Source organism: Strongylocentrotus purpuratus, unplaced genomic scaffold (genome assembly GCF_000002235.5).
Source record: "Strongylocentrotus purpuratus isolate Spur 01 unplaced genomic scaffold, Spur_5.0 spur5_scaffold_18, whole genome shotgun sequence".
NCBI lineage: Eukaryota > Metazoa > Echinodermata > Echinoidea > Camarodonta > Strongylocentrotidae > Strongylocentrotus > Strongylocentrotus purpuratus.
The window spans coordinates 33,447,374-33,561,558 of record NW_022145603.1 but is presented as its reverse complement, the minus strand read 5'-3'; the positions used below and the strand labels follow the sequence as shown (position 1 = coordinate 33,561,558).

The 114,185-nt window shown below is 37.0% G+C and overlaps 2 protein-coding genes and 1 long non-coding RNA gene across 4 annotated transcripts; 1 reads left to right on the top strand and 2 right to left on the bottom strand.

Annotated features, from left to right (window-relative positions):
• Nucleotides 1-17,270: 17,270 nt before the first annotated feature.
• Nucleotides 17,271-54,091, bottom strand: LOC576840. The gene is made up of 31 exons (XM_030989737.1): nt 53,897-54,091; nt 52,987-53,089; nt 42,483-42,548; nt 41,192-41,512; nt 40,295-40,342; nt 39,410-39,748; nt 38,092-38,142; nt 37,779-37,829; nt 36,948-37,274; nt 36,361-36,699; nt 35,308-35,337; nt 34,863-34,892; nt 34,426-34,458; nt 33,725-33,967; nt 32,805-33,044; nt 32,384-32,617; nt 31,710-31,835; nt 29,834-30,085; nt 29,042-29,154; nt 28,375-28,603; nt 27,894-28,010; nt 27,433-27,560; nt 26,805-26,957; nt 26,248-26,424; nt 25,529-25,918; nt 24,596-24,784; nt 23,929-24,044; nt 22,702-22,985; nt 21,850-21,916; nt 20,488-20,746; nt 17,271-19,954 (listed from the first exon to the last, which is right to left on the bottom strand). The coding sequence occupies exons 2-31, from the start codon at nt 53,066-53,068 to the stop codon at nt 19,685-19,687; spliced, it is 5,304 nt and encodes a 1,767-aa protein (XP_030845597.1). The 5' UTR covers nt 53,069-53,089; nt 53,897-54,091; the 3' UTR covers nt 17,271-19,684.
• LOC115925583 lies at nt 43,966-45,819 on the bottom strand. The gene is made up of 2 exons (XR_004064831.1): nt 44,636-45,819; nt 43,966-44,054 (listed from the first exon to the last, which is right to left on the bottom strand). It is a non-coding gene; the product is annotated as an uncharacterized LOC115925583 (long non-coding RNA).
• An 8,612-nt stretch (nt 54,092-62,703) lies between the features above and the next one.
• On the top strand, nt 62,704-80,771 carry LOC577831 (troponin T, cardiac muscle isoforms). 2 transcript variants are annotated; one of them, XM_030989735.1, is made up of 9 exons: nt 62,704-62,843; nt 69,542-69,606; nt 70,264-70,303; nt 73,728-73,829; nt 75,582-75,764; nt 77,341-77,553; nt 77,798-77,841; nt 78,328-78,400; nt 79,141-80,771. In XM_030989735.1, exons 2-8 carry the CDS (start codon nt 69,578-69,580, stop codon nt 78,398-78,400), a joined length of 684 nt encoding a protein of 227 aa, XP_030845595.1. In that variant the 5' UTR covers nt 62,704-62,843; nt 69,542-69,577; the 3' UTR covers nt 79,141-80,771. The 2 variants fall into 2 exon arrangements, with proteins under 2 accessions (XP_030845595.1, XP_030845594.1); XM_030989734.1 differs by lacking the exons at nt 62,704-62,843; nt 69,542-69,606; nt 70,264-70,303 and adding an exon at nt 71,962-72,127.
• The last annotated feature ends 33,414 nt before the right edge of the window (nt 80,772-114,185 follow it).

Below are 114,185 nucleotides of genomic sequence, written 5' to 3'. Positions count from 1 at the left end.
AGAGAGAGAGAGAGGGGGGGAGAAAAAAAGAGGGGGAAACCGAGGAGAGATAGAAAAAAAGAAAAAAGAATACTATTAAAGCAAGAACAACATTTGTGATGGAATTCGTGACGAAATATGCAACAAGTCGCATATTCTGTCGCGAATAATTCATGATGAAATTCGCGACGAAATATGCGACGTAAAACATGGTCTAAACGTGTAACACGGTGAAAATGAGTCGCTATATGTGGACGCAAAGTCTATACAGTGCGTTAGCATTACATCTATATCTAGATGTTTGCCGCTCGCTTGAGCTAACTATATAGTAATAGAGGAAGCAGCATACATGTAACTAATCAATATATTCGGGGGAGGCACCAACAAAAAAGGGCACTTTATGGAAAACGGGGCACCTACAAAGAGAAACTCAAAGCAAAAATATACGTTTTGTATAAACCCCTACTTTGTGATTACATTATCAGAGTTGATTTCAATATATTTGTCTCTCTTTACATGCATGGTCTAAGATGTAGTGCTTATAATCATCATAATATTTTGCAGTTCAGTAAGAGGGTCTAAATATTGCAATCTGAATAAAAATACATCTTATAATGAAGAAAAAAACAATCCTGATGGGGTCTTAAGCACAATCTAATTATGCAGAACTGAAATTATCTTTAATAAGTGACATAATCATATTAACTATAAATACGAGCGAGCGTAGTCATGGGGAGATAATCAATTCTCAATCTACATTTGCTGTACCGAAGTTAAAAAAACAATTGTGTATACTGGTCCGTCTTTTTGGAACAATCTTCATCCTGATTTACTTCACTCTTCTTCTATTCATCAATTTAAATATAAACTCAAGTTACATTTGTTGAATGCATACAATAATAATGATGACTAGACATTTTATGTATAATGTTCTTTTTTCTTATAACGTGTACCGTTTTACAATTCATTTTACAATTCATTTGCGATTTTAGGCGTTCTTTTGCCTGTGTGACATAAGTTAAATTTTTTTCAGGAAAGGAATGAATAATTCATGATTTCTATTGTTCGGTTATTGTAAAGGTTCAGGTGGTGCAAACATGTGTGGTAGAGATAGGTGCATACTCTGCTATTTATTGGCTCGTTACTCCTCTTCGTTTTAATGTATTTCTTTTTCTTTCTTTTTTCTGTATTGTATTGTATTGAACTCGCAAACAATTATTTGTCAAATTACTGCCGTCTTAATTTTAATTGTGTACCTCTCGCTACAGTAAACATTTTCTGTCCCTGTTATTTTTCAAGTCTCCCAGGAACCTATTCTTTACAAGCTCTGCTTTTCTATAGGTTCCTGCACATTTCACAGCCGTACTTTTGTCTGGGTTTCCTTTAAATGATATAAGTTGTCAAACAAATGTGATGATTACCTTGTCAATTAATATAATCATTTTTTTTAAATTATGAAACAATATGTATTTTATGTACATTTTGTTATCTGTATTATTTCTGCATGTGAAATGTGAAATCAATAAACTCAAACAATTTATATTTAATTGTTTAAATGACTGAAATTATCTTCCATGGCCAATGTCACAGTTGTCTCCTGTTCCTCTACCCCTTCAACTTTCCCACCTCCTCTCTTTATCTCACTCTTCTTAATCCTCTTTTCCCTCTTTCTCCTCCTGCTTTTGTTTCTTCTAATTGTTCTCCTTTTTTATAGTCTGGTTGAAACATTTTAACCTTTTCTTTAGAGTAGCTATTACCTAGAGTAAATTTTAATTCGTACAATTTTTAAAATAAGTATTTATTTTCTACATAACTTCGCCTCTATCATTAGTAGTTTGTTAATGTGTAATGCTTGAATTTTTATCTTTATGATAATTGTTACTATTCGCACAACCCTCTGTATATCATCTTTCTATCCACACTTGAATCTTCGTCTTCCTCCTTCTTCCCTTCTACTGTTTCTCTTCTTCTCCCTCTTCATCCTCTTCTTAATCTTACCATCCTCCTTCTATGCTTTCTTTACTCTACACCACCATCATGTTCTTCTTCACTTTTCTTTATGTCCTTTTTATATAAAAACGAGTTAGGGAGATCAAATAATAATAAGAAATAAGAATTTTAAAGTTAAATATTATTTTTAACAATTTACTCATTCAAGTTCAGTTCATTAAATTTGATGTCTTTTAATACGAATGTCTGTATATTGTATTTTACATTTGTAAAACATTGCCCAATTCGGCCTTGTAGGCCGCGATGCATTGTTGTTCTTTTATTCTCAATAAAACCATTATCAATTCAATTCAATTCAATAGAAAAAGGTTGCTCTTAGTCGCTCTGAAATACAGGGAAGTGACGTTATGGGGAAAAGGAAAAGGAAAAGGGAGCACTTATCAGAATGGAAAAGGAGCATGTGTCGGTTGTGAAAATGGGGCACTCGTCGGCTCTTTCCTGAAAAAGGACACTCACCACAGATGAAAAGGGGTACTAATGAGAATGGAAAAAGGCATTTGTTGAAGGAAAAGGGGCATCTGTCAAATTGTTTTAGGGGCATTTATCGGAGATTTTAAAAAAGTTCATTAATGAAAAGGGGGTCTCTTTTAAAAACTTAAAGGGCATTTTTCTTACGTAAAAATGGGAACTTTTGGGATACTCGAGAACAATGCTCCCCCAGGGAACCCCACCTCTGAATATATTAATGAGCACATGCACGAATGAATGAAAAATAAAAGATGAAACAAGAGTCTATGATTGATGATCGATTGATTTGTCACAAAATTTATTTTAGGTTCACTTTTTCGTCACAAAAGTTTTTCATTCCCTCATGCAATAGTTTGTTTTTTTCTCTTTTTCCTATCATCATGTATGCATGAGATCAGTGGGTGCTGGGGTTCCTGCAGTACCCCAGTTAACGATTTTTTTTTATTCAACAGGTGCAATAACTCATAGAAATTGTTGTAAACCTTCAAATAATGAATTATCATCGACCCCCTCTCTTCATTTTTTGTCAGCTTGTGTCAGAACCGATAAGTAGACCTACGTTTTGTTAAGAGTTGTCAAGAGACGAGAACCATTTTCTCTTCTTTTTTCATTCTTTACCGGCGGGCACGTATACGTCTCAGGAATGTGTTTTTCTACGTTTTTCCTCCTTTGCTTGTTTAATAGCATCCTCACACCCTCTCTAAAATCATTCCTCGAGCTCTGTTTATCATTCCTATATAGCAAACGATTAGTTATCAGTATATCACCCTGCATACCCAGTGATATAATGATAACTATATAAAGAACACAATTAATAGGGAATTGAAGGGGATGGGCCATTTGCATTTCGTTTCATTTGTCTCTCTTTTTCATATTTTACAAGTGATTTATGACTCTTTTATGAGCTGTATCCAAAACCAAACAACATCTAATCAACATGAAATCTTTTTTTTTTAAATTACACATGTACGAGTAAGGTTAACGAAGAGAAATGTTAAGATTATAGAAAAAGCAAGATAAAGAGAAGGAAATAGAATTAGAAGAAGAAAAGAGGAACCAAATAAACAAAGAAATTGGTATAGAAAAGATGTGATAAAGGAAAAGAATTTTAGACATGGAATCACTGTTATCTTGCTCCTTTCACTTTTTCCCTAGTCTTTCTCTAATTTGTTTTTTCTTTCTTTCATCTTGGTTTCTTTTCTCCCATATTCCATATTTCTTCCATTCAGTTATTTATTTATTTATATTTTTTCCAATTTATTTTCTTGCTTACTTTTCGGCATATTTTCATCACCAAATAGAAAGTAACATGTGCTAGATGTAAACAGAAACGTTTATATCTTCCAATTCCACTGGCAGAACAGAACCCGCCTGATTTCCGTGGAAGGTGACGGTTTTGTGCCGGTGAAGCGAACAGCGATTAACATGGTGAAGTCCCGATGCGTCGCGTTAATCTGCGTTTTTGTTCACTTGAATCTCTCTTTTTACACAAATATCGCTCTTAATTGACGATGATTTGTGTATGGGATAAAAGATGGATCCTAAAACTACTTATATGCTCTTTCGCAGGGGCGGCGTTTTCTTTTCATGACAGAGGGAGGGACGAAATGCGAGGGACGAGGGAGCAGTGGCGTAATGAGCAAAAATGTTTTTGGGGCAGAACAAAATCAAAATCACCACTACTCTTACATGTTACGCAGGCCCTTGAAACGTTTTTAAATGGGGGGGGGGGGTAAAGTATTTACGATCAGGTAGAGAACATTTTTGTTATTTTATTTGTCTAAACGCTGCACTATTGGGCCCTCCAGAGCCTAAAAGTGTGTTGCAGTCTTTAGTCAGTATTTGCTATGCATTTTTTTTTTTGCACTTTTTCAAATTTTGAGGGGGGACGACCCCCCCCCCCCCCCCCTATAAAAATTGGTCTCAATTAAGCTGATTTCATTATACTCTACTCTGGCGTAAATTCGGCGAAACATACAAACTATAGCTAGCTCGAGCGAGCAGCATTGTGTAATTACAACGCTCTGTGCATGCGCCCACAGTGACTAATTTTTCAGGAGCTTAGGCACTGTGTATGCTTAGAATATTTCGTCGCGAATTTCGTCGAGGATTATTGTCGATGTCCCTTCTGGGTCACCATACTATGTGCATCTGGCTCGATTTTTAGTTATTTGGTACTGGAAGACTTCCATGGTTAAAAGTGATCTTTTTTTTAGAAAAAAGCTTTTTAAGCAACGATTGCTGAGTAATATCGACACTCATACGCCATTGCTGCTCTTTAATACTACTATGACAAGCAGTACCAAATTAATATATTTCCGGACTCATGACAAATTCGTTCATTCGTTCATTGCACTCTGTTGAGTCCACTGTTCGCAGGAATTAAACAGAGAGAGAGATAGAAGTGAAATTCTCACCATTAACGACGATGTATCATTATTAATCTGAATTATTCATCGTCTCTACAACGCTATTTGAAAAACAAAATGTCAGTCTAAATGTCATGCTTCCTGGGAGAAGATTTTTAATTGTTTTTAAGATATTTCTTGCTTGGACCCAGTAGATCCCGCTGTTTCTTCCGACCAAAAAATAGCAAGATATAGATCTAAAGGGGAAAGACTCAAAAAGAGAAGAAAAAACAATGTGCAGAGTATGACAGAAGAAGATACAGGATGCTGGATAAATACTATGGAGAAGGCAAGCCGTGTCCCTCGTTCCAGTCAGCAGAAATCAGAGACCGGAACAGAAAATAGGACTGTTCAGAACGAGTCCAAACCACAGAGTCTGCAGTCCACTCTAGCAATGACATCACGACTGATGCTCCCAAACATACATCGCATCCTACCTCTTGCATCCCAGTAAACAGTGTGGGGTTGAAACTTGTCAACACTATACTGCAGCAGATGCAAGAGGACCGTCTGAATGGACTCCTCTTGCTATTCGTCCAAAATTGTTCGACTTAAAACAAATAATTATTAGGGTGGACTTCCCCTTTAATTAAAAAGGGGCTATTTTGGGGGCGGGGGTAATGGTTCTAGGTTTTTTTTTTCAAAGTAAGGGGTAATTGTCCTCGGGGGGAGGGGTAATTGTCCACGAGGGGTATTTATCCTAGGGATAGTTTTCCGGTGGGCAATTGTCCTCGGGGTTAATTTTCTGAGGGGTAATTTTCCAAGGGTGATTGTCCAGGGGGTAATTGTCCTGATACGTAGTAGTACATGTAGTCAATTATTCTTCTTCTTCTATGTGCCGTATCCTGAGACGTTGGCGACCATGGACTGCCACAACTCTCTATCCCATATTCTATGAAGTAATTCATTCTCCCCGAGATCAATTCCACATTCAGAAATCCCACTCCTTAGTCTACTCATCCACAGAACCCTCCTTCTACCTCTACTCCTCCTCCCCTCGGTTCCTTCAGTCAGTGCAAGATTTTCCAAGCCATTCTTCCGTATAACTTGGCCCAAGAAGCTCAGCTTGACCTCTAATTCAAAAGCTTTCGTCTTGTTCCTGCCATGGCAAATACCTCATCATTGGAAACTCTTTCTGTCCATGAAATTCTTAGCATCCTTCTCAGGAACCAAACTTCACAAATTTCCAGTCGCTTTCTTAGGTCTGATGTCAGGGTCCAAGCTTCACACCCATACATTAGAACTGGATACACGTAGCAATTGAGTACGCGGAGTCTCGTTTTCATTTGTAAATAATATCTTCAAATCCTTCTCCCAGCACTACACGTGCAGCTCGTTTCTTAACCTTTTGTAATTTAATCGTTTGTCTTTGAAATCGCTCAGACCACACCGAGAACAATAATCAAAATGAGGAAGTACGATGGCATTATACAGAAGTTTTAGAGATCTTGTTGGAACATAACTTTTGGCTCGCTTAATTACACTGATATTTCTTTGAGCAGTTTTAATAACTTTTTCCACATGCTCCGTCCAACGTAATTCCTCGTCAATAATGACACCCAGGCATTTTGCCATTTTTACTCTTTTCAAACAGCTGCCGTTTAGTGTGACAGAAAAATCATTTACTCCGTTAAGAACTGATCGTGATCCAATAAGCATCACATTTGTCTTATCCGCATTAAGAACTAGACGGTTTCGTCAGCATACATATCAACAATGCCATCGTGAATACATTTGGGTAAACTATTTATGTAGATAGAAAAAAGGAGTTGCCCTAGAATCGAACCTTGTGGGACTCCCATCATAAATTTTGAGGAACTCGAAGTAGCCCCTTTAAAACAAACCATCTGTTCTCGGTAGGTCAGATATGATACAAACCACTGAATACTAGTATGAGAACATCCAATGGCTGTCAATTTATGTAACAGAATATCGTGATCGACAGTGTCAAATGCTTTCCTGAAATCAATGAAAGCAACACCTGTTAAATTTAATGTAATCTAAATTCAAAGCCCACTAATTTAGAGCTGTTGCAGTAGAGTGAAGAGGACGAAAGCCTGACTGATTAGGATACATTATTACCCGTATCAGACATCTGAGCTGGTCATTTACAAAACCGTATTGCCCTAGTTTTCACTAGCAGTGGGAACGGAGGGGTATATTCTTTGTATTTTCCTTGGTCTCCCTGCGCGTATTGACTTTGCGTGGAGAGACGAGTGAAAATATACCTTGGTATTTTCCACGGTCTCGCATTTTCATTGCGCATCTATTAATATTATGCGTACGAGAACCTGCGCACTTTGCGCGCACTCTATTGTGACGTAATAATCACACCAAATACACACTGTTTGTAGTGTATCGAAAATTTTGTCAAGCACTGGATGCACAGTGTTGGTTTGACAAAGTTTGTTCAGTTCTTGAGAATGTCATGGTGGATGTCTGTATTTGCTCTAGATGTCTGATTTGGATAACAATAAAAAATATTGACTGGCTTTACTTTCGGGGGATATCAGAAATATTGACCGCGCTAAGACCATATTGCCCTCGTCTTTCGACTCGGGGCAATATGATCTGAGCTTGGTCAATATTTCTGATATACCCCTCAAGGCCAGTCAATATTATATAAATATTTCATTTTTGTTTAGAAAACCACATAGTTGAAAATGCACAGCTTTCTCTAGAATCTTGCTCACAACGGATAATACCGAAATTGGTCTGTAATTACCGGGAGTGGACATATCACCAGTCTTATAAATTGGAATCACCCTTGCTTTTGTCAAGCCTTTTGGTACATGTCCTGTTGTAATTGAATTATTGATAAGACATGTAAAGGAGTCCACAATGAAATGCTTTGACATTTTTAAAAGACGGCAACTTATTCCATCATCTCCGGTTGCTTTATCATCAGTCATATTTTCAATTTCTTTGAAAACAAATGCGCTCGTGACGTGCTGTAACTCAAATTTGCCTTCTGTATTAATAATCTCAGTGTCATCTAAAACTATTTCAGAATGTTTTGGGATAACACTTGTTATATTTTGAGCACATGTAACAAAATATTCATTAAAAAATTGAGCAATACCTTTATCATCTGTAGTTTTAGCCCCATTCACTTCAATGCTGCAGGGTAAGACCTGATTAGATTTAGGAATAATATGCTTGACACTCTGCCACATTTTTTTTTTGCTTTTTCCTTTACTGTCATCTATCTGAGCACTGTGATAATTTCTTTTTTCTTTTCTCAGAAGATGATTTATCTTGTTCTTTAGTTATTTATTTATATCTTCCTCTTAGCCTCCCCTTCTCTTCCTCTTCCTTTTCTTCTCCTTCTTGTCCTCTTCCTTTTTTTTTGAAAATGATAGGGGCGGCCGCCCCCTGCCCCCCTATGGCACCGCCCCTGATATCAAGTATCCCCAATCATGTGGGTAGAATTTTAGGTCACTAAGTCAGGGTCAAAGGTCTTTTCCGGTCAAAAAACTTAGACTATCAGGTTAAGATTTTGAATTTTTAGCATAATTTCAAAAGTGTTTGTTCAGATTCCATGAAACTTGTACCCAAGAGTTTTCAAGTATCACAAATCATATGACACAAAACCCAGGTCACGTAGTCAAGGTCAAAGGTCATTTTTGGGTCAGTAGACTTGGATTATGTTTTTCACAACTTAAAGGGATAGTTGAGTTCTGTTGCAGAGGGCGCTACACAAAATGATTTTTTTTTTGTCAGATAATGAAAAACTGAGTGTCAAATATGAAGGAACATAATATTTAAATGACAAAATCATCTTTGTTTGATCAAAATCGGTTCAGAGACGGCTGAAATATAACGATTTCAAATACTTGTGTACCACCACAAATATTAGATATTTTGAAAAATTTGAAAAAACCTTTGAAAAAACGAAATAACGCCTTTTACATCGTATTTCAGCCAATGCCGATGTTGGCTTTTTGTTGGCATTTTCGTGTTGCTTGAATTACCTACAATTAGCCGGCTCATGTATTGTTATTTTAAATTAAATTATTAATTAACGGTCACCGTGTTTTTATTAAAGTGGAGCTCAGTGGATTGGTATGATCGTATTGGCTAAATTTCACACATTTTGGGGTCTAAAATTACCTTCATAGCAATTTTAGGTTCTAAAAGGGCACTATAAATGTCATAGATAAGAATAAGCGCAATAACCATGCACTTCGAAGGCAGTTGCGGTCTGAAAACAGAACTCAACTATCCCTTTGATATATGAGTATTAATAAATCAATTATTGTGATTTGTTCATATTTCATGAAAGTTATCAATCTTGGTAATAATAGTAAATAATTCTTCTGATGATTCTTAGTCAATATTCACTTCAAAATGCTGAATATATTTAGAGGATTTCATTTGGGGGGGGCTGCTAACAGAGGCGGTCACCTTCAAAGGGAAATCCTCAAAGCAAAAAGATACAATTTTTGTAGATATTAGTATATACCCCTATATTGTGATTACATTATCAGTGATGATTTCGATATTTGTTTCTCTTCTTACATCATATAAGATATTGCTTAAGCATCATACTTTGCAGTTGGGTATGATGGTCCGCAAATTGATTTGCGAGCGAGGTAAGCGAGCGAGGAAAATCTTTACGATTTTTGAGGTCGCAGTGCGAAAAATAACATCTTATAAATAGGAAAAAGCCAATCCTGATTGGGTTATATTAAGCACATTCTCAAAACGGAAGACTTTTGATAAGTTACACAATTATAACATCTAGGCTATAACTACGATTCAAGCGTAGCGAGCGACCTTTGGGGGAGAGGAAGTTGCTCTTAGTCGCTTGAAATTAGGGGCACGTTTTATGATGAGAGGAAAAGGGGACACTTTCGAAAGGGTAAAGACACTTATTAGAAATGAAAAGGAGCATGTGTCAAAGTACAAATGCTAATTATCAGAGGTGAAAACGGGGCACTCCTTACACTCAAAGAAGAGGCACGCACCAGGGATGAAAAGGGATTTTATAAGAATGGGAAATGGGCATTTGTCGTCGGAAAAGAGGCTCCCATCATATTTATATCTATATATTTGATAGGGGCATTTAAAAGAAATAAAAGGGGCATTTATGAAAAAGGGATAGGTTCCTTATTAGAAAGGCAAAAGGGGCACATATCATGTTTAAATGGGTAATTATCAGAGGGTTCAAAGGGGCGTGTGGTTGTACACAAGTATTAGAAATCGTTTTTGATCTTGATCAAACAAAGATGATTTTGTCATTTAAATATTATGTTCTTTCAAGTTTGACACTCAGTTTTTCAAATATTTTGTGTAGCGCCCTCTGCAACAGAACTCAACTATCCCTTTAATTATGAAGGGGCAATGTACAAAATACGGAAGTGGACAAGAAAGCCAATGTAGATTTCGAAGTACAAGAGTAATTGATTCGTATTTTCGAGTTCGGGTCACTCATCCCGCCGCTGAATTTTAAAAAGTGAATTGTATCTTGTTAGTGGTAGTTTATTTAGCAATACCAAAGTGTTTAATGATATATAAATTGAAGGAAAGTTAAAGGTAAGAGCACATATATTTTTTTTTATTTTTTATTTTTTTTTTTTTTTTTTTTTTTTTTTTTTTGGGGGGGGGGGGGGTCCAGTTTTTGTGGAAAGTTTTAGCAACGGCTCTGCCGCTGAAAAATCGGGGGGGGGGGGGGATAGCAATTTTTTTCAATTTTTTTTTGCCCCAGCAATTGGAAAATTACGTCGTCAGCTATTTCGTTCAGTGGCTTGCGGGGAGGGGGGATCTTTTTGTTTGTTTGCCTCCTTCAGCTCAATTTTTTGTTTTGTTGTTGTTGCAACAATTAACCCCCCCCCCCCCTCCCCCCTGCATTCGCGCCTGACATCTTCATTTAAGATCAACTGCCGCACAGTCAGCCAACAATGGTCACCTGAACTTAGTTGGTAGTTGGTTAACTCAGTATACTTGGGAAGAGATGTTCAGTGTAAAAGACCCATCTATGAAATGTAAAATGTTTTTGGATACAATTCAGTCTCAGTTGGATATACATGTTCCTACTAAGGAGATTCGTTTGCATTGTAGAGATAAGCCTTGGATAAATGCTGAAGTTAAAGATGTTATCCGCCAAAGACAGCAAGCTTTTAATAACAAATCAAAAAGTTTGTGGCATCATCTTAGAAACAAAGTTAAACAGTTGATAAAACGACAGAAGATTTCATATTACAACACCAGAGTTCGCAACTTAAAAAGTGACAGCCCAGCAGCTTGGTATAAGCAGATTCGGATTTTAACAAATACTGAAAAGAAACATACTCCAATTGTAGTACCAAATATTGACCCGAATGACCCCGACAAATTCAAATATATTGCTAATTATATAAGCGGTGGCATCCGATCTTCCAGGTCTTAGTAGGAATGATTTACCTGCTTACTTACCAGCTCAGGAAACATGTCCGATTGTACGACCTTATGAAGTTTTTAAACAATTGAGTTTGTTAAACCAACAAAAGTCTGTTATAAGTGGAGACTTACCAGTGCGAATTCTTAGAGAGTTTGCACTGGAATTTTGTACACCTCTTACTGATATCTTAAACACTTCTTTCCAGTTGTCAGTGGTACCATATCAGTGGAAACGATGTGAGATCACACCAATTCCTAAATGTAAGCCTTTAATACCTCAGAATTTAAGACCTATAGCACTAACTAGTTATTTTGCGAAAATAGCTGAGTCTTATATATGTAAATGGTTACTCGAAGACATTTCAATTCAAATTGATATTAATCAATACGGAAACCGTCAAGGTCTGTCAACTAATCATTACTTAATTCGTTTGCTTCACCAGATTTATAAAAATGCAGAAAATTCTCGGTCCATATCTACACTTATATTTACAGACTTTTCAAAAGCTTTTGATCGTATAGACCATAATATACTTGCCAATAAGTTAATCCACCTTCATGTTCGGCCTTGTATTATTTCATGGATCTTAGATTTTATTGAACACCGTCAACAACGTGTGAAATATCTTGGTCATTTTTCAGACTGGTCAACGTCTCATGCCGGTGTAGCACAGGGTACAAAATTAGGACCAATTATTTTCCTAATAATGATAAATGATGCTTGTTTTAACTCAGAAGTACCATACTTCAAGTATGTAGACGATCTGACATTAGTTGAAAGTCGTACATTATCACAACCATCTAAATTACCAAATACTTTATCTGATTTTTATCAATGGTCTCTTCGTAATAACATGACTCTTAATCCATCGAAATGTCATTGTATGTTTATCTCTTTTTCTAAGAATATAGCTGATCAGAGACCTTTGTTTATTGGGGATGAGTGCTTAAACAGTGTACAAAAAGCAAAAATTTTAGGAATAACTGTGCAGTCCGATTTTAAATGGGACAGTCATATCTCAGACCTTTTATGCCGTGCTAATAAAAAACTTTTCATGCTTCGTATTCTCAAAACATACAGATTGCCTTTCTGTGATCTAGTAACAATTTACAAGGGATATATTCGCCCAATATTGGATTATGGAGTACCTGTTTTTAACGGAAACCTCACCCAAAGTCATATCTTAAGTTTAGAACGAATCTAGAAAAGAGCATGTAGGACCATACTAGGTGATCAATATATTAATTATGACAAAGCTCTTGAAGTGTGTTCTTTGCAGACCCTGTCAGATAGACGCAAACAATTATGCACTAATTTTGCTTCATCTCTTGTCAACAACCCACTTTGTAAACATTGGTTACCTGTTAACAATAATGTAGATTATTCACTGCGAAGAAGGACCAAGTATCGTCAATTTCATTGTAAAACGAACCGCTATAGAAATAGCTCAATTCCATACCTTATAGACCTGTTGAATGCATGAATAAATCTTAATTGTCTACCTGTTGAATGGTCCGGTGTCTCATTGTCTGAATACATTTTTACATTTTTACATTTTTACATTTTTACATTTTACATTCCGCATTTTAAATTTTAAATTCTATGCTTCCATAATTACTTGTAATATCTTTTTAAAATGTACATTGAATAGTGATAAGGTTTTGTAGCAATCATGACATGGCAATTCAGATCAAATGGTGTTCAAGTTTTTAATTCATTTGCTTATTTCCCCCCAATTTACGAAAGTCGGGAAGGAGCATACTTGTTTTGTTGTTTATTTTTTTTAAATACCCGACACTCCTTGACAAAAGAGAGGTCCAGGGATGAGCGAGCGGACCGTTAGCTAGTGTATGGGAGTGTGGATGGGAGTGTGTGTGGGAGTGTAAATGTGAGTGTTTATGAAAGTGTCCGGGGTGCGGGAGTGAGAGTAGGAGCGTGTATAGGAATGAGAGCGTGTATTGAAGAGCAAAGGGCCTGCTTGCTCATCCTTTGACCTACTCTTGTGTCACCTCACAAAATATATTTTAAACGTGAATTAATTTGCCTGTTATTGCCTTAGTCATATTAGTTATGAACTTTGTTATGAATTTTGTTATATACTGTATATTATACTTTGTGACAATGTCAACCACATTTGTATGTATTATAATTCATTGCCAATGTAAATTGTTCATAATTCAGCCATCTGGCTGCGAAGTGCAATCAATAAAAACCTTTTCAATCTCAATCTCAATCTCAGATCATCAATGCTGTAAGTAAACCAAGAATTATCAAGTATATCTGAAGGTTGAAACTTTATTTGGCTGCAATTCTCCCTCAGAAGGAATCTAATATGAAAGACACATCTGATTATGAGCAAACACGATTTCAAAGACAATATAATACATTCAAATGGCTGAATAATTTCATCAGGATGGTATGGACTGTTGGAAATACGTTCTGACCAAAGCGGCATCCCTAATGGCAATTGGAAAAAAACCTGTCAGCTAGCTTCAGTTGTAAATGTTCACTTTTTGTCTTCTTCCGTCGTCCGTATTAAAACATTTGATATTTCAACTTTTTCTCAACAATGCATTGCTGGATTTTAACCAAACTTGAAAGGAATCCTCCTTCGGCAAGGGAGATCTTAATTCGTTCAGATAGGGTACGTACCCCCCAAAGAGGAACCTGGGGCAGCACCCCCAAAGTTCCTCAGTGGCAGTACTTGCATATTATCTTCTTCCCATGGCTAGATTCTAACCAAAATTTATAGGAATCATATGTAGCAAAGGGATATCTTAAGTTTTTGTAAATAGGGTATATGCTCCCCAGGGACCTTGGGGGCAGTATGCCCTATTTAAGTTTCCTAGTAATCCAGAAATACCATCTCTCAAAACGGTTGAAGGAAGGATGTGAGACCCCTCATATCATCAGTTCAGAGTGTAAGGTCCGTCGACCTCTTGTGCTTCCAATTCCTTGTCATCTCTTTACCCTTTAATCACCTTCTTCTCTGTATCCTCTTATTCTATACTCTTCACATAATTATTATTATTCGACTTTTGTTATGTTTCTATGTAGGGAGACCGTACAAATTTGATTTCTCAGTTTACCAAGACAATGATATATTTGCTTTATATAGCTTCACATCTTATAGCACAGTTTGCTCAGTATAAATAGTGAGTATCAGTCAGACAATCCAGCTCTTCTTTCTCAATTTTGTTTTCCTATTTGCTTCTTTTTAGCTTCTTAATGAGATGTGAAAACAAGATGGCTGAGTGGTTTGACAATTCATTTTAAAATAGAAACTCATGAATTTTAATATCTTACTATAATGACTGCAAATAAAAATGAAATGGCCCCATCCTTTGTTCCTAAAGTGGGCCGTAAAACAATTGCTGAAAATGAGGCGTCCCTTGGATTAAATATGAACAAATTAGGTTAAACATGCTATGATCTGTTAGCGAAAAATGAAGTACATACTGTAGGCCTTTTTGTATATAAGGCACATGGACAATTTAAAATGTGGGATACACCTGTTCTACTCTACAATAACTTCTCTTTAACTACAAACCTCTTTTGTTTCTCTCAGTCGAGTTGAGATGCTCTGGGTTTGTCCTGGTCAATCTTTAAAAGTTGAGCTTTTATTTTAATGAATGTTGTTTTATCATATGCTGTGAATCACATGTATCTATGTATGTATCTATCTTTAGTCAATATTTACATGATGTGCTACATGCATTATCTATCTTTTTAATCTGACTCACTTTTTACTGATGTACAAGTTTGTTGTCACTTTTAGCTACTGTTTTAGTACACGATCAAGGAATTAACTTAATGTCAATTTATAACCCTTAATTTTATATTAATGACATATGTTTTGAAATACCCGTACATTTTTTCTCCAATATTTCATTCCTTCAAAAGAAGTAACTTGTTCATATTTTTATCTTGCCCAATTTCTCTCTCTCTCTCTCTCTCTCTCACTATTTCACATTCTATCTTTCTTTCTTTTGGCCTCTCTGTATCTGTCTCTCTCTCTCTCTCTCTCTCTCTCTTTATGTCTCCCTCTCATCACTCTGTCTCTCTGTAGATGCTTGAGTCTATGAGTACCAGTCTGTGTGGATGTGAGGAGACCAAAGCAGAGACTGTATCCAAGCTGAAATGCATGGTGTATGATCACTTTGATAACCCTACCATTATCAAAGATTCGATCTAAGATGTAACTAAATATGTGTCATGTATTAATTATAATTGTGATTTTATGATCAAATATCGATAATTCTCGGTTTCGTTTTTTCTGGGACGCACTGTATAATGTAAGACGTATAATGCTCAACCGGATCTATGATGTCGAGCTCAACGAGTTCCCTGATTGTTGTTTCAACCTTCTCACGTGATTTGCTATCTATCGTTAAAAAAAAAGTTTTCACTTAAATCCAATTAATCTCAATATTATATTAAAAATCTCAAATGAGGGAGTGTAAAACAAGAAACGTTTTGAAGTCATATTTGAAGTCTCATTTACTTGAAACTCCAAATGAACTATTATAGTACCAAAGATGATGATACAAATCAAGCCCCGGTATTATATTTGCCGTTTAATTACATTCTTAGTAAAATCATAACTTTGATTATTTCAAAGTGATTTTGAAATGTCGATATCTATAGGTTAAGACAAAGTGGCGCATAATCGTAAAACGGGCCTTATACTTTATTACAAACATCAATTACCCTTAAACTCTATCTCTGCTTTTTGTACCAAATGTTTAAGAAAGTAAAACCACTGACGATAAAATGACTTCATTTTAATTTGAAAAATGTCAATCTGCAAACAGAAACAGCACATTACTAATTACAATATTAAAGAAGTAGCTATGTAGGATGGGCTTTCTTTGATATATACTCATATTTAATATTCACACAAGCAGGTCTGCGAGGTCTTTGAGCAAAAGTGAGCTTTGTTGAAAATAGCTTGAGGTTTAATATCACTATTTATTTTTTAAAGTAGATCAATTAACTGCAGGCAATTATCGCCAAACATTATACCAGAAATGCCATCGTAACTCTCAATGAATAAAATCTATAATTCTCTTTAAAATATCTTAAAACATCATCGAGTTGTTCATTGACTTCTTGAGGACATTCGATACCGTTAATTATAAAATACTTTATACAAACTTCCTTACCTTGGCATCAGACAAAATGCATGAGATTGGTTTAAGAGTTGTCTTACTGTTAGAGTACATTTACAACCGTAAACAAATTAAAATCTTTCACTTAACCTGTTACCTGTGGAGTTCAACAAGGCTAAATCCTTAGTCCTCTATTATAAATAGTTTATAAAAAATGATACCTTAGAATTCCAGATGTTCTTACACTAATTCTCTTTGCTTTTAAGCTTGTGAATGCATTAAATACTTTAAAAAGTACGAATTTGATTAAGCCAATAAAAATAATTTTAATTTGAAAAGAAGAATTACATGATTTTCAGGTACTCATTGCGGAACTCTGCCAAGAGAAATTGCAGTCATTAACGAACTTAAACAAATTATAATCTTACCAAGTTTGAATTTTATAGTTCTTGGATGGCGAAATGTAGTACAAAAGAGACTTGATGAAATTATGCTGCTCCAGAAATAATCTTTGGGAATTATTTGTAATATTTCCTTTAAAGCACATGCTGATACATTATATATACAGTATCTCATTAATCGCATTCTTGAGATAACTGACCTTTATCAATTAATTTAAAACTTGAAATAATATACCTTTTGTCTTGAAGAAGTGAAGAATATTGCTTTACTTACATACAATACTGGACAAATTTAATGATTATCACTTGCGAAAAAGCAGAATGGTTGTGGATTTTAAGATTAAAGTAATTCACAGAAACTGAGATGGAATTCTTTAGCTATAAACAAGCTTTAACTTTAGAGAGTTAAAATCACTTGTTGGAAACTTTGTACTTAGCTCTTACTGATTTAATCTACTCTTTACTTTGTCTATTCTTCACATCTTTGACTGTACATTGTTTATATCTTATCTCGTGGGTAACTGTATCTGTATATTTCATCTGTATATATTGTACATACATATAATAAATTATAAAAAAATTATATTATTTCATTTCATTTCATTTCATTTCATTTCATTTCTTTATTGTGTCCATAAAGGATAATTGTTTATATGCACATGAACAATCTTGCTTCAACATATGAAGATAGGAACAACATATAATTTGCCCTAGCCTTTCCCATTAAATTAATCAATTTACTGTCATGGACACATTAAAAAAAATACAAGATTAGATATAAAGAACAAAAGCAAGATCAGCCTTATCTTTAAAATAAGGTCTCGGTTCTCTCCCATAGGATAACTATCTTTAAAATAACTGCACACAAAAAAAATATTACGACCCTGAATATAGCCTGCAATACAATCAGCTAATATTAATCTTCTAAGGGGGGTCATTACAGGGGTTGTTGTCTGTGAAACATAGGAGGAGGGGGATTCGAGGTGATATTAATCTTCTAAGGGGGATCATTACAGGGGTTGTTGTCTGTGAATCATAGGAGGAAGGGGATTCGAGGTGATATTAATCTTCTAAGGGGGGTCATTGCAGGGGTTGTGGTCTGTGAATCATAGGAGGAGGGGGATTCGAGCTAATATCAATCTTCTAAGGGGGGGGGGTCATTGCAGGGGTTGTTGTCTGTGAATCATAGGAGGAGGGGGATTCGAGGTGATATTAATCTTCTAAGGGGGGTCATTACAGGGGTTGTTGTCTGGGAATCATAGGAAGGAGGGGGATTCGAGTCGATATTAATCTTTTAAGGGGGGTCATTACAGGGGTTGTTGTCTGGGAATCATAGGAGGGGGATTCGAGCTAATATTAATCTTCTAAGGGGGGTCATTACAGGGGTTGTTGTCTGGGAATCATAGGAGGAGGGGGATTCGAGGTTATATTAATCTTCTAAGGGGGGGGGGGGGTCATTACAGGGGTTGTTGTCTGGGAATCATAGGAGGAAGGGGAATTCGAGGTGATATTAATCTTCTAAGGGGGGTCATTACAGGGGTTGTTGTCTGTGAATCATAGAAGGAAGGGGGTTCGAGGTGATATTAATCTTCTAAGGGGTGTCATTACAGGGGTTGTTGTCTGTGAATCATAGCAGGGGGGATTCGAGCTAATATTAATCTTCTAAGGGGGGTCATTACAGGGGTTGTTGTCTGTGAATCATAGGAGGAAGGGGATTAGAGGTGATTAGCAAAGGATTAGTTACCCGTGGGAAATAGTGGAGAGGGTAATTGTTGTAATATAAAACGCTAAACTGAATATATACTATGCATCTTACGATAGTTTCCAAGTTAATTCAACATTAAAATCAAAGTATTTTTGATGCATCTGTATTCCATATATCACATTTTCAATATCTCATGATTATACTGTGCACATTAATTCATATTTTGAAATATTGGACAAGAAAACATTCATTAAAAAAAACCTAACAATTAGCGATATAATTTACCATTAATAAGTTCAGTGAAGACAAAAGGTGAAATATTAAATCTAGTCATTTTCCCCCACGTAATGGTACAGGTTAATAAGATGGGCCTAGTGCATGTACATTTCTTTGGGGATAATTTCTGGGCTCAAACATACTATTTATACCACACCAAAAACACTTCGCACTGTCAAAGATATTTTTGTCGCTTAAAAGCATAACAAGTTTTAAAACAATGAGTCCATAATTATAGTTTATCCCATCTTTTCAATACTTACAGATAATACAGATTACAGAAATTAATAATATGTTGGGGATTGATAAGTTACGTAATATATTTATAGGACGGATGTTAGTTTATAGAACTCAAACATTCCGTCTATGGTATTACTAAATACTACATATATTCTATAGGGTCTATAGGGATAGAGTTATAGTAACAACAACAAAATAGAGACCTCAGTCCTAATGCACAATGCGCGTCAAACAACGATTTCCTCCTTGTTAAATATCTTCTTTTTTTTAATCCGTATTTAAGGGGAAATGCTCTCTAAATCACTCTGGAACACTTTTGAATAAATCATATGTTCACTGTTGAATCGCTCAATCATGAAATATATACATGTTGGTCATCTTTTTTATTTAAACTTCAGATTTACAAATTTTGTTGTATACATGGAAGTTTTTTTTTCCGAATGGAAATTATAAAAGGGAATTTTACAATTGGATTGATAGCCCAGTCTAATTGAGTCAAAATGGTAACTAAAGCAAGTCACCCATGTTATTATCCCTTTGAACATGGTGAAAATATTTGAAGAGTTTATTTTTATGTATCTTCGTTCCAATTGCGATGTATTTCATTTCCCATAACAAAAATTACTTAACAACTATAATCGCACAAACCTAATTGAAATTAGAAGACGTAGAAAATCATCTTCATAAAAGGTAAGTATTTCCACTCAAAGCTTTACATGAATTGAAACCTCGATGTTCTTCTCTTCCGGTATCTTGCTCATGCTGACAAGGACAACATCAGTCGCTGCTGATGAGGACGTATTCTTAGAGCTATGCGTGCCGCTACTCGATGTGGTAACATCTTGTCTCCTGACTCTTGCTGCAAGACAGGTCAGTCCCCACTGCTTACGAACCATTGGTTTACGAACACAGTAGAGCAGGAAGATGAACAGTCCTTGAAATGAGTTCAGTACAATGAAGATGGGCTCAATCACCTGGGATAACATGGAATAAAGATAATCATTACGAAAATGTGGCGGTTGAAACATAAGTATTATTACGTCTTTATACTCGGTTTTACGTCTTTCTAACGGTTCCCTGTTCGAACACTCAACCTCGAGCACATTATATGATATGAATGTATTTTAGTTTTTATATTTCTAAACTTTCCTGTATAAGGCCAAATAAAAAAAATTAAAAAAAATGTTTAGCGTCCTGTTTTTTCGAAAAATAAGTAGGAGGAGGCCCTTTTTTTTTCGTTTTTTTTTTCTTTCAAAATGGCCGCTTGGTACATTTTCCCTGACAGTCGGGCTATGTTTTCAGATGGCCGCCGACATTTTTTTTTTTTTTTAATTTAATTCCAAAAACAAAGAAAAAAGTAGGAGGCGGCCCCCCAAAAGGAAGCGGGCGGGGACGCTAAACATGTATATTTTTTTACATGGCCTAAACTATAAACTTTTACAAGTTTTACAGTAGAAAATGCAATCAATTTATGCTTCTCTTATGGATATTGTTTTTTCTACTGCACCTGACTGAATTCTCGAATCATGAGGAAGTATCCAGTGATCCATGTAAGACCAAGCAGAAGGAGGATACAGATTGCATTTTGAACCCGTTCGATGCTCTCTCTACGTTCCACCTTGGCCTCTCTCTTGACCCGACCAGCGACATTAGAAGACTTCATCAGTTGACGGACGACGAGGGCAAAGATGACGACGTTGAACAGGATGATGATTGTCATGGGAATAAGGAGACCACCGATTTGAGCCCACAGTTGGAGAAAACATCTTGAGGTCAAGTAAAATTAAAATTGAACCAATTAGAGAGAACAAATTATATAATTATGTAGAAAGAAAAATGAAAATCATATAACACTAATTCTACGAAAGATAAACGTTCCCCCAGCGTCAAATTGTAATAATACACTAATCTTTGGTACACCCCAATCTTGTAACTATTTGGTATTTAGCATCACCTGTGCCTGGCAGGTGAAAAGCAAACTGAATCACTGTAACCCTCGTCTCATCTAATCGAGAGTATGAAGGGGACCACTACACCGGGGTTTCCCCCATTTAGATACGAATAGTGCGGTTGGTTCTAAACTTGCAAAGTTTGTGACTCGCCTCTACAAGGGGTCACCATTTAACATCCAACCCGATGGACGGAGTGTTCTCCAATTAAACAAAGTGTGCATCTATGAAATAGGGGTAGGGCTCGTTAGCACATCACGCAAGCTTCAATCATCCCCCCCCCCCCCTGGTTTGGACTCGAATTTTGGTACTTTAGGCAGAGGCTTTACCGACTGAGCCATTTCTACACAGGTATTTGAAATAATAATAATAATAATAATAATAATAATAATAATAATAATAATAATAATAATAATAATAATAATAATAATAATAATAATAATAATAATAATAATAATAATAATAATAATAATAATAATAATAATAATAATATGTCTTGTTTACCCAGGGTAGCCTCATCAGTATTCATACTGTTCTCCCTGAGGGCCCTGCAGTCATATTTAATATTTCATATTTCAAATCCTGTGGCATGTATTTTTGTTTCAAAAGTAACATAAATGTCATGTCAGTTTTTAATTAAGCGAACCATTCAAGACCGAGATTGCTCTTTGAAGCCAAATTTATAAAAGGAGATGGAACGCTGTATGAAAATCAAATGTGCTGCAATACTTTTTTAAAAATAAATATAAGAAACAATTGTCGTAGCACTATGCTCCGTCCTATTGTCTTGATATGGCTCTATTTTGTAACCACTATCTTGTCACGAGAGGCCCAACTGGTCGTGTTATAATACCACAAAACATTGTAAAATATATTTCCGTTTGGAGATTATGACATTAACGGGTTCGTAAACTACTCACAGATCTTCGTGCGCGTATTTGTCCTGGGCAATGGCTCCAGTTATAATGACAATCATTGCAGGAATACCTTAAATAATAATTAAAAAAAGGGGGGAAGACAATTATGATTAATTATATTTTTACGTGTCATTGGACAGTTTTAAGTTCTTTCCCTAAAAGGAGATTAAGATAAAATGCCTGTTTGCAATCGTCATCGTGTGATTTAAGCAAAGTGAAATAAAAGGATGCAGATGGTCATTGTTATTACAATCGCTAAGATAACATAGCAATGGGGTCATGTGGCATGCAGGCATTCAGATAAGATGTATAAAGACCTCGTTTGTGTTTTTCTCCTTCTAGAGTACAACGATCAATTTGTGGATCACTCGACAGATGTACAGATCTTATTTAAATGGAAAACCGTTTTGAACGATTATGTAGACATCACAAATGGCCTGCCCCAGATGCGACCATGCAACCTAAACTTGTACGCTGTAAAGCCATGATACTGTGAAATTAAGCATCAATAGCGTCGGCAAAATTCACCCTCCCGTTTCAGATAATCATAAAAAATGTCACATATTTTGTAAAAGATGGTGATGAAAGCCTTTCACGAAGAAGAAATCATGCATGCATATAGCAATCTTTGAATACAACTCTTTTAAATGCAGGTAATTTAATATTATTGTTGTTGATGTAAATTTCATATGTATTTTATTCTATAAATCATTCTTAATTATATAAATATAAATATATATATATATATATATATATAAATATATATAAATTGTATTCTGTATCCATTAAAAACACATATAATTTTGTAATGATCAGTTACAAAACTACTCAGAATGATTTTTAAAATGGTTATACCCCAAGCAACGGCACCAGCTTTGACCATGAACTGTGGAATGTAGGTATCAAAGATCTTGACGATGATGAGATAAGTGTTGTATCCCTCCACACCCATCCACGTGATCGAAGATAGAACGAAGAAGTGAACGAGCGCCGTAATGAACCCGCATGGACCTGCCTTTACATGACATTGACGTTTGGCGCTGTCCAGGGACATCATGACAATGAACGATACGTAGAGACAGAGTAACGTCAGGCACAGGCAAATGAAGATCTGGTTGGTCTGTTTCCCCCTCAGAACTCTTTCAGTTAACAAAAATATGAAGTTAATTTGTATTTGATTAATACATTTATGAATGTAGTGCATATATTATTATTTAGGAATAAAATGTTGGTGCTAGAGATTAATGATTTTAAAGGCAATAGCAAAATATGCAGCATGCACAGTTTGTCCGTCAGTTCGTCTGTACCACTTTCTCGTTTATTACTGCAATTTCTCGAGAACCATCTGGGATATGAACTTTATGTTAATATGTATCACCATAGGAAGACAATCCGATTAGATTTTGGAGTAACTAGGTCAAAGGTCACAGAGGTCAACTTTTGCAATTTCAGGTATTGGCCTCGTTATCTTGATATCTCAAGAACCACTAGAGATTTGGGGTTAATAGGTCAAAAAGGCGAAGTTTACGGAGGTCAATTTCCGAAATTCTGGATACACTACTACCAGCCTTGCAATCACGATATAATTTATCAAGAACCACTCGAGATAAAGGGTTCAAGCTTTGTAATAGTATGTAGCATCATTGGAAGACACTATGATAAGATTTTTGGTAAGTAGGTCAAAGGTCAATGGTCATAGAGGTAAATTTCTGAAATTATTATTTTTAGCTTTGCTATTGCAATATCTAAACATGATGACACTATTACTACAATGTATTAATAGGAAGATAATCCAATTACAGTTTGGGGCTATAGTAGATCTATATAGTTGACAATTGTTTATATGTTATTTTTATTACATCGTAATATGTCATGAATAATTACATCCTTTTCCTATAGTGAATTAATGGCGGATGCACATAGGAGCATTTGTCTTGTTTTATTTCTTGACGCAACACGATTCCGCATCTGTGTTTAAACAATAAATCTGAAGTAAAATCATGATCCAGGCGCTTTACTATAATTGTATAGATATTTATGAGATGAATAACCTTAAAAAAAAAATTTCGACTAGACTCTTACCTATTTGATATATATGTTGCAAGGGTGACAAGTAGGCTTACTATTGAAATGCAACATCCTATGTACGTTAGAACTTCGTATGCTTGTTCAGAAGGCCCATCCTCTCTGGAAGTATCCTACAAAAAGAATAAATTTATCACCAATGTTATTATCCAGCTCATTATATGCACTCAACCAAAACATAGAGCTATATGAAAACCCAACATATATGTGTGAGTTCTAGGTTAGTTTAGATTGATGTCATAAATTTGTCGCCTTGGATGGACACACCCCATGTGAGAAGCCCAATCCCACACCAACAAAAAATCCACTCCTGAAATTAAAAAAACAAGAAAAGGAAGAGAACAAGGAAGATCATAAGCGAGAGTGGAATCACTTCAATCAGACGCTACGTTCTCTAAAATTAAAGAAGAACTATAGAAATTTAAATAGACCGCGATTACATTGTGTGTTTACAAGGGCTTTAGTATAGAGGGACAATAGCGGGCCTTTCCCACAAAATCCGGGGATCTTTTGTTAAATGTGGAAGTCTCTTCCTGGAAAGAAATATTCTTCGCAGCTTCCAACAATAAAGATGAAAGTATTTCCAATGGGGGAGAGATAACATGCAATCCCCCGGGATTCTCAGGCAACGTGCTCTGACAAATAAAGATGAGAAAGATCTTACCATAAGGACGGCAAAGTTGGTGAGATGGTTACATCCACAAACGATCTCCTGTTTCTCATCAGAAGGAGGATCGCAGTTATCATCATCAGGTGATCTAATTCCAGATGATGAAATAAGATGACACCCTTCTTGAGACCACTCACCAAAGCCAACATCCCAGTATGAACACGACGGATTGGTTAGATTAGTCTTGTAAGGGAAGTAAAATATAAAATATAGTGCATATGACTATAGTTGTTTTTATAGGAGTTCAACTATTGTTAAAAAACACATAACGCATGCCCTTGTCTGATATAGCTACAAGAGAATCGCATACGATACAAATAATACATGTTTAACTCTTATCGTGCCACAGGGCTAAACCCCATTGTGCCAGGTTGTTTTGGAGATAATCTGATTAACGCGAAGGTTCTATGAATGGTGAGTGCAAAACACACAGCACAGCCCAATGAGCATGAACAATAACTGCTCTTACGAAAGCGCCCTTGCACGCACATGGCACTCAATAGGTAGCGTGCATGCAGCCTCATGGCAGGCTATGGGTTAAGAGCAGGCGCGGATCCACGAGGGAGGGGGTCGACGGGCCTGCCCACTCCCCCCCCCCCCCCCCAAAAAAAAAAAGTTTCTCACAAATTAGGCTGGCTGAGCCGCCGCAAAATATTTCCTGAACAATTGGATCATAGGGTCTATTACCCCCCCCCCCCCCTTCCGTTTACTCACCGCAACTAAATACTTTCTCACGGACTTACTTAAGTAATTAATGTACGCAAACGTGATCAATTTCGACACTTCTCATTGGCTACATTCTTACCCATTTTAAAACTTTAGAATGATACGGAAATAATAATAAAACACTGGAAATAATTCTTGAAGATGAGAGAAAGCACCACTTTTTGAGCAGAAACTTCGAAAAAGACATTCCTTAGGACCTACCTTTATCGGGGTAAAAGTAAAATTGATGGGTTCTGTCAGATTTGCTATCGTCTCGTTCCCGATGCTCAGTGATATTACAGGTGTGTTAGCAGATCGGTCGGTTCCTTCACTCGTGTTCTTCAATGATTTAGAAATGAAAAGGGCTGGTGTGGAAAAGACAGTGAAGATCACGCGAACAAAGATGCTAGTATTGGCACTTCCTCCAGATATCGACGATAAAGCAGAGGAAATGGCAGATGGTATGTTGACAACAGCAATATTATTCGGTTGTGTAGCTTCATCATTTGAAGTGTGGATGCTGGTGTCGGAGTCCGTCAGATCAGAATTGCTGTCTCCTGTTAACGAGAGGACTAGACCGTATGAGATGGCATCGGTAGATACACTTTGGACCTGAAAAGTTCAGAAAAAAATACAATTTGAAAACAGTCAAATATGAACGTTGCTTTTGCCATGAATAAGAATATATGCAGGATTTACAAGGCGCCAAACCCTCTTTGAAATTAAATACCCAAGAAATATTAAAATCGGGAAATTAAGTTCATCTTTGCACGTGTTATTGACAGATATCTTATTCAGGAGTGTTGGTAGATGTCAGCTATATTTACAGTTACTTACATACTTTTTGATGACAATTATTGGTCTTTAATGCCCTGCTAAGGGAGAGAAGACTGATATAATCGGCGTTTTATTCGACATAGAATATCAAAATTGCTACGTACCTGCACAGCAATATTTGGTTGTTGAATGGTAAGATTTCCGCCTTCCACTACATTAATCCTGTCGATCTGCTTCTCAAATGCTTTAACGACATCTCTGACAGAGGCTGATGCTGATTCAAGTGTTTCTGTGTCAACCTCAGCGATGTTACTCACTATGGCAACAATGGATTCAGTAACCTGTTATTCAAAATCAAGTAAGCACATTCACTTACTGTTCATGTTTTGAAAGCAGTAGCATAATATATTAGCATGAAATAAAATTTGAACACAGGAGTGATTGGAGATAAAAAATGTGGATAGTCTGATTTGACAATATCTCAAACAAAAGGCAATTTCAAATATTCACAATGAATGGCCTACAAATGGTCTTTATTTTAGTAATAGCCGGAATAGCCAGTAAAAACATTTTAAACAAACTGAGTCGTAATAACTTTATATGTACGCATTAACTGGACACGTTTCACAACAATTTAATAAAAACCAAAGAGACAAGTTAGAGGAAATATTTTGTGAAAGTGTTGCATTCACGAGACTTAATTATAAATTAAGAAACATACCTTTTTACTGTAGCTCCCTTGTGCAACATCACTGATATTTGAAATTATATTTGCAATCGAAGAAATGTCATCAGAGGCGATATCATCGGTGTTATTTGTCGCCAAACTGACATTTTCACTGAGCTTATGAACATTCTTATCTGAAACGATAACCTAGGAACAAATGAAATCCAAATATCAGTCTGCTTGTGATTGTTGTTCTATAGAGTCATTCCAACACAATAAATAGTATACAGTACATTTTTTTTGTTTTTACATCAGTCTCCTGTCTACAGGACCGGGGGTTTCTACTTTTATGGCAGGATTCCTCTTTATTCTATAAATATGTATTGATCACAATACAACCTACGTACACTCTGCCTCCAATCAGAGAAGGTATTAAACCCAGCTGTTCTCATTTCTGAGCGTAACAACTTATCGCTGGATGCTCTGCTTCACATCTGTTTAGTTCATGGGGCTGTTATTAATGTTATGTCGGTTCTAGGATGTGTCTAATAATTAATAAACTTAGATTGCTTTCGATCCCGAATAACTCATAATGAGTGGTCTCGTGACTCAGTGGTGACAATTTAATAAACAGAAAATAATCTTGAAATGGTTGAAATAGATATCTCAATATTGAAATTACCTTTGAAAGCTGGCTAAGTAAATCACTGACATTTCTTAATGTTCCACAGTTATCCATGGGATCGGGACGCCACGTACTCTGTGAAATCAGATCACCTACGCATATGGCACGACCAATTGGTTGGTCAGCTGTCAAACAAATTCACAAACATTTACTATCCCCATATTATTATTGAAATTCATGAAATAAAAATTGGATAACTTATTTTGATGGGAAATGTCTTGAGATAATAATATGAACAATGATGAAAAAACATATTAGAAAATACAAATATGAAGCTGTAAAGACTTTAATCCTCTAATGTTCATAATCATGCAAATCTCTTCTGTGAACATTAGATGAATACATCTTTTAGAGTGATCCGTTCGTTCAATTAGACTCAGATTAACTAATTAAATTTGAATTTCCTGGAGGGAGAGGTAGAGGCAGGTGGAGTATTAATGAAAAGTATTCTAATTTACCGTTTGCTCTGTTGAATGGACATACTTCAGTTGAGCTCAACCATGTTCCGTTCTCACCCTCTAGGAAACTGATTAGTCCAAAACGCAATGACGTCCATGTCATATTCTTACAGATCGCTGGGTTCCATGAATATAAGAAAAAAATATATATAAGGAGCGAGCACTAAAGGTATTAATACTGTGTTCATTTTGGATGAAATGAGACAGTTTTGAGTTCTCCTAATGGTCTGTTTATACAAACAATATCGTTAAGACTCTAAACTTCCTGCAAAAATATATTCACTAACAACTTTTTTTAAAGGCATGCCATCGTTCTTTTCCGAGCCACTATGGCAATTGTAAATGCAGACAACAATTATGTGTAATCTTTAACAGTCGTTGTAAAATAATTCTGTGGCAATCTATGTTTTCGTAATTATTATGTAAGTAGAAGTCAATATTGAATTCCAATAAACGAAGATGACCCTTGGCTAATTCTTACCCGTGTTCTCGATGTCTACACTGCTGACATCGAGAAAACCATTCGAGTTGTTAGCCAAACCATCAAAAGCTTGACTAACAAGATCTAGTTCATCAAATGCAGTCAGATTGGAATTCTTGATGTAGACATTCAGGTCAGCAATCACAACTGCCTGCCGAGTGAGATTGTTGCATACCACCGATGGTGACATATCCTTGAAAGCGGTATCATTCGTCAGACCTTTAAGAACCTATAAAAAAAGAAATATATCATGGTGTATTACCATTTTGTTTTAATTTTTTTTCTTCTTCTATTTCTCTTTTGACTGTAAACATAAAAGGTACATAATGGATTGGATACAGGCGTTATAATTTTGGGAGATATAGTGGTATTACTGCGAAAAGTTTAAAGCATTTTCAAATTATGTTCCAACCGTTGTAGGCTAATAAAGCTTAATAATCACAAACTTTGATCAAAATATCAAAGCCCTTTTATCTTTCAAACATTTAAATTTGTAATCACAGGGTATACAATGTTCATTGTAGAGATTGAGACCAAAATTGCCTCATTGTTTTACGGCACATTTCAATATAAGTCTTTCTAAGCATGGATCCAATGTTTGGTGGTCATGTCTGTGTGCATGTAATTGTCTTCAATCTTTCCTATAAATATATTTCTTAGTACTTACATAATTAATGATGTTGCGTGATATCTCGAGATAGCGGGCGGAAGTTTGTTCAGAGAGGTCATCATTCGAAGTGAGATTAAATTTCAAATCAGAAAGTTGGATGTTGGTCACACCTGCATCAAGAGAAACGTCAGATATTATGTTCGTATAATAATAATAATAATAACAGTATTTATGAAGCACAACATATCCATCTCTAGAGATGCTTAAGGCGTATACAAATATTTACATTTATATCAGGAATTCAACATACTTAAGATTAAAGGAATATTAAATGTTCAATTACATGTAAGTTCATCATGGCATCTTAATATAATTGTATAGATCACTGTAGTTTCCGGAACATCTGTGTTACCTGTTGCTTATACTCTTTTCTTATTCCTTTTAAACGACTTTTTCAAGTTGAACTGCCTTGGGAAAATATACCATCTTTCAGTGCACATCGCATGAAAGATACACCAAGTAGGTCTTCGGAAAAGAATGTATACACACTATATTGTGATTTTTTTATTTTGTTTTCAATAACCATCGTTGTATAACAAATTAAAATCGAGGCTATCTGACTGATATTAACTGGATGGGGATGTAATATATGTTTTCAGACCGCGAGGGATCTAAAGTTTTCCTCGTGAACATAACCACTTTGGAAAATATAACCCCAAAGCGGTCCAAATATTGTTATACCCTGCCGGTCAATATATGTATAAATAGAAACGGGTTTCCGGACCTGCAATATAGGGCATGCGGATTGGTGGAAAGATAAGACAAAAACATGACATTCTTCAACCTCACCTTCAATGTAGATAGATGCCTTATTCGTATCTATAGATCTTTCTTTTCCAAAGCCTCGGCAGAAGTAGTATCCAATATCACTTGTTGAAACGGATTGTATAGGTAGAGTGACTTGATTTGTCTTGTTGGGTAGACGATGGCCGTCTTTGAACCACGCGTAAGATTCAGCATTGTTGAAGCTGCATGTGAGCTCTACGGTGGTGCTCATATTCACCGTTTGGCTCGTAGGATGACCGGCTACTTCAACAGGAACTGTATTTAAAAAAGTTAGAATCACAGGAGTTAGAGGTGTCGTAGTAGAGTGGATTAAGCACTTGACTTGAAATTCAAAAGTCGTGAGTTCGATCCACAATATGGAATTACTGTCTTTTGGCAAGGCATTAATATATAAATAATACACAGCAGTGAGGATATTAGTAAGAACAACCCACACAAGGTACCTATGGAACAGTCAAACAAATCCCAGGCTATAGCCGAGGTTGTTTGGACTGTTTTGAAGGTACCGAGTGTAGAAGAAAACATGATGACATTGATGTGTATTATTTTTTTTATAAGATGATGTACTATTTGTTTCATGAAATGATGGTTTATAACATGATTATAGTAATGACCGGTCATTAGCATTTATTAAGGACGGATCATTAGTAAAATTACGTGTTCAGCAAAATAAATGCCTAGTCACGTTTACGCTCTCAACCAATCATTTGATAAGGATCCGCTCCATCATCTCATGATGTACATTTGCCACTTCATACCCAGGAGAGAAATGGTTAACTGGTAGGATGACGAAAGCCTTTGTGTTAGTAATTGTCATAAATTATACCCTCAAGGTGACTATTATGGTATATATATATATATATATTCACCAGAGAGTGGAGATGGTGCACAATGTGCGTGAACGAATTCGATGACCGGGGTAATAATACCTGTAAAGCGCTAAGAGAAGGTATTTCGTATTGAGCGGTTTATCAATCAAACTTATTATTACTATTATTATTATTACTATTATTGTTAATATTATTATTGACTGGCCGTGACTATTCCACAAAACAAAAAGGAGGTGGACAATTACGTCTTCCAAAATTTAAAACGACACAAGGCCAATTTTCATTATCTTTTGTGGGCAGTGAGTTTTGGAAAAGATTACCTATTAATGTCAGATTAACAAGGTCTAGAAATAGGTTTGTTGAACAAATCACGAATGAAATATCAAAAATGATGATATGCATATGTACTCAAATTATATTTTACATCATCATTTGGTTAATTGTAAGACATTAAGGTATTTGTATTTGTTAAAGTATCGATTGTAGTGTAAAATTCATTACTTTTGTTTTGTTGTGTTTTCTAAACTGATTTGTACCAACATACTATGTTTAGCTGTTTAAAGGGTTAGGCTCGACAAGCACATGTACTATTATCTGGCCCCTTTACCAACCAAATGTTTTTCTTCTTGTATATGTAAACACACTGAATGAAATGTATTACTGTATTGCTGTTGGTGAATAAATCATGGCTCTAAGGAGTAAGATCGTGAGGTTAAGTTTGCCATCGCCCTTGAAACAGATTGAATGCATTCCCATATCAATTCACTAATACGGGGTGGCTATAATCTGTAAGGCAAGTACCGCAACTATTTAACAATGTAAAATAATGAACATCCATACCGGAAAAAAAATCCTCGATCAAACCTAGAACGAAACAACCAATATGACTTATAAGTTATTGTTATTTACTGGCACTCACTATTTAACCTGCCACATCCGATAGGTAATCAGCCACTTACATGTACTAAAATTCAACGGTATTTAACAAATTCATCCAATTATATCTTTACTTGATAGACACGATATTTTAAGGGGAAAAAAATACTCACGAGTGGGTTCAGGGATGACATCACAATGATCGCCCTCGTATTCACCATGGCAGGCACATTTGGATGGTCCTGATCCTTCATAGCTACAATCACCATTGATACACGGATTACGAACTATACAAGGGGCTGTAGATATAAAATCCAAAGAAAGGGAGAGAGAAGAAAAAAAACATTAACGTTGGCATATGAAGCAGAAATGGGGGATGAGGGAGTGGGGAGCTACACCCCCCCCCCCCCCCTCCCCAAGAATCAAGAAACAACCAAAATTCGGTCAAACATCAGCTCCCCATCGGGTAGCGGTAAGCAATAGGGGAATCACATAGGCTGTAAAGGGTTTTAAAAAATCCATGACGAGCCACTAAATGACCTTTTAAGAAAGAAGATACTGGTATTCATAGTTGATGATGTCTCCATCTTTCGTCATGGAGATATTGGTTAGGTAAGAACAAACATTTCACAAATATCAAATTGGTTTATTATCATGATGATAGTGCCTATTATCATGATTATTTGTTGGTTAATTTGCGCTGATTTACGAAATGTATGTACGCATGAGGTAATAGTAAAAATAAAAATATCAGTATCAATAATATCAATAGAAATATTAATGATAGCATAAGTAGATATCCATGTACAGATAAATGTACAAAGCCTGGTCGCAATGGTATACTTACTTTGTACAGTAAACAGAAAAGTACAGGGGGCAATATTTCCAGAAGAATCTTTAGCTTCACATGTGATGCTAGTGTCTCCGAGATGAGAGAGATCTATGGATGTGTGAGAGCAGTTAACGGACGGATCGGGATCTAAGTTGTCTGACACAGATGGGATGAAAGCATTGATAGCAATTTGACGTTGATCCGCGATGGCTGTTTGGACATGGCATTCCCACATAGGAGGCTCCCTGTCTGCGAAAAAACAAGAAGACAAACTACAACGATGGGAGTTATAGTGTACGTAGCAAAAATCCTAAATTAATATGAAGTTCAACTGCCTTGTTTTGCTTACTTATTTAGTACATGAACGAACCCACAAGATTAAAAGTTGTATCATACTATTAAAGGAGGATATTAGCTGGTATCTATTTGATCATACCTTGCACTGTAACCACGAACGTACACGTCCCAATGTTTCCTGATTCATCCGTAGCATTACAGATAACATTGGTATCTCCAAACTGGAAGATATCACTGGATGTGTGAGAGCAGTTCACAGACGGACTACGATCAGTGTTGTCTTTTGCCTGAGGGTCGATGGTGATGTGGGAAGATGTACGAAGACCTTGGTCCGTGGCGGAAGTTACGTCAGGGCAGGCCAAACAGGGAGGGTCGCCATCTTGGAATATTGATTTTGGGATAAGAAAACATAAAGTGAGTGGTGGCCTAATACATGGTTTACAAAATAACCACAAGAAAATGGTCATGTTTAATGTATTTTAGTTTGAAAGTAAAACGACCCCTGCCACATATCCTCTTACATTATGGCCGTGTGATCTTGCATCACTTAATTACCGGTGTAGTACCCTCCCCGTACCATAATACCAGTGGCTCCTCTCAATGGCTGAACCATCCAACACCACTGAAATGGAGAACTTGGGGCTTGCTGGCAATGTAGTGTTACTAATACTGGATCTTACACTTTCTTGACCAATTACAGACCCCAACATTGCAAACCCTCCCCCCCCCCCCCCCCAAAAAAAAAAAAAAAACACAATAGAATTGATAAACCGATTATGGGTTATAAAGTTAGATACATTCAACAAAATATTTTGAAAATAAAAATATAAATTAACTAAACTGTAAAGTTGCAGCACTGGCAACTACGATTCAGGAATTGTCATGCACATGAAACGGAGCTCGGGCATTGGGAAAGTATACTATATTTTCTTGTTATACCAAAGTTTAACTATAATATTCTTCAATTCCTGAAATACTCTATTAAAACACGAGTGTCAACTGAATTGCTGAAATAATTTTATGATAATATTGTGGTTATTCTTCCGTTTTGATACGTACCTTTGACGTTGACCGTGAAATCGCATGTCTCGTAGTTTCCCAGATCATCTCGTGCAGCACAGGCAACCCAAGTGACTCCGTAGTCAAATACATGGTCCGAAGTATACGTACAGCCCACAGAGAAGTTCTGATTGTCAACGGAACCATTCACGCGTGGGGTGATGAAGACAGAAGATGATGTAGTGAGACCTTCATCCGTGGTCGAAGTTAGGTTTCCACATTGTAGCTTGAATGTTCCATCATCTTCATATTCAATTTAAGATTAAAACATTTAAATTACAGTATACTGATTAGTTTAACCTTCTGATAACAGATGTTATGAGCTATATTCATACTAAACACACACTAGGGTTATGAAAGAAAAAAAATTGTTATTCCTTAAGAGAGCAGTATGTGTGTCTCCTGTATTAATTGGCAAATGTGACCTCTTTCCGCCCCCCCCCCTCCCCTCACCCCCAACGTCATGTTCTTGCTGTAATTGTTGATATATATATATATATATATATATATGTGTGTGTGTGTGTGTGTGTGTGTGTATGCATCACACGTGTATGGGTCAACGGGACAGGTACCCCTGTATATTTCCGCTTCTAACTGTTGATTTGTCGTCAATTTGTCAATTTGTTAAAAGGTAAGGCATTGAGCGGGTATCTAGCTAACAGCAACGTGATTTTTTTTTTTGATTTTTTTTTAATACTTACCATCCTCGAAATATGTCCCGCTTCCAGAAAAGTCTGTTCAAATAAAAATGTAAGAGAAGTGTTAAAATATAGGTAACACAAATCCTAATAGGTGAAGCAAACGAAAACAAATATTAGACTATGATTCGAAAATACATTATGTATATTATTATTCTCGAAAGCAGTATGCGTGGCTGATTTATCTGATGGCAAAGTGACTTCTCTCCCCCCCCCCCCCCCCCACCGTTCCGTATTTTCTGGAATCTTTGATATGTGTATATGATACTTTACGGCTCAACGGAACAATTTTCCGTGCAGATTTCTGCTTGACACTGTTGATTGTAATGAAATCAAAGCTCTGTTATTATCAAGTTGCAATTGTTAATTGATAAGATGTTGAGCAGGCATCTAGCTATCTGCTATTCGATTCTCTTATTTTCTATTTTATATTTACTTACCCCCGGACGATGCCCCGCTCCCTGAATAATCTGTTTAAATTACAATGAAAGAAAAGTGTTAAAATATTTTTTACCAAAACCTAAATAGGTGTACAAAGCCAAAACCAACATCAGACATTTATTCGAAAATAGATATATTGTTATTCTTTAAGAAAGCAGTTTGTATGCCTGTTGTATCAGCTGCCAAGGAGACTTCGTACCGCCCCCAACCCCCCCCCCCCCCCCCCCCCTTTACCGTTTTTTCTGGAATCCTTTATATTCATATATCATAGTCTTATGGCTCAATACGGCAAGTCTTTCCTAGAACACAGATGTCTGCTTATCATTGTTGATTGTCATGAAATCAAAGATCTTTTATCATCAATTTGTTAAAAGGTAAGATGTTAAGCCTGCATCTAGCTATCTGCTATTCGATTCTCTTATTTTCTATTTTCTATTTACTTACCCCCGGACGATGATCCATTTCCTGAATAACCTGTTCAAATTACAATGAAAGAAAAGTGTTAAAATATATCTAACCAAAACCTAAATACGTGAACCAAGCCAGAACCAACATCAGACTATGATTCGAAGATAGATATTTTGTTATTCTTTAAAGGGATCCTGTAACTTTGTCTCAGATTCTGAAACAAAATCCTGGATTTAGCTCATGCTGCAATGATAATTATAAACCTTTAGGTCAGTCAGGAACTCCATGACTTTTACAAGCCGATCGCCTGTCTGATTATCAAGATATTTATGATTGGAATTACAATTTTTGAAAATCGTTTGCCAAACGGCTTTCATAACACTACAGTCTATTTGGGAAAACGAGTATGGTCAAACCGGTCACTCAAATATTTTTACTTTTGAGGCACTTCTTGATCATTTTAAAGCGCGATTTTTGTAGGGCTTCAATATGACACCATATCACAGACACTGATAACACGTAGGGCCGTGTATCTCAGATTTAACATTGTTAAACGATCCCTTTAAGAAAGGAGTTTGCGTGCCTGTTGTACCAGCTGCCAATGAAAATTCGTATCGCCCCCCCCCCCCCCAATTCACCGTTTTTCTGGAATCTTTTATGTTCATAAATCATAGTCTTACAGCTCAACCAGGCAAGTCTTTCCTAGAACACAGATGTCTGCTTATCATTGTCGATTGTCATGAAATCAAAGATCTTTTATCATCAATTTGTTAAAAGGTAAGATGTTAAGCCTGTATCTAGCTATCAGCTATTCGATTCTCTTATTCTCTTGTTACTTCCCATCCCAAGACGGTGCCGAGCTTACAGAATTATCTTTTCAAAATGTCCATGAAAGAGAAATTATGAAATATATATACAAAAACCTAAATAGGTGAACTAAACAAATATATCTGACATTGTTTTAAAATCATTTTCAGGTATCTATATAATGTATTATAGTCACATGATAATTTTTTTTCAAACAAAAAGAGCAGGGCACAGTTGCATATTGATGGATTTAAGGACTATTCTATTCCTTTCACATTATACCTTGGATAAGAACCAAGCAGGCAGCACCGGCATCTTCGTCATGAGCACAGTCAAAAGGTTCAGGTCTATCGTGGAAACATGTTCCCAGATTGCTTTCTGTCCCAATACAATCCACATTACGGAGTGAGATGTCTCCTACCCCTTCACCGTATGTAGCTTGCACAGGTGCATATGCTGCACCGAAGAACCCCAGCATTTTGCATACAACATTAGCGTCTCTACCATCCCAGCCATCGTCACAGATAGTTTCCCAAGAATAAGATCCTTTTTCTCGCACTTCAACTCTTCCCGAGTTATTATTTGGACCATCGGTGAGGTGGACTTCAAGAGAGATAGGTTCTGAAATTCAATGATATATCATGAATTCATGTTTGAGTAAGGGAATACAAGGATATCAGACAAAGAAGCTGATATTAATATAAGACGAGAAACGATAAGATATAGTAAGCGAGAGAGAGAGAGAGAGAGAGAAAGAGAGAAAGAAAGGAAAGATTGAAGAGAGGGATATAGAGGAGACATAGTAGAAGAAAAAAACAAGACTTGCGTATTAAGAATGTTCGAATTTCACAAACAGGGTTACATCATACCTGTACAGATGACGCCAGCATCTTCGCTGTGTTCACAATTATGTTCTCCAAATGTACTCTTGATGCAGTATTCGAGGCTGCTTTCTGATCCAGTACAATCAACCTCATCAAGAAGAATGTATCCAGAACCCGCACCGAATGCAGCACTGACTGGTGCACTAGACGCTTTGAAGAACCCGAGCATTCTGCATACGACATGGGCGTCATTCAAATCCCATCCATCATCACATACTGTTCCCCAAGCACTGCTGGTGTTGTACCGTACCTCGACTCGACCTGAAGCATTATTGCTCGATCTATTAACCAAATGAACTTCAAGCTGGTTCCCTACATCAGAAGTAAGGGAGGAGATTTTAATACAGGTTCTTCTTTTGTGTGTGCCTAATTCAAGTCCTTGACTACGGTTGACAAGCTCTGTCTTGTCTTGTAGTTTTATTTTCCGAAATGTGGATTTAAAAAGAAAATCATTATCATATCGGCAGTTTCTGCTACCAAGCTAGCATTACCATCCAGACATATACCACAGTCCTATCTCTGATTGTCTTTGTGCCCCGGTCCTTTAACTAGTATTAACATTACTGATTCATTGCTAGGCTGATGTTAACAGGATAACATTGTCTGTAAATATATCACTGCAGCTTGTCAAATGTGTGCAGGGGAGTGGAGGCCAAAAACATGAGAACGAATGGGTAATGTAGATAAATATAAATATATACGGGGATTTATAATAATTTAAAAGAGAAAGTCTTTGAAATACCTATTGACATTGATAAGAAATGGGCAGAGTTATAGTTAACTATAGATTTGTAATCAAAGAGGAAAAGTTCTCACCAGTGTTCGGTGTACTCGGGCTCCAAACTTCAGGTCGGCTAGTTGACCGACCTATAGGCGAAAACATTGAAGTGCTAAACAACAGTCGTAAAGTCTGGCCAAGTGTATCGATATATGATGTGGCATAAATTATTAATCAAAAATGAGAATAAACCTGGTAAGATTGTATGAATAGAAAGATTCGACAGGGGGCGTTATTTCATTGTAAACCCTTTTGGTCATACCACACTGTCGCTTGGTATGTGAAAAAGTAGAGAAGATGTGCTAATAATATAATACCATTAACAGTTATAAACATTCAACGTATGCTTACCTATGTCAATTTCACTCCAGCTCGATGTGACATAGTCCTCTGGTTCTGAATCTATATTTGATACACCATTGATATGAGGGAGAAGAATGATGGACAATAGTAATCGAAACGATACAACTTCCCAATTAGCCATTGTTGGATCACGAGGAGAGACAGAGAATATGCTGTATGCAGTGATCCAGCTTGGAGCAATGTGTCATGTTCAGGGTCGAAGGGTTATTCCACCTGATCATGTGACACACAAGGAAACATGACACCGCACTTCCTACATCATAATAACGAGTAACTCGTTGATTTGTAGTAGGAGGGTCATCGAGTGAGGAAAAGGATTAAAATAATAATGTTGATACTTCTCATTATGAACATGGTTGTGTGATTAAAACTTTCACAAATTCAATCCCCCTTTTATCTATATTTTTTTTTCAATATGATTTCTATCAAATGATCGCTAGCAAGGAGCATCAAATAGAAAGTTTAGGTTCTTGTTAGCAGTTGCTATCTGAGACCAGCACAATATTACATCCCTATTCGAACTTTAGGAAAGGCTTGTGTTCTTGAACGCGATAGTTTTCCGGATTGGTAAATGCCTATTTGAAAGGGTTTTTTTTCTTATCATCATCAAGCTTTTGCTTGGTATTTCCCCACCATTTTAGAAAGAGAGCAGGGAAATCCCCCCTTTTTTTTTGGGGGGGGGGGGGTTGCGCACAAACAACTTTTGTGATATTTTCCTCAACATCTGCTCAAGGCAATTTGAGACTGATGCTGTTACAAAAGTCAATAATTCTATTGTATACTTTCAGAAAATATCATCTGCCAGCTTGCATGCCTTATATAGCAAGAGTCCCAGCAGTAGCATTTCAACCTTTTACATAGAGTGAAAGTGATGCTCGTTTTTCGTATTCTATCAATATTTATCAAGTAGAATTTTTGGAAGCTCAGTGCTAGCAATAGGTATTATTACAAAAGAATTTTCTAGATCTCTATTTGTATCTTTGGATGCTTAACTATCGTTGACCTGAATCGACATTTCGGCTGACAAAAGCCCTATACGAGAGCACCAAATTACCATTATATCAAATATGATTGAATTCAGGGTCTTACCCTATTTAGTATATCCTCTGATACCAACAAACAGACAAATACACAACATGAACCACAAATTATGGCTTTCGATTTTTGCATAACATGGCCTGCTATTACATGTCTAGTAATCAATGATCGACGAGCTTTATGTCAACGTTTTAGAGAATTAGACGATGCAATAGGTGGTTAGTAATAGTGGGTAGAATTAACAGAATGAAACGACCTGTCACTGTACCTTCACAGATCACCCCAGCGTCCTCGGAATGAGTGCAGTCATGATGTCCGAATTTACTCGTGATGCAGTCTCCAAGGCTGCTTTCTGATCCAGTACATTCAACCTCATCAAGAAGAATGTATCCAGAACCCCGACCATACGCAGCACGGACTGGTGCACTAGACGCTTTGAGCCCTAGCATTCTGCATACGACATGGGCGTCGTTCAAATCCCATCCATCATCACATACTGTCCCCCAAGTATCGTTGTACCATACCTCAGTACTGGCGTTGTACCGTACCTCGACTCGACCTGTAGCATTGCTCGATCCATTAACCAAACGAACTTCAAGCTCGTCCCCTACAACAGGAGTAAGGGAGGACAATTTAATACAGGTTATTCTTTTGTGTGTGCTTAAGTCAAGTGTTTGACTACGGTTGACAAGCTCTGTCATGTCTTGTTAGGTTATTTCCCGAAATGTGGATTTAAAAAGAAATCATTATTATTGCCTCAACAAATCTGCTATCGGCCGTCTCTGTTTATCCTATTAATTTGTGTAGCTGTTTCATATTTTCTTATTTCTTATTCCAAGCTGGCATTACCATCCGGACATACACCCCAGTCCTATCTCTTATCATGTTTGTGCCTCGTTCCGTCAACTAGTATTAACATTACAGATCTAATTTCCCAGGCTGATATGTAGACAGGATAACATTGGCTATTATCACGACAGCATGTAAACGATTACCGCAGGGGAGTGACGGCTAACAATGTGACCATGAATATATATACAGCGATTCATAATGATTTAAACGAGAAAGACTGTGAAATACATATTGTCATTTATACAAAATAGGTAGATTATAGTTTACTTTTTAAAAAAAGGTAATCAGGAGAATTTCTCACCAATTCTTGTTTTCGGGATCCGAATGTGAGGTTGGAAAGCTGGCGAATCTATAGTACAAAAAATATTTAAAAAAGCGGAATGTTAAACAACAGTCGTAGATTATTTTAACAGATTTGTGTCTTACACCCAGTAAATTATACAAAACAGTCGTAGAGTCTTACTAAGTGTATCGATTCGTTTTTTGGCATAAGTTTTAAAAAAAACTAAAATAAACCCGGTTTGATTATATGAACAGAAAAGATTCGACAGCGGGGTAGTTATTTCATCATAAACCCCTTGGGGCGTAAGGCACTGTCTCTTGGCATGTGTAGAAGTAGAGGAGGTATGCTAACAATAGAAGTACCATTAAAACTAACAACGTCTGCTCAAGGCATTTTGAGACTGATACTGTTACAGTAGTAAACAATCCTATTGTAAACTGTCAAACAATATCAGTTGCCAGCTCGCATGGGCAAGAGTTCTAGCAGTAGCATTTTTACCTTTTACATTATTACTTATTCAACCCATCCCCATCTAGTGGACTGTTTGGAAGCTGTGAGCAAAACGTAATAACAAATGCGTTTGCTAGGTATATATTTGTTTATAAAGATATTTTATCGTTGATTGGCCTTAATCGAATATCATATTAATATCATATCAAATATTATTGAACTAAGGGTTATACCTGAGTATTCAGCATAGCTTTTCGCATCAATAAAAAAAACAACGACCTAAAACACAACATAATCATATTATAAACAACTTTGGATTTTTGAATTACATGTCCTGCTTTAACATATCTAGTAATCAATGGTCAATGAGCTATATGTCGATGTTTTAGAGAATTAGACAATGCAGTAGTTGGTTAATACAAACGATGGGTAGAATCAAAAGAATGAAACGAACGGTCATATTACCTTCACAGGTCACCCCAGCATCTTCGCTGTGATCACAATTATTGTCTCCGAAATCATTCTTGATGCAGTATTCGAGGCTGAGTTCTGATCCAGTACATTCAACTTCATCAAGATGAATCTTTCCAGAACCCGCACCATATGCAGCCATGACTGGTGCACTTGACGCGTTGTTTAACCCAAGCATTCTGCAAACGACATGGGCGTCGTTCAAATCCCATCCATCATCACATACTGTTCCCCATGTACGGTTGTACCCTATCTCAACTCGACCTGAAGCGTTGTTCGATCCATTAACCAAGCGAACGTCAAAATCAGCTGGTCCTAAATGTGAGTAAAATACAGCATTATTATGCTAGATCATACTACTATACTCTGTGAAAACAAGGAGAGGTAAATATCAACGATATTATGAATAGCAATGTTTTAATTGATGACACTTTAAAAAGAAGAACAATTTCATGACCGTCGATTCAATCGAAAAAAATCTTCATGAAAAGGTATATTTACAGAAAAGCGACCTTTATATCAATAAAACAAATTAAATACAGAATAACTATAATAAGGGGTCGAAAAATATAATCACATAAACGTATCGTACGTTGACCCATAATGTTGCATAAAATAATCATACAAACTAAATAAATAAACATGAGACAAAAGGTGTATAACACTAATCGTAATTTTTGAGAAATCAATGTACAAAATATACGTCGTTTCATTTTTTTACCTCTAGTGCGCATTGAGCAATTGATTTCAAGTAGCGCCTTACATTAAAAAAAACCCCACTATTACTAATATCATTATCATTGTTAACAACTTTAAAAACACTGCTTTATTATTAATAGATGATTATATATAAATACCTAACCAACTTAGATGAAGACGTACTGTAGTTGTAAGAAGTAAATACGAACTACGCTTTTGTAATGACCCCCTCATTTTCACAAGTCAAATAGACTTAACTTAAAAGATGTTCGAACTGTGGAGTTTTTCAAATATCAATAATGTGTCTAAATGTATCTAAAAATGTATCTAAATGTAACTAAATTATTGCATTTTCGTTTCCAGATATAATATCATTCATTGCGCTATATTGTTCGTTTTTTGTTTACATTTGAGCATGTGAAATATAAAAATTGAATTTATGTCAATTAAATTACATGATTATATCAACATCACAATCATCATCATTAGTAGTAACTTAACAACCATGAGAGACACCCTTACATAGCATATTTAAACGGAAGTGTCTGACACGCTTACGAGACATGTAAAATATAACGGCACTCACCATCGGTGCTATACTGCATTGTCTGCATATCTGTACTCCAAATTGTGGAAGCCTCCGTCGTGTCGTCTGCTCATTGAAAAAAGAAAAAAAAAGAATAGATAATTAAAGAATTTCAATGAGAATTCAATTGCAGAGAGTAATTTGACAGATTTGTAATGATGGAATGTCTTTGACTGGATCAACGATCATTGTTCCGCTACCGGACAATTGTTACCATAAGGCCTAGAAAAACAAGATGTTGTATCGCCCTTTGCGACCGACCAACAAATGTTGAAATATACGGTCGGCTTTTAGAAGAAAAAAAATTACTGTTTTTTGAGAGAGAAAAAATATTAAAGCATTCAAAACTGAAAAAAATATCAGCCAAAAGAGGAAGAAGAAGAAGGAGAAAATAAAGGTTTCCGACCGACCGACCGACCGACCGAACGACCGACCCATGTTTTGGCACGTAAAGGGCAATACAACATCTTTTTTTGTATAGGCGTAACTCATATCCATATCAAAGCTTATAGAGTCAACTGAAATTACTTATAAATTAAAAAAGAATGAAAGATTGATGAGTGAATCGTTTTAAGCCTCTTTATTTATTTATTTATTTATTTATTTAAAATTTATTCGGCAATTCACAAAAAATATAACAATGAAAATATAGGTAAACTAACATTAATAATAATAATAACATTATTTACAAATGCACAATTTTCTTGGAGGTCCTCTGAGTGCATCAGTTGGCTGCCGGGGAAGAGGAAAGCAAACTAAATCACTGTGACCGTAATGGTCCCTCTTCCCGACCAACTGGTGCACCCAGAAGACCTGCAAAATATAGCATGAAGGTAATTAAAATGTATTTGTAAAACATTTCATAAACAAACCAGCTAACAAAAACAAAGCACAAGGAGGAATTCAAATTAATTTGTATGATGACACTAGGTCATGACACGATACCGAGCATTAACATGAGGAATAAGTCTGGCTTAAAAACGATTGCATAAAATATGTAGTAGGTAAACTGGGGAGGTGAGTTGGCTCAGTCGGTATTGCCTGCCTGCCTGTTGAATCAAAGATCGTGGGTACCCGGTAGGATGGTCAAACAGTTTTTGAGCGTCAAGTAACGTCTGACTGGAATGGTCCCCAGGGAGTGGAGATTGTGCACACAGTGTGTGCGGGCAAGCACTGAATCCAATGACCGGGGTAATAGTATATTGGTAAAGCACTTAGAGACATTTGTATTATAAAGCGCTATATAAAACCTAAATATTATTAATATCATCCAACCCAGGGCCCCAGGCAGATGGACGTTAAATGGAGGCGCTGTGTAGAGGAGAGTCACCAGCTTTACATGTTAAAGGTAAAGACCAGTATTGGAAACGCCCCAATTTCAAAAAATGAAATGGAAGCTCTTATTACCAATCATGTGAAAGAATATGTTTTGACTAATACATGATGATAAAAAAATTGCCAGGAAACCGCCTACTAATTGATATGAAGAAACAGTCAATGAAAAGTCGTAGTAGGGTTGACTTGCTAATTTATTCTATGTCAACTAATTCCATCACACTTGCTCCGTGAAAACTGTATGAACAAAACATGATAAAGAAAAAGAACAGATTATAAGTAATTGTTCATACAGGCATTTTCGAATACATGTGTATAAATAATATCATCAGTTCGCCTATTAAATGCAGTGATTAATAACAAATGAATTTCTTCTCTTTGTCTCTTATCATTTGTGTATATGCAATTATCTATAAACAATACCTTCACTCAAGTCACGTGACCAATATTCGTGGTAGATAGTTTGAATCACAAAGACTTATTAGCATAACGCATATCAATGACTGCGTCCTTCTTATAGCGGACACGTCATTCGTATCGTTAATATCGTATACCTATTTACGTGCATACAATTAACATTGCCTTACGTAGCACCCTAGCTTACACTCTATATCGTATATATCGTATACCTGTTTTACGTGCATCTAATTTGCATATATATAACGTCCACTATACGGTATCATACGTGTCCGTGCATACACTAATACTACACACACCATTCATTATCACTTAAGCATATTAGATTACATTCATATCATCATTTCTCATTATTTATACTATTTATACTCGTTATACATTAATATATCGAATTAACGAACCTTCTTGCCTCCTTATTGTTGCAAACGGGTTGGCTTCGTATCAATAACAGGTGTAATTTAGGACAAGATTTCGGTGCGAACATCCAATTCGTTGCTACTGCTATGTCGGAATTAGGAAAGCGTAGATGGCGCTATTTCAGCCCATGACGTAAGTCAGAATACTCCTTTTTGTCAGATAAACTAACTCTCATAAACGATCACATTAACATGGCTCCTTTAAATTAATAATTAATTTACCCCTTTTTAGCTTCATAGAAATGACTTGGATTATTTGTTCCTTATCAACATTAATAGTTCAAAATATATCAATATATGTATACATATAGATCTACATCTCAAAATTTCAATTTCTACTTATCTTGAAACGTACATGATCAATTGCGCATGCAGGAAAACAAATCTTTATTCAAGATTTACAGTTCAAATTGTATCGTGAGATTACTTCATCTCTAGTACAGAGCTTGTACCAAGTATCTTATTACAGCATCTGAGTTAAATTAAATTTAACCGCGAGTCTCAAACACTCAGACCTTGCAACTCACCATTTATGACTAGCAATTAGCTGTATTTGCAAGTACTGGATTTAGAAATCGAGAAAATAACCTGGATCAACTCTCAGTTCAAATACTCTGCATGAATTTACGTTGCAAAAGGGGGGTTTCAATTCAGGTTCACATCTAATGCTCATTCATGTATACAATACATACAAGCATAATGATGAAATTGAACTGAAATACCCTTTAAATACATTCTTATAAGTGCAATCACATTGTAATTTTTTGCAAGGTAATTAATGCGATAAAATGAGGTATATCAACTTAATTTCCGTTTTCTACAAATATAGTTGTCATATGCTCGATCTTCCAATTTGATAAGATTACATTTTTTCAAACAGGGAACAAAAAACAAACAGCAATAAAGGTCATTACAGCTCATTCGGAAATGTCGTCAATCCACAAAAAGAGTTCTTGTTGTTGTTCAATCAGATCAATTAGTTCAAGAGTTTACTCAGTTCAATTAGACTTCATTTCAGCTGATGTGCGTCTGTAGTTACAGTTCCAGCATAGTCTTTGTTACAGACCAATTACAGATATTCTTGGTTCTAAAACTTCAATTAGATTATTTGACTAGTCTTATTCTAGACTTTCAGATTTTGCGGGTAATTCGAATTTTGGATAGTCTTATGTTCAGATTTCTATATTTACTTAAATCTATCAAAACCTATTTGTGAGGGATATTAATTACCTTACAGTATTCAAGGCTCCTTGGTCGGGAATCCGTCCTGGTCTTCACGCGGAAGCAGCAAAACCAGTTTGTGTATCGGACGCTCTAGTTCTTTCACAGGTCCTTTACGCTTACCGCTGTCGTCAAGTTCGGAGTCACCCTTTACGAGCTTCACTTTACGAATGAGTCCATCGGTAGAAGGAAAGACCTCGCTTATCCTTGCTAGGGACCATTGATTTCGTGGCAAGTTCTCGTCTTTCATGATGACGATATCCCCAATCTTAGCATCCCGTCGGGGCCGAGTCCATTTCTGGCGTGTCTGTAAGTTCTGGAGAAACTCCTTTCTCCAACGATCCCAGAACTCGTTGATCAGATGTTGTACCCTCCTCCAACGCTTTCTGGAGTACAAATCAGCGTCCTGAAAATTGCCTGGTGGAGGAAGTAAGACTTTCGACTTCATGGTTATGAGATGATTTGGCGTAAGAGGAGCCAAATATGTTGGGTCGTTCAGGTCAGTCACAGTCAGCGGCCTGCTATTGACAATTGCAGCCGCTTCATACATCAGTGTTCTCAGTGATTCATCATTGAGTTGTCTACTCGATTGATACAGCAAAGTTTCAAGCACTCTCCTGGCAGATCTTATTTGGCGCTCCCATACTCCACCCATATGGCTTGCCGCGGGGACGTTGAAAGTGAACTGTACGTAGTCACATCCTTCTTTCATTAGAGTGCCTTTGACATGTTCGTGATTCATTTCTGACCACGCTTTCCTTAACTCTGCTTCTGCGCCAACGAAGTTCGTTCCCCTGTCGCATCTCAGTTGACGTATTGGACCCCTCAGAGCAGCAAAGCGACGATATCCCTGAATGAATGAGTCTGTAGTCAGACTATTGAGTGTCTCAATATGCACGGCTCTCGAAGGCATGCATGTGAAGAGGAGTCCATATCGCTTCATCTCCTTTCTACCTTCCTTTATCACCCATGGGCCAAAGCAGTCGATGCCACAGTAAGTGAAAGGTGCTGCAGGTAACACACGGTCAGACGGTAGATCAGACATCTTCTGTAATTGTGCGGGACTACGTAGCCTATTGCATATGACACATTTTCGTATGAAATTGGCCACTCGATTACTGCTTCCAAGAACCCAAAATCCATTCTCTCTTATCTGGTTCAATGTCATGCCTCTTCCTTGATGAGCAGTCAACTCATGACAGTGACGTATCACAAGGTCCGTTACGTGGCTTCTTTGTGGGAGAATCAGGGGATGCTTTCTGTCATATGAGTCGTCTCCCCTTCGAATTCTTCCTCCAACTCTTAGAATTCCCTTTTTATCCAGGAAAGTGTCAAGTCCATGGAGACGACTTTCTTTCTTTATTTGACGTCTTCTCTGCCTGTCATTCAGATCCTGTTTCCTCTGGATTGACTTCAGGATTTCTATTTCTTCCCCAAAGGCTTCACTCTGGACGTGTCTCAGTATCTCAGTTTCTGCCTGTTGTAGATTCTGCACCGAGACTTTGCCTTGGGAAGTTGAGTCATCATTTGCCTGTCTTGTACGTTTTCTTTGACAACGTTGTTTCAGTCTTGTGATGAACAGCAGACAATAAGCCATCGCCCTCTTTGCTCTATACCATGTCGGGAATCGGTCTAGGCGACTCAGATCAAACTTGGAGTCACCCATTACAGTCGCGTTCACCATAGACTTCTTCACCTCGGGGTCACCTGGTGAAACCTCGAATTCCTCCTGATCATCAGCGCGAGGAACCGTCTCTTCCCATAGAAAATCTGGGCCAGTGAACCAGTTCGAAGTGATGAGTTGGTCAACGGTAAACCCTCTGGAAGCTCCATCTGCTGGATTGTCCTGTGTTCGAACGTGCTTCCACTGCGATGATTCTGAGTGTTGTCTGATCTCACAGATCCTATTTGCTACGAACACATGGAACCGCTTCGATTCATTGTTTATGTATCCAAGTACCACATTGCTGTCTGTCCAGTAGATATGCTCAATGTCCTCCAAGGCTAACTCTCGCTGAAGAAATGTGCTCACCCTAATGGAAACAACGGCAGCTGATAGTTCCAAACGGGGTATTGTTACTGCCTTGAGCGGGGCAATCCTGGACTTTGCCATCATCAGGATACAGTGGACTCTTCCCTCTCCATTCTTAATTCTCATGTATGAGCATTGGCCGTATCCCTCGGAACTAGCATCGGAGAAGTGGTGCATCTGCATGGTCGTAACCTCACCGAAGTCTGCAGGTTTGTAGCATCTCTGTATTGATAGGGAGTCAAGATTATGCAGATCAGTTGTCCATTTCTCCCATCTTTCTCTGAGATGATCTGGCAGAGGGTCGTCCCAATCAGCAGACATCTTACACAGCTCTTGCAGAATCTGCTTACCAGGTAAGACAATCGGGGCTAGTAATCCCATAGGGTCATAGATCGACATCACGGTTGACAGTATTCCGCGCCTGGTTAGAGGTCTGTCATCGAGTGTGACTCTGAATTGGAACGTGTCAGATTCCACACACCATTGCACCCCAAGTGCCTTCTGCAAAGGAAGCTTATCCTGTAGGAGATTAGTCTTGGTAGTGCCCTTTGCTCTATCCTCTTCCGGAACTGTTTCCAGCACTTCTTGGGTGTTTGAGATGAATTTGTGCAAGTGGAGGCCTCCTTTCTTGCACATCTCTCTGGTTCTCGAGATCAGATTATTGGCCTCTTCTTTGGTAGGAACAGATATTAGCCCATCGTCCACGTAGAAGTTATGATGTACAAAGTTCTTTACATCCTCTCCAAATTCAATAGCATGGTCGCTGGCAATCTGTTTCAAACAAAAGTTTGAGCATCCTGGAGACGACGTCGCCCCAAACAAATGGACAGTCATTCTTAGCTCATGGGGCTGTTGCAGAAAGTCTCCATCCTTCCACCACAAATACCGTAGGTATTTCCTATGATCTTCCTTCACCTTGAATTGGTAGAACATCTCACGTATATCGCAACAAAATGCGATTGGTTCCAGTCTGAACCTGCAAAGTACTCCCACTAGTGTGTTAGTCAGATCTGGTCCAGAAAGAAGCTGCTTGTTGAGAGATTCCTTTCCAAATTCTGCACTGCAATCAAACACAACTCGTAACTTGTTGGGTTGTACTACCCCATGATGGGGAATGTACCATGCTTGGCCGTTCTGCTTGTCATATTCTGGTACACTTTCAGCATATCCTTTCTCCAAGAGAGCATCCATCTTTTCCGAGTATTTCTGATGATACTCAGAGTCTCTTTGAAACTTTCTCTTTAGATGACTCAATCTCCTTTCCGCCATGAATCTGTTGTTGGGAAGGTTGACGACATCTTCTTTAAAGGGAAGAGGAGTCTCGTAATGACCATCATCTGTGATATGGACATTCTCCGACATGATTCTCATAAATCTTGTATCATGTTGCGAAAATGGTACCTCACTTCTGCTCTCTGAGAAATCTCTTTCCATCAGCTTCAGCACAGACGAAGGGCTGATCTCTTCTTTGATTGTAACGTTGTGAGTGAACGTTACTCTCTTCTTGATGGACATGTCTCTTTCAGCTAGTTCAGCGGGTATTTCACGTGCTGTCAAGCGATGACTGTGGCCAACGTGATCATCGGGGTTGTAGTGCTGTTCATCTTGACTTGTAACACCCACTATGCTCCATCCCAAGTCAGTTTTCATTCCAAATGGACCGTCATCGTCTTGGGAGGGAATCACATCTCGAGGAGTCAGAGCTCTTCCACAATCATAGCCGATCAACAATCCTATTTCACAGTGCTTCAGAGGCAGAAGTTGGTCAGCAATTGGAACCAAATGTGGGAAAGAGCGAGCTACTTCAGGAGTGGGGATGTGTTCTCTGTTGGCTGGCATTATGTCTCTAGTGTATGCAGCTGGAAGGTGTATCACCTTTTCACTGTTAAAGGCTCGAGCTGTGAGTCCTTTAATCTTCTCACTTGGAATCCTTTCGTTCTTGGTCGACATTGTAGACAGAAGAAGGTTGACCCTCAGTCCATGAAGTCCTAAGGCATCCTTTGTAGAATTCAATATGAAGGTGGTATCCGATTGAGTATCTAATAGTGCGTATACGAGCCTCTCTTCCTTCATATTCTCATGAGACAGCCAGACTGGCACGATTGCCGCGCTTTTCACATAACTTGTGGCGTTAGAATTAACAAGTGTATGTGAATTTGAAGATTGTATTTCTTCCTGGTTCGATGTCCTTTCCCTTTCTTCTGAAGGTCTTCTGTCAAAGTGTAGTGGCGTAGGATGACGCTTGTTGCACTCTCTGCATGTGCTTCTCACTCGACATTTTTTGGTCAGATGACCTCTCTTGAGACACCCGTAACACAAGCCCTTTTCTCTTATGAACTTCTTCCTCTCGGACATAGGCTGATTGACAAAGGCTTGACAATCCTCAAGGTGATGATGATTTCTACAGAATATACAGAATGATTTCCGTTCTGGCCTCTTTGTCTCATCTTGGATGGAGCTGGTTCTCATAGTTAACGCTCTCATGGATTTTCCTCTGTCCTGTTTCGGTTTGTCCTCCTTCAGGCTACCAATGGACGTGATTGGGTCACATGCAATGTTACTCTCTTCCTCAATGAATGATGAGAAGGTACCGAATGAAGGAAATGTACCATGTGACCTCCTATGCTCATAGACTCGTCGGCTCCATTTAGTAACAAGCCAATCGGGAAGTTTGGATAGGAGTTTCCTATTCTCACGTTCGTCATCTAACTGTCGGAGGTTGCCGATCTTTTCTATTGCTGTTTGGCATTGTCGTAGGTAATCAGAGAATCTACGCAGTCCTCTGGAATCCTTTGTAGGTATCTTTGGCCAGTTATCCAGTCGGTCACGAAATGCATTCGAAATGATGAATGGATCACCATATCTCTGTTCTAGTTCACTCGTAGCTCGATTGTATGCCATATCATTGTGTATCAGAGAAAATCCTTGCACGAGTTCGAGAGGTGGGCCACGTAGATACTTCTTTAAGTAGAAGAATCGATCCCTTGCAGGAATACCTTGATGTTCCATTAAGATGTCGTAGGCCTGTTTCCAACTAGGGTATTGCAGTGGATCCCCAGAAAAGATATCTGGTTCTGGCAGTGGCAAGCGACTAATCTGTAGCTGAGTCAGCAAATTTAACAAGGGTTCTTTAGTCGGCAATTCTGTAGTCGGAACATCTTCAGTTGGCACATCTTTGGTCGGCACATCTTTAGTCGGCACATCATCCTGGCTTTCAAACGAGCATTCATTCACCCATTTTTGACAGGATGATAGTCTTTTCGATGAAACTTTAGATTTTCTTGACGATTCTTGTTCGAGGAGGTGTTCTTGTACTCCTTTCATCAGCTCTGAGTGTTCTTGTTCGATGTTGTCGAGCCTTTCATGGCTGTCATCGTCGATTCCTGCCAACTCCAATAGAATCTGAAGGTCTTCTTGAGCGGATATGGCGTTGTCCATCACCTGCTGCAGAGCGTCCCTACCTTGTCGAATAACTTTGACATCACTGATGTCGCTCAAGGTAGCTCTTAACTTATTCGACGCTCTACGCCAAGCACTAATGGATCTCTTAAATTCCTTCCCTTTTGTTTCAGCTTGATACTGCAGACCTTTCTCAGTGAGTTTGACTTCTCGCTTTGACCTTGTGTCCACAGCTTCAGCAACAGGGTTTTCCTTCTCCTTGTCCCCCATCATGTCCACTTCCGACATCTTGTACCAAATCACGTAATCTGAATCACGACGTCATCGCAGGTTGCAAGTCGTAGTGAAGTGAAGTTTTCACTGAAGAAACAGTCAATGAAAAGTCGTAGTAGGGTTGACTTGCTAATTTATTCTATGTCAACTAATTCCATCACACTTGCTCCGTGAAAACTGTATGAACAAAACATGATAAAGAAAAAGAACAGATTATAAGTAATTGTTCATACAGGCATTTTCGAATACATGTGTATAAATAATATCATCAGTTCGCCTATTAAATGCAGTGATTAATAACAAATGAATTTCTTCTCTTTGTCTCTTATCATTTGTGTATATGCAATTATCTATAAACAATACCTTCACTCAAGTCACGTGACCAATATTCGTGGTAGATAGTTTGAATCACAAAGACTTATTAGCATAACGCATATCAATGACTGCGTCCTTCTTATAGCGGACACGTCATTCGTATCGTTAATATCGTATACCTATTTACGTGCATACAATTAACATTGCCTTACGTAGCACCCTAGCTTACACTCTATATCGTATATATCGTATACCTGTTTTACGTGCATCTAATTTGCATATATATAACGTCCACTATACGGTATCATACGTGTCCGTGCATACACTAATACTACACACACCATTCATTATCACTTAAGCATATTAGATTACATTCATATCATCATTTCTCATTATTTATACTATTTATACTCGTTATACATTAATATATCGAATTAACGAACCTTCTTGCCTCCTTATTGTTGCAAACGGGTTGGCTTCGTATCAATAACAGGTGTAATTTAGGACAAGATTTCGGTGCGAACATCCAATTCGTTGCTACTGCTATGTCGGAATTAGGAAAGCGTAGATGGCGCTATTTCAGCCCATGACGTAAGTCAGAATACTCCTTTTTGTCAGATAAACTAACTCTCATAAACGATCACATTAACATGATATATTTGGTAAATAAGTTTATCTATTGGTGTGTGAGAGATAAACGCCAGTGTCGCGCACGTGTGCGTAGTCCCATATACATCTTTCTGTGTACAGTGCTTGTAACTTTACGAAGACTGGGCTAAATTTCTTATCATTTTGATGATTCCAGAACCTTGCAGTACACACCAATACTTATATGCTAGATGATCAACCTTTTCTGATCGATTCCACAACGTTTCTTTCACAATGCAATCGCATGACCATAACTGGTCTTTATCTTTAAGAACCCACTGCACTATTCATATAATAGTAGGGGAAAACCCCGGTGTAGTGGTCCACCTGCACATCCCCAATCAGTCATGTCAGGAAATGAGACCCGATGGTTAACAGTGACTCTTTTTTGCTTTTTGCCTCCCAGGCACAGCTGACGCCGAATACGTAATAATAATAGAATACTCACCAACTGATACACCACGGACTGCGGGTGAACGTATCACCATCAGTAGGGCAAGAATCGGTAGCAACAACGGGAGACAATTCATTTTAGAATACTGCTATGGGCCCTGAAATGAAAGTGCTATTTTGTTAATAAACAGGGTAATCAATACATGTATATATATATATAACATGGAAATACCCCTCGTCCCGTCATTCCAAGATACACTGTGAAAAGGTTGGGCAATATTTTCCAACACTTTGCCAATAGTCAACCCAACCATCTATTGGGCAATATTTTCATTTTTTGCCCAACAGTTGGTCAAGATTTTCCCAACAAGTGGGCTACCGTAGTCGGGCAGGTGAAGGGTCATATCTTTGCCCAAATTTTTGTCAAAATACGAAACAATTATGCACGTGTTAAGTAGGGTACTTACGTTTACCAATACCACTGGGCAAAATATTGCCCAATAGATGGTTGGGTTGACTATTGGCACAACGTTGGGCAAAGTGTTGACAAAATATTGCCCAACCTTTTCACAGTGTAGTCAGCAGGGCATTGAAACAGATGTAATAACATTTTAAACGGTTCTAGCAAGTATTTCCTTAATGATATGAAATAGAACCAACTGATCATTCTCCTTCTCTGTCGTCTTCTTTCTTCTACTTATTTTAAGTTGAAAGTCATTTGGAATATTTTGTTATGTGCAAAAAGTTATTAAAAAATATATACAGAAGGTCAGTGATAATAAATTATACTTCAAGTCAAACTTCACATACATCCTGACAGGTTCACAGTATTCATCTACATTGGATAGACTTGTCAATGATTGCGTGGAAAACTAAGAAACAAAAACTCAAATAAGTAGTACTCATATCTTTTGGATGCAAAATCCAGCATTAGATATTACAAAAAATATAATGAAAGTACTTACCCCTTGTCATAAATCTGGTGTTCTTCAACGATTAAATGAAATATATTAGTAGGTACTGCTTCTTTACAAGAATCCTGTAACAATGAACTAGTTGTATTTTATCATAGTATTATAACATCTCTATTACATGATATCGGAGTGTGCCGTTCGTGACTACTCTGTTGCTTCCTTGATGGATGTATTAGCAGGCGTTGAGCCAATAAAATCACATTCTAAAAGTAATTACATTTTAAAGGAAGTACATAGACTTTTTCATGTTGATAGTTTTGCTTTTGACGTGTCTGAAAAAATAGATTCATTAAATAAAAAAACATTGATTCATTAATTACCACACTGATTTCTTGCACATGGTAGTAAGAGCTATCAATGGTTGACTTTATATTGATTATGTAGATAACAGGAATAAATCATGGTTGTTTAATTCGTTGTTGTGTTTTCCTCTTTTGGGGGGAAGGCAAAATGTTGGTGTCCGGACAAGAATTGAACATCTTCCCTTCCCTTAAACAAATTTCGTAAATGAGCTGCATAAACAGTGCGTCCTAGAAAACAACGAAACACGAAACTAAACGGATATCGTATACAAACTAAGAGCTGTGTGAATATGATATCATGTTTTTCATAAAGTAGAGGTAATATGCTTTTTAATGATACATTGATGACCGCAACCCATACACGGCTTCACTGAGCAACAGTGTCTTGAAGACGGCACGTACAAAATCAATTCATGCCAGATTTGAGTGACACATGGTTGTATCACCCCCGAATATGAGCGCATGTGACCTAAAGGAAAAACTGAACTTCAAAAGCTAACAGAGAGTCCGGCGATGTTTCAGACAGGAATCAGAGTAAGGGGCACCTTACAGTTTGATGATGGGGAAAGGCATGGTCAAATGGTCAAATATAAGAAACAGAAAATGTACCAACATATTATGTAACTTTTTTCTCAGAATGGCATCTATTTTCAATTTTAAAAGGCACATTGTCATCGCACGAGGGATATTAATTAAATTGGAGAAGAATCGCAGGTTGTTCCCCCTTTTTTCCCGGTTATTGCTTTCGCTCCTTTTGTTTAGTAACTGTTTATCTAGATACACAGCATTAACACAACACAAATCTTGCGCAATCATCTGTCAAAGCTTACATTTCCTCAAAGTGAGGTTCTCATGCGATACAAACGTTTTTATTGTGTTACAAAAAAATGGCACAAATGGATGATGACATGCTAGTTTTAAACTAATTGTAATCATGTATGGATTAATGCAACGATAGTATTATTTGACAGCATATTACTTCTAGTTTATGTAAAGAAATAGTTTACTCATAGTTTTCTTTCGGGCTTTATTTCATTTTGGGACGGTCTATCTCGAAATTCTGAAGAAAAGTTCTCAGATATCGGCCACAACATGAACATGAACTATTTTGAAGGATCGTTTTGTATGGTACACCATAATGTGTATAAAAGACTGCAACCAAGCATCTTATGTCAGATTCTTTAATGTTGAAGAAGTATCGACTCGCACTACCATGACTACAAGAAACGAACATAAAATGAGGCCAAACACCTGCTTCAGATGCGTAAATGTAAAAGCAGATTTTACCAAATTAACTTTGAATGCCGATACCACTCTCCTTTAAATCACTGTCTTCTCTTATAATAAGAACATATCAAGTACTTTTGATTTGCACTTTGGAATTCGTGTCTTTTTTAAAAACATCTTCTTCATAAAATGGTGCTGATTCCTCCTGTTCTCAATTACATACGAGAAGATTTCAGATTTCAAATAGAAAGGAAACCGGATATGAAGTCGGAATGTTCTACTATATTCAGGATAAATGTCATCAAGTATAGTAAGTATAGTGTTGTTGTGTACTTTGTACAACGATTCGATGACTCAATCTTTAAACCGAAAGCACGAGGAACGACTTTCTATTATCATTTATTTCACCTTCTGCACGTTCTCATGAAGGCCAATCGTTAACGCTGTAATATGACAGGAAACAACATTGACATTATAAAAATACTGAATTCAGAAACCTGAGAAAGCACATATTTGTTGTCGTTATTTATTTATTAATGGTATAATACAAAACTTGATTAGTAGCCAACGGATGAATTGTTTAAATTCTACATATAGAATACAATATTGCAAATGGTAAAACATGCAAACACCAGATGATACTTAGGGTACATAGCCTACATACATACATACATGTTGATATTTATATAGCGCCTTTACATAAACATGCTCAAAGCGCTTTACATTAGTACGACAGAATAATTATTTTGCTCTCCAAGTGCATACACTGCAAATTTGTTGCCTACTGTGGTTTAAAGATTCCAGAACAAAAAAATGGAACAAACAACATATTTCATGAAACATAATTCATAAATTAAAGAGCGTCAATACTACTGGGCCAGAAGGGATAGACCACACAGCGAGGTCACTGACAGGAGGCTATCTCATTAACTCAGCTCTCAACTAACATAAGAAAAAGAGGATCATGGGGGACCAACAGGCACCGATTAGGGAAGTTTTCTATATAGAGGGAGCAAGTAGCTACAAGTAGGACAGTGGGGCTTTAATGGAGGGAACTAATTGCATCAAGTTGTAATCTCCTTTAGTTTCGATACATAATCATGTTATGACTTTGGGTTTCATCCTAAAAGCTCACGTTATATTCTTTATATACATTCCCCAGAGGAAAAGAAGTTCCGTCTGATCCAAACTTTTATCTCGATAGCTTGTATCGGATGTCTATTTTGATATTATCCTTTATAAACAAACATCATTTGGCAACGAATGTTTGGCCTAAATCCTTCCTTATTGCGGTTTCACGTGCCCAGGAAATGTTGACGAAATTGTCCCTTTACAAAGTGTAATGAAAAAGTGTAATGATTTTGGTGGCTATATATTCATTGTCTTTAATACTGAGTTGATAAAGAAATCATTTCCTTATTTAAACGGGATTTTTACCCAAACTAACAATAACTTTTTTGGGGAGAATGAAAAAACATGTGAGTTGATCAAACTTCTACCCCATTACACAATTTAGCAGCTAACACAAATATAACCATGGACTTACTAGACAACCAAGTATCGCTCCATAAATTTCCCTTCTTTGAGGTAGGTATACTGATCCAAATAACCAGACCTTATCCTCATAACAATATATATCTGTATATAAAACATTTTAGGGTCCTCTTGCGTTCACAAGCAGAATGGTGTACTTTTTTCTTTTTGGTCCTTTTCTCAGTTTCCCTCATTGATATATATCTTCAGCCATGTATTCAAAATAGAAGAAAAAACATAACAACAAAAACAATAACTTTCTTCCCAAAACATAGACGTACTTCCTTCAATAACAAACTTCAAGTGTAGTATAAATTAAGTATTTTAAGGATAAGGATTGAGTTATCACATCGGAGACGCGCTAGCTCAGTGGTAGAGCAGTGGTTTCGTTAACCGGGAGGTCCCGGTTTCAAAACTAAGTCGATGCACTTGTGCCCTGTGGTAAGACAGTAGTCCTCATTAAAGCCGTCGGTCACCTGGTTGCTTATTTACAAGTAAACATATGCTTTCTTAGAAGTGAGGTAAAAAAAAAAAGCATCAAATCAGAATCCTGTATGCACCCTGTACGAACATTGTGTACTGAGCCTATTCACAGCTAGGAGTGTCAAGTCTGACAGACATGAGCGCTATACAAGAACCCACTATTATTAGTAGAAGCGAGTTTTCGCTCAGCGACGGACAAGACCTTCTACGACGCAGAGCACTCAGGCTTACGGCCGTCGCACACAGACCGCCCTCGTTACAATACGCGGTTTCGCTTTTCGGTGAACGCGTACGTATAGTACGGAGTATTTGCAATAGGCCATTTTCGTAATGTAACCAAATGTAATGCATAAGTCTTTGTGAAGTACCTCAATACAAATTATTTCATTCACCTGGTAAGAATAATAGTATTTCAATAGACATTATTCAAACTGCATACATTAGTTGTTGCCAGGTTGGACAAACATTATGGCTTGACCTACCTAGCAACACTTGATATATGCAGTTTGCATTCTGTCTATTGAAATACTATTATTCTTACCAGGTGAATGAAATAATTTGTATTGAGGCACTTCACAAAGACTTATGCATTAAATTTGGTTACATTACGAAAATGGCCTATCGCAAATGCAATACCTCCGTACTATACGTACGCGTTCACCGAAAAGAATCATAGTATTTCAATAGACAAAATCCAAACTGCATACATTAGTTGTTGCCAGTTTGACAAACATTAGGAGTATTTCGCAAGCTCATTGCGGGCAGAGAATCTGCGGTTCGTCTGCAAGATCGAGAAGCTACTATAGTAGGGACTTTTAGATTCGCACGAAGACAATGGGGATTGCTACGATCGACGTCCTTTTAATGCACTGCCTTCAATGGACGTCACATTTTTTCAGTCCACGCAAATCTAAAAGTCCCTAATAACAGCGGGGTGACCGCTGATCTACTGAAATCCAGAATGGTTTTCGTCCAAATGCGCCTACGGGCGTTCTCAATGACGCTCGAAGTGAATAAACAGCCAATCAGAGAGCTTGTACCAAAGATGGTTTTAGGAATTTCGTCGTTTTATAACGAAGGATGACGAATTTCGACGCGTAGGGGTGGATCTAGCTTTTTGTTGCGGGGGGGGGGGGGGGTGAAATTTGAAAAATCGCGCCGAACAATATTTCGCTCAGTTGGGGGGGGGGGGGGGGGTTAGGGTGTATGGGGGCAGTGAGCACTATTTTTTTTTCCATTAAATCTTGGGCAGCCCAAGGGCTCTTCGGTGAGATTTTTTTTCTTCCGATTATTGTTTCTGAATTATACCAACATGAATATGGATATAACATGAATTGTTTAAAACTGGAAGATAAATAATTGAAATTTGATAAAAAGCCGTTTTGTGGCTTGGTCGAGACAAGTTGTGCTAGTCGTGTAGTCCCGTCTGTACTGTATTGCGTGGCAGGGAACAGGCCATTTTCGTAATGTAATCAAATTGATTACATAAGTCTTTGTGAAGTCCCTCAATACAAATTATTTCATTCACCTGTCTAGTATTCGCAATAGTCAGAATGCAAACTGCATGTATTAAATGTGGCAACAACTAATGTATGCAGATTGGATTCTGTCTACTCAAATACTATTATTCTTATCAGGTGAATGAAGTAGTTTCTATCGAGGCACTTGATTCACTCGGAGTGTCATTGAGAACGCCCATGAGATTTGGCCAAAAACCCGTTCTGGATTTCAGTACCTCAGCGGTCATCCCGCTGTTCCTATAGTAGCTTCTCGCAGAATCTCCGTCCACGATGAGTTTGCGAAAACTCCCTATTATTATTACCAGTGTCCCATTAAATAGTGAATATAATGCAATATGGTACAAGAATATTCACGAGTTAACTCAGTGGGACAGCTATGTGCTGCAGAATATTTATAATTTATATTAACAACTGACAAACTTATTAATACCCCCCCCCCCCCCCTTTTCCTCCCATGCGCCTTGATCCGCCCCACCCGAAATTAAATCTACATACCTTGTTATAACCGTGCTAACAATGAAGATATAGAAACAAAGATGGAACAAGAAGAATGAGAGAAAGTGAAAATATAGAGGAAATGAGAGGAGTATAGATAGCGATAAATATAAAGAAGGTGATGCGAGGAGAAAGGAATATACACCGGGAGAATTATTGTCTTTTGTTACTGCAAAAAAAACACCTGTAAAACTTTAAAACGAGATGATATCGCGATAGTGATAGTATTTCCCGATAATTACCATGCGGAAATTCTTTCGTTGGATCTAATATCGTCTTGTCGTTAAGAAAATAAAATATGACATGATTACCTAGGAACCTCTCCAAAGGTCGCACATCTGTTTCCCACTTGACTTATGTGTACAAGCCGACACTTCCTCTTTCTTCCTCGTCATGTAACTGCAAAAACAAAACAACGCCTTGCTCTCAGAACATTCTAAAGATAACAATTTGGCACTAACATAAGAACGCCAATACAAACACACGTAATTATAATAATGAAAGCACAAATGGGTATATTTCTTTGTGTATCTGTGCACGATTTAAGAGAGATAACTTCCTCCTTGTCTACGATCGATTTGGAATGCATTGGTCAACGAACCCACGGAAACTCATTGCTGATGAATAGCCGAGTCAATTTCTGGGAGAAAAATATACCCTTGCCCCAAACAATTGCAACAGAAATGTTTTTCATCGGCCTTACGGTAGGAGTTAACACCAGAAACAACATAATAAAAAATATAATACAATCGGATATCTGTAAAGTTGTTATTTTCTATTAAAATTGCGTACCAAATACGCGAATACTTGATATATCCATCTTAGAGATGTATTCTAGGTGTCTATACTTAGGCTTCGGGGTTAGACGAATGTTATATAAAAATGTATTTTACAATATGATATGGACACGAGATGACGTCCATGTAGTTAGTCTCCTTAGAATTACCGGAAGTGATTTAATATTTACAGGAAACCTGTAACCCGATTTATCCTTTTACCAAACGGACAGTGTGTTTATCATAAACCTTCATTGTAAACGGGAAACCGGTAGAGGGCTCACTTCATATATTGAACAACCGCCTTGATACAAGGGAATCATCAATCGTCAAACCCGCAAATATAATTGTGCAGATGATAGCAGGTCGAGAGAAAACGAGGGTCAAACATTTTATTGGAAAATAGTGTTTTTAAGACGTCTTCCAAACAACAAAAAATGAATGACAAAGAATGTTCTTTGAAAGACGTCATAATAATATCGCCCATACGACAAACATAGTGTTGTCGTAACAATGTCGTCAAAACGACAAAAACTTTATTGGAAAAAACAGTCTCTTTAAAAATGTCATAATGACGGCGTAATAACGTCGTCCATACGACAACAATTATAATAGAAGAAATAGTATTTTAAAGACGTTATGATGTCGTCGTAGTAACGTCGTCCATACGACAAAAATTACAGACAAAAATAGTCTTTTAAAGACGTCATAATGACGTTGTAATAACTTCGTCCATACGACAAAAAATTCATGACAAATAATAGTCTTTGAAAGACGTCGTATGACGTAGTCCACACAACAAAAATGATTACAGAAGAAAAAAAAACGTCATAAAGATGTCGTAATAACGTTGCCCATGCGACAAAAAATTATATTGGAAAAAACCCGTCTTTTTATTAGGTCATAATGCGTCGTAATAACGTCGTCTATACGAAATAGGAGGAGTTTACCACTTTACGACCAATTTATGACGTCATTAAGACGTCAGTCTGCTATCAGGGTATTGTGTACTAGTGTATGTATTTTGTCCCAATGTATTTTTGTTCGTGTCTGAAAATAATCCGACCAAATAAACTTGAATTTGAATTCGAATTTGAATTTCTTACCTAACCCCAACCAATCCCCCACGATCCAACCCCCTCTTGTAAGCCGATTCATCACCTTACCTTTACCCTAACTACTGCCCCTCCCCCCTCTGGTAATTTGGTCCTCAATCTTCGCGTTGCTCTCGCTCTCATGTACACTCTGCTCGACATAAAGAGAAAGGTGACGTTCTCATGATGTATGTGTTACAGTTCTTTATTGTTTGTGATAAAGTCATTCTTAGAGGGCGCTGTTGAGCTGCGGCCCTGGTAGATTTTTTTGAGCTGTACATATTATATTTGTTTTACTGTTTGTTACTGTTTGTTATTTATATAACTTTTGCCGCTCTTCGCCAAGCTTCTATTTAGTAATTTGATGATCCTGACCCTATTTTCTCTTAGTTTATTTTGGTATTGTATTGATGGAATTGAATTATTTTTGTCATCTTTATTTCGTATTGTACTTGTCATACCTTTCGTTTGGCTCAATATTGTATTTTTACTTTATTTATAACCGTATTGTATAATTTGTAAACATGAACAGTTTTGGTCCTTGGACCTTTGAATCATGTATATTTATATGTCTTTTTAAACCGAAATAAATAAATAAATACTTTGTTTTCTCTTTCTTTCATTTTTTTTTTCTTTTTTTTTGACACGCAAAGGAACAAAGTACAAATTAACACTAATGTAGTATTATAACAACACCCACCATTCACCAAATTGAATTTCTATGGCAGATATACTTGTGGTAAATCAGCCCCTAAAATAAAATGTTGAAACTTCTTTTTGACAATAAATCTGCTGGTTAAAATCTTCTTCGGAATTGGGTCCACCCCTCTCCTGTTTCATGGTCATAAGGCGTGGTCTGTGTGTGGTGCGCATTTTTAATGTAATTGCTCTTTGAAATGGCACCTGATTTTGTAACCTTTTTTAAAATCATATGTTGCTCAAATAAGAAATGAATAAGCAAGTTTTCTTTAAGTTTCCATGCAACCCATGCACTGTAGGATTATGCAATAAAAAAAATGATATAAACTAGTTTCTCTCGAAACTCATTAAAGTTCCGGTATTATTATTTAAGTTAATACTTAATGTATCTTGTGTATAGTCAACATGTAAGGGAACACATTGCATAAAGGCTTAGTATAAATATTATGATTCCCGTCTTCTCGTGAAACCGACCCCTATCACATTCAGGTCCAGGTATGCAAGGTATAGTAAGTAAGGGAACACATTGCATACAGGCTTAGTATAGATATTATGGCTACCATCTTCTAGTGAAACCAACCCCTATCACATTCAGGTCCAGGTATGCAAGGTATCCTAATTATCTAGTGTGATGGTGATGCCTTTGCCCCCCAAACACTTAACGGTTCAAGTAGTGCATGTACTCCCTGATCAACGCGGCGAGCACACTGAGAAGATCACAGGCGGCTATTCCAGCTTTTCCCGCGCTTTTTACCCAGCTTTCCCGCGGTTTCTATCCAGCTTCTCTGTCAATCTATTCGTCCTTGATCGTAAGTACCGGCCTGCTCGATGAATTTGGGAGATTTTACGTCACGCACGGTTTCGTAACGTTTGGTATTGGGTAAGAAGTTGGTCAGAGACATTGTTAATTCGTGTGTTGATAGGTTCGCCGCAATATTCTGTGCCTCTGCTGGACGAGTAAGGCTGATGCATGAATTTCTGCATGACGTATTATATTTCAGCACTTTATTTATTTATTTATTCATACATATTTATACAGGTACACAAGATCAGAAATAAATCTGTTTTACATATTGGACCTGGTATTAAAAGCATAGTATAAAAAGTAGTAACAATGAGAATTCAGTATTCAGAATTCAAGTATAACAAAGTAAAATACAGAATAAATACAAAGTAATACAAAATATGGTAACATAGCAATTCAGGTCTATAACAAAAATGATTATAAATATGTATGGTGGCTACATATAACAATATCAAGTAGAAGTTAAAAGAACATATAGTCATATATGCAAATGCAAGGTTTCAGCTTAGAGGTTGGGGTCATTACAATGGATTCGATTTTGATTTTTTGTACAATAATTTGAAAATATCCAGAGACTGAGCATTTTGAAAGTTATTTGGTAATAGATTCCATACTTTAGCACCGGAATATTTTAAAGACTGACAGTAGAGTTGAATGTTTGGTTTAGGCGGCACAACATTAAGGGAATTGGCATTACGTGTATTCAATCCATGTCTGTCGAAATACATTTCAATCTCATTGCATAAACGGGATGGTGCAAGACCGTGGACACATTGGTACATTAGTGTAGATAGAAAATAATCACGTCGATCCTCTATTGTTTGCCAAGACAGATTTTTCATCAGATCAAGACCAGAAATATTAGTATAATCATGATTAATTGTTTCATGACGAGCTGCCCTTTTTTGAAGACTCAATAGGGGTAATTTTAATTTATTAGGACAGTTACCCCAAACTAAGACACCGTAATCAAGACAAGGTTGAATAGTAGATTTATATATCGTATTCAAAAGTCATGTTTAAGAATTTTCCTAATTTTCCAAGGCAATAAATCTTGTATGCAACTGACTTACATAACTGTCTTAAATAATCATTCCATTTCAGGTTTTCATGAATAATAATACCTAAGTACCTAATAGAATGGACTTGTTCAATGAGTTCATGGTCAATGTAAATATTTAGACATTCTGATGACTTAGTCGTAATTAACATTGTTTTGGTTTTACTTATATTTATCTTAAGACGGTTCCTTTAGTTTTATACCAACTATTTAAAACATTCATTCTATTTTGTAAATTAAGAGTAACATCATGAATATTATCACCAGTAACATAAATAACTACATCGTCAGCATAGATAGAGCATACTGCATTATTAAGACCTTCAGATATATCATTGATAAATAATAAGAAGAGGACAGGGGCAAGTACACTACCCTGTGGAACCCCAACTAATAATTCCTTTATAGCTGAGTTCTTACCCTTGGAACAAACTAGTTGTTTTCTTCCAGTAATATAATTTGAAAACCATTTCATCTCTTTATCATATATGCCATATTTCTCTAGTTTGAATAAGAGTAAATCATGATCAACGCAGTCAAAGCATTTGGATATGTCAAGAAAGCATGACCCAACGAATTCCTTATTATTAAGGGATTCATGGAAATCGTCAATTACACGGTGTAGGCAGGTAATTGTTTACTCTTCTTGTTAATACATAACGTTGCCTTCGATTTTCGAAGGGTTCCTTGTGTTTTAATTATTCTAGAAGTTCAATTTTCGTCTCCGACTCCGTTCACTAATATTCAGTTTGGTATAATATGACATGTTTATGTATGAGAAAAGGAGAGTAATTTGAAAAGAAGGCATGAGTGATCAAATTAGTATTGCAATTAATTTTAGAATGCAATTAAGAAATTATCACAATATATGTTTTCGAGTCTTATTATATACAAAAATAAGGTAACAATTTGTATTGATTTTTATTTGCTTTGATTTAGACGTATGTTGATTGATACTTGAGAATTTGTTTTTAGAAATGTCTTCTTTCCAAACAAAGGCCTGTTTGATAAACACACTTTCTTTAATCATTCTTGGCTGATATAAACTTTTGTTCTAGTAGAAGCTATTTCAGTTTTTAATTGATTTTTGAACCTGAGATAACAATAATCTTGCAAAATTAACCACAAAACAATGGCTCATTTTATAGAAAGTAATATGCTTCCCTATTTTCCAAGATGTGTGATATGTTATGTGCGTCTACCGCCATATGTCTCCCTTATCCCTCAGCTATGATTTTCTTTCCCCAAAAAAGTTTTAAAAAACAATGAAAGTAGTTAATGGTTTTAATAAACTTATCACTAATTATCATTATATGTTTCATCAGATTGAAGTGGACTTTGTTGTTTAATGACAAAAATGCACATACCAATACGTCCAATAAATCACGATAAGCACTGTCGAAAAAATTCGTACAAAGAACTGGCAACGTTGAAACAGACAATGTCGGGCAGAAATCAAATGAAGACTTGTTGTATATATCTGTGTACACAGTTGAAACGAAATTTCAAAATCAAATCCACCATAATGGATTTGAAGACATGAAGACTAATTTATAAGACTTTTCGCAAATAAGATTAAATCGATAAATGTTTTGAAACAAAGTAATTCATCAAAACACCGACTGAAGCTATTGATTATCTTAGTATGGTGTGGAAGTATAGGCCTAAATACATTTCCATTTCCAATTTTCTATTTATTTTTTTACTATATTGTTTAATTTAAAAAAGGAAATAAATTGAGATTGTTTTGTTGTTTAGGCCAATATCTTTTACCAAAGAATGTTTTCTTCTTTATACATAAATTTTAACGAATCACAGGAATTATCGTTTATTGAAATATGAACATCAAACTAGAAAACTGACAGTTAGTCCATTTCTATTATTTCATTCAAGCACTCGCATACACACACACGCAAACGCGCACGCGCACTTAATTATCGAACAGCCATACAGCGCTGTCAGATTGTAGGATCGGCTCGGCATAAAATGTTCTCGGCCTTAAAATGTAATGTTCTCGACACACAATGTTCTCGCCACACGTTAACATCATGCTTGCAAAGGAAATGTTCTCGGCACACGTTATAACTATGTTCCGGAGACGTAGGTCGAGAACATAGCTCAAACGTGTGCTCACTAGCTAGTATACTTTGTGTTCGGCACACGTTCCATTAGGACACGTTTACATTACAAAAACCGATGTACACCGAGAAAATTTTGTACCGAGAAGATAATGTGAACGCCCGGGTAGTCCAGGATGTTTGGCAGCCCTATGATGAATGTATGTGTAACCGAATAACACCTCAATTCTCATTTAATTATACGCCTGATAACAACTGGTGTAGGGGGACTAGCTATAGGAGACGAGGGTGGGGAAGGAAGGGTAGTGGTGTCATGAGTACGCCCCCCCCCCCCCCCATACTCAGTATTATTTATGGTACGCATATGCATGTTCCCTCTTTTTGAACGCACCCCTATCTCCGGTATGAAAGTCAATGACGGGCTTGACAAAAAGTACCCTTTACGGGGGACACCACATATGCGGTCCCTCCCCCACTCCGGAGGGGGGGGGGGAGGCTGGCATGTGCACCAATCGTAATAGGTGGGTGAAATGTCAGAAAACAATGTCATCGAGTGAGGGTTGTAGAGTGTCGTATCATTTCATTTATTACGTTTTGTACCCCTCTAGCCGTTTTTACTTACCTTTTTAAGGGTCGAATGGGGGCAAGTGCCCTCGTGCCCCCGTAGCTACGCCATTGGTAATAAAACCTTGAATTGTACGACACACTTCGTCTGTAGTGCGAAGATATATTGACTTCTTGTTTATATAAGAGGTGTATCAACGGAAGGGGGAAGATGACGTACACACACCCCCCCCCCCCCCCCCCCAATACACACACACGCACCCAAGACAAAAAGACAAAAAGAAACGAAATTTCAGAGCTTACTCATTGATTGAGATGGTATTATGACACCAATAGATAAACAATGTCCGTAGAAAGGGTTTTATTTATAAGCCTGTATGAATTGAAATATAGCGTTGTATCAACCTTGTGAAAAATTAATATAACAAGATTCCGATAAACGGTGCTTTAAAAACATTTGACTAACCAGACATAGTGAAATGTAAGACGAATGGCGTATGCACATGGTAGTCTATAATCAATGGTCCTGCTGTGCCTCCATAGTAGCTTGTCTAGGGTAGATGCGAACGCATTGCAATGCACTCCCATCCAGCAGTGTTGCACACGTAGTGTGTCGCTGTGCGGCACTCCCTAATTAGGTGATGCGCATAGGGTGCTGCGCAGTACGTCACCCCCAGGTAAAGGACCCCTGTGTGGTGTCTTATCAATGCAATCAGTCGTTCATATCACAGGGGTGTAGACATGGATCATATTGGGCAGGGTCTGCGGGGGGGGGGGACTAGAAGGTTTGGTTATAATATGTGTGATGTCTTAGTAAATGCCTTAGGCAGCAACAGTAGATCAATGTGCAAAATGTAAGAAATTGTAATACGATTAGTCTTTTGTCTTATTAGCCAAATCTAACAAAACCACTGTACTTGCATGAATAAGCTATAAATTCATGAGCCAATTTACCGCTACAATTGCTATGAGTATAAGCTACAGAAATCGTGGAATTTTATTGTCTCAGAGCAATACAATAAGTCAAACGATCAATATTAATTCCTTTATTTGCGCCATTTCCATGAGTAAATCAAATATGCACGAACAGTCGGTGAAATGAACATGCAAGCATGTATTCATAACTCATGTGAAGTAACGGCGATATTTCAAGCATGTTTGAGGTATCAAACAACCTTCGTCATGATAGAGGCTCTACCTAGGCACGCTAGGGTTTAAAAGATTTTCATTCAATAATATTTTGCTGTGTTTTGAAACTCAAGGAAGACAGATCCGGAGAACTGCATTTTCATAAAACAAAATGACTATGTTTGCAGAATGAGAACAATATTGTTACAATGTATTGCATGTTATTGTACAACGATTCCCGTTACATTGGAGCCTGGAAATAAGGTTGGTTTTGTATTAGCTTTTAATTCTTTAAATAGTTCATCAATAATCAGAAGATCTTTCAACGTGTCAAATGTTGACATAATGGATACTTTAGGAATTGTATGTAGCTAATACAGGTTTGTTTCTCACACACGCTAACAATGACTAAAGCGGGATGGGCGTAGGAGAGAAGTGGAATGTAATAGGACAATCTAATAGAGATTATGTGACGAAAATAAACGTCCAAAATGGCGTGTGTGTATAGCACAAAGTCCCTTTAGTATTGACTGTAGGAGTTGGTTGTGGTCATACAGTACATCAGGGTTGCTTATGTTTAGCTGCTTGGTAATGACAATGATCATTGAAAATATCATTCATTCAGTCTTTGACTAACAACATTCATACGAAAGACTTTAAATGTATACGACCCTTTGAGAATACCGATGTTTTTTTTCTTCTTCAAATCATAAAATCAGTCAGAATTATATGTTACATAAAGGGAATTTCACTATTATTGTTTAATGGTTTATTCCATACTAATTGTGTAAGCATATCATGGAATATATATGAAGTATATAGACTTCATAAAAGGGGGGGCATTTTCAGCTGATGTAATCACTCTTAATATTAATATCATTATTCATGATACACCCACCAGTCCTTTATGTTCAAACTGTGATAATCAAGGAAAATACAAGAGCTAGATTCAATAAATTTTAAAACATCATGGTTGCTTTTGTCAGGTTTTTTTTTATTAATGTTAAGTCGAATATTCGGATATTAAATTTGTAAATATTATATAATCTCAGAGGAAATAAAATAACTGATTAGACTGGGAAAGGATTGCGTGGAACACCCGAATGGTTTTGATGAATATGTTATACACTCCCATAACATTTATGAACACATACGAACGAAACACTTAATGTTATCTACTTCACATCGAGCAGAAGATAACCTCAGGTTATTTGCGGGTGAATTGTACTATGCCATATGTGATATGAAGTCAAGATGAAGTACGGAGATCATGTGGATTGCCAGGCAGACAGTCGATGATTGATGTCTTCTACTCCCAGACCAAACGGGATCTTATTTCTATTTCAGTGAAGCGGTCTGTTCTATTTACATCGCAAGGAATCTAAAGAAATACCCCAGGGAAAAACGGAAATATGTTAGCTGAGATGAGAGAGAAAGATAGCTATTTTGTGTTGTTTTGTTTTGATAAATCGTTGGCCCATCCCTGTATGAAAGTAATGTTTATATCAGCATTTAGATATTGAAAGTATATCAGTTTGTTTGCGGCTTTCAGCATGTGCCGAGTGTTTTTTGATACACTACCAGTCATTGAAACAGGTATACAGATTCGTTTTCATTGTCGACGTAGTAGTTATCATCATCTCTCTCTCTCCCTCTTTCTATCTGCTAATGAGGTGCTGTGTTTAGTCGCTGACTGATTAAAATCAAGAAGAGTCAAGCAAGTGAATCATCTTTCATGATTGAAATCTGTTACGTTCCCATCATTCCCATCATTCCCACGGTGAGTTATGGGTGAGCATTATATACTATTATTCATAATATGCATTTTAGCCTCAATATAAATAGTACATTTTGTATCTTCTTTGTTCTCAGGTTTAACTGAATTGAGGAAATTGATAGACTTCAAACATGGCGGATCAAGATCAGGAAGGAGAGCAGTAAGTCTGTTCTTCTACTCATACTTAACAACTTTCAAAACATTATTTTGTATTGCCAATTTTTCACCATATATCTTTGACTTCATTACATTTATTTCGACTGGCTTAGCATTGTTATAATCATAGTTAATAATTCATTTGGTGCCCGCTCCCATTGTTCTCTAATTGTGAATTATGACGTAGTGAACTTTGTTTCCCTTAATCTTGAATGATTCATACTGTGCATGGTCATTAATGGAAAATTAAGAAGCATACAAGTGACGACAAAAATATACATGTATATATTGGTAGAGGTGTCGTGGCCGAGTTGATATGTGACCGGACTGCGAATCGCAAGGTCCGCAGTTTAAGTCCCGCTGCGGCACTAATGTCCTTTTTGCAAGACATTGATCTACATTTGCCACTCTCTACCCAGGTGTTAAATGGGTACCTGGTATGACGCGAAAGTTAATGTGCTTAGATTAGCAAGTGTGCGCTTGTAAAAATGACGCCTGGCTGGAATGCTCCCTAGGAGTGGAGAATGTGCAAACATTGTGTGCTTTAAGAGGGCCTGCGGTCCTAAAAAGCGCTATATAATTATCAGAACGAACTATTATTATTATTATTATTATATACCTACTAAAATCAATTGTATATTATTTTGTACCATGACAATAGCACTCTGACGGAGGATGAAAAGACAGCAATTGAAGAGAAGGTTCGTATTTTACTTTTCTTTCCTTTCTCTGGTCGCTTTCAATACTCTGTAGTAGTTACTTGAAAGAAATGAAGAAAAAAACATCCTCGTCATCTTGCGATAATTTGAACCCAGGCGTCTATACACATGGGAGAGTAATAGCTCTTGTTAAATAAACAAGGTCAAACAAAGATCAAACGTTCAACTAATAATCACGTATTGGTGTTATTTGGTACTATACATGTACATGTTAGCGACTTATTAGGGTTCTGGACTTTTATTTCTTTTTATAAAATAATGTTATTTAAGTCGTGGAAGTAAAATGGTGAAGATACGTGCGACATTTGGAAAAATTAATGTTTAAAGCCTGCATTTTTCTATTACACGATTTTCGCCTGTTTACGAATATTTGTATTTTCATAGCCAAGAATGCGAATGACATACATTGGTTGTTGCTAGGTTACACTAACATTGTAACTTGTCCCACCTAGTAACACGTCATTATGTAATATGCATTCTGACTATTGAAATACAAGTATACTTAACAGGTTTACGGAATGATTCGTATCGAGTCACTTCCAACAGACGTTTGCATTACAATTAGTTACATTACGAAAAATGGCCTATTCTTGCTACTGAGCTATGCCTGTTTAGTTTGTAATCCAAATGCTGTTATAACACAATTTTAATTTAAGAAATTAATGGCCAAGAAAACCATATAAACTAACGAATTATGATTCCTCAAGAACGTTTGGCGCCTTCTAAATAATAGATCGATTTATTAATCAAATACTAATTATAGACAACAATTTCAGAAGCTAATTTGAAATACAAATGAAATATAATTTATTGATATCATAGAACAATTAATATTAACATCTTGTGTGAGTACAATATTCGTAATAATTTGATATCAATATATTTTGTACTAGTACTTTTTTCATAAAACGAACAGCATTATATTATTCTCGTTATACACAGGGCATCCCATGGCTAGGTCGACTATACTACGTGCATGTGTAGCCAACAGGTCCACGAATGTACTCTGTCGTATCATTAATACCAGTAACATTGATTTGTTTCACTAGTTAGATGTAGGTTGAGTACCCTATCCCCACCTCATAGTAGCCATGTGTGTTTTATCAAATCACTAATAAACATCAGGTACAACAGTCACGCTAGAAGTGAAAACTAAAACATGGAATTAAAGTCTGGCTCTATTTCAGACAGTCACTGGCCGATTGGGGCTAAAATTATCCCCCTGAATTTTAGCCTCCACGCTCAACCTAACTTGGTCAACAAAATCGATAAATATAATGATGTACTGACATTGAGCTCGTACGAATTTATGCAAATATATGTTCTCTATATATATAAAAATGTTGGGACTGTTTGTCCTCAGTAAATGAATTTCATCCTCCTATGTTATATGCGAATAAATCCACACAAAAAATGTTTTCTTTGATTTCTTAATTCTGTACTATCTTTTTGATAACAAACAGGCATTTTTTTAATAACCAGCACGCTATTAGTTAAACAGTTTTTGTCGAGCATGTTTCTTTCTAATGTAATCTAGTAGACTATAAAAAATAACGACCCTTTTGACGAGTCCTAACTGTATTTATACATCGTGCGCTGGGAGTTCATGTTTGTCGCCACAACGTTCTAATTGTTAACATCCATCACGTGACGTTGTGTCACGTGATGTTGTCCATGTTCTATGTTGTCACGTGACAGAAGAAGAAGAAAGAAAAGATGAAGCTCGGGGCGAGAGAATCTCTCAAGCAAATCAAGGACTTACTGGCACAGTATGACGTCGAGGCAGGCAAAGTAGTTTCAATTTTTGTAAGTACTTACAATCTTTGTAAGTACTTTGCTGTTCTCACCATATTTATCGGATCTTGAGTTTTTATTTTCACTCAAAAAAAAGCAGCTTGCCCGTCATTCTTTTCCTTTTCCTTCAGTTCTCTTGTGTTTCAGGCAATTGGCAGATTGTCTGGAACATAAACTGGAAATCACTAAATAAATCTGAGCTTGTTGCACAAAATTTCTGTATGGCACACTTAGAAAATGCTCAACAAATACCTTTAAAATCACTGAGGATACAATGCTCATAGAAAATAAATTGCATTTGAATAAAACAATACCAAATACTAATAAACAAAAAACAAAAACAAAATCCTTCCTTAACTCACAGGTAAGGTTAGATAAGATCTGAATATCTAGCCTCCAAGAAAAGAAAATTACCTTGTGTCAAGGAAAGAATTTCCACATATGTAGAGAAGAGTTTTGTAATGCTATTATTGCGCAAACATATCTAACCTCACGCCACCTACCCCTTTCTCTTTCCTCCACCGTAGAATAGTGTAGTGACTGCATGAAACACTGCATCATGCTCAAATGCATGACATGAATCCTCGAGTGAATTTCAATTTCTCAAAATGGATTTGATAACTCAATATAGTTAATTTGCATAATAATGGGCTCATTAACTCATCTTCCTTTGTCACGTGACGGTGTAACATGTTCTTTGTTTTTATTCAGTTGCCATGGTTGTATGTCATCTTTAACCCAAATCCTTTTGGGTCAGGGGCGGACTTGGTTTAAGAATCATAAGAAACCTTGTATTAAGCGCTTTATAAATGTAATTTATTATTTTTATTATATCAAACTGAAGTACGCTGAAATTTATCTAAAAGTCCCACCGGTCTGCCCCTAACTATGCTTACATTTCTATTGCAGTTTTAATCATCTAATTATGAATAATTTTATCCCCTGTCTAAACCTGTAATTTGCATTTTGTCACGCGTCAACTTTTTGCAGTTTTAAAATTTGGATTGTCCCAATAGACCAGGGCCCTGTTTCATATAACTTGATATCAATAACAAGTTACAAGCTACTGTTATAAGCTACTGAAATCATGGCATCTGATTGGCTTAGAGCAAATTTGTCATAGAAATTTAGCCTTTGTTATTGAAAAAAGTTTTATGAAACGGGCCCCGGTTCGTAGTCAGCTTTAATAGGTACCGGTCACCCCAATTATCCACAGATCTTTTTAACATGGAAATGTCCATCTTTTGTCCATTTAAGATAATCACTGCCAAACCGATGGAGGTGCTTCATGAATACTCCTCTTGAAAACTCCTCTTGAGAAATACACTTCCACCTGTGTATCACAGAATGTGCCGTCTATGACTGAATGTCACGGTGCGGTATATCGAGTATACAGATAACATTTGTTAATAATGTGGTCACGTGAATGTCACGTGAATGTCACGTGATCATGGGTGTCGATCCTTACGTAATACCTATTCATCAGGGGGGGGGGGGGTGAATGAATAGATCATCCCCCCCTGATGAATAGGTATCAGTTACGGATCGACACCCATGCACGTGATTGTCACGTGAGTGTCTATGTTTGATTGTTTGTGTTGTCATGTGATAGAAGAGACAAGAATTCAAGCAGGAGATCATCCAGGCTCTGAAGATGGTGAGGTTAGTCATCGAGAAGTACGACGAGGAGATCGCTGCTCTAAAGAAGCACCGTGTAAGTAAACACCTCTCATTCTGCTTAGACCATGGCAGTCCATCATAAACCAATCAACAATTACTCTACATTTTAGTCGCATTTAGCATTCTGCTGTCGAGGTAATTGTTCTTGCTCGTATTTGTTGAAGCTCTTGACGTTGAGATTTCAGTTTGGTAGATGATGCGATTTTTACTTGTGGCTTTATGACGTCATAGATATCGGGTTATGAATGTTTTCAGACAAATAATTTGGATCACTTGTGGCGCCATCTTTTTAAGCTCCTATATCACTGGGCTGCGAAAGATAGAATTTCCAAAATATCTCGAAACGTTCGCAGGGGTTCTCAATTTCCTCGCGTGAGTCGCATGGCTTTGCTTTCATGTCGCTGGAATTTATAAAATTTTGCAAATATTCGTGCGACAAATTTTATCTGACAATACTCAAAAAGTCGAAGCGGGTATCTCGAATCCTTTTCAATTAAGTTTCCGTGAGAAAGTGCAACAAATTAGTGACAAAATGAGAATCTGTCATTCCGTGTGTTAAAAGGATTTGGTAACATTGTTCAGATGAGAGATAGTGGTGCTAAGGTAGTGACGTCAATGCTAGATGTACAATTAAAGATGATCTGACAATTTGAGTGAAAACAAACCATTTTTAATCATACAAATTCGGGAAAATACTGATCTAATCGATTCCTTAATTCTCCCAACTATATTATTGCAATTTAATTACATTTTTGTTGAATGTAAATTGTCACAAAGCAATAAAACGGCTCTACATACCATTCCAGACATTTAAAGTGCGGATTCATAGAAAATCACAAATATGGCAAATAGTGTATTACTAGAAAATGGTAAGCTAACAGATGGCCATCGTGCAAGTTCTAGGTCAACTACATACCGGATGATTTATAAATATACAAATAAAACAACCTCCATAGCATCTGGGATATGCGAGAGATTCGCCGGAAAATAACGATGTTTTAATGCCGTCACAATATGAACCATCCCTGCCCAAGCAGACGACATCCCATAAAGAATGAACATAATTGCAATGCTTTTATTTCTCAAAGTTTAGTGTACATAAATGTGATGGGATTTTACACCATTTAAAAAGGGATATGACCCCCATTCTGAAAAACTAAATACACAGGATAGGGTTAATGAACATTTTTAAAAAAAACGCCGAACATGCCGCGGTGTATGCAGGTGAAATTACAATGGCGTCTTATTTTGTTTACAAGCGACAGATTCCTTTTTCTTCTTTCTTTTTCTTGCATTTTTCATCCAAATAATACCACGCACGGGGTTTAGAGTGAGGCAATAGATCAAACATTTCGCCTGAGGGTATTGAAGTAAGAGAAATAACTGAACTAAGAAAAGATGACAAAACAGGCACTGAAATTGTGTGAGATGTCATGAGACATCGTCTGCTTGTGCACATCATGTTCAAAATTTGACGTCATATCTCAGCAGCGACCGGAAAGCTTTTCAGGTGCTATGTCGGGGCTATATCTAAGCGTTAATGACATTAAAGTTATTTTTATAAATCAATGAATCTTCTCTTTAAGTGTTGACAGATTCTATAACAAATATTTTAAAAATCTATATCAAAGGGAAAAGTACAAACGAGCATATCTAGTATACTTCATTTTAGCAATTGTGTTTATAATATTTATAATGAAGTAGGGGCTCAACTTTATAGGGTGTATAAAGGAACAATATACACATTCTTATCATATTACTTTAACCAAACATAATTTCTTACCAGTTGGAGAGGAAGAATGAACAAGCTATGTGGCTAGACAGGATCAAGAAGAACGAAGAGGATCGAAAGAAACGGCGACAAGAGGAGAATGAAAGACTGATCAGAATGAGAGAGCAGAAGAAAATAGAAAGAGAAGAAAGACAACGTGCTATGAGGAACCCCCTCGCCTACAAGAATACTGTCCAGGTGAGAATACAAATAACTCGTATTCCTAACCGGGAGGAGACACCACAGCCATATATACACAGAGTTTGGCCAACCAGGTTCGAGCTTGGTTGGTTTTTTTTTTTGTTTTACCTGACTGCTAAGAAAGCATAAATGATTGTAAATAAGCAACCAGACGGCCGATGGCTTTGGGTCCTCTCCGAGGAACCTGGTAATGAGGATTAATGCCTTACCAAAGAGCTGGACAGAATGTGGCGACTACTGCTTTGTTGGGCAAAACAAAAAGAATATAAGGCACGATGTGACCCTGTGAATCCAAGTTGGCCAAACTCTGTGTGTAGATGGCTCTGGGAGACACGTATTCATGTCTCCCTCAGATAGAAAATGGAATTCTCTTTTGGTAGCTAATTTAATTCGTTCAAATTTAGAGATATATAATATAATAATATATCATATAAGTTGAAAGGATTTCCCCTCATTTCGATATTGCATATTCTTTAGACACATTTATCCCCAAGTATACATGCATCATGAATCCACCGTTGACAACGCCCTTTTAGCAATGAAACACAATCAACTTGACTTTAAAAAATACTGTCGACTTCAAAGTCAAATCTATTTATAATTTTTAAAAAAACATCAATATCGCTCTCATTTAATATTAACAACAATGGGTTTCGATGAATGTACAGAATGTATTATATAAAGCACGACCAATATGGGCCTATAACATTACTATTACAATAAAAACACTTCACACGACATGCACAGATAATTCACGTTTCAAGGAATGATATATTATTTTGATTAGTTTACCAATGCATTTCAATTGAAGAAGGTTTCTCTTCAGAATCCCGGTAATAATATATTTATTATCTACCTTGTATGATAGACTATCATGTGTACAATGTACAATGATGTACATACAACTGATTTTACACTATATTTACTTTGAGCAGGTTTAGGTGTCATCGAAAACGGTGTTTATTTTAAGAACAGTGTATGGGATATTAATAAATTTGTATTGCCACCGACTATATGAAAGTGAAGCGAAACCTCAAGCAAACGTTTGGATAGTCGAGAATGAGTTAAAATTGTTTTGTTTCTTGATAATGTGACATAATATAAAGCTCACATCTACAATGTAAAAGTATTCAACGAAGGCCCTGATTCAGTAAGTGCAATTTTAATTCTTGATTTACGAAACAAAAACATAATATTTACAAGGGGTATGAATACTTTAGTTGTTATAGAACTCTAACTTGAACAAAATGTGTTGCTACACTTTTCACTTAAATATATAGAACGGTAGTGGTAAAATTGCGTTTCAAGGGTTTTGGGTGCAAATATCCATTCAATATTGTTTAAATATTGCCTTTAGAGGTTTATATGGCAATATTCCAACCTAAATTCACAAAAAAGCAGAAATATATGCCCAAATGTTCAACGTTGAAGTGCATTCGCGATCACATCGAGGCCGGATCGATATGATAATTGTTATTAAGAGCTTCCATTTCATCTTTGAGAGGGGGCGTTTCCAAACTGGTCTATACCTTTAATCTAACCCTAACACTATTTGTTTTTATTTCTCGTCTAGGATGAGCGTATCAGGTTCGCCAGGATGACAGTCGAAGAGTTAGCCAAGGAGAAAGAGGAAACCCTCGCCAAGCGTGCCCCGGCCCTAGATCTCGATTCATTAGGCTCCGAGGAAGCGATGAAAGAGGCCGCACGTGACCTCTACGCTAAGATCGTCAAGGCTTTCGGCAATCTTTTCGATCTCCAACAGACGGAAAAAAGACAGAAATATGATGTAAATATTTATCCGCAGCATTGTTCCTGTAAAAGATTTTGTGTCAAGTTAAATTATTATGCCTTGAGCATTTGATAGTCAAGCGGAGTTGACCCCTTATACAAATCGTATGCATTATCATTATTATTATTATACAAAATAAAATACAAGTGAATCGAGGATTGTTGTGATTACAATATAATAACCACTCCTCTCTACCTATTTCCACGGCTCTTATCTTTTATTGTGTTCATTTTCGATACAGATCAAGGAGCTGAACACACGTATTAATGCTCTACAAGCTGCCAAGTAAGTTATAGCAATCCTCCTTATTCATGCAACATGATTCTTGTCATCGTGTTTATTAAAGATAATCTGAGTCTTATAATCATTCCTCATTCCTCACAAAGTCGAGCACAATTTGATTAAATGTTTATGGAGACTCCAAATAATTTAAATCTGCGAATAGCTGCGGTAGAAACTTTGTTTCTGTTATAATGAGCTACAACAAAAACAAGTTGTTCTCATGATATGTGCAGAGCGTAAGGGTGGCTAAGATTTCCTAATCACTTTTAAAACATCAGAGTTAAAATGTCAGTTACATGTAATAATGAACTGCATGCACTTCATTATGAGAACTTAAATGGGCTCGTAAAGGTTAGGGGACGTGACGGAAAGATGATCGGGGGATTCCCCGGAAACTCATGGCTCTGAAATTCAATTTAGTAGCTTTATTTAAAATCATGATCGACGGTTTAAATTAACCAATTTCGACTTTTTTCCTTGTTATGTTAGGGTGAAAGCAGCTCACAGTGCAGACGGATTGATCAAGAAGATAGCTCTTCCATTCGGTGAAGTTGCTGAATAGGTAAACATGGTATCCTTCGTCTTCCATATCAATATGTTTTATGTAGACTACCCACTTTTAGTCACTCAATATTCGTGTACAAGAGTAACCTGTATATCTTTCCAATCAAGCTTTAGGTTTCATTTATACGATTATACAAAACCATACGCATTCCATTTTTACACAAGTGTGAGAATTAATGTAAGAAATATCTACCGTTCCAAAAGAGAGAAGAAAGCATTGACTCCCCGCTCCTCCCCCCCCCCCCCTCCCCCCCCCCCCCCCCTTCGAGCCATGAAATCGATGACCATTTATCCCAATTCAGGAATTTCGAAAATAATATTGTGACGAGCAAATCAAATAATGATTTGTATGGGAATATGACGGAAGTAAATCAAGCTGTGACTGCGGCTAAGCGCCCAATAAAGCCGCCCCTGTTGTCAGTATCAACGCCAGTCTTTAACAGTCGTGTTTAAAAATAGATTGACAAAGTATAGTCTTCGGGTTAGGGAAATGGAGGACAATTACTTTCCATATGATGGGGGACGGGTGGGTAGTGTAATGCATTACATAAGGCAGGTTGGCTATAAAACTGAAGGCTAATTAAGCCTATTGATTAACAACACCTTTTATTGGATAAACACCCGAATGGTGTCGAATTCCCCATGAGAGCCCACTAATATGAGTCTTTAACATAATACTGAAATAGTATAATCTAAAGCTGTGTCAATCCTCATGTCCTTTCTTACCTATATACTCAGGAAGCAGCGAAATAGACTGGTGCTTCTCCAAGTTCAACATCTTGCTGCTAAATCTCAATGGTAGAATGGAGAATCTCAGTTACAGAAACAACAACAGTCTGAATACTGCAGTTTGGTGTACGCATGTCATACCAACTAATTTTATTTGAATCAAGAACAGACAGTTGAAGTACGGATAGAATTTGAATTAATGACTATTGGTACGGTAAATATTGCCTGTAGTATGGTCAATACATACAGTGTTTCATGTGTTTTTACCATCATTACTGCTCTTGATTTGTTATTCAATTTTTGTTTTAATGAGGTCATTACATGGACCTGATTATCAATCGAGTTCAATAACCTGAAATGAAATAGTTCAACTTCAGGAATGAACCAAAAAGACAATCGAGTGAAGCTAGGAACAGGAACCGGTGATGTCTATTGCCATCCTTTGCACTACTCTAGTTCAACAATGGACTATCCTTCATCTTGGAGCCAGAAGGGCGTTAAATCATTTACTTCAAAACAGAGTTAATGCCCTTCTGGATCAAAACAGCCATCAAGTCATTGTTGTATGTTTTAGCTGGGGTTGTATGTCAGATATCATAACGTGTCATACAAAGTAATATAGGGATAGGTCGAACTTATACATGTATTGTAAAACTTGACAACAGTTTAATCCCAAAAAAAAATTAGCTGTTCAATTGCATGGTTTTTACAACAAATACGAAACGGATGCTAAGTTTTAATCATGTATCGCATAGATGATAGATAATAACATAATGTGCTTATATTTATGAAGTGTGTATAGAATGTGATATGTAATGTTTATGTAAACACTACAAATCAACGCTTAAAGTATCATTTTCGGGAATTGTCATTATGCAATTTGCTTGGCGTGTACAAGCACTTAAATTTCCTTAATTCATTGTTTTAAGTTAAAAGCTCTTATCTGATATTTTGTTTTGGTCACTCCCTTTAAGCACTACTTATCTCCTCTCACCCCTCTCACCCATCCTCTCTGTGTCATTTCGTCTATGTCTTACTTTCTAAGAAAACAATGTGGTGCTCAACGATAATGTAATAACTAACTAGTGGACTTTGATTGTCAAAACTGATGTTATGCCTTTCCTTGCCAACTTATATTACTATAATTTCAAGGGATATTCCCACTGACACAACGTCTCTTATTGTATATCTATGTGGATCGAATCTTCATAGTGCTGCGTACATCATAACTTGGGCCGGGGTTATGTTGTGCGCATCCTATAGGGGTTGTGCTCCACATTGGTATACATTGCCAAGGTTGACGTGAGGGACAATGGAAACATTCCAAACGTGTCATATAATACATCGCAGCGTACACATGCATCACTGCATTTTCTTAACACGCAGCGCATTTTGCAGATTGCTATGAGTTAAATATTGCAGTGATGCACTTCGTGAAAACGCCCCTGTGTACACGCGTAGATTATGTAGACCTAATGTTGGTCGCACGCGAATCGGTATTTCCATTGCGCCAGTCAAAAAGATTCAGGTATAAAAATGTACATGACCTTGTCCAGACGCAGTCTTTAGGTACAAACGCAGCATCTTGACGCACGTTGATGCACGTTGACGCACGTTGACGCAAGAATCAATATGATGTATGCGTACCCGTAAGAATGTGACTGGACATGTCTTGTACAATGCATGTCTGAGTGTCTTAGAACGGCGCAAGAGAAATGGCTGTTCATGAGCGACAAGCATTACACGTGAAGGTAGACGAGTGTGAATAAAATGTGCACTAGAACATGTAGGAAGAATGAAGTTGAGATAATTATCTCCTATACTTTTGAAATATGAAGCAATCAGCCTAGGTTAGTGGACGAATAGCTTGATTAACAAAGACTCAGAGGCGTTAATCTCAAATATATCAATACTTGTATACTAATGCCACAGTAGGCCTACTGTTTTTCTTTTAAATAGAGCATTTTCTTAATAAGCAGGGGCGGATCTAGCTTTTTGCTAAGGGGGGGGGGGGGGTGTTTGACCAAGTGGCGGATCCAGGATTTTCCCAAAATCGCGCCGTTTTACTGTTTTACTTTCTTGTTTTTCTTTTTTTTCTTTTTTTTTTCTTCTTATTTTTTCTTCCCCCCCCCCCCCCTTCTTCCACCTTTTGTTCTCCCTTGGCCGCCCAAGGGGGATGTTTAAACCGCCGAAACACCCCCCCCCCCCCCCCCCTAGATCCGCCCTTGATAAGTTATTATGGACTGATGTTATTTCATACCTTTCTTAGAGGAAGAGAAGATTGAAAGTGTGGTCAGAGTATCTACCTGTTGACAACCAGTCTAAATCAAATGATTGAATCGTTGTCGATACTCTCAAAATCAATGATAGGCCTAGCTACTAAGTCAGTAGTTACATGTGATGAACGAATGTATTGTGATTTGTAAAGATGTTCTGTGATGATCATTTGAGCGGCGTACCAAAGCTATGGTGATTAGTAGGAAACGATGATTTTATTATTAATTCTGTTTCCTAGCAACCATCATAGCTGGCGTACACCATCCATATGTAACTCATAGGACTGATATGACGTCATCACATCAGACAAGTCAAACTTGAGAGTATGTCCAATGTTGAAATCCTCTTTCACAGGTGTGTCTTTAGCTATGACAACGGTTTCCAATATTGCATGTTCAAGAAACGACGTTTGATATCATTCGTTTCAATTTAATTTTCATTTATAGAAACATTTATAGAAATATTTTAAAGTATCACAGAGAATTCAGGAATCGAGACTTTGCTTAAGATTGTGCAGGGCCCACTGGGAGAGCAGTTTCATAACTGAAGTGGCTTCCCTGGGTAAATAAAACGTTATTATTATTATTATTATTATTATAAGCAAGTGTGAACGTCAGCATGATCAGAACATGAAAGATGTGAAATAGATCAGAATAAATCACAAAATTACTATTTCCTTTGTGAATGACATTTCATTGTGTGTGGTTTTTATTTAAGTTCTTTGGTCAAATTCTGAAATATCTATTGTTTTTGTTAACACGATCGCCACTGCTTTCAACTCAATGTCATTTTCAATACATCCATATGAATCATGCTTAGATTACGTAATTCGTCATTGTAATGCCCACACAGTTTGGAAGCTCATGGACAAGGCTATTGAATATTTCCTTAATAAAAAGTTGAGATTTGTAGTACGTGCGTTGGTGTTATTATTAGAAGAACAAGTCATTGGTTAATATAAAGCTGGATGAGTGAGCCCTATAGTAATACGAGTTATATTTGTTTAACCCACGCGATATCATGTTGTTATAACAATCCACATCGTTTCCTCAAACATGAAAGATAACATAGTTCTCAAAATACAGCCCCGGTTTGAATTTCCTTGGTGCACATAGCATTAGAAGGAAGGAAATGTGACAAAACGATGGGATCGACGGGGCCTAGACTAACAAATCACCACTCTGTGACTTGGATTGACAGATTGCATTTGATTAGACATTATGACACTATTTGAGAGAAGTGCTTTGTCGTGTGACGTATTAGTTTGTAAACATGTTAGAAGATCTCATGTAGTAGAGGGTCAGAGTTAATGCATGAAACACATAACAAATTGTATACTGTCAAGGAGCTAAGATATTGCATTAGAATAAGAAATAGATATTATAATAACTGTGTGCGGGCAAGCCTGAATCCGTTGACTGGGGTAATAATATATTTGTAAAGCGCTTGGAGATATCGTCGATGTATTAAAGGCACACTGCCATACTTGTAGCTACTTGCTCCCTCTATAAAGAAAACTTCCCCAATCGGTGCCTGTTGGTCCCCCATGATCCTCTTTTTCTTATGTTAAATGAGAGCTGAGTTAATGAGATAGCCACCTGTCACAGTGACCTCGATGGCTCTCTGTGTGGTCTAATCCCTTCTGGCTCAGTAGTGGTGACGGTCTTTAAGCGCTATATAAACGCTGAGTATTATTACTATTAATAATAATGGATTAGAGAAGCTTATCAACACTGGGCGAGAGATGGCGCTGAAGGAAAGGAATAACGATTGGTAATGATAAATAATGGTTGTCCACGAAAACTGTGTAATGTTGTTTTATGATGTATTCGTTGTGCATCTGGTCACATGTCGGATTCATAGATAGGTGTATGAATTAACCTAGTAAAAAACAATCTGAAAGACCATCAATCTAAATCAGTAAAGAAAGAGAATAAGAAGGGCGCAAATGAAGTGAGTGTAAGTGTGAGTATGGACCTTACACAAAGGGAAGACTAAATGTATATAGTCGATAAATACATTAATCATGACGTTATAAGATTGACGTCATCAGGTTACTTGATCCTAAGTCGGTTATAGCTAAAAGTCATTATCCTTTCAACACTTTAAAGTCGTATTTTGGGAATATTGTATTAAGTAATTTTTAAACGTCTATTCATCCCCTCTCTTTCTCTCTCTCTCTCTCTCTCTCTCTCTTCACAATTAGAACAATGGCGAATTTGATACAGTTTTTATATTATTGTATTAAGTTTTTTTTTTTAAATCATATTCACACCCTCTCTTTCTCTCTCCCTCTCTTATGTCTCCTCTTTCTCTTTCTCTCTCTCTCTCTCTCTCTCTCTCTCTCTATTTCTCTCTCTATTAGACCAATGAGGCGTTAAATACAGCTTTTGATACATGGGGTGGGGATACAGTCCTTCGGCTGTGAACGCCACTTTAAAGCTTGAAAGCTATGGGCAGCGCTACCCGCCCCCAACCCCAATAAAAAGTATGTTTAGTAATTTTCATTATAATAAACGACTGTTACTTTAAAAAAAAAAAAAAAAAATTTGTCTTCTTTTTTTTTCGGTGGATTTATATGTATGTTGATACCCAAAGTAATTAAAAAGCTTACAATCTTTTAAAAATGGGCAAATTTTGCCCAGCATGAGAGTACTGTGGGGTCCAACCATACTTTGGGCATTCTTTTTACCGAGCCTGGGAGAGATATTGTCTCAATAGGGTCAGAATAACGAATATTTACTTCAAATTGTTGATCCTTCATATCATATTCGTAACCATGGTAACATTCACTGCCTCTTTTTCTATCTCTCTCTCAATATATATCTTTCTATATTTCAACATTGAGTTAATTGTCATTAAAAGTATCTCGTAAGTCATTTACATTGTGTTATGAATTAGGTTATGATTTAAAAATACGTAGACCAGTTCAAAGAATTTAAATTTGAAATTGAAATTTTAATTCTTCTCATTATCGGTACAATATGGTAAACATAGAGGTCAGTACAGTAAATAACCAGATCACAGAAGGAGGCAAAAACTTGGAAAGCAAGGCGGAATGGCTCAGTGGCAGAGCAGTGGTCTCGTAACCGCGAGGTCCCGGGTTCGAAACCAAGTCAATGCACTCGTTTATCGTTGATTTAAAGCCGTCGGTCTCCTGCTTGTTTACTTGCAAGCATATCCTTGCTTCCTTATCAGTCAGGTAAAAAAAAAGTCATCAAACAATCATCGACCAATGTATTGGGAGTGGCCATAACAATATAAACAAGTTAGTGTACGAACATTATTATGCCTATGATAATATGCTGCTTGCATCTAAATGAAGTATCGATCGCAGAAAAGAGAATTATACTTTCATACCACCTCTATCTCTAGAAAAACTGAGGATAAAGTTAAGCATTAGAAAATAATTTCATTTGAATTGTATATTAAGTTTAACTATATTATTCTCACATGATGCGTCATTTGCGCATGTAACGGCGTAATAAAAATTACGCCTCGTGCACGTTTCAATTTCATTTTTTTTTTTTCAATTTTTTTTATTTTCACATTCTGATAAATATCACAATAACAAACATTTACAATACAAAGTCAATTCAAACAAAAAACACAAACAGAACAGAAGAATCAAAATGTGGGGGGACAAACAAGGCCAAAGGCCTATCAAAGGCTTGTCCCCAAACTATATCAATAATTAAGTATAAATTAAGTGGTACAACAGGAAGACAGAAAAAACAAGGCAAACGTACCGCTTTGCAGACTCAGAGGGTGTATGCTTTAATAAAATTAGATTTATATATTCTTTTAAAACAGTTTCTGACGCACTGTGTTAAGGAATCACTGCACAATAAATAGTGAATGAGCTGCGTCGAATTGGGCATGCGTTAATTTTATGCAGAGGACTGATTAGCACATGTATCGACGCAATCGAAATGATGCCTCATGCACGACGCACCTGGCCCCGTTTCATAAAACCTTGATTTCAGTAATATGTTACAAGAACTGTTATATGCTATTGTAATCATTGCATTTGATTAGCTGTTGGCAGATTTTCTAAGGAAATATGAGAGTTGTTATTGTTGATAATAATTTTGTTGAAACAGGTCCCTGATTGTTTACATTTATTTTGGGGATTAACGCCGACAGGCAACTTTTGCTTTTGTCTTTCCCATCCACATACAGCATACTAGTTTATTCATTATTTCCCGCCTTTGTCATTTACTTGTTAGTTAGGCTAACGTTAGGTTCTCCGTGTACTCCTTGGCATTTTATGAAATTGAATCGAATTGAATTAAATTTATTTCCACATTTGCATTAAAAATACAGAAACTCAGTTATATAAAAAAAAGTAGAAATATATAAAGTAAACAAACATCAAATACATGCACATTATAAAGAAGATAAAAAGGACATATTTACACGACTTGAAAAACATACAATGTAGGCTAAAAGTGGCCGGATCACAAAAAGTTTGTTTAAAACTTATGTACATGATCCCGTACTGTTTAGAAGCATTCATACCTAAAGACAACATAAAGCACACCAAGCAATATAACACAATATATCGATATTAATAAAAGGCATGAATGTTATTGCATTCACTATCTATTTAAAAATAATTACTCATTATATATTCTTTTATCATTATTATAATTTTGTGTGTGCATATATTTACTTAAATGTGGAAATTAAAGCCATACTGAACTAGAAGCACTACCGCCAATCCCCTCCAGCACCATCTCAGGTCAGCCGTAGCAGTGTGGTCCCGTTACTTGCTGCCTCTCTAGTGGTGCTATTGGTTCTCGCATCAAGTCCTTGGTCGGCAAAGTGGGAAATGGTTTTGGGTAACGCACTGTTGGAGAGTTGACCATGAGATGGCGCTGTGCAATAAACTGTACGCTATATAGGCAGAAAGTTCATCTGTTCAGAATCGCTTTAAATAAATGAAATGATATGAAATTATTACAGACTGAAAACAAGCTTGCAGACATAATGCATGGCTTCTTCACACGAGGAATCTTGCCATCTCTCGGCCAAGTGTGGATGCGTAAACAGTAATCAGGTTGTGAGTCGGGAACCCAGGAGGTGTAGTTGACGGGTGAACCATCGGTCCATACGAACGGCTCAGTCAAGCCTTCATTCGGTTGATAGAGTCCTAACCACAGATAATAAGATACCTGAAAAACATAAATCAAAATGGCTGACTTGTTTAAAACGATACGAACATCTCAGTCACACCTTCATTCTGTTAATTGAGTCCTAATCACAGACATTTAGCGATGCCATATACCTGGAAAACATAAATCAAAATGGCTGACTTGTTTGAAAAGATGGTGTAATTAGGAATTTGATTGCATGTTTAACTTTCGCATTAGCCTCTCTTCTAGGGGTTACGAGCACCTGGCAGTACCGACGGCCCTCATGATCTGACGCTATCATGGGGAAATTTGATTACAAGGTTAACCTTTGAGGGCGCTACCAGGAAAAAGGATGTAGAACTGAGGACTTTTATTCCTCTGCTAAAATCTCTCCAAATCCACCTTAACTAAGCTACTTTTGAACTATCTGCTTACAGCGTAAGGTAAAGTTATACTTGATTATTTGGATTTTCTGATATTTTTGAACATTTGTGTCCATCTGTGTACTGATAATGTCAAATACCAGATCTAAATCCGTCACCAATACGGGCAAACTGAGTGACACGCCCATTTCTAACACGTACGCTATACGTAGAAGCGGTGTCGGAATTCAGAATCCAATTTGACAAATTTTCTTCGATCTTCCTTGACAAACTTGATTGAGTTCGTGATGAATTGAAAAATATAAAAATCTTCTCTTCATGAAGTTGAAGCATTATCGGCCGCAGATTCAGCGGCGAGAATTGATACACTTGAACGCGTGACCCTCCCTGCTATGTCAAAACACAGAAGGAATGTGACCTTAGTATGCGTGACTCATTAGTCGCCATGGAGATCCACGATCGTAAACAAAATCTTCCAATATTCTGTATGAGTGCCAGTATATCTGTTCCTATTCATTCATTCTGTGGTAAATCATTAGGTAAAACAAGAAAGACATTACCGTCTCACATGTATTACAATCAGGATAAGATCTCGAGTAAAGCATATATTGTTGAAGCATTTAATAGGTATTTTGTTAATATTGGAAAGCTTACACAAGAAAAGATACCTCTTCCTAATTTCTTCCTCTCATTTTCTGGATTATTTATCAAACCGTGTACCAACTTCACTGTTCTTTAATCCGACTTCCAATACTGAAATAATCAATGTTCTCTCATCCATGAAAACATCTGCTGCACCAGGTTCGGACTCTATTGCTGCACGTGTCATTAAGGAATGCATTCATACAATTGTTGATCCACTTTGTTACATCTTCAATGAATCAATGTCACAAGGTATTGTCCCTGATAAACTCAAGACCGCTAAGGTAATCCCAATTTACAAAAAAGGTGACAAACATGACATTATTAACTACAGACCAATTGCTCTATTGCCTTTTTTCAAAAATGTTAGAAAGGATAATTTACGACTGGCTGTATAAATTTGTTGTACTTAACATTATTTTAATACCCCAACAATTTGGATTTCGAAAGAATTTTTCTACCGATCTTGGCGTACTGAACTTGGTTAATATAGGTTTTCCCGCTCAACTTCGTAAACTTAGTATCCGAATTAACGTTATGTTCATTCAAGTTCGTGCGAAATTGAATGACTATGTAGATCAACATTCAAAAAGGTAATTGCGTCATTTAATTTGATTTAGTAGCATGCGATTTCATACTCTTGTCACGGAGACGTGCAAAACGAGCATTCAATTTAGAAAAGCGTGAAAAGAGCATTAAAATTCGCGCCGGACAGACGGTGGTATGTATTCGTGCATTCATTTTCGTGATTAGTCATACATATGTGACTCTGTGCATTGCTTTTCATTTGATGTTGATTTTTTATTAAATATACTTCTGTTTGAATAATTTTATGCAAAGTTTACTTGGAGGAATGTAATGCGTATTCGTTAGTAGATATCTATCATTACACAGGTAACTGTCCTCGGAGAAGGTGCACAATTTGTGACTTCTCTTCTAAGCACAAGCTATATAAACAAATCCTCGACAGAGATAGAGTTCAGCTCTAATAGACATGGACATGATAGAAACAAAATACAACGATGAATAAAGAAAAGAAAGAAAGATCACCTACTCATTCAAGATTGATAAAAACAAACCATTTCAAAAATAACCTCAAAGACATTTATAATGAAAAATATGAAGATATGAATAAAGAGATGTTTCATCAAAAATAAAGAATGTCGAAAGATAACATGCAATATAAATATATCAGACAAATAAGAAGATTGTATAATGTGTAATCATGTCAGAAAAGATCATAGAGAAAAAGAATAAATAAATAAACACGAAATACTGAATATCCTAATAAACACTGAACTTCATAGACGAAAATGAAACCGCAATTCGCCAAAGAATTCTCATCCCAGTCAACATTGGCGAAATTGAATGACCCTTACGCATTTCCAAATTGACTGAACCAAGGTTTAATTTGAATGTGCATGTTTAGAAAATTCGGTGACTCGAAACGAAATTGAATGCAACAAGTTTAAAAATGAAACAGGGGAGCAACGAGTGGAGAAAATTTGCTCGAACACGAATGCACGTTAATGAAATCGATTGCTGCTTTGACGAAATTGGCCGGGAAAACTATACTATATCAAATGAAATAGATGTTGGTAATTATTGCCTTAGTGTATTTATGGACCTGTCAAAAGCATTTGACATCATTGATCACCACATCTTCTTAAAAAAATTAGAATTTTATGGAATTAGAGGGGTTCCACTTCAGTGGTTCGTCAGTTACTTGTTACGTAGAAACCAATATGTTTTCAAAAAGCTAAGCAGGGAAATCTTAAAATCTTAACTTCTTTATAATATGTTCTTGATATTCTTATTCGCTCTTCTTTTCTCTTTGCCCTCATATATAAATGTAGATATAGATTTTGCTGCTGCTGCAAGAAGTGTACTTCTCTTTTTTGTCCTTTTTTATATTAATGTTCAGATTTTCGTTGTATAAGTATTGTTGATCTTTTCATGTATTTTAATTTGGTGGCCCCTTTGTGTAAGCTCTGCTTTCTCCGGGGTCACCAAACCATCATTGTGTTCTGTTAAAATTTTGATGTAACTTATTCTAATTGTATATATATTTTGACGGTTGAACCAATAAATGAATTGAATTGTATCGAAAAATTGAATTGAAGCTTGCTTTAAGGCCCGGTCACACAGAGGGGACGCATGGGGAACGCACGGCCAGCGCATTGGAAATTTGCAATTTTGGCCAGTGCGTTGTCGTGCGCCCAACTTTTGTCGTAGCTACAGCGAGCTGGCACCAAATGCATAGCGTGTTGCTAGCGCGCTGAGCGCATACAGGGCGCACACAGTGCGCATACAGACCGTACCCAGAGCGCACATGATAACAACTTCCACGAATGCACAGCGTGTTGCTAGCGCGCTGGACGAATGGTTCACGCATGCACCGCGTTCTACGACGCACGGCCAGCGCATTGGAAATCGGAAAAGGCCGTGTGCCTAACTTTTGTCATGATTTTGGAAAAGCTAGCGAGCTGACACAAAATGCACAGCATGTAGCTAGCGCGCTGTGCATATACAGGGCGTGTGCTCCGCGTATGTCTGGCGCTGGTCTAGCGCGCTCAACGCACGTCTGGCGTGCCTTTGGCGTGTACATTCATGCGTCGAACTCCGAGCACACTTTTGAGCATGCTCAAAAAATCTCGACGCACACAGCGAATGACGACGAATGCATAGCGTGGGTCCAGCGCGCTCGTCGAACGAGTAACGAGTGATGACGCACGCCTAGCGAACGACAACGCACCGGCCAAAATTGCAAATTTTCCATGCGCCGGCCGTGCGTCCTCCATGCCTCCCCTCTGTATGACCGGACCTTTAACGGGAATAGTATTTTCCTTGTGTGCTTTTAATCTGTATCTGAACGTCTAATACAGGGATCTATTGCAAAGCAGTTTTTATTTACTGAACAGACTACCCTGTATACAGAACACAGAATAGATAAATGAATTAGTAAATAAATTAATGAAATTATCAATTTATGTATTCATTAAATAATAAATGATCGAATAAAAAACCGTATAGGGCTGTAGGGAGGGAAACAAAAGGAAAAACAGAGAACATTTATTTCATGAAATTCTTCCAAAACAAAAAGAAGAGTGAGAAAGCTCACAAATTCTTTATCACTCTAAATGACATAGTGGACAAAAATCCCGGCCCCCCCCCCCCCCCCCCACTCAGGGTTCGAAATGACCGCATGCGTGTGGCCAAAATGTCCGGTAAAGGGGTACTTTTCGTGCGACAAAGTCCGGCCCGAGAATTGTAAAAAAAAAAGGGGTGTATTTGACTTTTCACCCGGAGATTTCTTTAAAAAGGGGGTGTTTTTTTCTTTTTCTCTCTCATCTCTTTGCTTTCCTAAGAAATTATTCCGAATTAAGGGGGGTACATTGACCATTTTTCATGATTTAGGGGGGTCTCCAAGGCAGGAAAAGCCCGTGAAAAGCCCGCGAAAGGGGGGTTCGGAATGTTGGCAGTCCTCAGATAGGGGGTGCTTTCAAAAAGAGGGAACGAGCATATGCGTACCCTAAATAACACTGAGTGGGGGGGGCCGGGACAAAAATATGAAAATGATATAGAACATATTATTATATAAACATAGGAAAAGTGCTTCAAGGAATTGAATTCAAAATAGAAATAATGGGTGGTATAAAAGTAAATAAACTAATGATCATCATCTGACAACCAAATAGGTTAATACTGTGCTACCTTTCCTCCTCCTTCACCCCATTCAGCTTATCTCATCTCAAAGCTGGAATAAAGACGAACCCGCTACGAGAAGTATTATTCTGTTAGACATAGCAAAGGCGTTTGTCATTTCTTCCCAAAGCCGAGCTGAACATCATGATAGCCTACATTGACCCCCCCCCCCCCCCCAAATACCGGTTTATTGCAGTTTGGTCTACAACCAGTTCATCTATACCACCCAATTGGTATTTTCTCATATGGCGTACATACAGCCCTGCTACTATATCCACATGGTCTAATAATGATTTCGTCTACTTATCATCTGGTCTAATGATCATTTAGGCTCAAAGCGTGTATGTATGGAGCAGTGCACATGTCCTGTCTTTGTGCAGTCAAAATTGACTTAGCTCACATCTTTTTGCTGGTATAAATGGATTTGTTGCATGAATATTGATGCTACATGTCTATTTATCTGTGAGCATATTCTTGGGATGGAATGGAGTAGTTTTGTCCTGTATTTTTGAGCTACTGGCTTGCACCTGGATTTAGCTTTTTGGACAGACTTCACATACTGTGCCCACCTATAGCCATTCAAGCTGGTTCACTGTTACTGTACATGTTGTAGCCTACTGGAGTCATACCTGGCTTGTAATTGAATCTGCATGCATGTACGTATTATCACAATACATTTTCTCTTATACTTAGTCTCACCAGGGACGTGATAGAGAAGGACTGGAATCAAGCCGCTCTCCTTTGACCCCATGCTCCAAGCCGCCGAAAAGTTATGCGCTAATCTGCAACTGCTGACTAGGTGGCAGGGGCGTAAATCCCGGGGGGATGGGGGGGCTGCATCCCCCCCCCCCTGGCTTGAAGTAGGGGGGATGGCCTGTACAATCATTCCCCCCCCCCCTGATATTACCCCCAAAAAAGAGAGGAAAAAAAGTAAGAAGAAGAAGAAGAAAAAAATGTGATAGTTTCAATTGCAGCATAATGCATGAGAAATTAGTTATTTTGTATATGTATATCCTACACGTATACAGTATGTCACGATAAGGAAACGTCAAGGTTTCCGCGCTTTGCGCGAGAGGGGGAAACTGAATTCAGATAAATAGGGCTTATTAAGAGTCTAAAACGGTGCAACGAATCGTCTTCTTTCTATAATAATCAAATCAAACGTCTAAGCTTTTCGCGCATCGCGCGGGAAGGGGAAACTGAATTCAGACGAAAATTAAGAGTTGAAAACAGTACACTCAATCGTCTGCTTTCTCTAATAATTTAAGGAAACGTCAAGGCTTCCGCGCTTCGCGCGAGAGGGAGAAACTGAATTCAGATAAATAGGGTTTATTAAGAGTCGAAAACGGTGCAACGAATCGTCTTCTTCCTATAATAATTAAATTAAACGTCTAAGCTTTTCGCGCTTCGCGCGGAAAGGGGAAACTGAATTCAGACGAGAATTAAGAGTCGAAAACCGTACACTCAATCGTCTACTTTCTCTAATAGTTTAAGGAAACGTCAAGGCTTCCGCGCTTCGCGCGAGAGGGAGAAACTGAATTCAGATAAATAAAACTGTACAACCAATTTTGCTTTATGGATCCGAAATTTGGGGTGCTAGTGCAATAGACATGAAGAAAATTCTTCAAATAGAAACAGGGAAAACAGGATTGTATTATAAAAACGATTTTGAGAAAGTACACATTCAGTGTTTTAAAAATATCTTAGGGGTAAATCGCAATTGCAGCAATTTAGCAGTTTCAGCTGAAATTGGAAGGCATCCTCAACTTATTAAAATTGCAATAAACATGCTCAAATATTGGATACGAATACGGAGTTTGGATGAAAATGGCCTTGTCTATAAATCTTTTGAAGAAAACAAAAAATTAGTAAATAACGAACAAAGCTGTTGGTTAATGTCAATTCGGGATATCTTTAGTTCACTAAATATTTGTAATAATGGAAATGAGACCGTATTGGACCCTGAAAATATACAAATTTCTCATAAAGATTTTGTCGAGTTATGTAAACTTTGTTTGGAAAGGAGATTTGATGAACAATTAAAACTAGACTTATTTGATGATAGGGATACCCGTAAAGGAAATAAACTCAGAACCCTCAGACAATTTAAAAACTCAATCAAGCAAGAAAAGTATTTATCTCATATACCAAATATAAATTTAAGAAAAAATATCACCAAACTACGTCTAAGCGCGCACAACTTACCCATAGAAACAGGAAGGTATAAAAGACCAGAAAAAACTCCCCCGAATCTACGATTCTGTGAAGACTGTAATATGAATCTTGTAGGAGATGAATTCCATATAATTATGAAATGTGACAAGTATAAAGATTTACGAGTAGATTTTATAGAAACAATTATATACCTCATTTTAAGATTCTTTACTAATCCTGTCTTCTGATTGGTTGAAAATGCAGTCATGTTCTTAACCATGCCCGCTAATTGAAATTCATAGTCATTTTTCCCGGCTCTACCGGTTTATATCCATTTTTCAAAGCACTTTTTCCATGGCTGTGAAACGTGACGTCATTTTGCTGCGATCCCCATTTTGGTTTACGTGTTACCGTATAAGTTTCTTTTATGCGATGACCGATGCGCAATACCGTTAACGGTGTTTGAGTGCAATTCGATTTTGGTCGCTGCATTCAGGCGACGAATCTAACAAAAGTTACTGTTCGTGTAAACGTGTTTGGTATTCCCTGTTCTACTGGAGCACAGCTTGTTGGATTTCATACTGTACACAAGTTATTGTTGGTGTTAATATTCATGACTTCAAAGAGATGGAAACCTAAATGGGTGAGTCAACATTTTCCTTTTTTTCGGTATATAAAATATATATTGACTGCTTTTAATATTCGAGGCATAGTATAGTATTAATGACTGCTTTGAGAGAAATAGTTGTTTTATTACGCTCAAGGGAAGGTTAGAATTGTGCTATTCCCCGAGGCTTGCCGAGGGGAATAGCCCAATTCTAACCTTCCCGAGAGCGTATGAAAACAACTATTTCTCGAATATTAAAGCAGTCATTAATACTTTTATATGCCGAAAAAAAATAGACTAAAAAATGAAAAATTAAAAATATTTGTCATTTTTGTCGAAGACGGGATTCGAACTCTTGCGTACAACAAGAGGTGTACCGAAAACCAACGCTTAGACCACTCGGCTATGGCCCGCCGTTATATGCTTGGCAGTTTTTTCCAATATATACATTAAAATGGATTGAAACCGGCTTCGCGTGTGATGAATGCTTCGCAAAAGCTCCATATACGGACTCTTCTTTTACTTTTGCAATGCATATTGGCACGAACTTAGATCAAGATCTATCGGCAGATGTTGTTTTTTTTGTTTTTGGAAGTTCATTTTCGTCTTCATGTCAACAATGCAAGATAAAATTGTCGGTAAGATCGATCGAGATTCAATTGTATTGAAATTACCGACCAATCCTTCGCACACATACGGCATCCTCCATCGCTCAAACCATTTTTTAACATGTAAACCTATGGGGTAACCATGGAGGCTGACCAACTTTTTTTAATAACCATGGTTATTAAAAATATTGAAATGTTTTATGCATGGTTACCGAGAATTTTACAGGAACAGTTGAAGTTTATGAATGCAATTCGACCAATCAGATGGCTGGATTTCTTAAGTGAGGTATATAATTGTTTCTATAGGGTCTCGGGAAACTCACAACCTGCTATGACCCCGCGGCGCAAGCGCCTTGGGGTCATAGCAGGTTGTGAGTTTCCCTTGACCCTATATAGAAACCACTATGCCTCTCAAAGCAGTCAATATATCCTTATTAGTAATCTGGAAGAAAATGTTTGTAATTTGGATAGTCAAGAAAAATTCATATTTATAATGAGATTAGATAATGAAGTTGTAATAGATAGTTTTTCTTTGTTCACCAAAAACATAATTGCAATGAGGGGTAATTTTTAGATACTATATGTTATAACAAAGTAGTCGTGTACAATCTTATGCTTTTGTTTTAGTTCTCATTTACATATTTCGTATTGCATGACTTATTGTTTATTTAGAAAGGTGTTGTAAATGTTTTATATTATGTTTTATATATCGATTGTTGCATTACATTGTAAAGTGATTATAACTATGTCTATAAACAGAATATTGATGTACATCAATGATGTTTAATAAATACAATATAATACACGTGAAATTTACGTCGAAGAGGAAATATGTTACTGTAATCCGCGTTCAACCCAATAATTACGCAAATGTTACACAATAAATGAACCAAAATAATGACGTTCTCATCCCGTTTCTTAACATCGTGTTTTGGATCTTCCATTATAACATCTAGGCGCACCGGAAGCAGTTTGGGATTAGACGGGGTGGGGGTGCAAACATCCCAGCAGAGAAAGCTAGTTGCAACTGGTCCAGTTGATGAACTAGTTAATGCCAACTGGTAACCCTGGAAATTGAAATGGGCTAAATGATCCAGCTGATCCAGGCCAGTTAGAATTCAACTGGTCTAGCTGAGCCATTAGAACCATTTGGTAAAACTTACAACCAGTTGAACGGCAACAACACTTCAATACTGGTACGTCTGTATTTCCAATGTAAAGGCATTGGTAATATTAAGTAGACTTTCATAATATAATTAATCGAAAAAATTTCATATACTTGTATTCTATTGAAATTATTTTAGTTCATAGTTAATGTTTCCCTTATTCATGTTTAATTAAATGTAATTTATACGAAGTAGCGAAATGTCCTAATAACTGGTAATTTATATTTGTAGTATTTTAGAAATGACATGCATATAACTAAATCATCAGTAATTAAGAAATATGCTGTAAATTGTTTTAAAAACATAGATCTGCACGTACCCCATATTCAATATGCAAATTAATTGGTGCCAGCTGGTTCAATTGGAAATATGCCATCAGTCAGTCATCAACTGGTGCAACTGGAAATATGCACAAAGACCAGTTATCAGCTGGTGCAATGAAAAGAGGCCAACAGTCAGTTATCAACTGGTGAAAATAGAAATATGCCAACAGTCACGGGATTACCACCACGGAACTTAAATGGTAACTGTGAAACCATCAAGACACCCAAGAATAACTCATTTTTCACACCTGGAAATCACGGAATACCCAGCTTATATTAATAGTCGCGTGATAAATTGGTGGTTTTCAGGTAAGATGAAAACGTGAGCAGGAGTACCTTTTTTGTTTAAATGAAGGCACGTGTCGATAACGTTTAAATCTAGTTCAAAAGGCACCATACTTTAAAATCACTTAAAATACACTCCCAAAAGAGGTTACGTTTTAGTGTTTTGTTTATTGGGACGATAGTTTCTCAGAACGTATTAGAACGAAACAAATACACGTTTCATTTGAAACAGAGTGACCATGTTCTAGACAGCCATCTGAATTATGGTGCACAGCAAAATATCAATTTCTATAGTATTGGGAAATAGGTAAATAATATTGATTTGATCAAATCAATTAACATATTGGCAACGAATGATAAAAATAGTCCAGGTTAGAAACGAGGAACTGGGAATGGAACGAGCCATTACAAAAAAAAAAAAAAAAAAAAAAAAAAAAAATCGTTTTTATTACCAGAGCCGGAATTTAGCATTAATCATGGCATGTACAAACCGGAAGAATTTGTGTTTTTTAATTATTAAAGAATATTACTTTCCTAACCCCCCCCCCCCCCCCCCCCCTCATCCTTTAACCTCATCTACATTTGCCCCACTCGACCCAAGTGAGGTAAATGGGTACCTGATTGAGCGATATACGTAATGGCAGCCGTGCTAAAGCCGGGTTAGTTACAATGGAGCGCCAGAGTGTTAATGTGCCATACATTTGCACCATACCGGACTAATTATCCTTTTCACACCACTCATCATGCACTGCTATAAGTGAATTAATTATTTGCAGATACAATGGCATGGTCTTCGATCGGTTGATCTCCTTATTCCTAACCGTTTTTTTTTTTTATAGTAAATTGAAGGACTCGAACTGACTGTATTTCTTTTTTCTTTTCTTTTTTAATTGTAATTGTAATTTCAATTTCAATTTCAATTTATTTATTCACCATAAAAAATACATATACAATAATAATTCATGAAAATATAAAAACATGGGGTTAGGAGCCCCTGAAGAAGTTTGAAAACAAACTTGTGATTGGGGCACCAACCATGACACATATATCGAGAAAATTAACAAAAACAACATTAACGGAAAACAAATATATACAAGAAAAAAATTATAAAGACCTATATGAGGATAAGACATTTACAGCAAAGCACCAGCAAAGGACGCACACAGGACACGACGTCAAGTGACACTGCGTCACTATATGCGCCCCCGCTGGCGCTTTGCAGTATTACAAAACATTTATATACAAATATAAAAATATAAAAAAAAAGAACAAGTGGAGCAAGTTATTAATTATTTAATTGTGCGTGGTTTTTTTATCTGCAAGAACATTTCATTTTTCAAGAGTTTGTTAAATTTATCAAGAGTTTTACTTAGTTTAATATCATTGTCTAGGTCATTCCATAACTTAATTCCATTACAACGTAAGGAATTTTGACTAATTGTAGTTTTGGAGAGAAATTGATGAAGATCTGCGTGTTGACGGGTGAAATATGAGTGATAGGAGGCATTTGTGCTAAAAAGATCATTAAAAATATCTGGCAAGGCATTCGTATGATAATGATACATAAAGATATAAGTATACATAAGTACAAGGTCAGAGACCTTTAATGTTTTACATTCAACAAATAAATTGCTTGTATGGTTATTAAATAGTACTTTACAAACTGTTCTTATTGCTTTTTTCTGAGTAATAAAAGTCTATTCAAGTGTGTTTTAAATGTATTCCCCCAAATCATACAACAGTAAGTGAGATGAGGCAAAATAATGAAATCATAATATGTCTAGGTAAAGTAAATTTAAGTCTGCGGAAGACACCAGTAGTTCTACATAGGCGTGTGCATAGATCATCAATATGTGGTTTCCAAGATAAGAATTCGTTTATTTTGATACCTAAAAGTGTAATATTTCATACTTGGGTAATAATCTTGCCATCCATAGTGACTTGTGGGATATCATTACTAGCTTCTTTTTTTTTTTTAAGAGAACATATTTAGTTTTTTAAAAATTTAAAGACAATTTATTGCATTGCAAGCAGGTAACAACATTATGGAGTTCCTTATTTAACAGGTAAATTAATGTGCTGATTTTTGAGTTAGAAAGAGTAATACTGGTGTCATCCGCAAAAAGTATGAAATTAAGAATTGAAGAACAATTTATAAAATCACTAGTATATAACAAAAATAATAACGCGCCGAGAACAGACCCTTACGGAACTCCGTATAATACACGACTTAAATCTGATTTGACACCGTTGACCACAACATATTGCATACGATTTGATAAATAATCATGAAACCAATCAAGAGCATGACCTCTGATTCCATAATGTTATAGGCATGTATGTATAATATTTTTTACGAATTGTTTACGTATGGTCTTTAACGCCTACAAATACCCGTGTGCCTGTTGTATGAAACATGTAAAAAAATAATCAAAAGGGACTGGAGTGTACTAAATGTAACCAATAGCTTCACATCATTTGTGCTGGTATTTCCTCCCAAATCTATGATGATCCGTCAGAGGATTTCTTCGGCTGGCAATGCAACATTTGAATTCTTAAGGAGTTACCTTTCTATAATGAACTGGAACTTTCCTCTAATCCAGAGTCAACTAATGTCCATGTTAAAGCAAATAGCACAAGACTGGATACCTCTTGTGGTTTATACTACCTTGAATGGCAAGGTAATGGTCTTAAGATTGCTCAATTAAATGTTAATATCTTCTAAAACATATAGAAGAAGAGAGGACATTTGTAAAATCAAATCATATTCAGGTATTTGCTGTAAATCATAGTCTCTAGGGATTAGCTAAGGACCAAAACAATATTCATGAGGAGCTTGTTTATTCTCATATAATGTATTTCTTTATTTCTTTTTTCTTTCTTTCTTTCTTTTTGTTTTCTTTCACTGAGATAGCAAATATATTTTCTATTCTGTAGCGCTAGAATTTCAACAACATAGTTGCATATCAGTAAATTTAGGAAACATACATTCATGAATATAGCCATGTTAATTTGTCTCTGATCGGTCATTCGTCGTGTACACAAATGTGATGTTCTATATTGCTTATTGGTTAATCTACATAAACATGTTCCTCTTTCTCATTGAGGGATGATGTATTTTCTTTAAAACTACTGATACACATATATAAAATGAGCTTAGACTTCCATATTTCCCTTTTTCAGCAATGTCTCATTTGAATGAAATATTGCTTGAGACCATGATTTACGTCATTACACAAAAATAGAGTTACCTGCCAGTGTCACAAATAAGGTATCAAAATATGCTCATCTGATCGTAATTAAATGCCTAATACATCTGAGCTTCCTGATGCTCCGCCCCCTGGATCCGCTGCGCTTTACCTGATCGTAAATACTTTGCCCCCCCCCCCCCCCACTTTGAAAAACGTTCTGCGGGGCCTGTTTAGTATGTTTGTATGTTTAGCCGTGTTCACACGATGGCAATTTTGGTCTGCGTAAATGTCGTGTTTAGAGCTAGTCGGCGTGAGTATGGTAAGGTCGGCGTCAAGGTTGGCGAAGCGACCGTCTGAACGATAGTCGTGTTAACTACGCCGACCTTTACGCCGACTGATTTAATCCTGGGTTTTTCCAGGAGTAACGCACCCACACGACTAGAGAGAAGCGTAAGTTGACCGTGTGGATGCTCTCACTTGGCACTAGAAGTATCTGTAACCTTTCACAAGAGTATGTATGCAGGGCCCTGGAAACAATTTTTTTTTATTCCGAGGGTGCTGAGATATATATATATATATATATATATACAGTGCGTCCCCGAAAAAACGAAACCGAGAATTATCGATGTTTTATCATAACTTAATAACATTTATAATTAATAAATGACACATATTTGGAAAGCTTAGATACTCCTCTTTCATTTGATGCAACTCATTATGATGCATATTTCACGCATGAGTGATTAAAATCAATTTAAAGAGAGGCAACCGAAAAGTCGTTTGGCGGGCGGTATCTGAATTTCAAAGAGAAAATCACATTTCTAAAAAGTTGGGTTTCTGCCCTTTCATATGAAACCTAAATCAGGAAAAATGAGCAAGGAATGACAAAGTTCTGCAAACGATGATTTTGTTCTTAATTCTGTTTCCTTAAACCATCATAGCTGGCATACACCATTCATATGTAACTCATAGGACTGATATGACGTCATCGCATCAGTCATGACAGACTGGAGTGCTTGTGAGGTCGTGGTTACACAGAGACGGTCGTCTTTAGTTATGAGCATTGCATTACTAAGAGTTCGATTCTCCATGCACGGATTGGCCGTTGGGCAGAACACCAACTTGAGCGATCGTCATCCCATCCAACAGCATGACCGTCGACCGGGAGCTGGATCAAGAAACGACGTTGGATATCATTGTTTCAATTTAATTTTCATTTCTAGAATATTTTGAGAACAATTTAAAAGTGTCGCAGAGAGTTCGGGATTCGAGACTATGCAGAAGATAAGCAAGTTTAAACGTCAGCATGATCAGAACAAGAAAGACCTGAAATAGATCAGAATAAATCACGAAATGCTATTAACCTTGTGGATGGCAGATCATCAGGCGCGTACACAGGGGGGGGGGGGGGGGGGGGGGTTGGGGGTTAACCCCCCCCTCCTTTGGTTTTTTTTGTGTGTAAACCCCCCCCCCCCCATAACCCCCCTAAACCCCCCCCCCCCTTTAAAAAAAAAAAAAATCCCATGGCTGACCTAAAAAAGCTGACCCCCTCCCTCAGCGACTGGCTGAGTCATTGCGAAATTTTAGGCCCGATTTATAAATGTTAACCCCCCCCCCCCCCCCCCCCTCCCCTTGAAAAAATCCTGCCTACGCGCCTGCAAATCATTGTGTGTTTTTCTTAAGTTCTTGGGTCAAATTCTGAAATCTTTGTTATCTTGTCTTGTTAACACGATCGCAACTACTTTCGAGAAATCAACTCAAGGTCATTTCCAATACATCCCATATGAATCATGCTCGTCACTGTAATGCCCACACAGTTCGAAAGTTGATGGACAAGGCTATTGAATATTTCCTTAATAATAAATTGAGATATTTTAAGTACGTGCGTCGGTGTTATTATTAGATGGACAAGTCATTGGTTAATATAAAGCTGGATGTGCAAGCCCAAGTAATATGAGGAATATTTGTTCAGCCCAAGTGATTTCATGTTGTTATAACAATTCACAACGTTTCCTCAAACATGAAAGATAACATAGTTCTCAAAATACAGCCCCGGTTTGAATTTCCTTGGTGCGCATAGCATTAGAAGGAAGGAAATGTGACAAAACAATGTACGGGATCGACGGGGCTTAGACAAATCACCACTCTGTGACTTGGATTTACAGATTGCATTTGAATAGACATTATAACATTATTTGAGAGAAATAGCCTCGTTGTGTGATGATTTTAGGCTGTAACCATATCAAAAGATCTCATGTAGTATTATAGAGGGTCACACTAAATGCATAATACACATAACACATTTTATACTAGTAATGAGCTAAGATCTATAAGAATAAGAAATAAATATCATAATAATTATATGCGGGCAAGCTTGAATCCGATGACCGGGGTAAAATTATACTTAGAGACATTCTTCACGTATTACGCGCTATATAAACGCAAACTAGTATTATTATTAATTATGATGAATACGAGAAGCTTATCAACACTGGGCGAGAGAGGGCGCTGAAGGAAAAGAATTACGGTTGTTAAATAATGGTTGTAATGATAAGTAGGGCCTAATGGTTGTCCACGAAAACTGTGTAATGTTGTTTTATGATGTATTCGTTGTGCATCTGGAAACATGTTGGATTTATGGATGAGTGTATGAATTAACTTCTTAAAGAACGATCTGAAAAATATTCAATGCAAGTGAGTAAAGAAAAAGAATAAAAAGGGTGCAAATGGAGTGAATGTAAGTGAGAGCGAATGTGAAGTGGACTCGAAATGCATTCAAACCTGCTTTAGTGGCCACCTGTCTACAAAGACCACCTGTCTACAACAAGCACATGTTATGGTTCCCTTGGAAATAGTTTCTCATTGAAACATGTAGGCCTACTAAAGGAACCTGTCTACAAAGACCACTTTTGTGTTTCCCTTGGGCGTTCGCTGTAGACAGGTTTGACTGTAATAACAATAACTAGACTTTAATTCGTCACTTAGACAAATTAGGTGATACGTATGATAATGGTTTACATAACGAATAATTTATTACACTATGTATTATTTTATAAAACGCTTCTCCCATTATGATCTATCCATATGTCAAGATTAAATTGTGTCTCCTTGATCATCATGGATCTGGGGAAGATAGATTGAGACAATATATGACCTTTGACCCTGTGCAGTAACCAATTACACCTTTGACTCTAATTTACATCATGAAGAAAGCATTTTCAAAGAAATGAAAATGTAATTTATAAATAAGAGCTTATACCTGAATTTAAAAAAAAAAACTAAAATCACCGTTTTTATAGCCAATAGTCTCAGCTATAACATACCAGAATCTGGGAGAGAATAGAGTACAAAATGAGTGAGATAGTGCTGAAAGATTGATGTCATGTTGATTCATAATGTGAACGAAATTCACCTTCCATAGACATAACACGCAAATTAAGAAAATTCTGACCTATGATGACATTATCAAAATGAAAATTGGTATGAACTGATCTTGTCGACGATTGCCTCGACTACAACATATTAAAATCTAGTAGGAAATAGATGAATATTGAGAGAAATACACTAATTTTTCCATAAATATAATGACGTCATAATATGCATTTTTGTATTTTGACTTCCAAGGCCATTATGATGACGTCAAGATGTACTTAATGGCCAAATGAGATATAAAATCATACCTCCGACTCATACTCTATCTAAATATGAAACAAAAATTGGCAGTCCTTATTCATCCCAATGAACTTTGTATAGGCATGTTTTTGCCCATAATATATGCTATGTATTGCAAAAATCGCGCGTACGGACGGTTATCTTGAACGGACGCTCATTCCGTTATTAATAGTGATGAAGAGATAAACATGGTATCAAATTGTTTGGAAAAATATGAGGAATATTTTTGTAGAGAAATTATTTTCGACGTGCAAAAATGCATGTTTTGCGCGATTTTTTATGAAAATGCTTATAATGACCTGAAACGTATGCAAAAAAAAATTTAAGACGATTTTGAGCAATTTAAAATTTTACGCGCGCACCTACGCGTACGCGCATTTTGCGCGCATTTATTGACCTGAAATTAACCGGACGGATATTAATCTTAATCATGATAAATATGAATGAGAAATTACTTTTCGTTATGAAGATATGATCATAAGTTGATTTTCACAAAATGGCGCCTGTATGACGTCACGATGACTTTGAGTCTTTGAAAAGTCACGCAGTTCTAAGTTAGACTAAGATCTATCATCATTGAAAGATTCATGACAATGTCTTTATTCGGTCTTGAGATATCCTGCGAACAAATTCGAGGAAGAATAAATAAATAAATAAAAATCTTGACGAAATCAATAGGTGATACGTATACTTCGTAGTATCACCTAATTAACACAATTCAAGAAAAAATCCTTGAGAGTTCATTACTTCACTAAAACCGGTTTCAGTTTTATTTCTTTAACTAGAATTTGAAACCGGTCATATTCATAATAAAGAATTTTTCAATTTGTATATATTTTTTTTTAATCAATTGTTTTTATTATTATGTGTATACTGCTGTGATGGAGGATTATTTTGGCAACTCTCGTGAAATCCCCTGCAGAGACATTTATTCAAACTTTGAAAACATTTCGAAAAGGAAGGAAAATGGGTAACTTTGATTTAAGCTATTCAACCATTATTCTCACATTTCCTTTCGCATTGCATATCTAGGTAGAGGGAGGGAGGGAGAGAGAGAAAGAAAAAATTGATAACCGTGGAAGAGAGACGCTAACAATTGAACAAGTTGCGTGGAGAGACCTTTCAAGACCACAAATGTGTAATCAATATTGTAGCATTGCATTTTTACAACTACCCCATCTACGTTACAATCCTTTACAATGGGACACACGCGAAACCTCCGACTCCGTTTTTATACACATACATGTGTTTTGGGGTAAAGGCACTCAAGATTGGAATGTTCGTGGAATCATAAAGAGATTACCAGATATTTCCTTTTTTTTAGATTATGGATATAAATTGAATTTTTTAAAGAATTGCTGATTTTGTACATTTCCTGCCATTGTCTTAAATTGTTCGTTCACGGTCACGCATGAAAAATGTGAAAATATTGAGAGAGAAAAATGCTAAACTTACCGCTTTCTCCCAACTTTTTTAAGCTGATTTTTTTTTGGTAACATATAAAAGAAAACACACACTTTCAAATAACTATGTAAAATTCAAATGACTAATAGGTGGGTCAATCCAATTTAGATCATATTTGGTCCCCCCCCCCCTGTTTTAATGTCAGATTGATGAATTACTCTGAGACAAGATACCAATACTTACTGTGCGTGAGCGTATGTAGGATTATTTCTATCATCTGTTTGACCTCATTTTGACCTCTGAGATGAAGAAGACCGATGACCATCGTTGTCATCGTTCATTATCAAGTTGGAGGTCGTTGTTTATCATTTCTGACCTGACTGAAACCATTTAACATTCCGCGCTAGTCGCCCCTTTCAATTATATTCAACCAACACGGTTAAAAAGGCTCGGAACGAGATCGAACGGCAAACATTTTCAATTATTCTGTCCGGTGACTTTATTATATTGAAACCAAAAATCATATTCAATCGAAGACGGTTCATAACTCTATATCAAATTATATCTTGTCACATAAATTTGGAAGTAATGTCACAACGCGCTCATTTTCTATAGGAATTTCTTAATCTTTGAATCATTAGTATTCCAATATTTCTCTAACTTTCAAGATGTAAATATATATACTAGCAGGTTCTTGTAATGTATAATGTCTTACGTAGACAAAAAATAGTCTCTCCACTGCTGGCTAAGCTGAATTACCTACGTGCGGGTACTGTACAGTTAACAACTACATTATTCATAACCTTACCAAGTTTGGTAATTTCTGAAGTATACGACAAATTTATTTTTCCTGATTTACATTTCCTGATTTTCTTTTCCTGAAAATGTGACAGGAAAAAAGCTGTAATAGATCTAAAATTATTCACCAGAGGCTGTAATATACATGGGTATGATGAATAATTTAGTTGTAAACTGTGTGTAATCTACGATGGTTCAGAACGCTGACAATGGGTGCGATAGGGTCCATGGATAGATGAGGAAATCCGCCTATATATAGATGAGATAGTATTGATCATAATTCAAGCATTGGTCTTTTATATTTTAACTCATGTTCATCCTTACAAGATAAAAATATCACCTCAATGATCACAATACGTTGGTTAAGTTTACCAGATATACAATAAATATAGACATCATCATGATCACGCTGAATACGTGGGATGGTGTAGGGAGGAGGAGGAGGAGGATGAACTCATCATCAGTTACAATCCTTTCTCATTGACACTGCCGGTACACCTGTCACTAAATACACCTGTCCCTGTCATCAAAGCCTTCTCAAAGCCTTATCATTATAGATCATTGTTGGGAATGAGTTATTGCGTTTGAATAATGAATTTCCATCCTGGGAATTAAGAGGGACAAAGTATACGGTGTCGATGAACTTCTATACCTGTATACGGTATATACATTCACAATCTACAGGGACGTTCGAATGAAACAGGAGGTCTACCATGTCTATAAATACATGTACATCAAGGGACAGGCAGTTCGTGGTGTGGATTCCGCCATGGAGGGGGGACTAGTGCCATGGGGGAGGGGGGTAGCGGTCTTATAGTGTGTTACGAAATAACAAGCCCGTTGAATGCGGTAAGGCTGTGGGGGGGGGGGGGGGGGTCATTATCTTCTTATTTTACAGTTTTCTCTCCTCTTCCTTCTCTCTATCACTCTATCTTTCTTTCTCTCTCTCTCTCTCTCTCTCTTTCTCTCTTTTGCTATTCAATTGTGTTATGTGATTCATGTTCTCCTTGTTGCACCCCGGCCTCTATCCTCGCCAACATATAAGAGGAATAGAAGGAAACCGAGTTGAACATTGAGGCGGATCGAGGTTGTCAGTAAAGGGGATTTACTATGTTAAAAACCAATGATAGACCGTTAACCCTCTTAAGGAATTTTAAGTACAGAACAAATTGCCGAAGTGCGAGCTCCTGGTAATTTACTAAGTTATTTGTTTGTTATCAATGTTAAACCTCATAACTTTTTTCATGATCCTCTATGAAATTTCATCAAATGGTCAGAGATTGGTACCTCACATCTTTATTATATTTTCAAACCCAATCTGCTATCAGGGAGGACTTCTCTATATTAGAGATGTGTTGTTTCAAACCCAATCTGCTATCAGGGAGGACTTCTCTATATTAGAGATGTGTTGTTTCAAACCCAATCTGCTATCAGGGAGGACTTCTCTATATTACAGATGTGTTGTTTCAAACCCAATCTGCTATCAGGGAGGACTTCTCTATATTAGAGATGTGTTGTTTCAAACCCAATCTGCTATCAGGGAGGACTTCTCTTTATTAGAGATGTGTTGTTTCAAACCCAATCTGCTATCAGGGAGGACTTCTCTATATTAGAGATGTGTTGTTGTTGTTTGGGATATTTTAAGGATTTTGTTTCAATGGTAACTGACGCCGTATATTTACCTCTTCCCTTATTCAATAATGTCTTCATTGCCTTGGATTCGCCATTTTAATTCCAGTATAGGCTCCGTGAACCTGATCTCGATACAAAGAACCGACTTAAGTTTCCGAACATTATTTATAGCTCTTGAATGTCAAGGCCCGACGGTCTTGCGTCACTGTGAATGTTAATTCTCACCATCAGTCGGTAACTTCACCCTGATACATGAGATGAAGTAATGGTCCTTTGCATGCTGTAATTGTGCATCTTGATTATAACCGAATAAAACCGTGAAACGACGGCGAAAGGGCTCCCTGTAACTCCTTTCACACTTCACAGCGTTCCATGCTGAGTTTGTCCCGAGTCTGTTCAGATTAAACTGCTTCATGAAGAGGTCGCTCGGAAGGTTTTGGGACAGCTCCTTTGTTGTTCGAGGGGTTCGTACCAAATTATGAGCATTTTTAAATGTTCAAAACTTTCATCGGGTTGAAATCATAAAACGTTAAATTATGTCTACAATTTAAAGCAAATTTGATGATCGACATGGTGGTGCGAGGTGGAGAACACTATAGCATGTTCATTGAAGTGTCCATATAAGCGCGTTACACGCGAAAGTTTTATTTTGTGTATTTTGTTATCCCCGAACACAGTCATGGTAGCGATATACTTCTTAATTGGTTGCAGCAAGGGGCCATTTCAAGCCTTGTTGCTACATGTGTATTTTAAAAAATAAATTGTATCCTTTTATTTAATCCTGTCAATAAGGTGAAATGTGAGCTTTCTAATAGCTTCATCAAGGGAATAAGCAATTAAAGATGCTATAAAAAAATATAAATCTTGAAACATAAAATAGTATAAGCAAATTGGCATATTTTTATTTTAGCAAGCTGTTGCTGGTTAGAGGAAGGCATTAGCTGACACGAAGCAAGCTTAAGCTTAATTCTTTTTATTGGGCTTCTGCTAGTTTTATGAATACGGTCCACTAAAACTGTCGTCGAGCTCTATTCCTCCAGCTGACAAACATAAGAATAGATCGATCACCGGTGCCCACCTCAGAAACATATGAGAAAGGGGCTCCACGCTAATCTAACGAAGTAAGAAACCGAATACGGTGTTTCCCGAGCGCGACGAATCGATTGGCGACTTTTTCGGGTAAGTAGGTCTTTCCAGTCGAGTGCCGATGACGAAGGCGAGTTCGTAGCGACTTTTTCGGGTAAGTAGGTCTTTCCAGTCGAGTGCCGATGACGAAGGCGAGTTCGTAGCGACTTTTTCGGGTAAGTAGGTCTTTACAGTCGAGTGCCGATGACGAAGGCGAGTTCGTGCTGGTGAACTTTCTTGGGGGGCTTCAAGAGTGAGACGTGTCTACATGTGCCATGTATACTGATGGTTGTAGCCTTTCAAACCCGTATCCGGATACCTACCCCTAGGACAACCACCCTCTAGGATAACTACCCCCTAGGACAACTATCCCCTAGGACAACTACCCTCTAGGAAAGCTACCCCCTAGGATAGTTGTCCGGAGGTAGTTGTCCTAGAGGGTGGTTGCCCTAGGGGTAGTTGTTCTAGGGGGTAGTTGTCCTAGGGGGTAGTCGTCCTAGGGGGTAGTCGTCCTACGGGGTAGTTGTCCTAGAGGGAAGTTGTCCCAGAGGATGGTTATCCTAGGGGTGGTTATCCGGAGGGCTATTGTCCAGAGGTAGGTGTCCTCGAACCATTCTAACCATCTTAAACGATGGCATAGGCCTATATATCAAGCATAGAGGAAACCTGGTATAGACTTTACCCCACCCGAAGCATCAAGAAATCTTGTACCAAGTCATTGGCCCAGATATATTCCCTTGCTACTAATGTCTGGATGCGCCCCGATGCGCCACTTCTTATGGTTCGTAACCATGGTTACTAAGTTAACAATATGGTGGTATAGTGTAAAGGAAATTAACAGGTGTAATTTTCTTTTTTAACTGATAAGGGCAATCATTTACAGACTTTTAAAAAAAACTGTTTTACAAAAATCACATAAACCGCTTATTTCATTAAAAAAAACCTACATTGTTTCAACTTTCCAAAAAGTCTTTTTTGCAGTAGATTTACTTCTCATGGGGCGTGTTTATGCTTCACTTTTTCATGCCAGAATCAGGCATCTGTTACGCGTTTAGTTTAAAACACGGTTGCGTCTTAGCTCACTTTTGTAGAATCACCGAAAAACGGCGATCACGATTGCCGATCGTAAACTCACAAAAAGATGCGTTTACAATTTGTAAACGCGTTTAAATGGGGTCAACGCACTGACCTCTAGTAGGTCTACGTAGCATGCACAGTTAGGGTTTGCGAATACATCTGGAAGACCAATTAAGGCCACACGGGGAGAATTGCCTGGTGGAGCCAGAGAAGTGAGCATAAACACTACATCGTGGAACTGCGATCACGATGAGCGTTTACGATGAGCGTTTCAGATCGCTCATTCTACGCGCCCTCAAAAACAGCTTTTGAAACGAGGTTTTACGACAAACCATGTTAAAGTTACGAAGTCGTTCCTAATAAATATTACTTCAAGATGCATTTTGAACTGTTACATGTTACACGGGTATTTTAACATATTTCTCTCAATGATTACTCTCTCCCTGAACCTTTCTGTTTCTTTTTCAGTCTTTGAATATGATCCCTCTCTATCTGATATGTCCAACATTTTACTGCATTGTTCTCTTATATCCTCTCATTAATTGCATTTCGATTACCTACGTCATTATCTTTCATTTCAATTCAATCCTTATCAGTAAATCACGCGTGTTTCCAATCTTCCATCTTCATGATCCACCCATAGAAATAGTAAGATGAAAGATGAAGGATCACATTCCTGACTCATCTCAATTACACATTAACGATATGTTGTGATTTTCATTCTAACGGTGAAATCATGCCATTCATGTGGTAAACTGGGGCCTCTTGAGATCACTTATATTATAATAAAACACTTTTCACTTTAATAATCGCACCGCTTCGTCCTCCGTGTGATGGTTGTTGTTGTAGCTATATAAAGCAGATAATGACTCATTGTACTTTACGAATCTGCTCATCATAAAATGTCATCTTTACGGCCATTCCCCTACGTTATTCAAATTGTCATGATAATGTTTCCGTTACATTAGCTCATAAATCCTCCAAACAACTCGAATGTTTTAGTGTTTTTCTCAATTACATGCCAAGGGCCTTCTCTCTCTCTCTCTCTCTCTCTCTCTCTCTCTTTCTCATATCCTCTCCTACATGCATATTTCCCTCCTTTCTTCATACCCCCTCTCTCTCTTTATATATCGATATATAAATACAGGCGTGAAGAAAATGGTCTAGGAACGCGAGACGTAGCTGTACTTTAGAATTTTATTACGAGCTATCGGCTTGTGAGGCCTTCTTCAGGTTCTGAAGTGCAAACACATAAAAAACAAAAAACAAAACAAAAACAAATCTTGTTTTTCTATATCTATCTCTCTCTCTCTCTCTCTCTCTATCTTTGTGTCTTTCTCCCCCTCTCTCACTCTCGAACACACATATGACACTTCAAGAATATCTAGTTATCTTTCATTATTCTCTCCTCACTATTGGGATCGAGGCCTACATATCTCCTGTCTTAAAGCAATTCTCTCTTTCTCCCCTGATATCAATCAATACCAATGTAAGCCCTACCTTTAAATAGAAGATATTCAATGGTCCAGAAAGTGATAGTTATTAATGCCCCGATACTTTTCTAAAATCCATTTAAGCCCCCTGTATGCGTGAAAAGAATAATGTGCAGAAAGCTATTAGTCAACCATTGGAGAATCCTTGAGACGCGGATAAGACGCTAAATACGTTTGAATGTTTATTCACTGCGATTTGGTAATGTGCAGGAAGAATAATGTTGACTGTTTGACATATATACAAAGGGTTCCAGAATAGTCTTGAAAGAAAAATCTAGAATTAATTCCACGATTGTCCAGCAAGTTGTGAAAAGCATTTGCCATTTGTACACACAAAGAGGCATCTGGGAGGAAGAGAATTATTTGCAAAAGAAATGGTTTGATCTGTTTACAAGTAAACGTTGTTTTTCAATACAATATGCCATCTAGAAAAGCACATCCGCCGATAAATAGCTCAATTTTAGTTTGAGATTGTAAATAATTACACTCTCTTTGAAGGTTTCGTTATTATGTACAGAAGGTCGGTTTAATGGAAGTTGAATCGCTTAATAATTCTCCAGATGACATCAAAAAATTACTTTTGAAGACGATCTCAACAATCCATACTCACTTTCCCAAGTGGATTCAAATCTCAATTACATGCGTGTATCTTTATAGATTTGAAAGGATAACAAACGAATATACATTACCTCCTGACGATCACGTATTATTCATATCTCTTCTTCCCATTGGTTAATTGAAGGTCATGTGACTAAAGTCGGTATCCTTTATTGAACCATGGACCTTTCTCCGTGATTGAACGATCTGTGAACATACCTTGGTTATGAGCTCTTTCATACCAATTAATTCATGCCTATTGGTCATTAAACCACTTATTTCATAACTAATAGGCCAATCAGAGGGCACTATTTCTTAAAGGGACTTAAAGGTAACATTGCTCAAATGAGAGAAAGTGGTGCTAAGGTAGTGACTTCGATGCTAGATGTATTAAAGATAATCTGAAAATTTGAGAGAAAACGGATCATTATCAATGATAAAAATTGGGGAAACTGGTCAGATCGCATCCTTAATCCTTACATTTTAGGCACATGTAATTCTTCACAAAGCAACGAATTGGCTCCATATACCATTCCAGACATTTAAGTGTTGAAAGCTTTTTAAAAGCCTGTCTTGTGTCTCTTTTTTCATGGAAAAATAGTTGGGGAAATTCAAAAATGGTTGGGAGAATTTACTGTTAGAGTGTGTTGCACAGTGTAGCATCGTTTAGCCATTCATGAATGAACCTGCATTCAATCAGCAGATGTACGAGATTTATTGTATTATTACCAACGCTCCTTCTCTCCCCTTTCCTTTTCTTCTCTGCAAATCAGTCTTTTCTATTTGTATATGTTATTGTTGTTGTAAGTTGAGGGCTGCGGGCACGTCAAGCTACTTTGCTTATTTATGTAGCCCTCCTGCATCTAATGTATGTTAATTATGCATTCAATATATTTCTTTAAATTCATTTATTATCTGTATAAAATTATATACACTTAAAATATTGTATCATACCATATTATGGTCATGAAAATGTATGATGAAAAAAAGAAAAAAGATGCAGAAACCAATAAATCAAATCAAATTATCGTAGATATCTTGTGGTTTGAGAATTTTTGTCAGGATTTTTGGCATGTTAGAGGATTAGTACAGTAGAAGGAATATGAGCAACATTTCATACACAAATTATGCAATTTGTTCATTAACGATGTTACCCAGTAACTTTAAATGTCGATATTTTAATAGAAAATGAGTGCTTTCCCGGGAAATCAAAGTAGGGACATAATTATGCAGATAGGTTTCAGATTACACATTTTCCTTCATTCCAAATCTACCGTAATTAATGGCAAGTTGTTCGTACCTTCGTTTTTCTTCTCGAATGTTTAGAACACGTAGATCAAAGGAAGGTTCAATTTTACTTTTCAAAATATTTTTGTTATTGAATACTGGCCCAGAACTACAATGTAATCACGGCAACCTCTATATTAAACCAGAAAGGGCTGTATTTACAGGCTTCAGTAACAACGGGTGTACGATCTTGATTGCGATTAATTGCTGTGGATCACACAGCAGGGTATGTCTCGCCTCTCTTCTCAAATATTATTGAAGAGTGTGAGGGAAACACTGAAACATGAAGAGATAGCAAATCAATGAGTGACTGTTCAGGACATCTCTTGTGACAGCCATGAAACAATCACATATGAGGTGACTCTTGAATCATCCTGGCAGAGGTCACTGTACATTTTTGACTGTTTTTGGTGGATCGTAATCAAAGAGGAAAGTGGATTTTCATGGGTGTTTTATTGATGCTTATGAATCGGTCGTCCTATCGTTGGATATTGAGAGCGGGGAGCTAAATCACCCTAACCCTACGGTGCCGGTGAGACTAATCACTAAGAATTGGTCGCTCCACTCATCTTATCTCACGGTGAGTGATATCAAAATCATCTTCTCCATCGAGATGTTCTCTATCAAATTCGAAAGAAGCGTCAAAATGAGCAATTGAGATTGGGTTGCATTTTAATGTACCATATTGTCTGGGGACATTTCATCAATTTTCAGTCTTAATCGCAGAGAAATCAAGATGGAGGGAAAGTTTCAATTCCATTTTGTCGATATGAATCACAAAAGATAATGATTGCAACCCTTAACTTTTAAAGCGCATTTACAAAGGCATAACATAACGTATGAAATCTTTTCTTTTTTTGTAAACAAGGACTTAGCGGTTGATTTTTTTTTCTCCAGACTTTAATGGTTAGATTTTTGCAGACTCTAGTGATGGCACACATTTTCATCACTATCTGGTAATCTTTTAAATTAATAATTGACTATGCCAAAGTATTATTTGTGTTAATGCACCTGTTAGGCTATCAATTATTGGGGATAGAATCGCGACCCAGATTCCTTTTTTGTCTCATGAGTATAAATGATGACGACTGTTCTATAAAAAAATTTATATACCTCATTTTAAGATTCTTTACTAATCCTGTCTTCTGATTGGTTGAAAATGCAGTCATGTTCTTAACCATGCCCGCTAATTGAAATTCATAGTCATTTTTCCCGGCTCTACCGGTTTATATCCATTTTTCATAGCACTTTTTCCATGGCTGTGAAACGTGACGTCATTTTGCTGCGATCCCCATTTAGGTTTACGTGTTACCGTATAAGTTTCTTTTGTGCGATGACCGATGCGCAATACCGTTAACGGTGTTTGAGTGCAATTCGATTTTGGTCGCTGCATTCAGGCGACGAATCTACCAATCCACGCAGCGCAGACGACCGATCGCCATTTTGTGTACTAGTCTCCATCGCAAAATACTGGGGTTTTTTTTTTCCAA

Excerpts from the sequence above, each read along its gene's own strand:
- LOC576840 (XM_030989737.1), bottom strand. The coding sequence starts at position 53,068 with ATGAATTGTCTCCCGTTGTTGCTACCGATTCTTGCCCTACTGATGGTG. Across the intron at positions 41,513-42,482 it reads AATGCAGTATAGCACCGATG|GACCAGCTGATTTTGACGTT; the intron begins GTGAGTGCCGTT and ends ACTCACATTTAG. Across the intron at positions 19,955-20,487 it reads TGATTCGAGAATTCAGTCAG|GTGATTGAGCCCATCTTCAT; the intron begins GTGCAGTAGAAA and ends ATGTTATCCCAG.
- LOC577831 (XM_030989734.1), top strand. The coding sequence starts at position 72,038 with ATGAAGCTCGGGGCGAGAGAATCTCTCAAGCAAATCAAGGACTTACTG. Across the intron at positions 72,128-73,727 it reads GCAAAGTAGTTTCAATTTTT|AAGAGACAAGAATTCAAGCA; the intron begins GTAAGTACTTAC and ends GTCATGTGATAG. Across the intron at positions 77,554-77,797 it reads AAAAAAGACAGAAATATGAT|ATCAAGGAGCTGAACACACG; the intron begins GTAAATATTTAT and ends TTTTCGATACAG.